Raw genomic sequence first — 133,639 nt, forward strand, 5'->3', positions numbered from 1 at the left:
TACATGAGGTGAACCAAAACTGACCATGCCATGTTCATTGTCACAGATGGCCCCTGAAAAACCATGCCCCCACTGCTTCCGGGCACCACCACAGTACAAAAACCTGCTTCAAAAGCACAAATCCTCATGGATCCTCTCCATTTTTTAAATGGGATCACCTCAAACTCACCATACAGTCCCACATCATGTTTATTGCCACAGATTGCACCCCAAAAATCATGCACCCACCACTTTGTGGCACTGCCACGGCACAAAAACTTGGTTCAAAGAATGGCTCCTCATTGATCCTCTCGATTTTTACGTGGGATCACCTCAGACCCACCATAAAGTCCCATATCATGTCCATTGCCACAGATGGAATCCAAAAAGCATGCTCCCACCGCTTCCTGGCACCACCACTTTCAAAAGCACAGATCCTCATGGATCCTCTGGATTTTTAGATGCTGTCATGTAAAAAACAACATATCGTCAGATATCATGTTCATTGCCAAAGACTGTACCACAAAAATCATGAACCCACCGCTTCATGGTACCACTACAATGGAAAAATATGGTTTCAAGGCACAGATCCTGATGATTCCTCAGGATTTGTACATTGGGTCACCCAAATCTTAGCATACATTCCCATGCCACGCCCATAGTCATAGTTTGCTGCAAAAAAATCACCCACCACTCTGTGGCACTGCCCACCACTCTATAGCACTGCTATGGCACAAAAACATGGTTCCAAGGCATAGATCCTCATGCATCCTGTAGATTTTTAAATATGGTCACACACAATTTGCTGTACAATCCCATAATATGTACATATCCAGAGTCCAAGTACCAACATTATCCATCCAACGGAACCACCAACCTGGCACAAACACTGGCAATGGCAAACAAACACACACAGTAGTATAAGATCCCTCTCACTGGGAAGGACTCAGAAAGTGAAAGGGAGAGGGATCATTTTGGGTTATCCAATTTGTCCACTCTCTTCAATCTGTACAGCCTACACTGTCAATCATTGGCTCATATGAGCCTCGAGACAGAGATGTGGAAGCTGCCCTTCATCACTGGCCTTCCTGTTCCCTCCCACCCCTGCAAAAAAGAAAGTTAACAGTACACAAAAACAACACAACAACATTCATTAGCTTCTTTTGGGGCGTTTCTGTGGGTTTACTTCTACTTGTTTTAATTTAACATTTTAGCACGGACATGGTGTCCAATTCTCTACTTGCATTCAGTATGTGCATGGGAGAGAGAGAGAAACTTACACTCCAGAGCTAAGCTACAAGTGACGTCTTACACAGGTTGGACACTTGTCAGCTTCCCTCAAGTTTTGATGGGAAATGTAGGTGTCCTGGTTTTACAGCTTGGCTCTCCATTACAGCTGTAAAACCAGAACGCCTACATTTCCCATCAAAACTTGAGGGAAGTTGACAAGTGTCCAACCTGTGTAAGACGTCACTTGTAGCTTGGCTCTTAGTTAAGCTTGAGAAAATAAATGCGAGTTCTGGACAGGAAAGAGGAGAAACAGATCCCTATCTAGGTATCTAGTATAAGGATGGCAGTGGATGGCAGGACAATCCTGCATCTATGGTCCAAGATGGAAATCAAGGGGTTAGTGCGTGACAAAAAGAGGAAGAAAAAGGTGTTATAAAGTGGAAGTCCTGAGAATAGCAACCAACACATCAAAGGGATAGTGCCTGAGTAGTAAAGAGCAAAACGGTAAACAGATCCCTGAGTGCTTGACCTCTCTACCTTTCTTTGGCTTGTTCCCCTCTGAAACCTGAATAAAGGACAGCATTAGACCTCCTCTTTTTACTCAGACTGCCTCTTTCTTGGCCAGTAGTTCAGAAGACTGGTGGCATACAACTTGCAGGGCTTTGATAGGTACTCCCTGATTATTATTTATGTCATTGCCTCCACCAAATTCTGCCTTACATGCCTCACGTTCCCAGAGGGGCTGAGTCCCTCCTTGATAGTCATCACCTCCATGGACATCTCAGGAGTGACCATGGGGAAACCTTGCCAATAAGGGGAGGTGCGGAGGCCAGCAGAGCTAGTTACCCCTTCCTGCCCCTCTGCTGGCAAGGTATCCCTCCTGGCCTGCAGACACTACATCCGCTCAGAAAGCTCACTTCTCAAGCTGCTGATGTTCCTAGCCCAGTCGGTGATGCTGCCCTTGATGCATGGTTCGTACATGATTGTGAACACGTACAACTTGTTCTTGGTGAAAGGTCGCAGCCAAGACTTGATGCCCTTCTCAAGAGCACATGCACTGCTGGACCAAAGTCTGCTCATCCTGAGCCCGGGTGCAAAAAGGAGCCCAGCTTCCTTTGAAGCATCTGGATCACAGGAATGACCAGACCAAGGGCTGCTATTAGAGGTGTGCATCCAAAAGAAAAAGAAAAAGAGATCAGTATCTAGTTTCAGAGATCCAAATAAATAAATAAATAAATAAATAAATAAATAAATAAATAAATAAATAAATAAATAAATAAATAAATAAATAAATAAATAAATAAACACCTGGAATCGCTGAAATCCAGGTCATATTCTCTAATCTGTACCTGCCATTATTCCCCATGGGGAAAATTGTCTCCGAGACTCTGGCACATTTTTCAAGGGGGAAAAAGGAAATTCCACCAAACCTGCAGGAAACCTACTACTTCCTGTCCACTAAAGATCTCCCAAGTTTCAGGAAGTTTGGATCCCAGGGCTCAGTTCTATGGACCCCTGAATAAGTTGCCCCCTGCCAAACACCATTGTTTTCTATGGGAGAAATATTTCCAAGGCTTTACAGGCAAAGGGAAAGCTTTAGTAAAGGCAACCCCTAGTCAAAAGCTAGTCCCAAATGCTAGTCCTGCTCCCAATGCAAGATGAACCAACAAAGCTGAACAGAACCAAAGGGAACCAATTTAAAACCAGGAAATCCCAACGTCAAACCAAAGAACTGCAATGAAGACTCGCTTGTTATTGAACCAAGGAGGGGCGGCTTGTCAGAGACACAGAATTTTAAAGGCAGATGGTAGCAGCTTTAAGGGATCTTTTGGAGCTCAGATGGGGTGGGGGAGCAGGATGGAATGGGAATCCACTCTACCTGATGCCTTCTCCCCCACCCCGTCTGCCTCATGCCACTCTTCTGCCACAGTGTGAAGCCTGACTCTGCTTTTTGGCACTGCCCTCTCACTGCTGCCCTTTCACAGATGTTCTTGTTGTCAGACTGTGGCTAGATAATGTCCTTCCTACAGATTCTCCTTTACAAGCAAACAAGAGTCCATTGTTTGAATAAGGAAACTTTACTGCAGAAATAGTTCATTATAGTCCACTGGCCTGAATAGAAGATTCAGGATGGTACAAGAGCATTGTTACCAATGAAGAGAAAAGCATGAGGTACAAAGTAACAGTTCCCAGCTGAACCAGCCTCCCCCCACAGTTCTCAAAACAACATCTTTCAGGCTTGGGAAGCTGGTCTCTCTCAAGGCCAATCTTGGGTGGAACGTTGATAGACATAACAATCTCATTTGGAGAGCAGTCTGCTTGGGAACTTGTGCACCTGTGGAGAAAGCACTTAAACACTAGAGGCATTAGAAAATGGAGTCAGTGCAGCTCATATACACACTGAACCTGACCTTCTGCCCCCTTTAAAATAAATCCCCCCCAGGTTTATACGGATAGCGAGCATGAAAAGCTTTGGTTAGTTTAGGAGCATGAACATGTACAGAATTCACCCATTCATCGAACCCAGAGTCAAAGTCCTTCCATCTGATGAGGTAAAACAACTGATTGCGTTTGAGTTTAGAGTCCAAAATTTGTTGTACCTCGTAGTGTATTTGGTCATCTATCAAAGTAGGGATGGGTGGAGCCTTGATGTGCCATTTATCATCTGTTGGGGCCTTCTTCAGCAGGCTGACATGGAAGGTGTCGTGGACATGGCGAAGGTTTTTGGGTAAATTTACAGCAACAGTTACTTTGTTGATTACTTTGCGCACCGGAAAAGGTCCGAGGAACTTTAACGCTAGTTTGCGGCTGACTTGTGCTAGTTTTAGATTTTTGGTGGATATATAAACATGATCTCCTGGTTGTAAATCCCATTCGGCCGCACGGTGGCGATCTGCGTACTTTTTATAATCTTGTTTGGCTTTCTCTAATTGTTTTTTGATGAGAGTCCAGTGCTGGGCTGCCTCCTTCCACCATGAAGACACATCTGGCGAAGTCGGTGCGAGGGAAGGGGGAGCGTCTAATGGAAAAGGATTGAAATGGGTCCCATACACAACTTTAAAAGGGGCTTCTCCTGTGGATGCATGTACACTGTTGTTGTATGAAAACTCTGCCAGAGGGAGGAGGTCTACCCAGTTGTCTTGCTGGAAATTGATGTAACAACGAAGGAATTGCTCTAGAATTTGATTAGTTTTTTCCGACTGTCCGTCGGTGGTGGCTTGAACTGATTCCCTGTTCAATATTCAACATCTGCAAAAGCTCCCGCCAGAAGTTGGCAACGAACTGTCCGCCGCGATCCGAAATCACCTTGGACGGAAAAGAATGTAATTTTACAATGTGTTTTAGGAATAGGTCTGCCAGTTTTCGGGCGGTGGGTATAGTGGTACATGGGATGAAATGAGCTTGCTTGGAAAATAGATCCACTACCACCAAAATGCAATTGTGTCCCTTGGACACTGGTAAATCAGTGATAAAATCCATGGATATCGTCTCCCAGGGTCTACTGGGCGTTTCCAGGGGTTGCAACAGACCCGGTGGCTTCCCTTTACGGGTTTTGGCGCTGAGGCAAATGGGGCAGGAGGCCACTTATTGGGAAATGTCCTTGCGCATGCCCGGCCACCAGAACTGTCGTTGTATTAAATGTAGCGTTTTTAGGTAACCATAGTGTCCTGCGGTGGGGGCATCATGACACCGCTGCAAAACCTCCTTCCGCATACTGTCGGGTACATAAAAGCGATTTCCCGATAACCACTCCCCCTGCGGGGATTGATTCAGTTTGGATTTGGGTGCCTTATCCCCCTCCTTCTCCACCTCAGCCTTAAGTTTCGATTTCCATTCTTGGGAGCTGTGCGGAAGGGGCTGAAGTGTGCGGCTGCGTGTAGTTACCACGCCCCCCAATTGCGTAGGTGAGAAGACTGTATCTATAGTCTCCTCCCGTTTGCTTTTGTGTTGGGGCATGCGTGATAGGGCGTCTGCAAGAAAATTGGTTTTGCCCGGCAGGTAATTCAAAGTGAAATTGAATTTGGAGAAAAATTCGGCCCACCGTAATTGCTTGGCATTTAATCGGCGGGGACTTCGGAGGGCTTCCAAATTTTTATGGTCTGTCCACACTTCAAATGGGTGGCGTGCCCCCTCCAACCAGTGCCGCCAATTCGTGAGGGCTGCCTTTACTGCAAAGGTTTCCTTCTCCCACACATTCCAATTCCTTTCAGCCTCAGAAAACTTTCTCGATAGGAATGCACAAGGTCGAAGCTTCCCGTCCTCCCCCTTCTGCAATAATACTCCTCCAATTGCAGTATCGCTGGCGTCGACCTGCACTATGAAGGGGTAGTTTTCATCAGGGTGGCAGAGAATGGGTTCTGTTATGAACTGCATCTTCAAGCGTTCAAAGGCTATTTGGCAATTGGGTGTCCACAGTAATTTGGAGCCGGGCTTTTTCGCCTGATCCCCTTTGTCTTTGGTTTTTAATAGTTCCGTCAGGGGAAGCGCTATCTGCGCGAAATTTGCAATGAATTCTCGGTAAAAATTGGCAAATCCCAAGAAAGATAGCAGTTCTTTACGGGTAGTGGGAGTTTGCCATTCTTGGATCGCCTGTATTTTGGCTGGATCCATTTTTAAGCCATCTTGGGATACACAGTAACCAAGGTAAGTGAGTTCAGTTTTATGGAATTCGCATGTAGACAATTTAATAGGCAGTTTATTATTCATTAGGGTTGCCAGGACTTTTTTGACCAATTGTATATGGTCTTCCTCCGATTCTGAATAAATTAACACATCATCTAGATACACCACCACTCCTTTATACAGAAATTCATGTAGCACTTCATTTATTATGGACATGAATACCGACGGTGCTCCTGTTAATCCAAAAGGCATAACTAAGTATTCATACTGTCCAAGGGATGTATTAAAAGCGGTTTTCCACTCGTCCCCGGCTTTGATACGAACATGGAAGTAAGCATCTTTCAAATCTAATTTTGTAAAGATCTTACCTTGGGCCACGACGTTGAGAAGATCTCGGATGAGTGGGATGGGGTAGGCGTTGTTGGTTGAAACAGCATTAAGTCCTCTAAAGTCTGTGCATAGTCGGAGTCCTCCGTCTTTTTTCTTTACGAAAAGAACTGGTGCCGCATGGGGACTATTGGCTGGACGAATGAATCCTCTCTGGAGATTAGTGTCAATGAACTTTCTGAGTTCTTCTCTTTCCCGGAGACTCATAGGGTAGAGTCGGCCCTTTGGCAGCGAGGCTCCGGGTAAAATCTCTACCGCACAATCGGTCCGTCTGTGCGGGGGTAGGGTATAGGCTTCTTCTTCGGAGAAGGCCGGTAAGTAAGCCCAATAATGTTCAGGTATCTGGTTTATTTCCTCCTGTGTAAGGAGGGCCTTTTCGGTGTGGGTCGGATTGGTACCCCAATTTTGATTCCACCGATGGTTTTCGCAATCGGCGTGACTGAAGGTGACGCTTCCTTCAGCCCAATTTATGTAGGGGTTGTGATCGCATAGCCACTTACTGCCCAGAATTAACGGGTATTTGGCAGTGGTACTAATAACAAAGGATCTTTTTTCCCAGTGTTGGCCCATGCCCGTCACCACCGGGATTGTTTCAGTGGTGACAGGGTTCATATTGGTGCCATCCATTTGCTCGAAGATGACTGGGTTTTTCAATTCCCGCACTGGTAATACCAGTCCATTAACCAGGGCGGGGGCAATGATGTCTCTAGAGCAGCCTGAGTCAATTAGGGCTTGTACACGAATATGCATCTTTCTCTCAGGGTTTAACAATGTCACTGGTATAAACAATATGGACCCTTGTGGCCGGTCCCTTGTTGGGGCGGACCGAGGGTGGATCTGCCGTTTGGGTCCCTTTACGACAGATCCATTTCGTTTCCCGACTGGGGGCTCTCTGGATTCTCCTCTCCGTTCAAGGCGGTAGGGTCGTATTCCATGAGTTCTTCTACCTCTAACCCTCTGTCGGGGACATTTCGTTGAGAAGTGCCACGACCCCTGCCCAATCTGGGAGCAGGTGTTGGGCATTGAGATGGGGGAAACGGAGCAGGGGTTGGACGTCGTAATTGGAGCGGAGGTCTCTGCACAGGCCGGTATGGACATTGCGCTGCAAAGTGACCACCTTGACCGCATTGCAAGCACAAGCCTTGTTGCCATCTAGCATCTCTCGCTCCTCGAGTAGCATATCCAGTGCCCCGTCCTCCCTTTTGCAAAGTTAGAGGTCGTCTTTGCCCCGATTGTTGTTGTTGTTCAACTAATCGGACTTCTAATATACGATTCTCAACTTCACAAGTTAGTTGAATCCATCCCAACAGCGTAGGAGGATTGTCTTGCATGAGCGCTCTGTCCAAAAGTTTCGGGTTCAACCCTTGTTTGAACAATATTATTTTAGTGGATTCCTCACATCTGGGGCATTTGGCAGCTAGTTGTCGGAATTTTGTAACATAGTCTCTGGCCGACATGCTGCCTTGCTTAATAGCTTGCAGTTCCGTTCGGGCTCTAGTTTCTTCTAGCGGGTCTTCGTATTGTGCCCTTATAGCATCCACCAACCCTTGTAAGGTATTAAGTTCGGGGGCCCCAACATTATACAGTCCTACATACCAGTCCGCCGCTTTGCCTTGGAGCCGGGATCCGAGATGTTCGATCCGGCTGGCCTCGCTCCCGAATAGGTGTCCCCATCGATTGAAGAACTGTACCACTTGTACTAGAAAAAATCCCAACTTGGAGAGATCTCCGTCAAAAGTGGCTTCCAGTTTCACCCAGCCCATTGGAAGATCTTGTCGTGGGACTGGGGCGGTGGTGGGGTAATAGTCCATCGGGATGGATAGCTGCGTTTGCGGTGTGATAGGAGGTTGCTGGGGGGGTGGGGGTAGTTGGGGCCAGGGTTGTGGCTGCGGTAATGGTTGCCCGGGCCCCCCCGGCTGCGACTGCAAATGCGGGATCGGTTGAATTGGTGGCGGTCTCACCGGCTGAACTGGCGGTGGCCGTACAGGTTGGGTTGGGGGTGGCCGAACAGGTTGGGCTGGAGGTGGTCGCTGGGGTGCGGGTCGGAGCGGTCGAAGTGGGGGAGGCCTTACCGGTTGGTCGGGAGGTGGTAACATCGGTTGAGCTGGAGGTGGCCTTATAGGCTGTGGTGGTGGTATTTGTTGAGGTCGGAGCGGAAGGGGCCGCTGCGGTGAGGGCCTGATAGGTGCCGGACCGCGCGGGCTTGCCCCTCCCGGCGTTGCCAATCTCGGACCTGGAAGTAGTCCTCGGGGTATGGTCTGCAGAGGTTGATCCCCCCCCGGAGGTTGTTGCAAGGGGGTTGTTGTTGGCGTTTGGTGTGGTGTCCCCCCCCTTGGAGGAGCTGGAAGTTCTTCTTGCTGATCCGGTTGGAGGATTACCGGAGAAGTCGGGGGGGGGTATTACCGGAGTAGTTGATCCCATCAGGCGGACTGGTTCATCTCCGCTCGTTCCCGGGACCTCCGTCAGAGTATCTCCCGGGCCGGAATCTTTAGGGACTTCTGTCGGAGTATCTCCAGGGCAGGAATCTTCCTCTTCCTCCGTGTCGGAGGTAGATCCCTCAGGATCGTCTGGGCACAGGTTATCGGAGCAGGAATCCTCTTCACCTCCTGTCCCTTGTTCGCCTGTGGTTGCCGGGGCAGACTCCCGCGGGTTGGAAATAACGCTTTGGAGGGTAGCTATTTGTAGAGCCATTTCTTCGGGTGATGGCCTCTCTCCGTTCCCCGCTACCATTACTGAGAGTAAATGTATGGCATGAGCTAGGCTTTCTTCCATATCGGCTAACCTAGCTTCTAGTAACTGAACTCTACTTGGACCCTGTTGGTCCGTCGGTCTTTCACTCAGTGTCGTTGAGTCTCCTGCGGTGGTGACCACCGGGTACTCGGCCTCCATGGTGGAGGGTCTCCCTGATCGTCTTGCGACCTCGCTGCTAGAATTCCTTTGGCCAATCCCGTAACGGCGGAAATGCCGGAATCCACAGCCAGGGTACGACTTTGCATTTGTACCCAACGTTGTTCGGAAATCTCTGGTTGTCCCGTCCACGGGGTGACTTCCGAATAGTCCCAGCTTAGGATGCCGCGGCGGGACGTTTCCCATTCCATCTGTTCGGTCGTCCTGTTCCAAAATAGCCATGGTTGGCTGCTGTCCTGCTCAGGGACTGTCTCTAGGCTTCGGCGCCCATCCATGGTTAACGGATGGAACATCCCGCTGGCCCTGCGTTCTCTCGTTTCCCGAGGCCTGGGTCCCCACTCCGAGGGTGTAGGCGCCGAGAACAGGGGGATGGTGATGGCCTTCGGCTTTTCACCCTCACTGTCGAGATCGATGAGAGGAGGGGTGGTAGTCGAAGCTCCGGTCCCCGCCAGTGCAGGGCCTTGAGGTTGCAACTGTTGATCGCCGGGAGAAGCATACGGATCAAACAAAGGATCCCTGTCCGGGACTGCTTTGGATTCCGATGAGCCCGGCTTAGACATGATTGGTAACAAAATGTCAGACTGTGGCTAGATAATGTCCTTCCTACAGATTCTCCTTTACAAGCAAACAAGAGTCCATTGTTTGAATAAGGAAACTTTACTGCAGAAATAGTTCATTATAGTCCACTGGCCTGAATAGAAGATTCAGGATGGTACAAGAGCATTGTTACCAATGAAGAGAAAAGCATGAGGTACAAAGTAACAGTTCCCAGCTGAACCAGCCTCCCCCCACAGTTCTCAAAACAACATCTTTCAGGCTTGGGAAGCTGGTCTCTCTCAAGGCCAATCTTGGGTGGAACGTTGATAGACATAACAATCTCATTTGGAGAGCAGTCTGCTTGGGAACTTGTGCACCTGTGGAGAAAGCACTTAAACACTAGAGGCATTAGAAAATGGAGTCAGTGCAGCTCATATACACACTGAACCTGACACTTGTTCTGCTAAGGATGCCTGCTATTACACTGGTCTGCAGCCAAATAAATCCGGCCCAGCACAGTTCAGCCCGCAGATCCGATCTGGGATTCTCCAGTTTGATCCATCATAGTCAGATTTTGCTGGGTCAGCATAAATCTGATTATTTAGCCTTATCACAAATCCTGGATCACACACCCCTAGTCGCCATGTCAGACAAGGTAGTGATGGGCAACCAGTCCTATTGGCTGAACTGACTCTTCCCCATCCCAGTGTCACTCTCCAAGAGCCACATGCTTGAGCATGGCATGGGTGGAGTTCAACATGTGCTAACATTATTTATCAGGTGATACTCTGGCATGTCTGCCAGGACTGCTTCTGGCACAATTGGTGAGTAGCTTTCACACTGCGTGAGGTGTGTGATGTGCAGGCATCTCATGATAAGACATTGGAAGACACAAGTTGGCGTATCTGTTCTGGGTTCCTCAGAAGAATTCAGACCCAGTGCTTCCTTCATCATGAGGTGAAGTTTGTAGGCCACACAGTAAATGTGCTTAAGGTCCACTTGGTCTGCCACTGCCAGGATGTTTTTGCCACCATTGGTCACCATGAATCCTGTGGCAACACCCCTGCCTACCCACTGCACTAATTGCCTCTTGATGGTGGCAGAAATGTTTTCCTCCATGAGCAACTCAGCATGGAGCAAAGCCTTGCAGTATCTGGCCCAGCGGCCTTCCATTTCACTCTGCCTTATGCTGGTTGTCCCACCCCTACCCAGAAAGTCATCAGTAGGGGCACACACCAAAAAAGTCCAGAAAATCCAGATCCAGAATTCAGGGATCCCAGAAAAATCCAGAATTCATACCTCTACAGCTTACTTTGTAAATGGAAAACTGCAAGTTATGCATAGCTAATTGATTTTTATAACAAAAAGAAGCTTAGGAAGCTGAAATTGACTAAAGAAGCAATGAATAGTGAACACTCAACCTTTTGCCTCCAGCCATTTTTCCTCCTCTGAGTGTCCCATCAAGTCACACTACATATATGCAATGAAGCAATATAGTAGTCCTCAATTACATGTTCTCCCATTTGAAGGGGTAAAACAGCCCACATTCTACATGGAAATGGGAGGCCTTGTGAATAGAATTTCCTTTTTCATCAGGTTTCACCAGTATCCACAACTAACTCCACTTACTTACTTATTTACATACTTCATTTATACCTCACCTTTCTTCCCAATGGGGACCCAAAGCTGCTTATATCAATCTCCTATTCTCCATTTTATCCTCACAATAACTCTGTGAAGTCAGTTAGGGAGAGAGTGTTTCACTGGCCCAACATCACCCAGCAAGCTTCCCTGTTGGAGCAGGGATTTGAACCTGGGCCTCCCAGATCCTATTCCAACACTCTTGCACTAACTCTGCACCACACTGGCTCTGGTGTGGAATTACAGAGTGAATTTTGATGGGACTCTGTGAAATAATTATGAGGATCCTTGCATTTTAATGCAGTTTTCACAGAATGGAGGAACTATGAAATGCTACATCTGTTTTTCTTATGGGTCACTCCATGGACATTGGTGAGATGTACACTATCACCATGTATTTTTTGGTAGAGGAATAGTAAAAATCATAAAAGTGCATGAGGGTCCACAAATATAATGTAATTTTGCACAATGACAAAGCCACAAAGACTTTTATTAACTTTTCTCTGCCAGGCTGGAACGGGCACTAAAGAAATGCTAGTACAACAACAAACAGTGGGAAGCATTAAAGGCACTGCAGAACAAGATTTTAGAAATGAAAACATGGAAAATCATGCTTTTATTAACCCTTTCCCTGCCAAAATGCTTCCAGAACAGCAGGGAACAGTCCGGAACAGGCAGTAAAGGAATGCTAGTACCACAAAAACAGTGGGAAGCATTAAAGACACTGGAAAACATTATTTTAGAAATGAAAACAAATGAAGTGGCATGCATTTATTAACTCTTTCCCAACCAAAGTGCTCCCAGAACACCACGGAACAGGCGAGAATGGACAGGAAGAAATGCTAGTACCACAAAAAACCATGGGAAGCATTAAAGGCATTGTAGAATAAGATTTCAGAAGTGAAAATACTGAACTGGCACACATTTATTAACCCTTTCCCTGCCAAAATGCTCCTGGAATGAAACAAAACAGGTCAGAACAGTCACTAAGAAGATGCTAATACCACAAAAAACAGTGGAAAACATTAAGGGCACAAGAGAACAATATTCTATAAATGAAAACATGGAAATATCCGACTTTCATTAACCCTTTCTCTGTCAAAATGCCACCTGAACAGGCCAGAACAGGCACTAAATAAATGCTAGTACAACAAAAGACAGTGGGAAGCATGAAAGGCATGGCAGAATAATATTTTAGAAATGAAAACATGGGAATATCATGCTTTTATTAACCTTTCCCTGCCAAAATGCTTCCGGAACAGCACAAAACAGGCTGCAATGGTTGCTAAAGAAATGCTAGTACCACAAAAAAATGACGGGAAGCATTAAAAACAAAGTGGTCTGAAGTAGGGTTACCAACAGTTCTGGAGAAAAATGTCTTGTCCCTTTAACAGAGGAAATGGGCAGTTGAAGCTTTTCATGGTATAGAATGGCCAGGAGCCTCTTAAAGACAGGATATATATTTATACAAATATCAGGTGTACCCTTCTTCGCAGAAAACACTTGAACTAAACATGGAAGTTACAATCCATCCAAAATAGCCATCAACTCTTCTAAGAAAAAATGTCTAATTTAATTTACTTATTAAAATCTGCTCAGGGCAAATCATTAACTAAAACTAAAGACATAGTTCAATCATTTAAAGATTATTACCAACAGTTATACACGTCAGAAAATCCTTCAAAACTTCAAATTATTGATGATTTAAGCTCCATTAAATTTAATACTAAAATTACCCCTGAGAATGTAAAATATATGGACCAGCCTATAACTTTAGAGGAGCTATACAAAATTAAAAACCAACAAGACATCAGGAAGGGATGATATACCTATTGAATTTTACAAAAAGTTTAAAAATCAAATTTCCCCACAACTAGTCATTACTTTAACTACCTTATACTAGAAGGGGAAATGCCCCCTTCATGGTAAGATGCAAGAATAATAGTCATTCCAAAAGAGGGAAAAGATCATACGAAAAATGAATCATACCAGCCAATATCCATCTAAAACCATGATCTAAAGATTTTTAACTGTTATGGCACAGAGAATGAAAAAAATCATCCCCAGTTATATCCATAGAGACCAATCCGGTTTTATACCTGGCAGATCCCTCTCAGACAATATCAGAAAGTCATTGAATATTATAAATTTCTGTCAAAACACCAAAACTGAATCACTAATCCTGACCATTGATGCCAAAAAGGCTTTTGATAAGCTGGAAATCCCCTTTCTAAAAAATGTCTTGACATTTATGGGATTTGGCACACACTTTCTTAGAGTTATAGATATGTTATATAGCAAGCCAAAAGCACAACTTTACATTAATAACTACAGATCAGACGACATAACACTAAGTAGAGATACTAGACAGGGTTGCCCTCCATCACCCATCTTATTTGCCATCTCTATTGAGCCTTTAGCACATCCATCCTCTTAGATCCAGGTGTTAAAGGGATTATGATAAACTCTACCACCCACAAGTTGTGCCTCTTTGCAGACAATCTGATTTTATACATTAGCAACCTCATAAACTCATTAGAAAACCTGAAAAGAAACATCCAGTCATTTACTGCGCTTTCACTTCAGGCTTTACTATTAACTGCAACAAATCAGAAATATACCCTATCTGTATTAATACAAGAAAACAGCAATTGATAAATTCCCATAAATTCAAAGGGGTAGGCAAATCCCTCTCAATCTTACAGAATTGTTTGATTTCAACTTTAAACCTCTTAGTATAAATGTACATAACATACTGAAGGAATGGTCTAAGATAAAATTAAACTGGTTGAAAAAAAAGAACTAATTAAACCAATAATATTACCTAAATTTTTATTTTTATTCCAAAATCTCCCAATCAGATTAAACCAAAAATGACTGGCAAAATAAATTAAACTCGTTTCTTTGATCGAATAAGAGACTAAGAATAAATTTTTACCTATTAACCAGGCCTACAAAACTTGGAGGATTGGGCCTTCCTCATCTTAACAAATATTATGAGGCTGCTCAACTTAAAAACCTCCTAGCCTACAACTCAACTAACACAGATTTGGCATGGCTTCAAATAGAGCAAATTTATACAAAACCCAAGAAATAAATTGGAATAAACCCAAAGATCATGTCTGGAGATCAGGGGGTGGGGCCACCAGCCATGAGACCATTTTCAAGAGGTTCCGGACCTCCATTCCACCACGTTCCAGCTGAAAAAAAGCCCTGGCAATCACTACCATTTCTCAAAATGCATGGCAAAAAGATTGATGGGGCAATCTAAAGGAAGAACAATGGAAGCAAATCTGGTCATCCAAACTATTCACTTCAAAGTCTGTAAACATTAAATTTCAAACATTTAAGATCTACTCAAGATGGTACCTAACTCCACTAAAGCTCTTCTATTGTAGAATAAACAAAGTTCCCAGATGCTGGAAACTGTGGGCAAACTGGCACATTCTTACATTGCTGGTGGGCGTGCTCCAAGATACAAATGTTTTGGGAAAAAGTTATTAACATTATAGAAAAAAATATTGGCCATGCTATATGTCGCACATTAGAAACTATATTGCTGAATTTATGGCATAGAACCACGGTACCCACAGGACAGATCTTGTTTCAATGATAGTAGCACCTAAGATGACTATAGCTCGGAAGGGGAAAACTGACCATATACGCACTATCTTTTTTTTTTTTTTACCTTTAAGATGAACCAACTTTATTTTTTTTTGAAAGTTTTTTTATTTTTCAATATCTAACATACAAAACTACAATAACAGTAACTACAAAAGACTACAATAGCACAAGGGAAGGGAAAGAAGGGAGAAAAAAGAGAAGGGAAAGGAGGGGTGGAAAAAAGGGGAAGGTAACCTACAAACACTAAACACTACACTTCAATGCTTTCCCTTCATACTGCCATAATAAAAAATAGCTTTATAAAGTAGTGATGGAGTGGTTGATCATACAAAATACAAATTACAATTCAAATTAAATCTTTTTCCCTCCCCTGGGCCTCGGGCGCAATTCTCTCTGAGCAGCTACAGCCGCAGCGCTCGTTGCCTCCCCCCTCCCTTCAGGCTTCGGATCCTCTTCTTTTTGCTTGGTGTCTGGCCCAAATTCTGGATTTTTATCCACAAAATCCCTTAGCTGATCTTCCGAATTAATCTTGTAAGCTTGATCTTTATAACTAAACCCGATTCCTTCCGGGGTAGCCATTTGTACTTTATGTCCCGTTCCCTCAAAAGAGCTGCCAACTTCTTGTACTTAAATCTTCTCTTCCGAACTAAAAATGGAACGTCCTTCAATATCTTGACTTTATTTCCCAGAAAGTCTAACTCCGCATTGTATGAATTATATAGGATACTGTCCCGGACCCTCCTAGATGAAAACTCAATAACAATCTCACGAGGCAACTGCCGCTTCATTGCATATTTTGAGGATGCCCGACGGACTCCCCAAATGGCGCTTTTCACTTCTTCTTTAGTTGCCCTCGCAGGTGTTGCTAAAAGTTCCGAGGCGAGATCCCACAAATCCTCATTTTCCTCCTCTTTAACATTCTGGAGATGCAAAATGGTCTGTGTTCGCTCCACTTGCAGTCCGATCAGCTGGTTTTCCACCAGCTTTAGTTCCCTTTTCGTTGCTCTCATAAGCGACGCACTTTCCCGGGCAGACTTCTCTGCCCCCCCCGCTGCTTCTTTAATGGCTTTCACATCGCTCTCAACTAAGCCCACCCTTTGATCTGTTTCATTCAGCTTGTCAACAAAGGGTTTTATGGCTTCCATGACCGATCTTTTGACCAGTTCCTCGAGCGTCTCGCCCCTCTGCAAGGCAGCTGTAACTGACTTGCCAAGAGCAGGACTCTGCTTTTTCGCTGCCATTTTAGGGGGGGGGGGGACCGCCAATCTTCCGAGACTCTGCGAGGGGGAAAAAATCCGAGTCTTCTCACCTTCAGACCCCACCACTCCTCACATGCGCTTGTAGTAACAGAAGGGATTCGCTTACTTGCAGGCTTTCGCCTAATCCTGTTCCTTGCCGTTTTCCATGGCCCGGCAGCACACTGGGTGCCGCGCTCGTCTGCCGGCCTCCATAGGGACAAACGGGCAATTTACCCCCTGCCTCGATCTGTCAGAGGGCTCTTCCTGCCGCGCCCCGGACTCAGACTCCCTCCCTGAGAGTCTGGGGGCTAACCTTTGCAGATCAGCCGCCCGGCCAGGCGGCTCGGCCGCTTCTTCTCGGACCTGCCGAGAGGAGCGTCCGACATGGCTGCGAAAACGAAAACGAATCCCCATATACGCACTATCAAACAATGGATATCAAAGGTCTGGGATCTTTTAATCTCTGACAAAATAACCAACCAAATAGCTTCTTCTGAGAACCCCATCAATTGTTCTTTATGAAGAGATGACTTCCCTTTTTAAACTATGTTACAGAGCACCCCATTGAGGATTATACCGTACCTAAGAAATATGTAGACGTTTGTCTTTATTGATCTATAATGACCTGTAAATACGCTCCTTGTTAGTTTTATATGTCTAGTTAATAACGTTTGGAATCTGGTTACTGTAATGTTATTGATATGTTACTGTTACCTTGAAATTTCAGAAATAAAACATTATTAAAAAAACAATTTGTATCATTGCACAATAAATGCAGAGTTCTTGTGAAGATCTGTTGTGAGACAATAGCAAAACTGGGCACATTCCAACCAAAGCTGGAGAGCTAGCATGGTGTGCCAGTTAGAGTGTCAGACTATGATCTGGGAGATTCAGGATCAAATTTCCACTCGGTCGTGGGGGCAGAGGCTATTGTGATGATAAAATATAGGAGAGAACTATGTAAGCCATTTTGAGTCTCCATTGGGGAGAAAGATGGAGTATAAATGAAGTACAAATAAAAGCTAAGTTTAAGTTGCTTGTATTTCAACAGAAGATATTTGAGTGCATATTTAACTCTCTTTGAAATCAATGGGGCTTAAATAGTGTTCATGTTTGGCTAGACTGTTCCATGTATTTTTCCAATGAAAAATGCATTTATTGTAACAGTATGTGCTATGTTTAATATATAGGCGTTAAACATACTGCTCCTGTAATTTATAATCAGTTCCTGTAATATTGAAACATTAAACATAACATGCAGGTATGGGACATCGGGTAGAGATGCTAGTTAGTCAACTGCTAATGGAGAAGCATTAGCATTCCAGTATTAGAAGCCTATATATGAATACTCATAATAGAAACAGTTCAGAAAGCAGTTATGCAAGAGTGGCAGTGCAATCCTAAACAGAGTTAACACATGATCCTTCTCAGTTCATTGACATTAATGGGTTTAGAAGGCTGTAAGTTTGCTTAGAATTGCACTGTAAATCTAACGGAAGATAATGAAGCATAAACATGTGTAATTGTGTACTAGATTAGCATGACTAGTCTCAGAACTGTGCAGCTATTTGAAAAAGTTGCAATGATGTCAATAGAGCTTTTGATTGAGCAATTGCTGTGCGTGATTCCAGCTTAAAAGTGTACTTCTCTCCTTAACTTATATAAGGTAGGGGGAGAGTGTCTGTAAAACTTTTCAATCTTCCAAGTCTGGAATTTCCTTTGCTAACATATCAAATGACAGAAAACACCACAAGATGACCTTATTCCTGTATTTCAGTTTGCAATCCAAACTCACTATGCCCTGAAGGTTCCTGTTCTGGGAAATGTACCTTTAAAAAAAGTTTTTATATTATTAAAACTTCAGTTTGGACTTAGCTTGCCCTCAGACTGTGGACCTTCTTGTGGCTGTAGGTTTTGCCGGTGTGTAAAACTGGTTCTGTTACTAATTTGGTTTTAAAAGAAATTATGAAAAAATTAAGAGAAAATATTTGTTCAAATGATTTGAAATAAGATTCTTGTCTAGTGGCACAGAACATTAGACGGTTTGTCTGTGTACTTTCAGTGCAGTAGAAATTTGGCAGAAGACAAGAATGCTTTGTCTTCGAGAAAACGTTTGGAAACTGTTTTAAATATGATCAAGGACTATACACGTCTTTCTGTTCATGGATCTAAGCCCAGATGGAACTATAGCAGATGCCTTTCATGTCCAATAAGGCATATCTTGGCAATGCAAAGACTATCGCACTACTACTTTTAGGGACAGAGAAGTAAAAGGAAAGACTGGGGTAGGCTAAACACCCCTCTAGCTCCTTTACAGCAGTGCATCATGGATCTTATTACCTGATCTTGCTTTATTTAACAGAGAAATGGAAAAAGGCACACACCAAAAGAGAGGTACTCTAGTCCTTTAAATATTTACAATCTATGTACAATATACATGACTTTCACAAATTTTAAGTACTGAAATTCAAAATGTATGATGATTATTCATAATTGGCACAGTGATTTTCAAGACGGTTTTACATTGCAAACTTCTGTTTTAAAAGACGGATTTCCAATAGTTCTTATTGGTACCATTGAAGAGGTATACAGCAAAACATATTCCTTTTGTAATAAGCAGTAAAAGTTTCTCTTTTTAAAATCTACACTCAAGTGATACATCAAATAAATGAATGTTGCTTTCAACAAGTGGGAAAATATGCAGATGGTTGTAATTACAAAAGACTGCATTCAGGAACATAGATTAATTTCCTTTTTAACAGTAATGCAGTTACTGCTATGTATAAGCCCTAAGGTAACTGGGTCTAAAATAAACACAGAAATTTACACAGGAAATGATAGATGAATTACATAGGAGGTGAATACAGATTTCAGTAAAAATCAAAAGTTCCTAAAACAATATATATATATAATCCTCTCAAAGGGATTATGTATTACCTCTCCATTATGGTCTGAAACTGCATTCACAAAATTATTTTTCATGTTTGTTGTTCTTGAACAGCACATTTTTGTTCATGTGAAACAGTTAGCACAGTTGGTGTCTGCAAAATAATATTTGCTACTGGTAGACTGAACAGGTAACTGCTTAAGTAAAAGGAAAGGTAGTCCCCTGTGCAAGCACCAAGTCATTACTGACCCATGGGGGGACGTCGCATCACGTTTTCTTGGCAGACTTTTGTTACAGGGTGATTTGCCATTGCCTTAATTTGTTTTAAAAAAAGGGGGGTCGGACCAAAAAGGATCCTAGAACGTTAATCCTAGCAGTGGGTTTGGTTAGTCTATGCCAAAGGAAATGGCCTCTGCGCATGCTTAAAGGATAAGCCATCTTGTTTTTAGGCTCAATCTTGGCAGTTTAACCTATTCCTAGCCCGACCTTGTAAACCTTGGTTTAAATTAAGCTCTGATATAGTCTATAAATTACATCTGAGCACTGTCATTTTAGTTCTTACAATACTGAGCTGTGGAAAAACACGTTTTGCACAGTCGCTGCAGCCTGGATTTCTTTCTTTCTTTTCTTTTGTAACAGATGCCTTTTTACTTATTTATTTAATATAAATATATTCCACCTTTCTAACTGAGACTCAAGGCAGATGACACTGTTAGTTAATACAATCAATATGTTAAAACTGCTAATAAACTATATAATTACAGCAGTCTTAAACAAAAAATATTAGACATAATATATTAAACAGTGCAGAAAATGGTAGAAAACCATGCAGTGAGAGCAGGATAACACATACAGTAAACAGATAATTCTATATACAGTGGTATAGTGTACAGCATAAAAGTGCCTTCTTGAACCATTCCATTATAATGTATTCTTATTACCTTTATAAAAATACCCTCCAGAACAATTCTGTTTTACATAGCTGGAGGCAGGGCCTTTTTTCTGGGAAAAGAGGTGGTGGAACTCAGTGGGTTGCCCTCAGAGAAAATGGTCACATGGCTGGCGGCCCCGCCCCCTGATCTCCAGACAGAGGGGAGTTTAGATTGCCCTCGCGGAGGGAAATCTAAACTCCCCTCTGTCTGGAGATCAGGGGGCGGGGTCACCAGCCATGTGACCATTTTCAAGCGGTTCCAGAACTCTGTTCACCTGGAAAAAAAGCCCTGGCTGGAGGAATGACAGATGTGCAGGGCCACAACAGAGAATGCCTAAGTACAGGCAATTGTTGAACCTACTCATTTGCAAGGTGGCACCCTCAGAAGGCCATGTTGCTAATTTAGTCTACTCTCAAAAGCTAAATGCATGACATTCAGAGTTTAGCCACTGTGTGATCCTATCCACTGGCTGTATAGTGATCACACTCAAGGGCCCATTTGCTCTAATTCAGGGTTATTGAATAAAAAAGAAACAGCAGAGCACATAATTCTGAGGTGTGCCTGTGTATACAGCTGTGCAGACATGATTTTAGATGTGGCAAATTAAACTGAAAATAAATATAACAAGAACGTTACTACAGATGTCTTTCTCAACATTTTGTTTTTTTTTTACCTTGTTACGAGTGCCATATAAAGTATATAAAGTACACAGCAACAAAGGCACTGAACCTTATTTTTCTATTTCATATTTTAATTGATGTGTGTGTGTGCGCATGTGAGAAATTCTTTTTGTGCGTGTCTGAATTTGCACCTGGGTTTGTTTCTGCCGAAGACTTGTAGAAATACAGAGATCCCTTCACACAGTGCATCTTTATGTACTACTGTTAAAATGTCAATATTGTTTTGAAGCATTCTTATGTACTCTTCTTTGTTTGTTCTCTAATGAAATACATGTTCTTCTTCCTTTGTAATGTAATGATGGTCCATGAGTGATCTAATCAATCCCTTTGCAGGGATGGAGGACAAAGTGGAATGGAATGGTGGAATATACCAGCCCCCAGGCTGATATGCCTTTCTAGCTCTGTGAGAGCCAATTTGGTGTAGTGGTTAAGAGCAGCAGGACTCAAAGCTGAACTGGGTTTGATTCCCCACTCCTCCACTTGAAGCCAGCTGGGTGACCTTGTGTCAGTCACTGCTCTTCTAGAGCTCTCTCAGCCCCACCCACTTCACAGGGTGATTGTTGTGGGGATAAAAACATACTTTGTAAACCGCTTTGAGTGGTTGTTAAGTTGTCCTGAAAGCTGGTATATAAATCAAATGTTATTATTATTATGTACTTGTAGTTTGACTAAAAAGATCCAAATACACGAATGAAGTAATATTTCTAATAAAGCTGAGCACTACAGCAACTCATTTGTCTACAAAGGAACTGAGACCAAAACTGAACCTTCTTCATGAACAATGACTGTCTGAAAAATGAGACTGTGTTTAATCAAAATGTACTCTGAAGGATCCCCCCCCCCATTTTGTTAGGTCATTACAAAGTTCAGTGTAATAATGCTTAACTCCAAAATAAATATGAACAGTACTTAACTTACAAGAGGTTCCCCCAGCAGTTGTCCCCTATGTCTTAATGCAGAAAAAGTTCTGCATGCAAGCCATTAATCACTGATACTATCAAATATAGTTTTCCCATTTTTCTTCTAAGCACTTATCCTTAAAATATTTATATAGTAAGCTGATTTTCAAACTTCAAAATGGTTATCACATAGTGATATTTTAGTAGATTTAAGTACAACTTAGTGTAACTTATATAGTTACAGCTATGCACATACACAAAACAGTTATAAAAACACAAATTATATTGGCTGTAACCCAGAAGGTCACGAGACACAAGAAAAACTCATATGCTTCTGTGCTTGATTCTTCTTCAATAATATCTATATCCATAATATAGAACACTCATTTCGCAACATAATATTAATTATAGTCATTTACATTAGCTGGGAAAAAATAAACTTCTGCTTAAAGTATCATTTTATTAATGTATAGGGAGTTTTCATTCGCCAAGTCTTTTAGAGAGCAAACCTAAGCAGTTCTGCTCATAACCCTACTCAAGCCTGTTCAACTGGGCTTACTCCCAGAGAAAACACTGTTATGATCTTATATCTTTTTCATTATCATGATAATAATAAAAATAATAGTCCATTGTATACTGCTCTTCTGGTCAGATTAGTGCCCATCCAAAGAGGTGAACAAAGTCAGTGTTATTATCCCCACAATACAGCTGGGGAGCTGGGGCTGAGAGGAGTGGCTTACCCAAGGCCACCTGCAGAGTTCATGGCAGTAGTGAGATCTGAACCAGCAGAATGCTACATTGCAGTTCAATTACATAACCACTACACTAAGCTTAAACAGTCAGCACAGAAGAAAAAATAATCTCAATATTCTATAATGCTATTGTCTTACTATATGAAAAACAATTTTATTTAGAAAGTTATAAAAGTTGGAAATACGTTGCCATCTGGTATGAAGGCAAATCCTGGGCATTCTTTAAAAACAAGGGCATCCCTATACTTCTTTGAGGCTCAAGTCTTCTTTTTGATTATCTTTTTTCAAGAAAAAGGATTACAGTGAAACAGCTGGATGTCAGATTAAAGCTAGTTCAATTTCTCAGGCTGTCAGATCCATAGTGACTAAATGCTCAAAAATGTGAATATTTGTTCATTCATATTTATCATAATGAACTTTCAGAAGGATTGCCTGTGGTTCTGAGGAAGATGTCTCAAGAACCTGATGAACATTGCCTTGAGTTCCATGGTGGAGGAAAAGGTGCTTTAGAAATACCTACAATAAATAAATATGTATTGTCGAAGGCTTTCACGGCCGGAGAACGATGGTTGTTGTGGGTTTTCCGGGCTGTATTGCCGTGGTCTTGGCATTGTAGTTCCTGACATTTCGCCAGCAGCTGTGGCTGGCATCTTCAGAGGTGTAGCACCAAAAGACAGAGATCTCTCAGTGTCACAGTGTGGAAAAGATGTTGGCAGGTCATTTATATCTACTCAGGAGGGGTGGGGTTGAGCTGAGTCATCCTGTAAGAGTTTCCCAGGGTGTGGAATCTCTAGAATCAGCACCCCACAAACCTAGTGTATGGTTCCGGTTTGTGGATGACACATTTATCATTTGGAGCCATGGGGAGGAAGAATTGATGGGGTTTTTGAATCATCTCAACAACATCCACCTGAACATACAATTCACAATGGAGAAAGAAATGGAGGGAAAACTCCCATTTCTGGATACCTGGGTCATCCGCAAAGCAAACTTTCAGTTAGGTCACAAGGTCTACAGGAAACCAACTCACACTGATCGGTACTTACACAAAAACTCCAATCACCACCCCCGACAGAAAAGAGGTATAATGAAAACATTAGTGGATCGTGCAAGACGGATATGTGAGCCGCACTTTCTCAATGAGGAAATTAATCATCTAAACCACGCATTTCAGGCAAATGGCTACTCCAGAAATGAAATCCGAAGAGCAATCAAACCCAGGATGAATCAAACAACCAAGGAAAAACAGTCTCCTACAGGAAAAGTGTTTTTGCCATATATCAAAGGAATTACTGATCAGATGGGAAAGCTTATGAAAAAGCATAACCTTCAAGCAGTATTCAGACCCACCCGAAAAATACAACAGATGCTACGATCAGCAAAAGACAGTAGAGACCCCCTCACCTCTGCAGGAGTATACCGTATACCCTGCAGCTGTGGACAAGTTTACATCGGGACCACAAAGCGTAGCATCCAGACAAGAATAAAAGAACATGAAAGACACTGCAGACTTGGACAACCTGAAAAATCAGCAGTGGCTGAACATAGCCTAACTCAAACAGGGCACAGTATCTTATTCCAGGACACCAAAATACTGGACAACACTTCCAACTACTTTGTCAGACTGCACAGGGAAGCCATTGAAATTCACAAGCATAAGCAAAACTTCAACAGGAAAGAAGAAACCTTAAGAATGAACAGAGCATGGTTTCCAGTTCTGAAAAACGCCAGGCTAACAATACCGGACAATAGCCCTGCAGAGAAGATTAGCACATCAAGTACCAATCCATATGCAAAAGAACCTCCTCAGGATACAGTGAAGCCTCCCTCCATTAGCATTCCACACCCTGGGAAACTCTTACAGGATGACTCAGCTCAACCCCACCCCTCCTGAGTAGATATAAATGACCTGCCAACATCTTTTCCACACCGTGACACTGAGAGATCTCTGTCTTTTGGTGCTACACCTCTGAAGATGCCAGCCACAGCTGCCGGCGAAACGTCAGGAACTACAATGCCAAGACCACGGCAATACAGCCCGGAAAACCCACAACAACCATCAATAAATAAATACATTCAGCAGCCCTATTGCATGTCTTGATCAAGCAGGGCGGTTCCTTCCGAGACTCCTGACAACAGCTTCTCAGTATGACTGAAAACAGGTCTGGAAAAGATAGCCTAAACTATCATTTTCAACCTGATGCCTTCCAAAAATGGTTGTGCTAGTACACCAGAATTCCGTTTTTTCCCTACAATCTGTCTGAAATGTACCTATTCGTTCCCACAGATGCCCGTATCTACATACTATTGCAAAAGAACATCTCAGCACCATCATAAGAGTACATGCCGGTATCAGAGCAATATGACAGAGAAGAAAGGGCAGGCTCTAATAACAGTGTTCTAAAGGAATCCCTGATTCTCCTCTATGAACCAGTAGCCCTGCAATGAGAAAAAAATACTAGGGAATAGTAAAGACATAAGCATACAAAAGTATATATAAGCATAGTAAAGACGTAAACCAGATTACACAAACTGGCCTGTTTATACCATTTTGTTAAATAATGAATTTATGCACCAATTTTGGAAAAAAACCCAGATTAATAATTCAAAAGTTCTGACATGTAATTAAGGGGAACAAGTCTAAGTCTTACACATGTTGAGGGAATCTACAAATATACATACATCAATATTTAAAACGAGTATGAAATACACGTATTAACAACCATGCAGTAGTAGCGCTGTTTTATGTAACTAGCTAATATCCCTCTTGCTCATAACGGTTGCTATTGCAGTATAACTAACTTTTAAATAATCCAGAAATAGAGAAGAATGCTGAAAGGTAAACAGTGTGTTTTCATTTAAGTTTATACAACGAATTCAGACACAGTGCAGACATCAGCAGCATAAATGAATTCCTGTGCATGCATGATTCCTGTCTGCGTCTTATCATTCACACAGTTTTCCTGAAATCCTTTTGCCTCTGCAGTGTACCACTTTCAAACACCAAAACATGCTGACCAAGAGTAATTCTGTGTACCATGGCCTTCTTTCATGCTTATTTTCAAAAGTTTTCACTGTGCTCCACTGTATTACAGCATTGTATAGTTTGGGTTGTTCCAAGATATTTTTAAAAACCTAGCTAGACATTGTGTTGACTTAAAAAAATCTCCAAACTGGAATTTTATTATGTATTACCTCCAATGTATTTTAAGATAGAGTTTAAATATGTGGAAATGCATTCTTAGAACAAGTGGGCAAAAATCTGCTTTCTACAAGATACTAATCCTATAACAGGGTTAACATACCTGTAACTTATGTTCATCGAGTTCTTCTGTGCTGACACACATGGGGACTGCGCAGGCGCAGGCCAGCCGCCGGAGAATTTTCTAGAGCTTCCATGGCTCCGAAGGGGCCGTTTGTCGCGCGCCTCAGCGACCGTTTTCCCGCCCAAACGGTCACGTGATCCTCCAGCGACCAACGGCCCCTTCCCTCAGTTCTCCCTTGCCGCCGCTTGACCAACACACTTCAGCCATAACACCTTAAAAACACCAATTTCCGTTACAGCCATCACAATATCGTGCATTGGAGTTCACAGCGGGGTAGGAGGGAGGGTTGTGTGTCAGCACAGAAGAACTCGATGAACATAAGTTACAGGTATGTTAACCCTGTTTTCATCTTCGTTCTTCTGTGCCTCCACACATGGGAGTGTACCAAGCTTCACACAATAAGGAAGGCGGGGGTGAAGTCCAACACAATTTTATTAAGCAAACAAGATCAACAATAAATAGATATGCATATATACATCTATGTAAAAATACTGTGTAAGGACACATAAATACTCAATATTTACATATATACACACCCCCAGGTACATATATACACACTTTCAATCAAGGGTACCCAACAGGTACGCCCAGAAAGTCATTCCAAAACTCCCTCAGGAAAAAAGGGAGTGTAAGACAGCCTTGGCCACAGATACATCCTGCTCCGCATTGACATCAACGGCGTAATGCCTGACAAAGGTGTCTGCAGAGGACCATGTGGCTGCTTTACAAATGTTAACCAGGGGCACCCCCCTGAGGAGTGCCGAAGAGGATGCTTGGGACCGCGTGGAGTGGGCTCTGACATGAAGCGGGCAAGCCACCCCTGCCAGGGAATAGGCCTTGCTAATAGCCGTCACAATCCACCTAGACAGGGTCTGTGAGGAAGCCCTGTTACCCTTGTCCTTGGCCCCAAAACATACAAACAGGTGAGGACAGGAGCGGAATCCCTTCGTCCTATCCAGGTAATAGGCTAGGGCCCTCTTCAAGTCTAGGGAATGGAGGGCCTTTTCCCCCTTAGAGGAAGGTTGAGGAAAGAACGCAGGCAGTGAGATATCCTGCGAGAGGTGGAAGGCGGACACCACCTTGGGCAGGAACCCGAGGCAGGGACGCAGGACCACCTTGTTGGGATGAAACACAAGAAAGGGAGGGTCAGACCGCAGTGCAGACAGCTCACTGACCCTTCTGGCCGATGTGACGGCCACCAAGAATGCTACCTTGTAGGACAGCATATCCAAGGGGCATGTAGCCATAGGTTCAAATGGAGGCAACATGAGACGTGAGAGCACCAAGGACAGTGACCACTGAGGTACTGGCGCCGACACAGGTGGGTAAAGATTGTACATGCCCTTAAGGAACTGGCGGGATTGTGGGTGAGAAAACACCGTAGCACCCTCTACTCGGGCGTGAGCAGCTGATATCGCTGCCAAGTGTACCTTGAGGGAGGACACCTTCAAGCCCAGACCACGCAAGTGGCACAAATACTCGAACACAACCCCCAAGGGACTGCTTTCGGGCACCACTCCTTTGGCAAGTGCCCAGAGCTCAAACCTGCGCCACTTGGCCGCATAAGCGCGCCTAGTGGATGGCCGACGAGCATTCAGGAGAACCCTCTGTACCTCGTCAGTAAAGCCTATCGGGGAGGAACGATCCGCCAAGCCGTTAGGTGCAGCTTCCTGGGATCGTGGTGGACCAGGCTCCCGTTCAGGAGAAGGTCTTGCCGAGGGGGCAGACTCACATACGTCCGTTGGGACATCTGCAGGAGCTTCGGGAACCAAACCTGCCGTGGCCAGAAGGGGGCCACCAGGATGCAGTCCGTCCCGTCCTCCTCTATCTTGCACAGGACCCTGGGAATCAAGGGGAATGGAGGAAACATGTAGTGCAAGCCCTGCGTCCACGTAAACTGGAAGGCATCCCCAATAGAGAGGGGGTCGCTCCCTGCCCTGGAGCAGAACGTGTGGGCCTTGGTGGTTGCCGCAGTGGCGAACACGTCTATCACTGGATGACCCCACATCTGGAAGATCGGCCCAATGCACTCTACGTTCAGTTCCCACTCGTGGTCCAGCAAAGGGACCCTGCTGAGGGCATCTGCCCGGGCATTGTCTGACCCAGCCACGTGTATAGCACGGAGCGACACGCCGTTCCTGATAGCCCACTGCCAAGTGAGTGTGGCTTCCCGGCACAGGGCCATGGACACTGTGCCCCCCTGCTGATTCACGTAGTACATGGCAGTCGTGTTGTCCGTCTGCACCAACACCTGACGATTTTTCAGCAGTGCTGTAAGAGACACAAGTGCGAAACGAATGGCCCTTAGTTCAAGCACATTGATATGGAGGGTCTTTTCCCTCTCAGACCAGACATCCTGCACAGACACCTCACCACAGTAAGCCCCCCATCCCAACAGAGAGGCATCAGTGGTAACCGTGACGTCATGGTGCTGATACCCAAAAGGGGTCCCTCTAAACAAGTTGTCATCAGACAGCCACCAGTCCAAGGAGGAGAGGATGACCCTCGGGATAGAGAATTTGAGGGACGGAGGGTGCAGCAGAGCATCGTACCTCCGCACAAACCAGTTCTGGAGAGGGCGCATACGCAGCCTAGCGAAAGGCACCACAGAGGTGGCCGCTGCCATATGCCCTAGTAAGCACTGGATAGTGCGCACAGACTGGAACCGGTTCCTTTTAAACATGGACACTAGACCCCTTAGGGACCGAGCCCTCTCCAAGGGGAGCAGGGCCTTACCCTCCACAGAGTCTAACAGTGCACCAATGTAGGACACCTTGCAGTTGGGCACCAGCTTGGATTTCTCCAAGTTCACCAGGAGCCCCAGGCGTTGGCAAGTGCTAAGTACCAAGGCAATGTCCTGTACCAGCCTAGACTCTGATTCAGCCACGATGAGCCAGTCATCGAGGTACGGAAAGATGGTACAGCCTGCTTCCCGTAGGAAGGAAACCACTGGGGCCACACATTTAGTGAACACTCGTGGGGCAGTAGACAGGCCAAAGGGGAGCACCTTATACCGGAAAACCCTTTGCCGGTAAACAAAGCTCAGGTATTTCCTGTGCTCCTTCCGTATCCCCACGTGAAAGTATGCGTCCTTTAAGTCAAGAACCGCAAACCAATCCCCCTGTTTAAGCAAGGCGATCACAGCCGCCAACGTTACCATTTTGAACTTGGTCACCTTGAGGAAGGCATTAAGGCCCCTCAGATCTAAAATGGGGCGTAAGCCCCCATCCTTCTTAGGGACCAGGAAGAACCTAGAGAAGAAACCTTTTACAGAGTCCCCATAGGGCAATTCTTCCACAGCACCCTTGGCCAAGAGCGACACGATCTCCGCATCCAGCTCGGCCATTGTGTTATTGACAGCTGTCAGGGGTGAACTGCATCTAGGCAGCTCAACAAACTCCAGCCCGTATCCCAGTTCAACAATAGTTAAGACCCATGAGTCAGATGTTATTGACTCCCACTCAGAGAGGAGTGGACTAAGTCTGTCCGAAAAGTTCGGGGATACGGCTGGCGTGACCCGTCAGTACTGTCTCCCGGCGCCCTGCTGATCTTTCTGCTGGGCCGGTTGCTGTGCCTGACGAGGCTTGAAGGGCCGACGCCTCCTCTGCTGTTGTGCGGGAGGGTAAGGCCGCTGCTGGTAGGCAGGATACTGCTGGTAGCCCGGCCGCTGATGCTGGTACCTGCCCTGGTAATGGTAAGGGCCAGACCGGGGAGCGTACCGTGACCTGGAGGAGGGCTTGTCTGCTGGAGCCAGACCCAAAGACCGTGCCGTCTGCCTGTCCTCCTTTTTCTTCTTCAGGGTCTCGTCGGTGGACTTGGAGAACAGCGAGTCCCCTTCAAAGGGCATGCTCTCCACCCTGGAACGCACCTCTTGGGACAGGGCCGTCGACCGCAACCAAGAGTGGCGCCTGAGGACCACCGCTGACGCCATCCCCCTAGCAGCAGTGTCAGCAGCGTGGCTCCCAGCGTTCATCTGCTGCTTAGACAGCCTCACAGCCTCCGTCTGCAGCAAGGACACCACAGCCTTCTGCTCAGGAGGGAGGTCTCGGGTATAGGATGCCAACTTCTCCCAGAGGTACAGCTGGTACCCTGCCATGATGGTCTGGTAGTTGGCGATCCTCAGACCCAGTGACGAGACAATGTACTGGCGCCTGCCCATGGCATCCAGCTTCTTGCCCTCCTTATCGGCAGGCACCGAGGAGTGACCCGATCGTCGGGGGTTGAACTCCTCTGTGACCAAGGAGGAAGGTGGAGGGTGCTTCACCAACGCCGGCCAGGTGCCCTGCTTGATCTTGTAAAGCTGCTCGATGCGCTTGGACGTTGGAGGTTGATCACAGGGCACCTGCCACACCTTCTCCACAATCTCCTCAATACCCTCGAGCATGGGGAAGCCAACGTACGCCGGATTGTCCCCGTAAATACGTTTGAGGAGCTTGTCCTTGGTCTGGGGGACTGCCGAAGAGATGTCCATCTCGAGAGCCTTGGCCATCCTTGCCATCTGGTCGGCGTAGATGCGGAGGTCCTCGAATGGCGAGTCCGCCGATGGCACTAGCTCCTCAGCCGGCGATGGTTCGGACCAGGACTCCGACTGGTAGCCGCCAAAGCTCCCCACATCCTCCTCATCGGAACCGAGCTGGGATTCCGGAACCGGGAGCGGAGGGGGAGCCCACGCCGACCTCGATGTCGAAGGCCTCGGTTCCGACACGGAGAAGCCCGCAGGTGCCCCCTCCCATTGGCAACGGTATGGCGAGGGGAGGTAGGAAGCCTGTCGATGCCTGGACGCAGCGGACCGGACTGATCGGACACTGTCCCCGGAACCATGCCGCTCACGACCGACCGGAGGTGGAGACGGACGGGCAGGCGACGGACGGCTCCGACGAGGGGACGGGCTCGGTTCCAGCCTCGGCGACCGAAGGGGAAGCGATGGTCGGCTCCGACGGCGCGGGCTCGGCTCCGGCCCCGACGAGAATTCTGCGGGCACCGTCTCGAAGGCCATCGGATCCGGCACCGGCACGGAGATGTCTTCTGGCTCCGGGGAGCCCAGATGAGGGGAAGGCGTGTGAGGAAGCACGATGACCTCCTCCTGAGGAGCGGGACGCGGCGACCGGTGATGCTTGGTCTTCTTCTTCTTCTTCGCTGGTTCCGAAGAAGACCTCGGAACCGACGCGCTCCTCGCCTTCGAAGGGGACCTCGGCTTCGACCTCTTCGCCTTGATCGGGATCGAACCGGTCGTCGGTTCCGACCGGGGACTCGGTACCAGGATCCTCGGTTCCGAAGCTGGTCTCGGATCCGACCTGGTAGATGACGCGCTACGGGGCGGCCGCACCGGTCCCTGCGCTGGAGAGGCCGCTCTCGACGCCGAGGCACTCGGGGGACGCGGTTTCGACCCCGACCTCGCGGAGGCCACTGAGCCAGCTCGTGATTGCCGTTCGGCAGAGGGGCTAGGGCCGGCCTTGGACGGACGCAACGGGGTTCCCTCCGACATGACCTTCTGCCACAGCGAGGAATTCAGCCGGGCCTTGCGATCCTGCCGGGCCTTGCTGGTGAAACCCTGGCAGATCCTACAGGCCGAGACATTGTGGGTCTCCCCCAAGCAAAAAAGGCACAAATCATGGCCATCGGATTTGGCCATTTTAGTGTGGCATTTTAGGCAATGCTTGAAGAGAGCCGTAGAGGCCATCTTCAGGGGCACGCGAAAGAAGGGTCAAAAACAGTCCGAGTCAAATTACCGAGTCCACGTCAAAGTCCAAAGCGAGATCCAAAGAATAGTCGAGGTCACGAAGTCCGAAGTCAAAAGCCAAGCAATCAGTTAGAGTAAAGTACGAAGCACAAAAGCACAGAGCAACGAAGCTCACGTTCTCTCCAAGCGGCGGCAAGAAGAGAACTGAGGGAAGGGGCCGTTGGTCGCTGGAGGATCACGTGACCGTTTGGGCGGGAAAACGGTCGCTGAGGCGCGCGACAAACGGCCCCTTCGGAGCCATGGAAGCTCTAGAAAATTCTCCGGCGGCTGGCCTGCGCCTGCGCAGTCCCCATGTGTGGAGGCACAGAAGAACGAAGATGAACATTTGCTTCTTACATTCATCCAGCTTCAATTGATCAGGACTGAATTCAACTTGTTAACAATTTTCAAAGCCATAGCAGTTATTTAAACAGGTAACTAGATGGATCAGACCAGTGGTCCACCTATTCCTGCATATTTCACACAGTAGCCAACAAGTTGCCCTGGAGGAGCAACAGACTGCATGGATGCCAAGGCCTTCCCCTAATGTTACCTCCTAGAACTGATATTCAGATATTCCCTTCAGTCACTGTGGCTTTGATGGACATGTCCTCCATAAGTCTGTCTAATAATCGTTTAAAGTACCCAGTTTAATTATTGCTTGAGTAAAGGAACACATTTGTTCACCTACTGAGGTAGCAAAGCTGCAGGCAGTTGGGTGAGGAATAGAAGTCATGGCTTCCTCTGCCACTGTGTGGGGGGAAAGGAGGGAGGAGGTGTGACGTGCCTGCCTAAAGGAGGAAGATGAAGTGGCAGCTGCTGCCATCCCCACTACAAAGTTGCACACAGGTGGAGAAGGAGGAGCTGCTGCTGCTTCCCTATTATGGGGTGGCCAAACAGGGCAGCAGCAGGATCCTGCTGCAATCAACAATCCTGTCCCCGCAAGTTCCTCTTGGGGCCAAATTTGTAATATTATAAACCTTTGTCTCACCTTGTCTTTTTTCTAAACTGAAGTCTCAGACTCTTCAGCCTTTCCTCATAGGAATGAAAGATGCTCCAACCCTTTAATAGTCCTGGTTGCCCTCTTCCGTACTTTTTCCAGTTTGGAAATATCCTTTTCAAGATACACTAACCAGAACAATACACAGTATTCAAATGAGGCCACACCACAGATGTATACAAAGGCATTTTATTTCCAATCCTTCCTAATAATCCTTAATTCAGAGTTTACCTTTTTAACTACTGCTTCACACTGAGTTAACATTTTTCTTTGAGCTATCCATTAAATCCTCATGGATCTCTTTCCCTCTCACTCTTTGCCAGTTTATGCCCCTTAAGTACACAATATTAACTGTGGTCAGGCTTTGGGGTCCATAGCTGCTGCATTCTGTAAACAGAACTCTGCTCCACAAACACTTGCGCGAATATAAATGTGTTGGTTTTTAAGGTGCCGTAAGACCCTTATGGTACCTTATATATTCTCTTTCCTGAACGTCCATGCCACCTAAGCTTACCAATGAAACACACCAAAGCAGAGTTGCAGCTGGACCCTCCAGGCTGGGCCTCTGGGAAATTTAAGATTTGCAGACCTGGGGTGACAATTGCTAATATGTACAGGAATCAAATGTTTAGGGGCATGTAGTACTTTTGGCTGAGGAGAATGAGTTGGAATTTTGTTAATAAGTTAAAATATTGGGCAGGAATAGGTTAGAGAGAGATTTGATGGAGAGGAATGGAATAAAGCAGAGCTCGTCTTCTATTGGGAAAGTAAATGCTAGAGCCAATTGAGGGAAAGCTCACTTCCTTAACTACTTGGAAAGAGAATACAAGGGGCTATTCCAATTATCTTCATTTTCAAATGTTACAGAACTATATTTTGGGACAAAATCCTTTTTAGGATTGCAGGCATCTCTGAAAGAACGCCCCCCCCCCCCCATGATTTCTACAGTACAAATACTGAACAGTTCAGACCCAACATACATTTTCTACTCATGGGAGCTATTTCCACAAATGGAAGGGGAAAGCAGTTTTTACACATACTTCACTATAGCCTGCCATGCCCCCTGAAATCTTACCCTCAGAAGTCATTAGATCACTTAAGATCAAGATAGGGGCATGCAATGGGAAGGTGGAAATGAATAAAAAATTACCTCCCCTTCAATGAGTGGAAAGTTTAGGTAGGATCTAACCCCTGACAACTTTTAGCACACCAGTATCCACTTTACTTGCTAGCAATGGTGCCATATGTCAAAGATAGTTATTGCCATATGATTAATTTGGACTAAGGCATCATACACATTTATCTATTAGTCTTCAAAATCAGGTTAGTATCCATGCAACGTTAGAAAGATGAATTGCTATAGTTATTCTTTTCACTCTGGAGGACTTTTTGAAGAAGAATAATGTATTTATCCTGTCATTGTAAAAACATGTTGCAGTAGCAAGAATGACATCACAAGATACTGGATAAAATATCTCAACCTAAGCTTTCTGAATGGGTTGAAAAAAGATACATTCAATTAACTAAGATGCAAACAGGTAGAAATATTTCTCAGCTTGACAGTTTCTGGAAGATTTTTCATACAAATCTAAAGCTCTGGTATTTGAGATTTTTGTATTAGCAATTTCATTGTGGTGTGATGAATTTTGAATAAAAAAATCACCTAAGAGTCCATTCAACCATTTCTGACAGATCAAAGCTTTAAAATGTACTTCACGACTTTAAAGTAATTTAAGAAGTTTGCATGGTTAAAAACAGAAAACCCCCTTTGATTATGTCTATCACTTAAACTTGGTGAGTTTTCTTTCAAGGTGTAAAGAGTTCACGCTAAATTCTAGTGCATAGGTATGAGTAGGTTATACCGGACTACTCTGTTTCTCCAGTCTATGAAGCCTCTTCTACCAAAGGAAAGCTCTAGTGCCAGCAGAACAATCACTAGATACAATCTAATCGTGTTATGAATTCATGTTACATTGTCATAAACTGTGCTAAGAGCTTGGCAGAAAGATCAGAAATAATGTATGGGACCTTGAGAGAGTGGGGTAAAAACTGGGTTGGGAAAAACTCATCTAAAGTGACTGCACTGCACACTGTTATAGAAGATACTGTCCAAGGAAGTCAAAATAACAGATCAGGGCTTATATGGAAGGCTGTAACTAACATGTTCAGTATTAGAGTGTGGGGGAGGAAGTCTGGATTTCAGAACAGAACCCTGCTCTAATACTTGGTATGACAGAGAAAGAACAGATTATGGACTAGAGGAGACTTAACAATTTACAGTTTTTGGCTTGAGAGTCTGCACAGGGAAATGAGGGGGAGAGAGGGAGAAAGATGAAATTCAGAGATAAATTTAAGCAAAGCAAAATGAAAAAAGCAGCTGATCATGCTTAAGAGAGCTTTATTGCAGATTGACAAAGAGATAAATTCTAAAGCTTCATCATTCAGTAAGTCACATTTACTGTTCTCTTGAAGCAACAACCAAAATTATGGTAAAGAGCAGTTACAATAAATTTCAGAACACTGTTCTAAAACTGGGCAATGAGATGGTAGAGACGATTTAAAGTACTACAAATTAACTGAAGATTTCCATTCTGCCTTCAGTTCCAAACTGAACAAAGTCCAAGTTGGTATTTTTTCTCTACCTTGGTCATGTTCTTCAAGCAATGTTAATTTGATTAAAAAGTTTATCCTTAATAACTTGAGACATCAATCCATGTATTGCTTCTATGGTGGTCTTACAGCTGAGGAAAAAAGAAAAACATAAATAATAGTTGGCTAAATGCAATTCTGTCACTGTATTGCAAGTTATTAATCTGCTTTAGAAGCCCACGGTGCCCATAACCCCATGAATCTCCACAACTGTCCAGCTACGAAGAGCTAGGGAAAACAATTCAGTCAGTCAACTGTCAGAAGGTACTTGCTTTAAAAGGTAAACTCAAGCACTCTTTGGATTCAAGGGTCCAGTTTCAGATATTATGCATTTGATAATGCCAATAAATTTATATTTTACTTTATTATTTATAGTTCTCCTTTCTTACTGAGACTCAAGGCAGGTTACAGAATAAAAACAATGTACTCATGCAGCATAAGATCCAGTGAACAATGCTATAGTACAGAATTAAGACAATGTGATCAACCACCTGCCTAAGGCAAGGTATAGTGTAAAGAGTGTAGTAAGTGAAATTACAAAGGCAGAAGACAATATGGCAAAGTTAATATCTAAAATAATCATTGCAATATTTTATTCTTTATCTTTATTTTATAAAGGCATCCTCCTGGCTTATTCTGTTCTGCTACTGTAAATGCCCTCCAGAAAATTACAGTTTTGCATATTCAGTGGAATGACAGAAGCATGGAAGCCTTCCTGACCTCTGCAGGCAAGCTGTAATCAAATGTGAGGTGGCTGCTTAGCTGTAGTTGTGGTTGGAAAACATTATTTGGCTCTATTGTAGTCCAGCTTTCAGTATGGTCTTGAAACTGTCTCTCACTACAATCCTAAACAGAGTTAACCCTTCTAAATCCACATGTGTTTAGACGGGTGTAAGTCCCCTAATGGTGTAACTACAAGCCACCTATGCCAGCAGTTACACAAAAGAAGCGAAAACTGGTTATTCTTCTGGAACTTTCTCTCTGCAGCTTCAATAACATCAACCATCACTTCTTCTGGACTGCATAATAGACTGGCTGTTTTCCAGTACTTCTGCTAATACTGTTACCACCAGAAGACAGGACTGGGAAAATTTTCCTCTTGGCACTTACATTAATGAGTACTTTGGTACTCTACTTACCCCTATGCCCTTTAACTTTCACACAAAACAACTGAGAGACCTTTTCTAGAGTTTTAGAGGGATGTGTCATCAGGTCCCCAGAGTCAGTAATGGGTTAGATGAGAACCAGCGCTTGATTTTTAAAATTTATTTAAAAAAATTAAGACAGATCTGCTCATGGTGGCTCTCAACAAAACAAAACAAAATCTACAGTGAAAGTCCCCCCCAAAAGTAAAAATATAATCCAGTCAGTAACAACAAAACAATAAAAACATTACTAAAAGAAAGTCAAAGCATAAAAGAACGTAAAATAATGGAGAGCAATCTGAAGTGAGATTAATAAAACAATATTCGGACTAGGATCAGGCCATAAAACAACAAAAAGATGGCATCACCTAGTTAAAAGCCTGAGTAAAGAGAAATTTTTTCGCCTGGCACCTACATAGAAGAAAGTAAAGTAGACACCAAGAGAGGTGCAGAAAAAGCCGTTTCTGGATGTCACCCATTTTATTTCTGAAAGCAGGAGCACAAGCAACAGGGCTTCAGAGAAGGATATGAGCTTGGCAGCTGGAGAACATGGGAGGAGGCAGTACTTCAAGTTCCCCAGGTCAAAGCCATTCAAAGTCTTATAGGTAAGAACCAGCCCTTTGATGTGTACCCGGAAACAGATGCATAGCCAATGCAGATCTTTCAACACAGAAGTGATATGATCCCTCTATCCTTTATTTTATCCTTGCAACAACCCTGTAAGGCAGATTAGTGTGACTGGCTAAAGTCACCCAGTAAACTTCCATGGCAGAGTGGGGATTTGAACCAGGGTCTCTCCAATCCTAGTCTGACACTCTAACCACTACATCACAACTCATACTGAGCTGTTATGAGGATAAAAATGGAGAAAAGAAATATGTAAGTTTTGGGCCCTCAGTGGGGAGAAAAGTAGGTTACAAATGAAATAAATACTCCCTCCAAAACATGCTGGCAGTGCAACCCCCTCCAGGAGTGGCTTTGTCATTGATCAACAGCACCTCAGTCTTGTCTGGATTGAGCTTTAGTTTATTAGCGCTCATCCATCCCATTACCTTCTCCAGGTACTTATTCAGGACTTCCACAGGCTTCCCTGTTTCAGCTGTTAAGGAGAAGGGGGTCATCCATATACTGGTAGTTGTCCAAACCCCTGGACAATTTCAGATTTCATGTAGCACAGCATGGTTGACTCCATATCATAAATGCCAGAATACCATTGCTGATGGTTCCAAAAACTGCTGACATGTCCTGGAGAATCAATAGCAATGTACTTCCCCAGTGAAGATCATTGCTCAGTCCAACCAAGATGGAGTTACTGTTTGCACGCGGCTTAAAGGAATTCTTGCCTTTCAGAAATCGGTTCATAGTCTGGGGGTGTTTCTAAACTTGACTTTATTAAGCTTAAGTGGCTTCTGTGGCCACAATACTCCTTTCACCAATTTTAGTTGGTACATACCAACTCAGTTCTTTTTTGGAACATTATGACCTCATCAAAGTTATTCATAGACTGGTGACATCCTGGGTGGATTAAAATATTACTTATGAACCTAGAGTGTTTGTATTTTCTGCATGGTTAAAGATTCGCTCTGATTCCCTGTTTGTTTCTGGATGCTGGTTATAACCGTATAAATCTCTAACTGACTGGGAGTTACATCCTCCACTATGAAATTATCCTAGATATATGGATGTTTTTATGGGTTTGAATGTAATTTTTCCCGTTTTTTTAGCTATAAAAGCTTGCCTTTATTTGGTACTTCTTTATACGGTTTTAAGTACAATATTTCCTCCAATGCAAGTAGGTTTTTCTCTAGAGTCTCATCAAAAATCAGAGGGGGGTCATTTTACATTCACATACAAGTTAGTTACGTCCAGTCAAAAATTTTTTTAGGAGTGTGTAAAACTATTTCTTTTGGGGGGGGGGGATCATCTTACATTCAGAGTCACCTTCTTTTTGAGTTCATACAGCAATGTACACTGCATGGGAAACAATTAGTGGAAGAGGGGCTGAAATGCTTTAAACAAACATTTATAACTGTAAACTCAGCGAATGTGTTCACTAGGACCCAAAGTCCAACCACTCTAAGATCTCTGTGAGAAGAGCATTTAAAAATTGCAGCAAGTAACTAAAATAAGCCAAGCTGATGCAAGTGTCTACATTAAAAAAAAACCTAATTGGAACTGTTGGAGACAAATTCCTACCACCTACATAGAATAGTTTGTGATGAAGTATCACTCATGATTTATAAAAGCTAAGATCTGAAGTTCTTTCCTTCCAGCTACAGCCTCATTTGCCCCCAAGGAAAACAGCAGTGCTAAAAGTTGGGAGAGATCCTCCACAGCAGCAGTGCACAAGGGGACTGTCCCAGGAAGGGAAAATCTGCTTTGGCCTTGTGCACACAGGAAGTCCTCTTTAGGGCCTCTTTAGGTTCTGGTCCACTGCATCAGCCCGTACTGATTTTTAGCTACTCTGTATCAAACAGTGATGTGGAATGTGTTGTGAAAATGTGAGGCAACAATACACAAACTCTAAAAGTAGAAAAATAATTACTGTGGCAATTTACAAAAATGGAATATTTGGGAGTATATCACAGAGGCCCAAATCAAAGAGACGGGGTTATATATTTAGTTATTATGTAATTTCTTTCAGTAACCACACTGCCAAGAATCAGATAATAGTTAACATCTTTTTACCTTTGATTTCAAAGATGGTGGCAGGAACATAGATCTAAGACGTTTGTTACAAACATCTATACTGCAGAGCTTACATCACAGTGACAAAATCTCTTTTCCTTGAACAAACTCCAAAATGGTGATGGCCTTACCTGTCTCTTGTTGCTTTAGCTAATTTGTCCTCTGACTTTCTGTCATGGGACTCTAAACCCAACATGAAGCTTCCTCGGCCTAGCTGTGCTTCCGACTGCTCTAGTTTTTCAGACAGATCAAAAACTTGCCCAGTGGTATAGTCTGCATTCTGCATTTGGAAGAATATATATATTTGTCATTATGCTGTTATTTGGAACAATACATGCTGAGCCAGTAACCCAACATGAAAACATCTTTACAAAATGATAGGCTGTGCTTTGTGCTTCAGACAACTCAATTGCTATTTACCACAGAAAACTGTAACTTGATTCTAAGCTTAGTGAGACCTGTGACAACTATGACAATCACAGAATGTAAAAAAGCAGCCACCCTTAACAAAATTAAATGTTTTGTGGGAGATAAATTAAGCAGATGCTTATGAATTGATCCCTAACTCAACAAGACTGCTTCCTGCTATACATATACTCAGGGCTTTTTTTCTGGGAAAAGAGGTGGCGGAACTCAGTGGGTTGCCCTCGGAGAAAATGGTTGCATGGCCAGTAGCCCCGGCCCCTGCTCTCCAGAGGGGAGTTTAGATTGCTCTCTGCACCGCTGAACGGCGTGCAGGGCAATCTAAACTCCCTTCTGTCTGGAGAGCAGGGGGCGGGGCCACTGGCCATGTGACCATTTTCAAGAGGTTCCGGAACTCCGTTCCACCGCGTTCCTGCTGAAAAAAAGCACTGCATATACTGTACATACTTCTTTGATTTACAACACAGACCTCTTTATATTTTGCAGTCCCATTGTACCAAATTTCTTCCCATTGCTTTTGATTATCTTGTCTAACAGAAAGGAAGAAGTGCATCAAAGCTTTTGCGTTAGTTTTGGGTCACCCATAGAATTTACAAAGATACTCTATAGATGGTATCTAACACCAAAGAAGATTGCGCTAGGGAACACTAACATGTCAGACAAATGTTGGAAATGTAAAAAGCACGAAGGGTCATTATATCATATGTGGTGGACTTGTGAGGTAGCTAAGCAATACTGGGGAGATAATTGAAGCAATTAATGAAATTTTACAAATCCAAATAAATAAGAACCCAGAATTGTTGCTACTGAACTTGGGAATGGAAGGTGTTCCAGTGCAGTACAGAACATTGTTATTTTATATGACCACAGCAGCAAGACTTTTGTACGCGCAGAAATGGAAAATACAAGAAATACCAACTACAGAAGATTGGATTTATAAATTGCTGTACATGGCGGAGAGGGACAAAATGACAAGAAAACTTAAAGATCTTGATCCAGGACAATTTATTGCTGACTGGGGGAAATTGAAACAATATTTATAAAAAAAATGGGATGTGAAGGGAGAACTGTGGCAGTTTGAGAATTATTAAAATGTGATGTTGTAAACAGAAGAGATAAGCGACTTTACCATTAAGGGGGGATTTAATTATTACAATCTAAGCTAGTATTATGTTTAAGTAAATTTTACCTAGAATATAGAGTTTAATCAAGGAAGAGTAAAATGGATACATTGGTGGATTAGTGATTTTAATATAGTATATATATAAAACAATTTGAATATGCTTAGAGTAAGAAATATTACGATATATGTGTTACAGAAGAATATAAGTGAAGTCAAGTTAAATAATAAGAAGGGTTAAGGGTTGGAAAGCTGTTGGAAGTCGATAAGGAGGGGGGAGGAAAGGGTGGGGGTTAGAGTAAATTAGATATGATGGGAATGAATGTATTAAATATGAAATATAAACTCACCAATAAAATTTAAAAAAAAATTACAAAGATACTCACAGTAAGCAAACTAGATGAACTAAGAGTGTTCACCCAATATTTGTTCCACAGAAGTTCAAGCAACTTTCGATCCAAAGAGGATTTGAAATAGGAGACTTCTAAAGCATAATACCTGTTTCATAACAGAGAACATATGAAGCACCTTGTTAAAGTTAGCCCACTTAAATGAAAATACATTTAAAAAAACTCTCATAGATAAAAAAATGAGGGCACTAACATGACCAAGAAAGAACAATACTTTCATTTTGTCTAAGGAATGTCCTAAAGAACACAAAGACTAGTCCCATATAGAAGTGTTTAGAGGGCCATTTACAAGCCACCTTTACTTATTAATTTAAGTAAAGATTGCTCTAGACTTTTTTGCAGGATAACACTCCTATTATTTGCCACCTTTTAGATGTTTACTGTGACAAACCTGTAGACCTATGCTAATTTTTTTGGAAGGGAACATACTTTAAAAAAAAAGTTAAACATTTCTATTCCAATTTTACATTAGTCAGATCTTCAAAGTAACTTGCCTTGTACGAAGAAATACAATAAAATGACAATCATATATTAAAGGACAGAGTATCTGGAAAGGAGGCAGCAACAAGTTTTGGGGCATATAAAAAGCCAACTCATAGCCAAGGCAAACGGAAGTTCCAGCCCGTACCCCTCCGCAACAAATGGGATAGAAATTGATCCAGTTTTACATTCTGCCCCAAATTAATAAATCCTGATCACACCTAATTTCATGAAGTATTCTTCAATAGTCTTATACCCCAAACCAAATATTATCATTGATTTATTGTGGAAAGTGACACTGAAATATAATCACAACCTGAACAGAATTGAGCAAACTAAAAAAACTCTCAAAATAAAACCCAAATACATAACTCTGCTAACCAGTAAGCAAAAGTCTGTGGGTCTTAGGTAAGTTCAAGACCCGATTTTTACCCTTTCCCAAAGTGGACAACATTCTGAAATCTTTGTATCACAAAAGTGTTACTTACTGTTTACAGTGTACTCCAAAATCTTCTATTTTATTAAGCGGGATAGTCTGATATTCAGAAGGGCCCTCATCAGGAGGCTTGTAGCCCTGAATGATAAATATAAAACTGAAGTTATAACGCTAATACATGATTCAGAATTTTAAAGTTCTGTCTAAATGTTTTAAATGTCTAATCTGAACAAAAACAATATCAGGAAGATGTATGGGAAACTAGTTGTACTGAGCTCAGAAACTGACTGCTATCTACACTTGTTTGACCAAGAGTGTAAAAGGCATACTATTTTTTCTTGCTAGCCAGAAATGGACTTTCTTCAGTACAAAACCGGTTTCCTATGGCATGCCTTTTCCAAACCCCTCAATACACAAAGATTAAGATACATAGGCTTGAATCCAGAAAACTGCCAGCTGAGCTCTGCCCACAGAATGGATCTTTGTTACCTCCTCTTCCTGGGCAATTTCCTACTCCCCCCTCCCCCTGCAAGCTGAAGGGCTGTTAGGAACCATGGCAGATCTGGTGGACTGGCTGCAACCTATCAACTACAATAATATGCATATCCCTGAAATATGGGCGAGTTAAAAAGCCCAATAATTTCCAATCACTTTTCAAGGGAGGCATACAACAGGAGTGACCCCAGCTGGAGACTTCAAATGGAGAGAACACATCAAGTTCCTTGTCTCTCTATTCAAGCATACATAAAACCAACTGAATGCAACGGGGCACTTATGCCACGGGACACAAAGATATCATTACCTAAAGCAAACTATTAAGGAAGGCTGTTTTTATCTGACCAAAGACAATATGCTCCAGAATCTTAACATTTGTTTTCTGTCATTTCTCTGCTGGGAAAGGCTGTGATCAACATAATCAATATAACCTATAAATGAATTACAGCCTCAATTGTTAACCTTTGTAACTCCCTGACTGAGCAGAATGGTGAATGACAGGGCAAGTGACTGTGAAAGAGCCAAAAAAGACCTAGAAAGGCTGAACAGAAAATAGCAAAGTTAACAAGTACAAGATGAGGGAACACAAGTCAGCCTGCTCAGATCACAAGACAAGAAGAGCAAACTGCATGATGGGGAAAGGCAGATTCAGCACCCCAGGTGTTAAGAGAGGAGCTCAGCAAGGATGGACAAGCATGAGTCTCTTACAAGTCAGCAATGAGTTAGGGAGTTCTAAGCTTGCAGGCTGACTGGTTTCAACCATGTGCTGCTAAAACACCAGCCCCTAAAAGGAGGGAGGCCACGGGACCAAACCGAGAGACCAAGATTAAATTAAATCAGAGATGGTCATCCACCAGCACTGACCTGACACTGTAGTGCACCACAATTCTCCTGTCATGCAGCCTTACATGGGATGCCCAACCAAAGTATGGGTGTGTGAGTATAAGGAACAAATGATTGCAATCCTTCTGCGTGTTGATGGTTACATTTTCATTTTGAATAAATGTTAGAATAGCAGAAGAACTATGAAAAGCATGTCTCCTGGTGCATTCTCACCTCCTAAAGGATTCTAAAGTAGTTACCCTCCCCCTGCCCCAGGCAGCAGCAGCCTTTGCTCCCCACTCCTCTGCTTGCAGCTCCCAGTAGTCCTCCTGCCCACCTGCAGGGCCAACACCTCCACCTGCCTGGCTCATACTACAGGGGCAGGGAGACTACTCCCACTCCTCCACCTACCTACAGCATCGGTGTCCCTACTCAGGAGCAGCTCTTGCTCCTCCTCCCTCACCCAGCCCCCCTCTCAAAATGGCAACCAAGATCTTGTGAAGAAGCATCAAAAGATCTTGGTCTGTCCCCCCCAAAATTACATTTTTTGTAATTTTCTCTAAAAACTGGATGCTCTCTGGGGTGTGCAAACCCACCCACCCCAAACCCATCTGTACCTGGCCCCATTCTCTGGGTTTTTTGATCTGCACAGAAGCCAAGTTCAGAACAGTATATATAGTATAATCTAAATATCAGTGCAATACTAAGAAGAATTACACCATTCTTGGCATCCTGAATTCTCAGTCCACAGACTTGCTACAAGTCTCTCAGATGGGTATACCACTATGCAAGCAGAAATGTCTGGGAGTGGAGTAACAAGTGTGATAACACCTTTATCGTATTAATTTGGTTATGGAATAAACACATTACCTTAGGATATGTCCTAAAAGCTCCCAGATTTACTTTTCCTGCAGATATTGTTCTTGTTGGATCAATCTGTAAAAACAATTTGAAAATTATTGTACAGAATGAACTTATGGAATGCCATTTTCAGAACTCCAGCTCACATTTAATTTTTTAACCCTAAAGTCCCCAAATGTACCATTTTCCATGTCATAACCCCTTAGTTTCCTACTTCTTCCCTTTCTCTCAAATTTTAGACTCAGCTTCTTAGGATTATCTATATATATGGCACTTCAAAATAACCAACTCCTGTGCTAATCAGTACAAACAAGATTTGGAGATACTAACGATGTAGAGCTCAAGCAACTGTTCCAACAAACCCAGCTGAATTGACTAAAAGGGAATTTTTACAGCGTGGAAGGCATTCCAATGTAAATCTAATTTTACATGTTAGAAAGTGCTTCTGTAAATATTGGCTTGATCAGTTGAGTCCCATTCATTTTGGCATGAATCAACACAAAAAGGTGCAGCTAGGTTATGGCTCAGAAGGCTAATTATAAAGAATATAATAAATAAATTAAATCTGTCAAGAAGAAAGAGTACCACAGTACACATAATTCTTTTGAACATTCCTTTAAAAAAGCCATGATGAAGAAAAGACATCCAATATTTTCACACCAATACAATTTCAGGTATTTTGATATTTAATATTTCATTGGTGTGATTGCCTGTTCCAATACCATACTTACAACCACAGCCACAAATGGTTCTTGAAATTGCTGATTAAGCATCTGGGTACTGACATCAATGCCTGAAAGCCAACAGCCATAGCCAGGGTGACTGTGGTACCAGCCAATTGCATTTTCTAGACGGCCAACCTAAACAAAGTTGGGGGAGCACATTGTTAAAAGAATTTTATCAATGTAATCACTGCCCTCTATTGGTCATATAACAAACTACAGGTTGTGTTCCAAAATAAAAACTGCAAGACAAATTCTGCTGGATCAGACAAAAAGTCCGCATAATACAGCAAGTTGTTCCCAGACAGTCATCCAAGTGCCTCTGGGAAGGCCGCAAGCAGAGAAACAATGTTAATAACTTTGCCCCAGTCCTGTTTTTCAAAAGCAGAAATTAAGTTGTAAGATCCAGAGGAGTTAGCCGTGTTAGTCTGTAGTTGCAAAATGTAGTTGCAAACAAAGAGAACTGTGGTTCTCAAAAGCTTATGCTACAATAAAGTTGGTTAGTCTTCAAGGTGCTACTGGACTCTTTACTAAGTTGTAAGAGTTCACCATTATTGTTTTCCAAATGCCTAAGAATGAAAGTCTGCTTAGAGTTTCACTGGAAAGGAAGGCTATAAGGAAATAAATAAGTAAATACTTAACAATGCACCCAAAATGAAAAAATGTAGCAATGCATATAGAGGGACAGCAGTAACATGTAGAACAAGCATTAAATACTTTTCATGAACACTAGGAGAAAGGCTTTTGCAAAATTCAGTTTGACTTTAAACTATTCCTAATGTTGTAACGATGCCACGAGGAGGTTCAAAGGCAACCTGCATTGTTCAGTGGTTGTCACTTATTCTCGATGTAATTTTAAGACACTTTAATCACTCCTGAACTGCTAAAAAGAACCATTTTTCTCTTTTTACCTGCTTTGCATTCTCTATATATGCAGCCATATATTCATATGCAGCAGCCTGGGCATTCACTCGTGTTTCAGTGCCTTCCACTGGTAAAGCAAAACTATCCATGATGATCATAGTTTCACCATCCACTTTTCCAAGCATTAAGCCCATCACTTCCAAATTTCCTCCTGACCTAGCATGCATGACCATCTTCAGAAGGGCCAGAGCAGAGATTTTGCAGTACTTGAAATAGTGGTGGCTGTAATGAAAAGACCATAAACATTGGTATTTTATTTGCAGCTTTATGACAGGAAAAGAAAATAATAGAAATATAAAGTACCATTAAGAAACCTAAGACTGTTTATTTTAACCCAGTTTTATCAAGAATAAAACGGCAAGTGGTTTCAAGAGTGCAGTATCTTTTATTTAGTAGTTGGCCTTTATGGTACAGTGGAAAGTGTTGCATTTGGGTACAGGAAATCCAGGATCAAAACTCTACTCCCTTGCCCCTTAACTTAAACAATCAAATAATTGTTTAGATCTCGGATTTGTGGAGAAGGCCATAAAATGCAGCAATGCTTACATGAATACAGAAAATTGAAAAGGCACTTCTAAAACGTGTGAACTGCTTCTTCCATCTCAGCAGAGTCTTGTCTTTACAGCAGGGGGCAAAACACATTATATTGGCTATCAGTATTTTTATTTTGAGACAGTTACATCTAACTTAGAAACATGTTCCTCTCTTTTTTTTCAATGACCAAAATGAAGAGATCATAGTGTGTACCTGGTGACACAAGAGTCTTCGTTTTTATCTTCTTCGGACTCATCTTCATCTCCCCCCCCCTCCCTGACATTCTGGCTGCTAAGCTCTGCTTGTTCTTCCTCCCTCCCTCCCTCCTCACCGAATCTCCTGCTAAAACCCTCACAGCCCGTATTACGGCAATGAGAGAACTGCTGCCTGTTCCCCGCCGGCCTATTCCTGCTATCAAGTATGTTCGGGGTTTGGGAAACCTACCGCAGGCAAGCCTCCCCCTCCCACCCCCATACTCACTCCTTGGTCCAGGGCTTGGCGGCCAGGATCTCCTGCTGCTGCTTGCGATCGTATTTGTAGATCTCGTCGATGCTCTGCGCCTCCTGCATGTTGTTCGCCAGTTCCCAGGTCTTCTGGGCCATTCCACTCCCAGACGGGCCGGCAGCCGCCATCTCACCGGCTCCTCAGCCGGAGCCAAGCAGGGCTCCTCTCGCCTCAGTCTAAGCCTCCCGGCCTACAGCAACAGCGCCGGACCAAAGAAGCGGGGGACAGCAGCTACGCGCAAGGACGGTTCCGCCCGCTCGCTGACGCCTTCCGTTAACCCCACCCCCTAGGGAAAAGCAAAGGAATGAGCGGGTCCTGCCGGGGGAAAAGAATGGGCCTGAACTTCCGGTAAAAATCGAAACTCGACGTTGGGGCGGCTTCTGCAAAGTCGGAAGTGACTGAACAGCAAGGCACATAACACACACATTGCGGCTCGGATTCTTCTGCATTTAGGACAGCAGGATTTTCAGGATATAAGGAACACAATTTTCAGCATATAAGGAAGCTCCCTCCTTCAGATGAAAGTAGGACTGGAGCTCTAGTCCCTTGAAATCTAACCCCAGCTCTCACCAAGCGGTGCTTTACAGCCCTTCCCCCTTCCGGACTGGAATAGAAAGGCTCTCCGCTCCTCCCTGTATTTAAAGAAAGGCGCTCCGACTCTGGGAAGCTCAGACCCGGGACATCGAGTTGGTCTCTAGGGCGCCACGCGGCTGCCCACCTAATACTGTGCTGAAGTACGGAATACGAGGGCATTCGGGGTATTTAAAGGCCGTTTCCACGCCTCTTAAAGGGACGGCCACACAACGCCGGAGACTTTCCCCGAGAAATCCGGCTGCAGGCCCTTTGGCTTCCCTTTTTTCGGCGCGCTGTTCTGGGAACGCGGAAATCCTAAATAGGGCAGAGGACCCATTGTCGCTACCATACTCGAAGGCAGCGGGGCTTACTTCGGGGTTAGCTGTGGAGACCGCTGTTGACAGTGGAGACGGTTTTGCTGCTCAGTAATCCCAAGCAGGTCTCGCACACACCGAGGAGCTTCACAATCGCCCTTTTCTTACACACACAAACACAAACGTCGCTCAAGTTCCAAACCCATCTCCTCCCCTGCAAGGCGACGATTGCTCCAAGAGGCGGAGGGAGGCGTTGCAGGCTGCTTCCCTTTGGCCTCGCTGCCGCCGTTAAGTTGGCTCCTCCCCGAGGAGCCAGAGGGGCTTCAGTCAGCGGCCGAGAAAGGCGGCGGGAGTCGTGGCTTGACAACCCGTCGGCAGGCTGGGCCCGCACAACAGTGGTAGGTTTGGCGACGGCAACTCTCCTGAAGGATTCCCCCCTCCCTCCCCCAATCTGGCGGCTCTGCGCCGGCCACTGGTTTGAACGGCAGACGACGGCGCGTTCCCCCCCCCCCATGCCCACCAGATAACCTGTTGGAAAGCGCGCGCGTGCGTGTGTGGAGAGCTCGTTCCCCTCCTCTGGCATCTTTAAACCCAGAGGACGGGGCCAGTACGGGAGAGGTCGGTGCCTCTGGGCCACAGCGGGGTGCGGACAAGGGACCCCGCGGCCGTCATGGCAACCGGGGGGTGGGGAGGCCGGCATTCGTCAATCCCCTGCCGTGCGGAGGCGCCGCTTGGCTTCTCCTCCTTAACGAAGCTTCCGTACGCGGGAGACCAATCCGCGCGGTCGGTTTTCGCCAGGACAGTTGAAAGGCCCTAGTTTTTGTTGTAACGCGGTTGCCTAACAACGCCGCATGGCTTCCTTAAAGCGATCGACGCCCTTGCTTGTCTCTTGTAGCTCATCTTTCCCCATAACGAACAGCCCGATTTTATTCTTGTTTACTTAACAGTAAACCATTGTATCTTCGATCGGCTTACCCCCGGGTAAGTGTGTGTAGGATTGTAACCCAGATCTCTCTTTTACCCGCTCTTCTTGCCCTGTATGATGTATGTTGCAATTCCCTCTACTGTTGTCTAGGTTTGGAGAAAGTTTTTGTTTCTAGATCTGATCGTAGTGTCGCAGTTTTTTAAAAAAATATATTAAATCGAGTATTTTGTAACCAAGGCTCGTGAAAAAAACGAATTTTAAAGTTCTGTTGCCGCAAATGGAAAAACGAGATACTGCAAGGATTTCCTAGACTTGTTTGTCATAAAACTAGGCCAGATAGGAAAGTTTCCCAAAGAATACTTAGTAATGTTGCCATTTTAACAATATATCAATAATAATTATTATTATGTTGTCAGTGCTTCACAAAATTGCCCTTCCTTGTGTAATGGTGACACCTTGATAGTACTGAACTTAACAAGTAAAGAACATCCCTGAAGCTGGTTTAGTCCATATATCTCATGTTGATTTTCTGAGAGTTCTGGCCCTCAGAGAGTAGACATTTCTCTTGTTTCCAGGAGAATCTTATGTTTGTACTGGTCACACTACTCCACCGTGGAATTTGTGTATAGGTGGTTTTGAGGATATCCAGACTCTTTGCCTGAGGGAATTGCAAATGCCTTTTTAAAGGATGGTTTCTTGGCCTCTATGACAGCCATCCACCTATCTCGAATTACATTTGTAGAAGAAAGAATGCATTTTGGATTTGACATTCTACATGAGTCCGGAAATGGGTGCTGCTGCTGTTGAGTGTACCACAATAATGTTGTCATACTTGGATGTTGCACATATTTGCTTTCATATATACACACCTGCCAAAGTGATGAATGAATAAGCAAGACCTTTCTTTCCTGCAGGGGCTCTCAGAGCAAACTATAAACATTTCTTGAAGGGTATTCCTGGAGTCATTGCTATTGATAGTTGCTTTTTCAGTGGCCTGACTGGTGAAGAGCAAGTTGCTGTCAAAAGAGTTGGCTCTTCCCTTCCAGTTCTATCTTCTGGTCTGATTTATGGGAGACCTGTAACAGATGAAGTAAGAGAAGCAATTACACTCCATTTAAAAGACTTAGATGTGTTAGTGATGGTGAAGATCTTCACTGCTGCTGTAATCTCTGTAAAGTACTATCTGAGGGTTCAGTTTCCATTGGTAAGATCATCCTAACTCAGCTCTGCTTAGAAGTTGAATAATCTTTGCTCAGTATGTTTTGTTTAGCATATATACTGGTAAAAATTTATACAATAAAAATGAATTTGAAAAGGTTTTTTTAGTTCTTTTAAAATCTTGATAAATAGGAATATGTTAATATAGCCTACCTTTACTGTGACAAAAAACACGATATTTGAGCTAGTTTACTAATATTTAAATATTTTTGCTTACAGGTGTAGCTCCACTGTGTCATTTTACTCCTGATTGGAAATGCTGGCAATTTAAGTATTATTTTTTTTACTGAATGAAGATACAAGCATCAGCAAAGGTAGCTGCTAGAGTATATCTAATTTTGTGAATCTTGCAGATTAGCACATTGCAAAACATATTGAAAGTACAGTATTTACTCAAATGCAAGGTGGATTTTTTTATAAGTATGCCATCAAAAAAGGGGGGGTCATGTTACATTCATATGCAAGTTACAGTTATGTCCAATAATAATGCTTATATACAAAAACACATATACAACATTTCTAAGGGGATTCTCTTATATTCAGGGATGTCTGCCTTTTCAGTAAATGTGGTGCATAGCTGTAGAGTAATATCAGCAGTCTAGTATGAGAATTTGCCCCTTCCTTTCCAGTCCAAATAATCTTGAGGAATCTGTGTTTCTAATGGGTTGCTAAACTGAATGAAAATATGTGCCTGTCTAAGGATATGCAATTTATCAGCATGCAAAAGTAATGTGATTAAGGATTTAGAGGAACTGCTAGGGAATTTATTTTTAATATTAATTGTTTTATATCAGAAGCAAGGCTTCTGGAAGTTGTAGGAAGTTGTAGCAGAAAATTTTTTAAACAAGCAAAAAGCCAAGCACAGAGATGAAACGTATCTGAAACAAAGCATAACTAATTTCCATGGCATGTTTAGCAGTGTAAAAACTCCCTAGTAGGTGCATTTCTACATCAGCAGACATAGTATTTCGTCCCCATCCCTACCAAAGCACCTGAGCTATTCCTTATAACATAGTCCTGTAATCTGGGCAGAAAGCCTCCTTAATAATTCAGTTTTGCATAGTATGCGGAAAGCCAGGAGAGGGGGGGGGGTTCTGACCACCTCAGGCAGGCCATTCTATAAGGTGGGGGCTACCACAGAGAAGGCATGTATGTGGGCAGCTGTTGATTTGACCCAACCTCAGAATAGTATTGAGTTATCCTATGCTGTTTCTGTTATCTTGATTTTTTTTTAACAAAAACATCTTGTATTGAATTTACATGAGAATAAGGACAACCAGGCTCTGTCTTGCTGTATATTTTGTACTGTCGGGTTTGTACATGCAAGCTGTTGCTTGAGTCACTGTGTGAATATGTAAAAAGGAGCTAACTTTTAGTTAACTTGCAGTGCAATCCTAAGGAGAGTTACTCCAGTCTAAGCTCATTGATTTCAATGGGCTTGGACTGGAGTAACTCTCCTTAGGATTGCACTGTTAGTATTTGTTTAAGCGCTTTGCCTGAATCTCTCATACAATGCATTCTCTTATGTGCTCTTCCTGTTTATTCCTGTTTATTTTACTTGTGCTTTAACAAAGTTCCGTTATGATCTTCTTGGAATATGAATCAGTTTTACTGTTTTATCAGTGCCTGTGAGCAGTAATGCACTCTGTGAAAGGTAACAATGGTTAACTTTTTTAATTATAGCATTTCAATGTAAATATAAAAAGCTGAAGGGCTTCAACTAGCTTTCATGTTGCATTGTAGGACTTATTTGGAGATATTCCTTTACATGTTCAGCAGTGATAATTTTACCTAAATGTATATTTCTTTGTCCTTAAGGAGTGTATGTGCATGGACACATGCGTACTTTCAGGTCTGTGTCTTTCCCCTGTTCCAACATGATAGCAAATGGATGAAGAGGTTAGATTATATTTGTTATTTCCATAAATGAAGAGGTACAGGGGTAGATAACAGGCTGCCTCTGGGGCAGTGCAGACCAATGGAATATGATTAAACAAGTAATTATATTGGAATGCTGTTGGGGTGCACAGTGAATGTATTTTCCCACTGAAACAGGCCCCTAATCAGTGTTCCCATCTTCTTGTTATGTTGATTATTAAGAGATAGTTGAGTTGTTGGCAGGAAGTTAGCAGTTTCTGTCTGGCCTCAACACAGAGATTGTCATACACACAGCCTTCTGTTGCATGTCCATTGCTGTGTGTGAGGATCTGCCCACTGACAGTTGGTGGTTATCAGCTTGAATTGTACATAGTATCTGTTTTGCAGGAGACTGCCAAGGGAATTTTCCCTTCCAGAAAAACTGCAACTGTTTATCTACATACCAGCAAAGGGTACCATTACATGCAGCACAACTCACGTGTTGCGGAGTTTTTGTACATGCAGGGCCCAAGCTAGAGGGTGATCCACATGCAAGCACCTGTTTCCATGAACAGAGCAATTAATCTTCAGGAACAAGATCTCTTTTCATTTGGGGGAAGTTATCCAGGCATAACTTGGCTTTGGGTTTGCTCTGTTCATGCCTTGGTGTATCAATTTTTTTGCACTGAGGTGTCTGAGCTTACTCTAATGACTTAAAAGATGCTATTTTTTAAGGTGGAGCAGCCTGTACAACTGCATTGTGATGGAATAAATACCTAGTTTATACGTGGCTTCTATGAGCTTGATACTGATGTCTTTTAAGATTCTTCTGAGATTCTGTGAGTGTCTTTTAGGATGCAGTGAAATGTAGATTTATTACTCATAAAAATGAGAGGCTGTCATATTTTCTGTAGACAGTAAATTCAAGTCCAGCACTTTGTAGTGAACAGAAAAAAGATAACATTTAAATACTGTAGTAGTAGTAACTTGTGTATAATCTCTGTCATTCCCAGAATCCAAAAAAAGATGGCCGATAACCTAGACCAATTCATCGATGATCAAAAAGTGAAATTAGCACAAGACAAAGCAAAACTTGAAAATGATCCTCCTTACATGGAAATGCGAGTAAGATTTTATATATTATATTTTTAAAAGTTTATATATTTTAAATTGTATTACTAGTATGAGTCACTTTTGAGCTTGTTAAACATCATACATATTTTCAAAAATCTTATTCAGTATAACTGTTCCTTATTGTAAGTCAACAGGTAAATCATGGTTTTATGGCTACATCTTCTGCTCTCTCAGCATGCAGTTTCTTTAGTTCATTCTTAACTCCATAATACCGAGGCTGGAGGTAGAGTGGTGATTGTAAGTATGGACTATCACACTCATCATCCGAGGCAAACAATAGTTATAAAAAGCCATATTTGCAAATGTACCTTACCACAGTTTCTGATTCTTGTTAGACAACTTCGTTAGACAACTGACTACAAGCAGTGATTCACAAATCCTTAGTCCAAGCAGTGCTTCTTTAACCATGATTTGGTATGATATCTGCACTGAGTCACTATTGGCAGTATGGTGTGTTATACCAACACCATGTGTGTAATTACAAAAGAGTATTAGTTGTAAAATTAATTAAACTTTTTGTGGGCTGAAATTTGAAGAGATTACTGGTGATGCTCTAGAAAATGTCAATTATTTGAACTTGTTTCATAGTGACATAAATCATTGAATGTTATAAGTATTTGGTCTCATCCAGCAAGGACAAATATGCTTCAGTGATCTGTTCATGCTCAAGGGTGCTATACAATAAAAACATACACAGCATTTGGGACTCCTTTCATAGTGAGCCTTACTGGATCTTGGCCTTGTATATATCTATTAACAGTTAGATGGAATGGCCAGTTTTGATAGCTCTTTTTCCGTGGCAGTGACAAAATGAGGAATCTGGAATTTTGTCAGGCTTCCTCCTCTGAACATCTGTGCTTGCATAGAGGTCATTTACATAGTATGAGAATCTGTGGATTGAGGATGCTGATAAGATATACAACATAAAGCAATGTACTTTAAGAATGGCACAATTTACAAACCATAAAAGTGAGAGAATGTCTACATAACCAGTAAAACATTCAGCCCTATGTTTTCGTTTACTAGAAGGACAGTGTGATGTGCTAAACTATAAATTATGCATTTTGTGTTGATAAAGCAGTAAAATAACCTTAAGCTTAATAACAGAGTAAATATTGTATGCCCCTACCAAAGTATCTCCTCTATGGCTTCAGAATTTATGGAAATTTTATCTTTCTAGATACAGCTGCTAAAGGGAGATGTCCAGGTTGTGATTGCTGTCTTAGGTAATCATAAAATTTTCATAAACCTTCAAGCCATTTAGTTTGGATCATGTATATGAAAGGCCTGTTATGTATTCAAAGATTCTTGTAAAAACCTTCCCTTTGTAACTGAAGCAAGTTATCTCATTAATGATTAATTATACTTCCGCATTTTGCCTTATGCATGGGTTTTTTTCATTTTCAGAACAAAAGTGCAGAGAAGCTTACAGAAACCAGCAGAATGTTAATATCCATGGCTAAAGAAAATATACCACCTAACAATCAAGAGACTGATGCATTCGGTATTGTGTCTCTTTAATAATGTTATTTAAGCTTTTATTGACAACAAATAAATATTTTCCTTACTATGTCTTCCACTGTGCACTGTCAGACTTACAAAATATCCTTACCATCGTCTTTACTGTGAAAATAATGGGAATAGAAAAGTGAACATGATGTTATATTTTCAGAACTGCTATCTAGGAGGCTGATAGATATTTTTGTGACAGTGAAATCCTAAACAGAGTTACTCCAGTCTCTAAGCCCACTGATTTCAGTGGGCTTGGAGTAACTCTGTTTAGGATTTTATTGATAAAGTGGTCTATTTGTGCATATGATGGGATCTAATGCATGAGGAGCTCCATTATTGTCTTTTAAACCTGTTCCAGTGTCTGGTGCACTATGGTCTTGCTGCTGTGCCATGAAAGAGGATTGCATGTATCTGTAACTGCTGTTCCCCTGAGAAGTAATAATTCAGCTTCCTATATGCTGTGATTACCTTTTGTGTCAAGCAACAGTAGTGAGGGTTTCTTATGCTGTCAGGAGAATGCAAAATCTGAATCAAACTTTAACTTTCAGTAGTATGGTAGAATATATGAAGTGGAAAACACATTTAATATCTATATGAAGCTATAAAACAACTCTGTCTCCTTTATGGTTTGCTGTTCACTTTTCACTTGCATTTTAAAATTTTGCACGCACGTATGTAGTGTTACTTTATATTTCCAGGTGTTATATTCCTGAGACTATTTTTATAAATTTTTAATCTGTTTGTGTGCCCCGGTTTCTATTTTATGTTGGGCTACTGTTGTAACCACATCCTACAGTGGGTTCTTGTATCATTGGTTGTTGCTTAGCAACATCTTAGTATCTTTCAGAGTGTAGGTAGTTGCTTTTCTGCTGTTTGAATTAAATTTATTCTTATGTGTTCTATTTTGATGCTATATTTTTGTGGTTCTTTCATACCGAGAATGAATTTGAGCTTTTTGCAGGAATGTTTACATAAACTTGAGATATATTAGTTGCAGGCTAATATTGCAAACTATAAATTTACACAAGGAAATGTTCTTCTTATAACTGGACTTACTTCTTAAATAGATCTAGGGGTGTGTGCTTCGGGTTTCCGATTGACCCGATCTATAAAGATTCGGGATTCCCAAATCGGAGCCAGCATGCTGGCCCTGATTTGGAAATCCTGAATCAAAGCTTCCTGAAGCATTCAGGTTGCTTTGGGAAGCTTCAGGGCCTGAGTTTAAAGTGCCCTTTCCCTGCCTCTTGCAAGTGGCAGGTCCCTTTAAACTTCAGCTGTCAGGTGGGGGGATCCCCCCTGCCTGCCAGCAGAAGTTTAAAGGGCACCTTTCCTGCTGCTTGCAGGCGGCAGGGCCTTTAAAAGTCCTAACCCCCCCCCCCAGCCCCAGCCCCCCACCCCCCATTTACCTTGGCCCTGCCGCTGCGGTGGTGGAAGTGCCCCTGAGAAATCTTGAAAACTAAGGAAAGTACCAATATACTAGTATACAGTGGATTCTATATAATATATTCAAAACATCTCATTTAATTATACAATTTTTCATGACGATTGTCTACGGCTGAACACGTTTAAGTATCACCCAAGGCTGTATGAGGTGCTAATACAAAATTCTTATAACAATATAAAACACCTATGGTGCTGCAGTGGTGGAGGTGGTGGCGCGGCAGTGGCGGCTCCGGCCTTCCTGGCTGCCCAGTAGGCTGCTGCGTCCATGGAGGCAGCGGGGCGGTGCTGGCAGTGGCAGCTCTGGCCTTCCCTGCTGCCCTGCAGGGCCGTGCGCTGCTGGATCCGGCCTTCCTGGCAGCCCAGTGGGCCACTGCGGGCCCAGAGGTGGCAGGGCAGCGGCAGCTCCAGCCCTCCCCGCTGCCCTGTGGGGCTGCACAGTGACTGAGGAGGTGGAGAAGGCCTTTCCTGCCCCTCAAATGGCTACCGCCACAGCCATTTGAGGGGCAGAAAGGTCCAGAGGAGGCAGCTCCAGCCCTCCCCGCTGCCCTGTGAGCTGGTGTGGGCCCGGAGGAGGCGGTGCGGTGGCGGCGGCTCCGGCTCTCCCCGCCGCCCTGCAGCTCCGGCCCTCCCCGCTGCCCTGCGGGGTTGCACAGCAGTGGAGGAGATGGAGAAGGCCCTTCCTGCCCCTCAAATGGCTACTACCGCGGCCATTTGAGGGGTAGGAAGGGCCAGAGGAGGCGGCTCCAGCCCTCCCTGCCGCCCTGTGAGCCAGCGTGGGCCCGGAGGAGGCGGTGCGGTGGTGGCGGCTCCGGCCCTCCCCGCCACCCTGCGGGGCCACACAGCAGGGAGGAGGTGGAGAAGGCCCTTCCTGCCCCTCAAATGGCCACCGTGGCCATTTATTTATATATTTATTAAATATATTTATAGAAATATATATTTATAGAAATATATAAATATTTATATAAATATTTATATATTTATATAGGTTTATTTTGTTCCCTTAGAGTTCAGATTACGCTTCTGTCATGAAGTGTTTGCTTTTTGTAAGGCTATGCACTCTTGTTTCTATTGTCATCTGCAAAAATGAATACAATATTGACCTACTTTGTAGCATTGTTGGGCCAATTGCAATATATATCATAAAGTATTTTGGAAATCAAAAGTCCTGGATAGTAGTAATGTTGCATTGCCTAGCTGCATGAATCTAGAATTAAATCGTCTCTACACATAAATACTGAAAAATGACTACCAGATACATATAAAAAGATGTTGCACTGCTTAGGATTGCATTGTAAGGATCTGTTCAGAAGTCAGAACTCAGCTCTGGTTTATTATCTGGCTTCATATTCTCTTCTTTCTCCCCCTCTGGGCAAAGCTGAAGAGTCTGAGATTCGTAAACTAGCAGTTTTTCAGTCTAACTCCCAACAATTTGAGCTCCTTGGATGATAAATGTGGTTGGCTCAGCAAATTGGAGCATGCGTCTTTCCCACAAACCAGGATTGCTTTGAAGTCCCAGTACCTGGAAAAATCCAGTGCCTATTTATTAAAGTGCCTACATTCAAACATCACAACAAATTAGAGTTAGACTGAAGACTTTGTAAAGTCTTTGTGGGATCTTGTGAGCCTGAAAATAAACCCTTGTTCATCATAAACAAACTATTCTGAATGCAACTTAGATTTCGATACCTAGCTTGTTGACTGGTTTTTTTTGGCAATAGAAATGAGGTTCATTTGTATTAGTTAAGTAATACATTTGAAATCCATTAGTCAAAGTTATTATCAGTTGAAATGATATGATTTTAGTTCAACATTCAATTAAGTGCTTTCTGGGGAAACCAAATTCAGTTTATCACAGCTATATGCTGCACGTAAAGTTTCATTGCCTTTCCCTCCTTTTGACAACAAAAATAAGCCTTAGGTGTCTGGAATTTTGCGTAGAATATCAGGCTGCCTGGTGGAGACTGCCTTCAAATGATAGCTGACTTATGGCAACCCTGGTGGGGTTTTCACAGCAAGAAACTAACAGAGCTGGTTTGCCATTGCTTGCCCCTGCAACCGTGGTCTTCGTTGGAGGTCTCCCATCCAATTACTAACCAAGGCCAACCCTGCTTAACTACTGAGATCTGACAAGATCAGGTTCACCTGGGCTATCTATGTTAGACCACTAGGCTGCCTAACCTATTTTAAATGTTGTTTTCACTGTCAAAATCACCCCTGTCTTGAAGTCCCTGCAGGGAAAATTATAAAAGTAAAAATGGCTGAGATGGGGGCAGAATCTTGAATGGAAAAATAGCTTGAGTAGGAAGAATAATATAGACCCTCCCATCACCTGACTTGTTTTTCTGCCTCCTGTGGCTATTTCTCTCTCTCTCTGTCTTACACACACATTGGGTTAAAGTTACAACTATGTACCTTATGTGAAGATTTCACAATCTTGGAGATAGGTTCAAGTGACTTAGTGGTTAAACTTATTGTTTGATCAGTGCTGTATATTGTGATTAAAGAAGTACTAAATAAAAGTTGGTTCTTTTATTAACAACATAACACTTCTCTTGCTATTTTCTGGCTTTGGAAATATGAATATTTCAAAGACTGAGGATTAATTTCATTTAATGCAGATCAGTGTCTTCTTATTCCTCCCTTCTGAAAATGAATCAGATTTTTATATATATTCTGTTTTTAAAAAAGGCTTGGTTGAAAAGACTTCAAAGAGCCCATGCTCTTGTGACACACCTTTGATGAAACTGTTTAGATTTAGAGTTATGTAGTGGTATCAATACAGTTGTGGTAGTGTCAGTACAGTAGCCTAACAGTAGGTAAAATGACATCACTAGAAGTGACCTAAAATAACAATTAATTGCTACTTGCCCTCAGAGGCCACTGAGGAAACTTCATGACAACACCAAAAAAGTATGTTTTCTGTATGACTTCTGATCCATAAGTTCCTTTATATCTTAGAACATACGAATTGCTGTTCTCGGTAAGGCCAAAGTCCTTCTACCCCAGTATTTCTCTTGGTGGCCAACTGGATACCTCACTGAAGCTTGCAAGAAGGGTATGAAGCTGATGTCCATCCTTTCTTGTTAATCCTTAGCATTTATTATGTGGAGGTATATTGCCTCTAACCACCACCACCAAGAGATCTGCCATTGTACTAGGTGGATACAGAGAGCTGCCTTTCAGTCCACTGCTGTGGCTGGCCACCTTGCAGTATGATGTCACAGACAAATGACTTGTATATTAGATGTACAGTTCGATTATCACAGTGAAACGTGCCTTTTAAAGGGCAAAAGAAGTATTTACTTCAAAATATGTTGTCTTGTGATCTGAATGGCACAATTGTGATAAAGTAGATTTACTTTCTCACTAATCTATATTAAATATCAAATGAAGTGTATTCCTAAGTCTTTTGGAAATGCTTTACTGCCTTGTTCTTATACATGTCTGAGTTAGTAATTTAGTAAAGACTTGAGCTTTCTCTGAAAGAGCCTATGAATTTATTTGTTCAAAATTCTTTTACAGTTTAGCTTGATATAAAAATAAGTCTTTTAGTATGGCTTTTTATTGGTTATTTGGAGTGTTACTATAAGATGTTATCTTTATTGGGCAAACTCAGTTCTATGGTAACATATTGGGTCCAGTAAACCACCTCCTGATTTGTTTCATACCCTTCTTTGGAAGCAGCATCCCAATTCCTTTTCTATGCTATATAAATATCTAGTTTTAGATGCCCTTGAGGGGGGGGGGATCATTCAAACAGCCCAATCACTAAAAGCCGTACAGCCCATACCTATGCATATTTAGTCAATCGGATGTAGTTTAATAGATCTTACTTCCAATTATAGACTTAGCCATTCATCTCAAGCTTGTTTATGGTTAACTTCTGCTTCTTCATACTTTTTTTTAGTAAATGTCTTTAAGTGATCACAGAACTATGCCCTGTCCATAACTCTCTTTGTGTGTGTGTTTTTAAAATTGCATTTCATTTCAAGAGTAGTAGTTGGGGTATGTAGCTATTGTACTTTGGTTACGTCATGCGAAGACAAGAGTCGCTGGAAAAGGTAGTACTGTTAGGTGGAAGGCAGCAGGAAAATGAGATGGCTTGACTCAATAAAGGAAGCTACAGCCTCCAGTTAGCAAGATCTGAGCAAGGTTGTTAATGATAGAACATTTTGGAGATCATTAATTCATAGGGCCACCATAAGTCAGAAGTGACTTGAAGGTACATAACACTCAGCACGAGTAAATAGGTTCCATTCTTAAATGCTTTTCTGTTTTCATACTATAACTCCAATTATCCAAAGAACTGAAGTATAAAGGTAGTATTTGGATTTTATGGTCTTTCTAACTGTGAGCCATTCTAATTGGTTAGGTTAAGAGAAGCTGAATTGCTTGTCAATAACTAGATAAAATTCTTTTCAGTTATGTTTTGCCTATGTTCTATTGATGGCTGCTTATATAGTAGAAACATGAAATGCAACTGCCAAGTTATGCATGATGCTGATTAAAGGCTGGGTCACACGTACAGATACATCACTTTATTTTTGTTACTTTATTACTCAGAATTTAATCACTTCTGCTGAACACGTGATCTGGTTCCTCAGCAAAACGCTACAGTAGCAGTAATATGAGGTGATAGAGCTCACTTAATTTAAGTGAGCTCTATCACCTCATATTACTGATTAATATAAGTTTCTGGCTCACTTAAATGATTGCTTCACATTTTGAAGATTGCTTACCAGGTGTACAGATATCTTGTAGTTATAAGATATGCATGGCAAACATTCTGTCAAAATGTTTACTCTGATATGCTGTAGGGTTTATCTCAGGTTCATCTTCACTGTGAAATAGGACCCATCTATTGTATTTACAAAGTGCTAGTCGACTGCTGCTTAACAATAATATTGAAGTACATGCAAGGAAGCCACTTCCATTATCCTGCTGCCCAGGCTGCTAAAGCTTTAGATATACCTTTAAGTTTAAGGGAACATACCATTCATTTTACAGTTTAGGCCAGAATGATCTTCCCTCACCCTCTTAGATGCTTAAAAAGGGTGAGTGAGAAAGACCAATGCACTATTGGTTATTTGGAATAGATGAATTGGAATATTTTTTATGACAATTCATAAAGACATTGATGCAAGTTGGAAGGAGCACCAATATAAATACTGGACAAAACTTGTTTAAATCAATGGGCAATGAATGGGAATGATACAATTTTACAATGCATTTGTGTTAGAAATTTGCTGAGCTCCTCTCCATTTATCTTTATTGGATCATGCTAATTTAGGATTTGCTTGATGGTACAGCAATTTGAATTCTCTGTTAGTAAAAAGTCTTTTCTTAGAAACAAGGCAATTTACAATTCAGTTTTAGAAGCGATTTATAGGATGTGAAAAATTTAAGTTTGTCCTTTTGGATAAGATTGAGTATCCATTCTAGATATTCCTTCATCACTATTGTGCACATGGGAATAATACAATCTCCAATTTAAGAGCTAAATTACATTTTACAGAATATGGCCTAAGCTTGCCTCTTGGGGAAGAATATGAGCACAAGAAACACAAGCTGAAGGAAGAGCTTCGACAAGACTACAGAAGTTACCTTTCTCAGGTAAAAAAAAAATGATGGAAAGCCTTGTTTCTAATTGAATTTCTGATGCCAATTAACAAAGTAAAAGGGCATTTAAAATTTTTTGTTTTGTCTGGTGTTCCCTCAGAGACTCCTGCTTTCTGCCCTATGTTTTAATGGTTGTTTATGTGTATTTTATTGTATTGCATATGTATTTTAACTTGGTTTTAATTGTTTTAATGATGTTTTAGTTAAACGAAAGCTAAAATAAACATGCAAAAACATAAAAACAACAATTAATGCATAGGGTATGAAGGAGGGATCAGTGAGGTAACACCCGCCTGCTGACAGAAGATGGCAATGGGAATGAACAGACAAGGCTGTCTTGCGAGACAGTTCCAGAGTTTTGGTGCTGTGACCAAGAAGTCCCGCTCCTGGGTTGCCACCTGCCTATTCTCAGAAGGCAGAGACACTCAAAGCAGGGCTTTAGAAATTGACTGCAATGACTGGGCAGCTTTGTAAGGGATATTAGTCCAAAATCATATAGGGCTTTAAAGGTCAAGAACAGCACCTGGAGACATATTGGAGCCAGTGTAGATGAGCCAAAAAAGAGACCCTATGACTCACTCCAGTCAACATCCTGGCTGAAGCGTTCTGCATCAATTGAGGTTTCCAAAAATGTTTCAAGGGCAGCCCCACATGCAGCACATTGTATTAATCTAATCTAGATGTAACCAGGGCATGCAGCGCAGTGGCCAGATCCTTTCTGCTCAGGAAAGGTGTCAGCAGTTGAAGCTAGTAAAGACACCCCTGGTGACAATTGCTACCTGTTTATCCAGCAGTGGGTGTGGCTCCATAACTAACCCCATCCAGAACGGGTGACACTCTAAATCTTGGGGTCAGACCTTCTGTTCACAGTAGCACTTCTCTCTTGTTGGGATTTAATAGTCATTTTTCTAATTGAACAGTCTATTTTCCTAATTTTTAGGGTATTTCACAGGCGAGAAAGAAGGTAGGGTGCTTGCATCACGATACTCTTCAAATTAACATAATATTTTGCTTGGTTCTAATTAAATTTGCTAATGAAAAGGTTTGAAAATCAATATTTGTGTGTTGGTATGTGCTGTACTTGTCTGTTTGTGAGCTTGCTCATCACAAGATAATGTATAAATTAATCATTTTTCATTAATGTTCTCTTATTGCATTGATTGTCTTTTGTGTTTGATTTCACAGCTGAATTTATAGGCTCTTCTGTATTAGTTGTCATATGATATATGCTCCAAGGAATGCAAATACTGACATTATTTTACTGGTGGTACCATCAGTTTGAGTTGACTTAAATAATTAATTTTAGAATGGTTTCAAAAAAACTCCTTAGCAGTTAATTATACAGTATGCCATTATACAGTTTACTCAGCTATGTTTATATCTATTTTAGCAGCTTGGAAATGTAACTAATTACGGCTATTCTTGTTTTATTTGCATATTGTTAAACAGAACTGAGAATACTCAGTTGGATGGTATCCTTTTATTTTTCAAAAATAAATATAGACTACATTTAATTATATTTAAACAAATTGTGAAACAAAAATTTTTCCAGTTTGCTTTATATTTATCATATCTCCTGCATTGTGCTAGAACATTAGAAATTGTTGTATACTACGATATATGTTGCATTGAACTTCTTGGATGATGAGTGAAATTCATATGTGAGTATTTGATTCCTGAGCAAGTCATTAATGAATGGCTTAGTCTAGGTGGACTAAGGACAAGTGACATGGATAGCCCAATATGTTCAATGAGGGTACTTTTATATCAGCTGTTACCCTACCCTTTCTCAAAGGACCTCAGGGTTACATACAGTTATCTTTTCTTTCATTTTATCCCTTCAGCTATTCATCCAGTGAGTTTAATGGCAGATGCGAGATTTGAATCTAGGTTTCCCAGTCCTAGTCTGATCCCAACCACTACATTCTACTATATATTTTTTATTTTTCCTCAGTGGCCCTCTTATTTCAAACAATAGTGATCTGTTTTGCCACGTTTCACATAGTAAAGGTTTTGAGATGATATTGTATGGCATATTTTTTGCTGTCTGAAAGTTGCTTGTTCATTGATAGAACAAGTTTGTCCTTTGTTTACCTAGTACCTTGCCCTTTGGCAGTCTGTTTGTTTGTTTTGATTTTGTTTGGTTCTCTCTCTCTGCTGTTTGCATACACAAAACTGACTTGAAAATGGTTGCATTCACGCAACCCTTTTGTTGTGGGAGTTGGATCATTGTCCTTACGGTATGGATGGAATGTGTGGTGATTGTATTGATTTCTTCACTATTAAGCAGAAATCATAGGTCAGTACCCCATTACTTAAGTCACTTTTGTTAGTTCCATGACAGTCCATTAACTCATAGATATTTTTCTGATGACTTGTAGAACTGTGCTTCAGTATAGATTCCACTGTTACCATCAGTACAATAAGCTAAGATCTCCTGTAACAAAAGGGTTGTGTGAATTTGAACTGTGATAGAAATAATTTAAGAAATGATACAAATAATTCATGCAACCTTGAAAAATATGGCTAAATCCAGTCGCATTACCTAGTTTAGAACACAATGAGTCATGCTTTTCTTTTGTACAGAAAAAATATCTTTCATCTGGTGAAGTTGACCCATATACTCAGGGACTGTCTCTTCCTATTGGTGACAGGCAGTCGGCCAAGGTAGGTGCAGAGAATTGCTGTCAATATTGCACTTGCAATTCAGTACATAGTTTGCAATTCAATACATAGAACTAGTACTAAGAAAATAAAAACTGCCACATAAGATAATTTGCCATGCCATTTTAAAAAACTAAATTAGATGCAGTGTAATATAGTCCCTTAATCATTCTGTGGATGCAACTGTGACTAAGTCAATAGCAGTGGAAAAGAGCAGGAGTCCAGTAGCACCTATAAGACTAACAAAATTAGTGGTAGGGTATGACCTTTTGTGAACTACAGCTCACTTCTTCAGACAAGTCAATAGCAGTACCCTCCTCCCCCCTCACCGCTTCACCTTTCTGTCTTTTAAGGCTCTTGTCATTGTAGAACTATTTAAAATAGTTGGTTTGCTACTATGGTTTTGATCCAGGAATTAATGTTGTTTATTAGCCCTTGAGGTTTGGACCTTTATATAAAAGTGGGGGAGATAAGAAAAGGGAGAACAGGTAATCTGTTCTAAAGCATATTTTATACTTGTTTAACTTTCTGAATTGTCTTATGATCTTATCTGATCTGTTGCCACCTACTTTTTGGTATCTTTGGCATTTTTACACTTGGAGAACTGGTGAGACTTTGCAAATTCTTCATGTGTGAGGAATTAAGAGAACAGTATGTTCCTCTTGTAGAGAAAGGCAGTGAACTATGCACTGCATTTTTCTCAGTATGCATCAACATTTCTCTAATAAAGATGAGAAGGAAACAGGGTGCCCTGTGGTGGAAGCCACTTTACTGGGCAAGATAACACTGACTGTGCTTCAGGATAATCTGCTATCATGTCTTTCTTCTGCCATGTACTTCAAACTGGGCTATATGACACTTTCCAGCTTCATCTTCTAAAAAGATGATCTGTAGCTGGTCACGATCTGGCACCATGTCATTGGTGCTACTATCATTTTCTTTTTGTTTAATATTTAGAGGGGGGGAGGTTTGAGTATGTGGGAAGGAAGATGAATTTTGAAGTTATTCCCTTTTCTGAAGGAACCATTGGAATGGGAGTTTGGCTGACTTCTCAGCACTCCCACTATGCTACATTAGCCAAGATTTTCTTTTCTTTTCTGGAGACACCGTGAAGGTTAACTTGATATAAAACAAAGATAGATCTTGTGTTTGAGAGAAGAAGGAAGAGATGATAACTGAGTTGAAGTAGGACTTGGCTTTAAAGAAGTAAGGACTAAATTCATTGTGAAAATAACGGTCTTCGTAGCAAATTGCTCTGCTTTCGCCAATGGCTGCCATGAACACGGAAACAGGCAAGCAATAACATTTTAGGGGGCAATATTACTAAATTTGGTTCCTCTTACTGATGTACTGTCTACTGCTGACTGGAGAAATTCTAATTGAAATGCACACTGGTAGGTTTATTCTTCTTTCATTTCTTTCTTTGAAGCCATTATCATTTTAAGTCTTCAAGAAAAAAATTAAGTACTTCTGTTTTGGGTAGATTTGTAGTTTTGAAGTCTTGTTAGTATTTTTCCATAATAGCAGCAGCAGCTAGCCATTATGACTAAAGGGAATCTCCACATTCAGCAGCAGTAACCCTCTGAATACCAGTGCCAGGAGGCAACATCAGGTGAAGGTCTCAGCCTCTGTGCCCTGTTGCTGGCCCTCCAGGTAATTGGGTGGCCACTGTGTCAGACAGGATGCTGGACTAGATGGACCACCATGTTCTTGTACCTAATGTCCTTATATGTTCTTATACCTATCATTTTTAGAAATCAAAGTGAATATACCATACATGTGAAAACAAACACTTATGAAAACCCAAAGCACCTTTGTAGTTTTATTTGTAAGCCAGCGTTCCATATTATTGGTACACCGTAATAATAAGGATTGCTCTAGATCTAGCTTTTGAGGTACCCTGTAACCAAAATTTTTTGTTCACCCTTATCCAATTTATGGTGTTATATAATAGATTTAACAATTTTTTAAAATATCTGTTCTAGGACAGGTTAAGACTTGAAAGAAATAAGGAATACAATCAGTATCTCAGGGAACAGGCAGAATGGAATGAAAAGTTAAGAAGTCTGGGGAAGAAGTACACAGAGGTAAAAATAGATTTTATTCAACTGTGTTAGAAAGCAAGAGGGTATTAATGATTAAGCTAAATAACTAATTGCTTCTGTATATGTAATCTTCAACATGCTATTTACATATTAAAATTAATTTAGATTGTACATAAGAGTTCTGTGTGTAGCATCGGCCCTCTGTGGGTTGGATCCAAGCTTCTGTGAGCAGTTCATCTTCCTTGTCTTCCTGCAGAAGCTCCCCTGTGGCCTTTTGTAAAGCTACTGCTAAGAGCTTTACAAAATAGCATGCCATGCAGCAAGAAAAAGGTAATTGGAGGAAATTAAACCCACACCTTTGCATCAGCAGAGCTTGCTTAGAGTTCAGTCTTCACTTATGAAAGGGAGGGGCAGTTTTGTTTAAGTTTTCCCTGCTTGCTGCATCCCCCCTCACAAATGTTACATGTCATTTTGTTTTGGGAGGGGGGTCCTCCTGATCCTCAGAAACAGGTTTATAGGAGGAGGGGTTGCTTTGGGAAAGGAAAAGCATAAAATACTACTTGTATGAATATCCTCATTTCATGAGAGCTTGGATCCAATTCTCAAAGGACTGAAGAGTTTGAAGAAATATAAGGTGCCCATTTTTCCTTAATTAACAGTAAAAACTAGTAAATGATTTTTCTGTTTTCCCTGCTAGCCAGCTGACAAACTGTTCTTACTCTAGCTACTTGGGAATGGTAGGTGGTTCCCATCATGCTATTCCCTTTTCCCTTCTTTCACTGTAATCCTGTGTATATTGCTCACATCTGTTTTGCTATTCAGGATGGTATCCAGTTGAACACAGTTACTTAATAAAATCTAGGAATATACTGCTGTATTTAAAGCCATCATCATACACATTTGTTTTTTTGCATTAGTAGTGCAAAAGGATAATGGAAACTGAAATTACTATAGTAAAATGTTTTTAACTTTTAAAAAATATTTGTCTCAACAGTATGAGACGGACACGCACAAAAAAGGCATTGCTGTTTCCAAAAGCCAGCCAAAATTATATATCCAGACATTGTCCCCGAGAAAGGATGAAGATTTCTTCAGGAAAGATGCTTCTACTTCTACGGAGGCCTATGAAGGGCTGCCAAATAGACAATCATTAGAGCAGCATCACAAATCAGATAATGAAAGCGGACGTGGGGACAGCACATTGCACAAAAAAATTGATGAAGAACCAAACATTTCCAATAGAAAGCACCAAAGGCTGGACAGTAAACCTGGTATTTCTATTAGAAGATATCACAAGTTCGATGGGGATCATGATTCTGAAGTAGATGATAAAATGGATCCTAGGTTTCGATATGAAAGTGACTATGACAAAAAGCCATTACGGGTCTTCCATCCTCAAAGGTAACTTTGAAATTGATTGGTAAGGATAGTTGCCTTTTGTTATACCATTTCATCTGTCCTAAGCTTTCCATCCATGCTCCATCCCTTATGTGCCAGGGCCAATTCCCTTGTGAAGAATTTCAAGCAGCTAGCAAGTTACAGAAGGGCAGCATTTATTTCTTCATATCTGTTTTTGTATTGAATTATACATATTTTTCAGTCTTGAATAGGTTTATGTAACTTATAGTTCAGGATGACTGAGGCTATTTCTGCATGAATGCTTTGCTGCACCTTGGCTTCGTTACAGCAGTGCTATTTTCAGGAGCATCCATGTGATATTTCTGCTCACTTTGTTACAATATTTCTCAAACTTGGTTTCATACAATTGCAATCTAAACACTGAATGAGAAGATGTGCATTTTTGTAGTTCTGGCCCACCCACATCAATGCCGTTTTCTCTTGCCCCTTGACTACTGTCCCCCCATACATTCCAGAGAGTTTTTCAGGTTTTTAAAAATGGTAGTTGCTATATGATTATAGTGTTATATCAACACTATAATCACTATAATTTTTTGTTCTGGAGTAATGAGGGAAATGGTGCAGGTTGCATGTATTTATTTATTTCTCTTTCATTTCTGTCCACTCTTCTTGTAGAAACTCGAGACAGATTAGAGTTGTAAAAGACAATGCAAATAATGATACACTACATACAATGATCAATGCAATAAAGGTGGATTACATAAATCAAAGAACAATGAAACAGAAATGGTATACTATGTCACATAAATTATATTTCACAATTTGAGAACAATGATCCAATAAACTGGGTTTCATAATGAGAGAATGCTGAAGTACAGACAGTATAATAAACCCAGTAGACAGTGCAGTATGAAGGGTGAAGAAAAGGCTGCCTACAGATTTCACAGGCAAACCTTATTATCTAAATAGAAATTGTCTTTCCAGCAGAGAAGGGCTTTTAAAACAAATGAAAGGTGGGAACTAATAGACTGTTTGAATGCTACAGTGATCTAAAAATTCCTCTTTTTTAAAGTGTTGTAGTGGAGGGGGAGGGAAATGGCAGCAGTAGAAAGCTGAGGTGAAGAAAGTGTGTGTGGGAGGAATGGTTTTGTGAATGCTCTGTTGTTACAGTGAATTTCTCTGCATTCCTAGCAGCAATAGGAGCTGCGTGGAAGTTGCCTGGGATATACTGTAACCTCACTACACCTAGCAGCAAGTTAAAAGCTGGTATAGAAATGTAGTCTCATATATCTCTCATATAAGAGGGATATTATGGTTAAGAGTTCGATAAAACTATAAGGTAACATGGCACTTGCAAGTGTATAACTTTTGTCATTCACAATAATCCACATCAGCTTTATATTTGCTGAGTTTATTTAGTAATGTTTTCAAAATGAGAAGAACAATTTAGACAAAAGGCTTCCTTTTTATCCTTATCTATTTGTGATATCCATTGAAACCTGGTTAGGTCCTGGGGTTTGCACTAGAAATATGTACCATCAACTAATCTGAATCCTTGACAATAATCACATCAATATATCTAATTCTAAATATGGCCCCATCTGTGAACATGAAGATTGGGGCCATGAACAGACATGACAGATCTTTCTACAAACCTGAAAAAAGCCCTAGCTTTGCAGAAACATCTTAAATCTTAAAAAAATAACCTGGTGTGTGGGGGAGTTGCTAAGTCACCTCAACAATATTGCCAGCTGTCAAGACTTGGTTTCTTTCAGTAAAAGGCAGGGGTGGGGCAGGGCTCTTTCCAGGATTCTTTTGGCCTTTGAGGGAGGACACATTGGGATCAGGCCCAGCAGCAAGCACTGGGTAACTTGATACTATGTGATCTGATGACTCATCTGCCAGCCACCCTGTGAAAGCCCATGCATAGTGATTAGAGTTTCAGAATAGGAACTGGGAGACCCATGTTTAACTCTGCCACAGTGGTCACTGGGTGACCTTGTTGCCAGTCACACATGCTCAGCCTAATCTATCTCACAAGGTTGTTGTGAGGATAAAATGGAGGAGAGGGGAATGATGTAAGATGCTTTGGGTCCCCATTATGGGAAAAAAGTAGGGAAGGTATAGATGAAGCAAATTAATAATAAACACAGCTGAAGATAGGAGAGGCCTGATAAAAAGTAGGTTGGTGGGTGGCTAGGGATATAAGGAAGCAGGAAAAGGGGAGAGACAATGGGAAATTTTAGGAAAAGAAGGAATGAGATGCCTCCACCCCTGTCTTTGTGGCTCTCACACTTTTTAAATATATTTGTAACATTAAAGCTGGGATTCTTTAGAGTCAACTAAAATCTGTACGGTCTGTAACTGAAACAACTTTTGGAAATTGCTTAACCCTGACATAAAGTTTCCTGAAATTGCTTAACCCTAAGATAATGTTTCCTGAAAAATTCATTTCATTTAGGAATTGTATAGCAAATTGAGCATGTGTTTTGTTTTCATTATCTCAATGTTCATTTTTTTCAAATAGAAACCAAGCCAGTTCTGCTAACGAGAGGACACAGTCTACTGCTAGGGATGTTCCATTTGCAACAGGGCTTTTCATTGGTGTGTATGAAAAAGATTATATGTTCCAGTTGTGTCTACAAAATTAATATGTTCTATATTTCTTTTTATATAAATGATACTAGATTCAATGTACAAAAACACCAAAATGCAAAATCTACACTTCTGCTTCCTTCTTCACTCCCCTCCATCAACCCTACAAAATATTTTTTTCACCTTAATGTAATATCATAGCTCAGTAGCAGATTGGTGATTGTGAGATGAGTTGTTTGGCAAAAAACTGCCTAGTATTCTTAAATCCATTCTGTAGCTGGCGCTGTCCAGTAAACTCCAGTGCTGATTCTGTTAGGCTGCAGTTGCTTCCCTCTAACAACCGCCCAGCTCTGGATATGATCCTGTCATTAATAGGGGTGTGTAGTTCGATTCGGAATTTGGATTAAAATACTGAATTTTGGCTGATGGACATTCTGAATCAAATAATAGGTATCCCAAATGTTTACCGAATTTTCAGAAAAAAATTAGTAAAATTTGGCCATTGTGTTTAATGGGAAAATCACTCTGAGGGCTATCTGGTGAGTGGGGGGAGGTCATTTTTCAGCCAAACTTCACCATGTTTGACAGGATCCTACTGCTGACTGTCCTCTAAAGACCTCCCAAGTTTCACGAAGATTGGACTCCAGGGGCCATCAAAGAAGGTTCCCCCACCCGATCTCCATTATTCCCTATGGGGAAAAATATCTGAGGTCTATCCAGGGGAATGGAGGCTACAGTTTTCAAGAAAACAGACCCAGTGTCATTCACAGTAGCCAGGCACTGGATTCAGCCAGTAGGAAAACACCACAGAATAGAACCAAGGCATTTCCTTGGTTCAGTTTACTTCTTTTGGGCTAAGTAGCAACAGTGTTGCTTTATTTCAGTTTGGTTTGAGCAGCATTAATGTGATTCTCTAATGTGCTGTTGGTCTCCTTGCTTCACTTTGGTTCTGGTGGTGGTTTCCATTCCCTTGCTTCAGTTTGCTTCTGTTGGGCTTTCTCTGGGATGAGCTTGCATTTGACAGTGTGCCTTGGCATGGCAGCATTGCCCCAGTGTGTTTCTGCAATGAGATCAGCTATGACTTTTCCCCCATAGGAAACAATGGAGTTGCTGGGGGCACTTTGTTCAAGGGCCCATAAAATTGGCCCCTGGGGTTCAATCTTCCTGAAACCTGAGGGGTCCTTATAGGACAGTCAGGAGTAGGTCTTCTGCAAATTTGGTAGTTTTCTTGAAAAATGCCGCCTCCATCCTCCCCAGATAGCCCCAGATATTTTTTCCATAGGGAGTAATGGAGAGTGGATGGGGGCACTTTCTTTGGGGGCCCATAAAATTGGCCTTTGGGACCAATCTCCATGAAATTGGGGGGGGGGGGGTCTTTAGAAGACTGTCACCAGTAGGTTCCTTCCAAATTTGGTGAAGTTTGGTTGAAAAATGACCCCTCCCCCCAGCCCACCAGATAGACCCCAGAGTGATTTTCCCAAAGAAAACAATGGCTGAATTTTTCAGAAAAGCTGAATCAAATTAGAGAATCAATTCAGAATTCAGGGAAATGCATTTTTTTCTTAGATTCATTAAACAAATCCAGATTTACCAAATTGTTTTTGATGCATAGTCCTAGTCATTAATGTGAAGAAAGTATTGGATTGCAAGATTAGTGTGTGAAATACACCCAAAGCTGCCCTATACTTTGACAGGTGGTTAGTTTATTATGGTTAGTATTGCCTACTTAGACTGGAAGCAGTTCTCCGGGGTCTCGGATAAAGATCTTTCACATAGATTTTCATGGGATTTATGTGCATATACCTTTTACATGGATTCCATTCAATTTGCCTAGTAAGAATGAATGCTATTCTTTGTTTTAATCGGTCCCTTTCTGGATTACATGTACTGAGAATTAGGCAATTATATGTGTCAGGAGTATACTTCTCCCAATACATGTGGTTGCTTAGGTATCTGAATGGACACCAAGTATATGTTGCATACAGATATAGCTTCCCTTTTTATAAAGACTAAAGCAGTACACAAATGCAAAATATGTGCACTGTCCCTGTTCAGACAGCATAGCGACAGGGCATATTGAGGAAAGCATGCTCACTGTATGTGCAGTTCCTGAGCAACTAGTACATATAGATATAATATTTGAAAAGGGTTCTCATTGGTTTGGGAAAGTGAGAGAAATAATGCATTTGCCTAGCATTATCTTGGAAGTGAAAATGTTCCTTGGCACGGTGGCTGTGTTGTAGTGGACGTATGCAGTGGGTGACAGCACTGTACTGTATCTTTATGGCATGATTTGACTGAAATTAATTGTACAAAGTTGTACATATTTATGTTGGCTATCACCATTCTTCAGGAGGTCAAGACAAAGAACTTCTTCAGAGAAGAAAAGAACAGTATAGACAAGAACTAATGGAACAAATGGCTGAGCAGCAGAAAAATAAGCGACGGTAACAGATAACTTGAATTGGTGAATGACTAGTAACGCAATAATTGGAGAAAGGGGAAATTATTTTATTACCAATGGCATGGAATTATGGATTACCATCAAATTGTAAAAGTTTTTTTTTCTTCCCAAAATGCACTTGAATCCACAAGCTGTTCTCTTATCATGCCTGCACTATAGTAATCTCAGTCAGGTCATGTAGCAGGTTTCTTGGGCTGATATCCTGTGACCAGTTCTACAAACATAAACTTTGGGGAGCTTTGAGTCTTGAAACCTCATACTTTGAAGTCTGGTTGGTCTTTAAGATGCTATTGGACCTGGATCTTGCTCTGACTATACACAGTGAGTTACATTTTTCCTGGTGTTGGTGATGGTTAATGCTATCCAGGATCGCTTATAGTTGGAACTTGAAAACGGTTTCAGTGTTTTTCAGACTCTCATTATGAAAGCAAGTCCTGGTTAACAATGCAAAAGGATATAACATCATGCTTAAAGGGAGAGAAAAAATGACATGAAAAAGAAGAGGGAGTGTAATGATTCCAAGTAAATGTGTGCATGTATCTTTAAATGCTTGATGAGATAGGTGAAGAGTGGGGGGTGAAGGAGATGGATGAGTGAGTGATATGATTGGTTGATGACTGAGAGGGTGGGCAGAGTGAATGCAGTTTGAGACTGAGAGTAGAGAGAAAAGGGGCAGTCAGAAGAAAGCAGGCTAGCTGTGTGCTGCCTGAATATGTTGAAGTGTTTATGAGAGAAATATAACCTGTGTGGAACCTGAACTGAGCATGTTTGTGAAAGGACACTCAGTCAAGGAAAGGGAGGCCAGCTGTGTGAATGAGAGTAAATGAAGTAACTTGTAAGAACCAAGAACTACTTTTATGAAACCAATACGCTTCTTGAAAAATAAACATTTATTTTGTTTTGTTATATCCCAGTGTAGCTGTCATTGCTATATCCCATTCATATCCTCAGGGCCACATAGAACCACGAAGGAGCCTGACGCTTAAACACATTACCAAAGGGGAAATTTGAATAAAATATTTTGGAATAATATATTCCTGGTGGCAGCAAACTACCCAGAGGGTGTAAGGGGAAGATTAAAAGAAAAATCTACCCCAAAGAAAGTACAGGTCATAACTGGGAGTACTTAAGGCAATTTCCAAATCTGCTAAATATGATTAGGAGATTGATAACAAGACATTTACACAAGGACAATATCATACAAACTAAATTCCTATTCTTTTAAAATATTAAGAAAGTGTTCTTGCATTTAAGCATAATGTGGTAATTTTTTAACTGCCCTTCTGTGAAAGGGCTGTAGATAGGTCTGGTACAGTGGATAGTGTAGTGGACTTGGGTTCAAACTATAGACCTGCTATGTAGATCATTGAGTGGCCCCGGATAACTCTCTGTCTCTTTCTCTTAGGCAAATCTTCTCAAAGGATAAATCAGAATTTCCTGTATGCCACACAGAGGTCCTTAGAAAAAGGGTGGAATCTAAATTATATGAAGAATTTCTATATTTTAATTTAATTGTGTGTGTTTGTGTTGTGTGTTTTTTTTAATAGTGAAAAGGAGTTTCAGCTCCCAGTAGCTGCAACTGGAGCTCTAGATCCAGAGAAGAAGGTGAGAATCTTTAATGTTCAGCTCTTCTTGCCTTCAAAGAGATGTAAAATCATTTAAAAGCATTATTAATTAAGACTAATGAATACTACATTGTAACACCCTCTGCCATTGATTCTCATAGGGAGAGCAATGAATGCCATTATCAATACTTGCTACCTATTCCTCTGCTCTGGTTACATTTTTGGGCATTACATTTTATGGGCAATAAGGTGGTACTTTGCTATTATGCTATTCAAACTCTACTTTGCTGGAAATGGTGATGAGGCACAAGGTTCAGCATTCAGCAACTATATTTTTAGAAGATTGTATTGGCTGGTTTCATTCATTTGGTAGCATTTCTAAGCAGTGAGGATAGTATAGTAGTCCCCTTCTTGCCTTTGAAACTCATGTGTTTGACTTGCTGTGGTTTTATAACAAATCAGTTTTGGTCAAGCTGTAGCTCCCTTAATTCATCCATGACTAGATCTATCATAACAGTCAATGAGTTGCCTCCTTTGCTCAGTCTGCCATGGAGAGTGCTTATTGCATATCTTGACAAGCCAGCATACAACCATTTGATATGTTGGCCTAAACATTGCTATGCATGCTCATGTTTTAATTAATTGAAATTGACTTTCCTAAGAAGTTCAGTTCCTAGCCTTAGGCTGGAGTACCTGTTGCACCTGGGCACTAGAAGAGAAGGGAGCAGGAGGATTCTGGGCAGTTATGCCCAGCACTGACTATCGTCCATATGATTTTCACACTGTTTTCTGCAGTCCCTCCCTTTTGGAGTGACCTGGATGGCCCTGGCCAGCCCGACCTTGTCAGATCTCTGAAGTTAAACTGGGTCAGCCCTGGTTATTACTTGGCTGAGAGGCCACCAAGGAAGACCTGGGTTGCTATGCAGAGGCAAACCACCTTTGAACATCTCTTGCCTTGAAAACCCTGTGGGGTTGCCATAAGTTGGCAGCGACTTGACAGCCCTTTATTTACATTCCCTTTTTGGCCTCGGGTGGGGCGGGGCAGGAGAACCTGAATGTGGGGAGCTCCAATTTGGTATACTCTGGATATTTTAAAAGGGGAGGGGATGTGGGCAGGCTGTGCATTTGGAGCCCTCTATCAAGCAGTTGGGCTGTCAGCTGCACCTTTTGTTCTCAGTCTCTCAGGAGGAACCTGTAGTCAGCAAAGTTGTGGCTTGATTTTTCTTAGTTCAATGGGTCTGTGTTCTCCTTCTTTCCCTCACCTTGTGACTCATCTCTGCTCTGGCAGAAGCAGTAATCAGAGTTTAAAGCTTTCACATTTATAAAACATATTCTAAAGATATTTAAACACACATATAAACATATGTGTTTATATATGCTTATCTAAACCTATTTAAATCTATTTAAACATAAACAGAGCCAGTGTGGTGTAGTTGTTAGAATATTCAACTAGAGTTTGGAAGAACCAGGTTTGAATTCCCACTCTGCCATGGAAACTTGCTCAGTGACCTTGGGCCAGTCACACACTCTCAGTGTAGCCTACCTCTCAGGATTGTTGTGAGGATAAAATGGAGGAGAGGAGAATGATGTTAGGAGGAGAGGAGAATGATGTTTAGGTTCCTGTTGGGGAGAAAGGTGGAGTATAAATGTAATTAATTAAAAAAAGTAATGAATTATTGAAACTATATTCAATAATTCTCAAAAACAAGTGAGATCAGTAGTGGTTTTGTGACTTTCTCCCTCCTCCCCCCAATTTCTCTTCTTGGTGATCTTATGATTAATTTAGGCCAAATAATGTGTTTTCAAATAGTTCAGAGCTGCTGAAACCCATCAGGCTGGTACAGAGTGCTTTTGTTTCTGTTTCATTACTATTGCCCAGCCTTCTGGGAAACTTGTTCTTATGACCTGCAAGCATGACTACCGTGTTCTAGTTTCTTGAGGAAAGTGGTATGATAGTATCATGGACATTTGTTGGATAGTGTTGATTATGTGTCTCACTAATCCCCTTCTGCCTCCCTTGCTTCTCAATAGCTGTGTGTGGCTTCACCAGTACTGGAATGCTCATCTTCTGCATTTTAAAAAATAAATATTTGCCTCAACAAAACTAGTCCCACAGCCTTCAGATATGCTAGGGCAGTATGTATTGGACCATGTGGCTAGTGTTAGTAAACACCTAAAAGAAGGATGTGATATCTTCCTGGGGAAAAGGTGAACTTTTGGAAATGCTAGTCGTGTTTCTTTGGTGAGCAAGAGAGAGAAACCCAGCTAGCACATCAAGAGAGTATTCAGGGGATTTTGGCATGATGAGACATTGAATGGATTGGAGCACCAGTCAAAATAAGTTATGAAAAAAGGGCTAATGGATAAAAATGTGATTAATAGCTTGGTAAGTGAAGATGTTTGGTTTAGGCTTAAGCATAAACACTAAATGAGATGACTGAATACCTCTTTTCAAAAGCCGACAGTGGCTTATTTAGTTAAGTGAACTATTCCTTTAGCTTTTCTTCTGGTGCAATAATACGGTCCTGGGTTAAACTCTGGAACAGTGATCATTGGATAATAATGAATGCATTTAAATGTGCCACTGATTAAGTTGCTAAAAGTTAATACAACTTCGATTATAGTGGTAGGGGTGTGCATAGGAAAAGAAATGGTAAATTTGGTTCAGTAATACTGAACTGAAAAAAAATTGATTCCCCGAATACTGAACTGATTCTCTAGTTCAGTTCAGTGTTATAGAGCAAATTCGGTAAACTTTGACCATTGTTTCCTATGGGAAACTCAATTTGGGTTATTTCTGGTGGCCCGGGGAGGGGGGGAGGGTCATTTTTTGACTGAATTTCACCAGATTTGCTGGAGACCTAGTCTTAACTGTCCTCTAACACCCCCCCCCATCCCAAGTTTCATAAAGATTGGACCCCGGGGGGCACTTTTTGCCCCTGCCAAGGTGCCTCTAGCCACCTCCAATCTCTATTATTCCCTATGGGAAAACTATGAGGGCTATCCATGGGGAATGGAGGTGGTATTTTGCAAAGAAAATTCACAAAAATTTCAGAGGACCTACTTCTGACTGTCCTCTAAAGACCCCCTCATGTTTCAGAGAGATTGGACCCTGGGGGGCACTTTATGGCTTCCCAAAGAAGGTGCCCCAGCCACTCCATTTGTACCTATTGTGAGAAAAAAGTCCAAGCCGACTCCCGCTGCAGAAACACATGGAACAAGGCTGCCATGGCCAGAAGCACATTCCCAAAGGCAAGCTCCACACCAAACAATCCAACTGACCCAAATTGATGCCCCTCCCACAAACCCCAGTGCCCTCTGAGCAGGCTGACGAGCCACTCTCCATTGTTCCCAACGTTGAGAACGTTTACAAGATCTTTCTCAGGGACACATGCAAACAGGTCAAGGATGCCACAGCTAAGGCGCGCTTCCAAATGCAAGCTCATCCCCAGGGAAGCCCGACAGAACCAAACTGAGCCCCCCCCCAACCCCCCAGTGCCCCCTGACGAGGCTGACCAGCCACTCTCCATTGTTCCCTATGAGGAGTAACATCACACCAGAGAATTATCCAAACTACAATGAAACAAGGGACAGCCTTGCAACTAGAAGCAAACTGAAGCAAAGTGATGGGCCATTCCCTCCCCACACCCCAAGAGCCAGATGGAAGTAAGGGACACTCTGGAGAGTGTACCAAACACCACTAGGTAAAAGTGAACCAAGCAGCACCCCCCACCCCAGAAAAAGAACAACCAACCAACCAACATCTACAGTGAACACCAACCCAAGTTTCTGTGCCAACCAACAGAAGAGAAAACACCAACTAAAGGGGGTTAAAAGTGGGCCTTCAGTGTGGAAAGGTTATCCGCCCTGAGCCTGCGAAAGCGGGGAGCGTGGAATATAAATACAATAAATTAAATTAAATTAAATTAAATTAAATTAAAGATCAATGGCATATTATACATGGAGCAGTAACTCAGAGGAGCAACACAGGTTTCACATACAAGACAGATCCAGTTTTGATATAGAATGTTTTATGCTTTTAAAATATGGCAAGGATTCAGAAGTGTTTGTGTGATCATGTACCATGCATACACTGTTCTCACCAAGCTACCTTTACAGATTGTCATCTTTTCCTTTCCCTCCCAGTTTCTCAGTTGTTATTTTAATTTCCTGTAGTCCAAAAAGTAGTTTGAAAAGCTTTAATTAATTAAAGCAATTAATTGCTGAAAAGAAAAAAATGCTGGGGCTCAGGATTTCCTTTGGGTTCCAGCTGATGTTTGTTACAAGGCAGTCCCATTAGTAAGAACTCATTTTCAATATGGCTATGGTAAATCTTAAGAATCTACTAGAAATTAAGCATGATGCGCGCATGTAGTTTTTGTACCTGAATTATGCAGTCTTGTAGTAAATACTAACTTTATTATATATACTGTCTTGCAGCTAAGTGAAGAAAAGGTAAACATTTAAACATATTGCCATTTTGTCAACAATTGTTCTACCAAGATGGTAGCCAGTCAGGCATGTAGGGTTCCAGAGCTATCAGCATTTTCTGGTCATCAACATGGTTAATAGCACAATAACACTGTGATAAAGAAATTCAAAGGGAAATCCATCTTTGCAGCCATCTAAGACTTTTCACATATCAGCATTCATGTTATGCTTTTAAAACATGGTAACTGTTTAGGTGCACTGTAGCTATAAGGGAATCTGTTCAGAATGTGGTGGAATAGTTTGGAACCTGCATGTTTTTTTGGACTAAGTTGCATGGCGCCTCCTTCTTTCATTCTCTAAAACCTGTCAATAAACATTTTTAATTAGTAGATTTGTAGCAAATACCATGGTATGCTTTTAAACTGAAAAGCAAAAAAACTTAACCGATAAAATAATAATATTTGTGACATATGTTGGGGTTTTTCCCCTTAATTGCTAATGTTTTAGAAATGTTTATTGGGTGTTGGATTAAGCTCTGCTCTTCCTTTGGAATACCCTTTCTAAGATTAACAAGTGTGCTGATGATAGTATTAACATTTTTTATTACTAGCAATTGCATGGCAATTATTTCATAGAAAATTATTGATGGCACTAGATTTCAATTTGTTTCTGAAATATCTTGAAAGGTTGGTAGTGCTGTGTGAAACTACTAGTTTATTTTTATGTGGCAATCCATACAGCTGAGATGACTTGCTTGAATACCATAGCAAAATAGTAATGAAAAAGTAAACTGCCTTTCTCTCCCATAGCCTGACAGACTGAGAGAGCTGGGATTAGTACTACGTATCTCTGAGGAAAAGTCACCACCAGAAAGACCCAGACCAGCCTTTCAAACTCCTTCACCTGGACCAACTTCCATATCCGCTCCTCCTGTTTTACCAATAAATGAAGATTTTCACAGAGGATTATCCAGTTCTCTTGGAGAAATGTTGGCACCCAGGTAACTGCCTGTAGTATTCTGTTTGCAGTGGGTTGGGAGCCTAGCTAGACATGAGGTTTATAGGATTTTAATTTTACTTTTATATGCCCTTTCTATGAAAATAAGCCATACTAAATGCCTCCTTGAGGACCCTGTTCTGAGTGGAAAGATGGCATATAAACATTTTAAACAAAATACATAACTAGATATTTTGTTCCTCTCACTCATTCCATAGTTAGGTGATGAATTTCAGTGTGTTGTAGTTTATAAAACTCTGTTGCTTATAAAATAATTTTCAAGTCCAGGATAACATAATTTTTAGTTTTCTAGATTTTATTTATGTATTTAAAATATTTATATCCTGCCTTTCCACCCAATTAGGGCCCTCAAAATACATTAAAATCCACTTAAAAACAATACATATATATTTATATATATATAAATAAATGGGAATGAGGGTCAGTAAGGGAATACCAAATTTAAAAAAGTCTTTACCTGCTGGTGGGGGACAGTGATAGAGGGGGCAGACTAATCTCCACAAGGAGGAAGTTCCAAAGTTTCAGTGCCACAACAAAAAAGGCCCTTTCTTAGGTTGCCTCCCAGTTTGCCTTAGACACAGGGGCACCTACAGCAGGGCCCTCAAAGAGGTTGGTTAGGTTCATAAGTTTTGCTGATCTTAAGATGTATAGGGTTTTAAGGGCACTATCAGCACCTTGAATTGGGCTGAGAAGCAAATCGGGAGCCATTATATATGGGAAAAGACTGGAGTGATATGATCCATGTAACCTAATCTAGCCAGCATTTTTGCCACAGCATTCTGTAAGAATTGTAGTTTCCAGATGCTCTTCAAGGGCAGCTCCACATACAGCGCATATCAGTAATGTAATCTATATGTTACTTGGGGCCCTGGTAACTGCAATAGTGGCAATATGTTTTTTACCCAAGAAAAGCTGCTGTTGGCTCACCAATCAAAGTTGGTGACAAGTGACCCTACACACCACTGTCTCTTGTTTATTTAACAGGAGGTCAGGATCCAGCATCTCCCCTATCCACAACAGTATTGAACAGTATTACTGAAAATGTTCTGTTCTGTGGCAACACTGTTCTTCTCCCCAGTCATGCCCTAGCAGCTCTGAAACCCAGGTATGACAAAAAAGCCAGCCACAAATAGCTAAACAGACCAAACAATCGTTTTCTCTCATTTCACCAGAATAATCCCCATTTAAAACAATCTTCACTGCATAAAGTACAAGTTTCCAAAATATTTCAACTTGTCCTATCATTTTTCCTGTAGCATTCAGTTTTGTAGCAGATGCATTGTCATGGCAGAAAACTGGCATTTTTTGCCTATGGTAACTTGTTTACTACAGTGGCATAACAGCTAAATGTTGTGGTCTGAGCCCTTTTGTAAAAGTGACTTTCGGTACAACAGATATGCCAGCTAGGCAAAAGATATTTAAATTCTCTGTAGTAGCCAGTAAATAAATCTGCATTTATTGTGTAATAAAATGATTTTCCGGAAAGTCCTGTGGATTTAGTACACAGGTTTCTGGAAGCGTTTGACTAGAATTAAGTATGACTTGCCTTCTGATCTGTCTGTCATCTGAAACAGTGCAGTTCTTTAGCAGACATTGAAGGGAAATTAATATAACGTATATCAGTCTTTCAGGCGATAAGCATTAATTGATGTGGTAGCATTTTCACATTGAAACGCCATTCAGGTTTTTGGTGCAAGCTACCCAAAGATGCCTCTCTTTTAAATCTTTTTCCTCTTTTCGTTTAGAATTGCACCTCTGCTGCCTCCACCCCCCCCACCGACATTGACAGCTGACTATAAGACTCCATATGATGATGTATACTATTTTTATGGTGCTAGGAATCCTTTGGATCCCAGTCTTGCAAATCGTAAGCTTGTTGGTTGATATAAATGTTTTACCACAAAGGAAAAATTATAATACACTTTCTAGAAGCTGTTTCAATACCCACATAAAGAGATTATTCTTTCTTTATCAGAAAAACAGTTATTGAAATACTGTGGAACCATATTTTCTCTCTAACTTGTGAAGCAGCTTTTAAGTTCGGAAGTTATTTTCCCCTAACTGTGTATTAGCAAAACATTTCTTCTTAAATAAATGCAGTTTTGAGTGATGAGCATTTAGAGTTGGAGATGCATGCGCGTGAATGCTTGTGCTTAATCCTTCTCTGCCCTCAACTCTAAAATCTTCCTCCTTCCTAAGATGGCTTCTTCGCATAATGGAGAGAGTGTGCATACCAGCATTTGGAATCTCATTAGGGAAAGCATTGTTTGGGCGCAGCTTGGAGCAGGAAAATGGTGTATGTGGAAGGTTGCCCCCCCATAGCAACCCTACTATCCTCAACTGATATTTTTTATTTAAAAAGGTGTCAGGGCTCTGCTATAGGCATTTGCATGTAGTATGCAGTTAGTTCATACATATCCATTGTCTTGCAGATGTATTTCATTTATTCTTATAAATTTAATTGAATTTAATTTTAATTTTCTGTGTCATTTTCTGAGAGAAAATAAAATGTTGAGATATGAAATGGTATATAAATATTAAAAATCATATATGCCTGTGCTTTATAATTGTACAAATATACTGACTTCATCTGTGGTGTTAATTTAAAAATATATAGGTTATTTTTTCCAGATAGAGAACTAAGGGGTTGAATCTTGAGTTTTAGGGAAGAAATTCCCAAACGTTTTCATTTTTTTGTTAATACTTGACACAGTAATACCGCCCCCCCTAAATACTGAATTTAAAGTGAATATGCCTTATTGTTTTAGCTGGCACGGGCATGATGGGGTTCCAGCCTTCATCGGCACCTATTCCCGATACTAGTCAAAGGCCTGATGCGGGATCTGTGTAAGTACAGCTAAGATTAGTTTGTTGTTGGGTTTCTTTCTATCGTGAGGGTTTGTTGCTCTTGGAGCTGTTTTTTTTTTAAATGGAATAGTAAAAAGAAGTTTCTGAAATGTAACATGATTTAAAATCAAGCTTCAGTTTTGAAATTGCTAGGCAGAGGAGGAAAAATTAGTAAAATATTTGTTAAAAAAATACATCTCATTAAGAAATTACTTTAAGATTGCATTCAATTGTATAATGCCATTTTAATTTTTTAAAATTTTTTTGAATGCAGAAGTGGAGCAAAAATCACAAATGACAAACAGAGAGGACTGGGAATATTTTCTGAAGAAAAGCCAAAGTCCTCAAGACAGGCTACTTTAGCTTATCAACAAGAATTGCAAAAGCAGGTATAATGGGTTCTGTAATAATATCAGAAATAGCTTTCATAATTGAACTGAAATTGCTGTTTTTCTTAATATGATTTTGTGAGAAAAGAGAGAACTAGGTAGAACTTTTTTCTCGTCATATTTTCAGATTGTTAATGAATATTTCTACCCCAAATGTGTTTTCCCAGTAGGAAATAACAGTGTGGAATGCATTGTCCAGCCATTCTCAGTTGGCCTTTGTATGCTATCCAGTATTAATTTAACCATAATGTTAAACCTAAGTCATAATGTATCCTGAATTCTTATCTGTAAAAATAGGATTGTGTCATATCTTATAGAGATCCCTCTCTGTCCAAGCACTGTATCTACAGTAGGCTGGATCTAGCCCAGTTTAGGCAAACTAGACTGTTTCAGACAAATGGTTCTCCAGAATCGAATGGCCTTTGACTTCATAGCAGTAAACAAGGTGTGTGTGTGTGGGGGGGGGTGCCCTGGCAGGCTCAGACTGCTGAGTGTGTCTCCCAGATTAATCCAGTAACATCTTAAGACCAAGCATGAAGCATACTGTCTGTTGCAAATGAGCTTCACAAGAATAATGCTAACAGGGGTCTCTGGAGATTCATTGGGTCACTTTTAGAATGCCTAGGAATCCAGATATTTCATGGTATCCTAATAACCTTTGGGGGGAAGAGTATGACTCTTTCATGTTGACTAAATGCTGCATCAATATTTGTATGAAAAAGGCTGAACAAAACATCCACTCACAGCCATGCACAGACACTTGCCTGCACAGCCATGCATAGATGCTGTTTTCAGGTGCATGGGTTAAAACTGCCACTACAATGCTGAATCAAAATAATTCAAAAATTGTTCTGTATTTTTAAAGAACAATTTCATAGATGAAACATACCTGAATACCTTGCTAACACATGATCTAAAATTTCTGTTTCTTTGATGTTTCTTAGAAGAGGCTGATACCGGGAGTAGAGATGTTGGGGAGGGAATCAAGAGCTGATGAACTCTTTGTCAAAAATTGAGCCCCTGCCCCATGTTTAAAAGATACAATGATAGATGCCGTTGCTGCAGTGCCACTGCTGAGCTACCAGCAATACTTGCAGCTGCCTTACTCTCAAAGGCCACCATGAGCTGGATGACGAAGAGTGGGATGGGCCCTTCCTTTTATGCCCTAGTGGTGGACCTGAGAGGAAACTGTGCCTCTCAGGTCAGTTGCCTGATTCTGCCCATGAACGACCAGGCCGGCTGCCCCTGATTGGTCAGCTGGGAGTTTGAAATGGGAGGAGTGTGTGCTGTTCAGCAAAGAGGCCACTGGGTGTTGTGAAGATGGTGGCCACTGTGCCACATCATCCCCACCACCCGGAGGCTGCAACCAGGCCACCCCAGGTAAGTCTGGGGAGCAGCATTTATCCTGTCTGTGTTAGAATGCACTATGCTCAATTAAGTATAGATAGTATTAGTCAAAATTTCATTTTATTTTTAAACTGATTATATATCAGTTTAAAAGATTGATGCATCAGTATAGAAAGATTGATGCATCAACATTTGAATCCTGTATTAATTTAAAATACATCTGTATTCATAAGATATGCAGCTGAATACTAGCCCTTCTTTACAGATAAAGGAAAGAGAAGAACGTCGTAGGCAAGAGAAGGAGGAAAAGGAACGGTATGAAGCCAAATTAGAAGCTGAAATGAGACATTACAATCCATGGGGAAGAGAAGGTGGTGGTGCTCCTCTCAGAGATAAAAAGGGAAATCTCATAAGTATGTTTGAAAGTCATGGGAATTTTTTTATTTCTTAATTTATAGAGTAGTTTATTTAGAATTAATTTACATTTCATAGGAAAACAAAATGAATGTGAAACAGTGAATTTACAGCATAGAAGAAATCTGTTCTGGTTATTCATGATATTCCACTTACCTCCAAGGGACTGGTGTAAGAATGCAATGTCTCTGATTTTTAAAAGATTCTGCTGGCAAACACAACAATATGTAGCAATAAAAACTGGGGAGGTATAAAATGAGGGAGTGTGATACTAAGGATGGTTGTGGGAGGAACATATTGTGTGTTCTCAGCAAGGTTGAAGTTTCTGCTGTTAGAATATAAATCATGTGTTGTAGGTTTGTTGTAAAAATACAAGAGATGTTAATTGCTATCCAAAAGAAGCTGTGTAAATGGATTTGGTAGAACTATATGTGTAAAGGTTTCATTGAATTTCAGAAAAGCAGCCTTTTGCTATCCAAGACCCAAGCTGCTAATGAGTTTTTAAAAACATCTTGCTTCTCTTGTATAGTAGCTATAAAGGAGAAATCTAAGAAACCACTGGCTATAAAAGCAGTACCTCCCTTCCCACACATGGAACTATTTAAGTCATAGTGATGTTTTCTTGAAATCAACATGTTAACTGGTGACTCTAGATGAGTTTTTGCCACATTCTTCTTGATACAAAGTAAACATTAAATGAAAACCTACACCTATCTAAATTTCTGTTAAATTCCAGCCTTGTACTAGTAATCAAAGGAAGAGTTGGAAGTTCTAAACCTAATATTTTTAAAATGTTGTTGGGGTTCACCACTTTAAGCATTTGGAGATGTTGCATATAGTATTTTAAAATAATATGTAAAGAATAAAATTAAAAAGTGAAGAGAAAATCTAGAGAGAACTATGTAGCACTGATAATTAGGCATGTGGAAGTCCAGCTAATAAGCATTCTGTACGTAAAGTACTGGGACTTCAGAAGCCCAGACGTTCATGGCTGAAATCTATTGCTAACATCTTGTTGTAAATAGTTTGCTTTTTAAAGTAACAAGTGATCACACCTGATTGAATTTTTAGTAAGCATTTAGGTTAAAGCATAGAAAGCACACTTAATTCTGCTTGGTTTGTGACCTTTCTGCACCTTCTTGAATGTACATGTACAGAAACATTTCTTGTCTTGAAACTATCATAAACTGCCGTAGAATGCCTCTTGTCCGAATAAAGTATTATAAATGGCTATTCCCCCCCCCTTTTCTTCAGCTGACTTGAAAATGATGCACAAGCAAAATGAAGATGCATATCATAACCCAGAGGCACGAGTAGATGAAGATAAAAGGGCCATAGTATCTGTTGATCCAAGTTTGGCCTCCCCAAGACTTGAGAATACAGATGAATCTACAAATAAAATAGCAGGTTTAAAATATACTGTATTTTCAGTTGTGAGTGTTGTGCCACTGATGACATTTACTGTATGTTATTCCTACACTGTATTTTTTACTAAAGATAATCTCATTTATCAGTAAAAGCAGCTTACATCATTCTTCTTACAATGACCCTGTGAGGTAGGTTAGACTGAGTGTGTGTGACTGACCAAAGGTTACCCACGGCAGATTGGGGATTTGAACCTGGGTCTCCCAGATCCTAGTCTAACCATTACCCCATACTGGCTCTTGTTATGAGTGCCAAAATATGTCAACAAATAGTATGATTTGGAAATCAGATGTTAAAAACTTGATTGTATCTTGGCAATCAATATATTAATTGCAGCCCATGCACAATATTCCTTGTAAGCATAATCCAGATAACTGGCACAAAGTTGTATAGTTGTGTGCAAGTATGTCCATGCAATGTGTGCAGTAAGCTAAACTGTGGTTGTGCTTATGTTAACTAATTAACCATGTCAAAAGCTATTTCCAGTATTTTTCAAGCATAGCATAATCCATCAGACTTAATAAACATATACTTGGGAAGGCTATAAGAAGCTAAAATGAATTTTTGAATTTTAACACAGAAATCACCAATATATCCTCCAGCCAATTATCAGAGTTGTTTATAGTAGAAACAAACATCAGTCTGCAAACTTTTGTGGCCTGAGAAGTAAACACCTGAAAATGCTAGTCAAAGACTTCTTTCTGTGTCGTGTTAGCACACAGTAGACACAAATGACATTGAAAACATCCTTACAGATGGTGTCATCTTTTCATACTGTTTTCTGACAGTATTATTTTTGAAGGTAATTTAAAGGTTTAATAAACGACTGTTTACAAAAAATGGGATTGAATATGTGGCATCCTTATGAAAACTCGTAGCACACTAGGTGCAATTAAGTGTATCAGAGGTGTAGCATCCATGTCTTGAGAATTCCTGTAGGGCTAATAAAGTCTCATGTTTCTTGGTCCCCTGCCTGTGGGTGTGCAGGCAGTGAAAGAGGCTGTTGGGAGGAAGTTTTCAGTGCATTTCACCTATTCTTATCTCACTCTTTCCTGCTATTTGGTGCAAGCTACTCATGCTATGAGTGGTAGATCTGAGTACAGATATGTGAGATGTGCACTAACCTGCCATACTCCCCAGTGGCCTATTGTTCTGCATGCCTATGTGCACATGTAAGAGGACATAGGACTTTTAAGACCTGTAGGAATTCTCTGCATGCAAGTGCTGAGTTGACAGTGAACTTGACCATGTTGCTTTATAAGCAAGAAAAATTCAGACTTTTGAACCTTGGTGGCAGTAGTAGTGTGTGAAGAATGTTGATTGATGCTTTACATGGGAATGAAATATCTACATCATGCCAAAGTAATTGAATAATGTAACCAGTTCTTTGGTACAAGACACCAAATGTCCATTTGAAAGCTTTTGTGCAAGGACAGGCTTACCTATGCTTGCCTACTTTTTGTGTGTGTCTTAGGTTTTACCTATACACAAACATCCCCCTATGCTCGTGGTAATGTTTTTGGGGAGCAGCCAACACCAGAGCAGCTTAAGCGGCAAGAATCATACAAGAACTTCCTTCGTTTTCAGGTGAGTGTCTTTTTCTGTATAAATGAAGCAAAAGGTTTTATAATATAGCTTTTAAGTTTTTTGCCAAGTAATGTGGCTCATGACATCTCTATTAGCAGGAATATATATTTCAAACCATCATATACTCTTTTGCATTGGATACTGCATCCTTAATTTCTTGTGCATGAAGTAATTCTTATAGCTACTTAGTTACAGGACAAACCACCCACGCTTGGTGTGATCTTACTTAGCTTTCTGAATCACATTTACTTACAGTTACAAAAACAAGGAAGTGAGGCCTAGGTTTGGGGAGGAGAATTCAGGTAAGCTCTGGAATATATACAACCAAAATAAGAAGCTGCTAAGAGGTCATTGAACTGTTGAATTGGCTCTGTTACAGGAAGGAGTTCAGTATACATGCCTTATTTTTAGAACAGATATTTTGTTCACTGATATCTTCTGCTGTTACTAAGAGAGAATGGGTTCTTTCTTGCTACTTTTACTTGCTTAGGGTAGATGATTAACAGCTTGAGCCTATGTTCAGAGAAGAATGGCTATTAATACTGCAATAGACAATGTTTGTGATTCATGTTTTTGTTGACTTTGTAAGGACTTTCCATTCCATATGCCCCAGCCTAGCTTCCAGCTTTCATTGGGTGTGCATTGTCCTGTATTCGTACTAAGTTCTACTACTTACATGTATTCACTTCTGTGGGGAGATAATGTCATCATTGGGTCAGGATTTACCTGTCCACTGTAGCTGCACTGGAACCCCATCTCAAGTTACTGTTGATCCTGCTGCCATTTCCTCTGACTTGGATCCTGAAAGAAAAAATGAGTCAGAAGTGTTTGGCAAGCAGTATCAATAGATGGAGTTGAATATTTGGTGTATAAGCACATAATGCCTTTGTTCCTCATTGCCTTCCCCAGTGCACGGAGGAAGCTTTCTTGCATTAGGAGCTTGGCAGCATGGTCCTTTATTCAAACTGCACTGGTGTTTGTATCCTTTGTGTGGATAAGGGAGCACTGTTTTAGCCAGTTTCCCTGCATTGCAGGGGGATCAGTGGACCTCCAGTAGTCATAGATATTTGGAGTGCTTAGGCAGGAGAACTGGAGGATGCTTGGAAGTACTGTTTCGAAGTATGGGCTTCCTTTTCCTGTTGTGCCATTCCTTGCTCATTTGTATGGAGTGCCTTAACCTTACACATCTTATTGCAGAAATAGAGTTCCTGATGGGTGCCTGGAGACCTGAGGCAGACAACTGCTAAGAGATCCGAGAGTGCATGTTTTATCCATCTCTCCTTCCTTAGTTGCTTGGTTTGAGTGTTCTTGTTGGTCAACAAACAATTTTTTTTTGTCCTTTCTAGATTGAAGAGAAAAAAAAGAGAGAAGAGGCAGACCGTGAAAGACAAAGACTTGAAGATGAAAGAGAAGAAAAAATACTTGCCGAACAAAGGGCTAGGATACAAAGAGAATATGAAGAGGAGCAGGAGAAGAAGAGACGGAAAGAGGAGGAGGTGTGGTGCTTTGCTAGGGTTTTGATAATTTCCTGGCTAAAGGGAATAGTATGCCTTTTCTTTTTCTTTCCTGCTTCAGAGAAGGGAAGTCGAGAGCAGTGGCAGAAGGGAAGTAAAGTCTTAATTTCTAGCAAGAATGTATACAGAAGACCCAGTATAATGTAGGCAAAATACTTGTAAAAGATGTCAAGGTGGGAGTTGTCTGCCTGAAGTGACACAGTACTAATTTTCCTTCAAATTACTGAAATCCCAAAGGCTGCACCGGCTGTTTGTTTTTGAACACAAGCAGGGCTACAATCTTTAACGTGTAATTCACATGTAAATGAGCTAAAGGATGAGTCAAATCAACAGGTCTGGATTCCTGTATATCTGTTTCTCTGACCGTGACCCTTTCTTCTGGCGCAAGGAACTTTCCACCAAGCGAAGAGCTTTTTGCGTTTGAGAGGGTTACTGCTGGCAGAACCAATCTATTGGATCCAAACTATGGGGTTTAATTTTAATCAGCAGGCACACTCAAGTTTTCAGGGGATGCTTATTTCTTGAGACCAAGTTGTGACTATAACAATGAACAATAACAGTGAATAGAGCAGCTGTAGCATAGCAGTTAAGTGGTTGGGCTGCAAATCAGTACTCTGCTTGTTTGAATCCCACTGCTGCCATGAGATTAGCAGGTGGCCTTGGGTAAGCCACTCCTCTCAGCCCCAGCTGTATTGTGGGGATAATAATAATACTGACTTTGTTCACATGCTGAGTGGGGCACTAAATGGTCTAGAAGAGTGGTATATAAGTCCTGTTGTTGTGTTAAAAAAGAACCCAGCTATTTTTTTAAAAATATTTTTTTTAAAATATTTTTTTAAAATATTTTAAGTTTTAAGACCTGTCTAAGCTCCCTTTGATACCTTTAAAAAGATATAAATATTGAGATTCTGGAAACATGCAAATAAATTTTACTTCACACTACTGAAAAGAACTGATTAATCAGCCTTTATAATGGATTACCACTTGACAGCTTTAAATAAAACACATCTGTAACATTAAAAAAGCCCTTTTCCTTGAGTCTTGTTTGGCTTCTCTTTTACTTTTCTCTAAGCATCAGGCCAAAACAGTTCTCTTTATCCAGGCTTTTAACTAAGAGGTTTGATCTTTTAAAACTATATAGTCTGCTACTAGCCTGAGGACCATTTTATCAATATCATTTTAGTCTGCTCTACTTGTTTTATGTCCTACCATTCTTTTATTGGGCTGATGTAATTATTTTATTGAATTGGGTTGCTTTTTCATTGGCAAGGCTTGTTCGTATTGTCATTTGCTTGGTTTTATCTTGTTGTGAGTTGCCTTGAGCAGGTCTGGATAGGTGGCACACACGTTTTCTAAATAAATACACCAAATTTCTCCTTGCTGTCTATTTGTGCTAAATGAAAGTAATTGTATCTCTGCTATCTTTTCTGTGTAAGAACAAGAAGAAAGGGAAGGCAGCAACTACAATACCAAAAGAATTATGAAAATATGATTTATATGCTTATAGTAATGTATAAACAGCAAAATGACAATACAATTGAATAAACAGCATATGTGAAAATTAATCAAAGATGTGAGTCATATATACAAAAATTCAAAGGTTAGACCAGAAGCCGAATATATCTAGGCAAATTAATGGCAAAACACAATTCAGTAAGTACAAGGAAGTAATATACAAAATTCCAGGACCAATCTGTGTACACAAAACATAGCACAAGGTATTTCTTCAGATAGAATTTCAAAACGAAATTAAATTATATGGGGAGATGAGTGAGGTGCTGCAGTGCCCTCCAGTGTTCTGCTCCCCTGGGAGAGGCAGCCTCAGTGAGGGCAGAGCAAGCATAAGGGAAGAGTTTCATCCCATTTATCCTCTTTTTGGCTCTCCTCCTGGTTGGTGTCTCTTAACTCAAAGACTATCTCTTTGGTTGTCTGAGCTCCTTTTTAAGAGTTCCAGCCTGTAATGGTGTTGGCTTGTTGGCCCAGATCTGCGCCCGACTCATCACAGCAAACGCCATTACCTGGGTGATGAGACCCAGCTAGCCTAGTCAGAGGCAGTCATGCCTCACTCCCCACCACCTGGGTGGGAATGTCCTCTTGAGGAATATGGAAATTCTGTGTCTTTAACACTCTTGGGGATGAAGGTGGGCCGAGGCATCTTTGCCAACTCCATGCTCATTCCACAAGTCCACACTCCCTTTAGGAGCTCCTAATGTGCAGTAGATCCACATCTCTGTGCTGTCTGGAGCGAGGCATGCCTCAGCTCTTCTGGGATAATTCTGAAAGTGCAAAGGTAGAGCCCAGACACATGAAATGATGTGTAACATCTTTTGTAAATTCCACTGTTCCATATGCATATTGTTATTTAGTTAAAAATTGTATTAATATGCTGTGTATTGTCGAAGGCTTTCACGGCCGGAGAACGATGGTTGTTGGGGGTTTTCCGGGCTGTATTGCCGTGGTCTTGCCAAGACCACGGCAATACAGCCCGGAAAACCCCCAACAACCAATATGCTGTGTGCTGGTGCAGCTGTTGTGCTAGTGTGTGCGAATAATGTTTTCCTGTCTGCTTTTGTATCTCTGGACCTGTCCACTATCTAACAGGAGACTTAGCTGGATTGTATTTTTTTAAACTGGTCACTCTCATGTGACTTTAATCTCCTATTAAATTTAGTGTGGCATATTTCTGAGTATATAGCTTTTATCTAAGGCTGCCAGGTCCCCTGATGGGGGCAGGGGATCCCCCGCTCCCACTCTCTGCCCTCCCCTCACCTGGCTAGCAGGAGGAAAAGATGGGGGAACAGGCCTCCCAGGCTCACTTCTGAGGCAGCGTGATAATGCCACTTCTGGGAGTAACATAATTGCTCTGCATTCAGAAGCGTTCCCTTGATTCACAGCAGGCTGATTTGGGCCCCAAACGGGCCCAATTCAGCTAGTTTAGGTCCCAAATTGGCCCGCTGCGAAGTGCAGGAGTGCTTCCAGGCCCTGTGCAATGACATCACTTCCAGGAAGTGCATTGTGCAGAAACTGGAAAGTGAGTGCCGGGTTCCCACTGCACCAGGAAGATAAGGGACAACCCTACTTTTGTGCCTAAGTTCCTTTCATTTGGGGTTGCTGTTGTGTGCTCATGGAATCCCCCCTCCCTGTATGGATTTTTTTCCATTTACTGCTGTATTAGGGAAATCTGCAGATACATCTCACCTGCAGGCACACAACTGATTCTGTATAAGAGTTTATTTTATTATTTATTTATTCATTTATACCCTGCCTTCCCCCACCTCCCCATAGGGGACCCAAAGCATCTGTCACAATCCTGGAGGCGTGAGGCCTAGAGTAAAATTCCATTAGGCCTGTCTGTCAATTCCCCTGCAGGCCTACATTTCCCAAGATCCTTCCCTGCTTTAGAATTGAACTAGGTGAAAACCAAGAAAGGCAAAATGTTCAATGTACGGAAAATAATGTATTCAGTAGAATCACAATCAATGAATCACAAATAATGATTGTTTCTTCACACAGTTAAATCAATGGGTCACAAATAATAAAGCTCAAATATCCTGATATGTATAAACACACAGGACCACCAAATTGCAATATAATATCAATAAGATACCGTGTAGTATATTACAAAACGTTAGGTCACCACAATGAAACAAGCTATACAGTGTCCTTCAATCTGTAGCAATCAGTGAAAAGTCTTGTTAATATTCGTGTGGGTGTTGTGAATCAAATACATTCATTTCACCGAAGGAGCCGACGGGCTCATGCTCGCATATTTGATATTCCCGTTTCACAGTAATTGCTTCCTCAGGGCAAATAATCCAACACTCCACACTCACACGCAAGTATAGACCAACGTTGATTTCAGGCACCACAATGGGTAAATGCGGAACAATTGCACTAGACAAAAATGGAGGGAAAAGGAAGTCCAGCACCAAAGAGGCTGGGCCACAAGAAGACTAATGTTCTTTTCCCAGGAGCTCTGTAGCAGAGAAGTAGTTACCAGCAGGAGAGGATCTCTCCAGGGAGGGTTGTGTCGGACCCAGTAAGGGCCAGGTATTGTTAAGATGAGTCAGTAGGCTGCATTTGGAAGTTTTATCATTTTCTTGCTGACTTCTTCATGCATTAATTTTGCCCTGCTTGTTGAGAAGTTCCCCATTAAATCTGTTGCTCACAGGTGTTCTTTCCCCCCTACATTCCCCATCTTGTTAAATAAAAAGGTTTGTTTTACTCTTCCAGTGATCTCATGCTTCTAGCTTGACCAGTCATCTAGCAACACCTTCCCCCACAGATTCAAAGGAGTTAGCCATGTTAGTCTGTAGTTGCAAAATAGTAGAGTCCAGCAGCACCTTTAAGACTAATCAACTTTACTGTAGCATAAGCATTCGAGAACCACATCCAGCACCAAAGAGGCTGGGCCACAAGAAGACTAATATAAGACCCCATGAATGGTGAAAGTGTTCTTTTACCATGAGCTCTGTGGCAGAGAAGTAGTTACCAGCAGGAGAAGATCTCTCCAGGAAGGGTGCATCTGATGAAGAGAACTGTGGCTCTCGAAAGCTTATGCTACAATCAAGTTAGTTAGTCTTAAAGGTACTACTGGACTCTTTACTATTTCCCCCCATAGAGTTGTGTTGTTTGGAAGGGTGAAGAGAGGGAGGGAGGTACTCTAGGCCCTCCCTAGTTGAACTTCCAAACCAGAGTGGTGGCAGCCATTATAAGGCCTTTGCCTGCTCCAGGGCTAAAGGGTTCCTAGGAGGGGAAACCCTGACTGGATAGGCTCCCACAAGACACCCTGCTCCATGACATTGTTCTCTCTTCCATTTCATTCTATGAAGTATGTTAGGCTGAGAGTATATAACTGGCCCAAAGCCATCTAGCAAGCTTCCATGGCAGAGTAGGGATTCTAATCAGAGTCTACCAGATCCTAGTCTGACATGAACCATTACATCACCCTAGCTCTTAAGAATTGTATTTGCATGAGAACTGAACTAAGTTTCCAGTTTGCCCAATACATTTTCTTTTGTGTTTGCATCCTATATTCTAGCAAAGATTAAAAAATGAAGAACTATATCGATTAGCTGAAGAAAGGAAGAAAGAAGCAGAAAAAAAGAAACAGGAAGAAGAAGAGAGGCAGAATAAACAGCTTATGCAGCTTAGTGAAAGAGACAAGCCGATAAGGATGGAAGGAGAAAAGGTAATGTCTTCTTAAAAAGTCATTTCTTCAATTCCATTAATGTTCTCTTTGGTCCAAGTGGAGCACCTCACTCATCTGCAGCCCCCCTCCATTTTTTAAGTACACTTCATCAGATTTGGTCTCTTAGGCATGGAGCAATGAAGTCTGCCTTCGTATGTAACACTCGGAATCATCAGCTGTTAATGAAGGCTGATGTTTGGTGCAAGTAGTAATGAAATGCTGTTTTCATCTTCTTTTAGTCTGCATTCGATTGCAACCAAATGAGGAACTGCACTTTTTTGTTGTTTGGTTATAAATATGATTCTTATGCAGTAAAAGATTTATTTGCAATTTAAAGTAGAAATGTCCTGATCCATGTTTGCCACAAAGAGTACCAAGACCTGGAAACGGAGAAGGCCTATGAATTTTATGACTACTGGCCATAGTTCAATGTTTCTCATATGTCTGTGTACACTGCATTTCAGTATATATTGTATCATATAGTTTATTCCATAAAATAATGTTGGATGTAATTTTACAAATTTTAAAATTTTAGAGCTATAATATGTTTTTAACTTGTAAAGGCCTATGGCCACATACAATAAATTCAACTGTCTGTCATAAAATAATGTAATGAGAGCCAGTTTGGTGTAGTGGTTAAGAGCGTGGAACTCTAATCTGGAGAGCTGGGTTTGATTCCCCACTCTTCCACTTGAAGCCAGCTGGGTGACCTTGGATCAGTCACAGCTCTCTTAGAGCTCTCTCAGCCCCACCCACCTCATAGGGTGTTTGTTGTTGTAGTGACAATAATAACATATTTTGTAAACCGCTCTGAGTGGGTGTTAAGTCGTCCTGAAGGGCAATATATAACTCAAATGATGTTGTTGTTGTAGTTGTTGTTGTTATTATTAACACAAAAAGCATTCAGTAAATATGATACAAGTTAATATGAAATTACATAATCATCAAGCAGAATATGGACATTTTAGCAGAAAAGAGTAGGCTTATACAAAATTGTATAAATTGTATAAAAGTATACTTTAAAAGTTTTTTTTTAATAAAATTTTATTGGTGAGTGGAAAAACAAAAGAAAATTTTCCAAATTTAACACATATAATCCCATTTTTTCCTCTTACTCTGTCCCCCACCCTTTCCCTCCCCCCTCCCTATTGACTTCCAACAGCTTTCCAACCCTTAACCCTTCTTATTACTTAAATCTATTTCATTTATATTTTCCTACCAACTTTGAATCATAATATCTCTTACTCTAAGCACATTCTTATTCTTTTACATAAACTCTATCAAACATACTATCAATATAGTATATCTCATATCCATATAACATAACAATATAGTATAATATACAGCAGGGATTGCACTATCTCTTACTTTAAACTTACTCTATTTCTTTTCTTTTAGGCATATAATCCATCAAATACACTATCAATATAGTATATATTATAGTAATATATTATATATATATTGTATGCTGTGCCACCAATGTAGCACAGCACACAACACCATATAGCATAACCACATAATATGTTATAATGTAAAGTCTGACCCACTAACCCTTTATTTTATGTTATATATCATATATAGTATATCTCATTGAGATATCTATTTACCCCTCCTCATGATCTCATATATTCAATGTAAAATTCCCTTAAATATTATAGTATACTTTAAAAGTTTTATTAAGAAAAGTAGCATCTCCATGAAGGGTGTCAAACATAAGACCCAGGGGATTACATCAGACCCTGCAAGGCATGTCTGAATGCTGCCACATTGTCTCCAGGCAGCCTAGCTGCCACCACCATACTGTCTGCTTGCTTAGCTTGAGAAGGGCTGCAGCACCACACTGTTCTCTTATCCTCAGAAAGCGTGTCTGTGTGAGTCTAGCCTCTTTTCCTTGTAATGTAGGCATGATTGTTCAAGATGAGAGTGAGTGACGTGTGCAGCATTCATTTTCTTGTCTTGAGTAATTGACTGTTACAGTGGCAGCAGGCAGGCTGGCCACTGACTGTATAACCAGAGCCACGGCAGCTGGGAATGGGCTTAGTGCTGTAGGGGAGTGTTATGGTTAGAAAGTGGGGGAAGTGGCTTTCCTTGTGGGGAACTTCCTCAGACTAAGGGTTCCTTGGAAAACACCCTGGTAATGTGTTGCCTCCATTCAGGCAGCTCCTGAGAACATCTATACTGATCCACTGGGAAGCTGCCCTTCCAACTGAGTCCTAGAAAAATAACAAAGTGACAGGGTAGAAACCCTGAACAACACCTTATGATAACACACCTGGCATATAGGGAAGAGATGCAGAGAAATACCTGGAAAAATATATTGTACTGAGGAAGCCAAAAATGTCTTTAGAGAAAGAAGGTTTATTATAAGAAAAAAAGGAGAAATGGTGGGTGGATTCAAAAGGGATAGGAAAGAAGATAAAATACAGGAAAGAGCACACTATCACACACATAAATAAATAAAACAATCATGTTGAGCTAACTCAACCAAGTACCCTTTACTTGGGTTGTGGCACGTTTCTCAGAGCATGTACAGAGAGTTCTTTGCAGTGCCAGGATAGTGGAGACGTCCTTAACCCCTGGCCCACAGGTCTTGGGGGTCTCAAGATGTTATGCTGCTCCAAAGGGGGGGCAGTGAAAAGTGCAGAGCTCTCAGATATTTATGGGTAATGGGGTCTGACTTAAGCCAGCCTCCTCTGTAAGATTGATTAGCCGATCTAACCAATCCCAAGCAAAATTCCATCTCTGATGTCAGAGACTATTGCTACCAATCAAAGAATTATTACAGGATTTTAATGGCTCTGCACTAATATGACAAAAAGCAACTCTGGCCCAAACTTTGTCAAAAAAGGATTACGTTGGCCAGATAGCCCCACTGTAGAATGAAGTATAAAGTGTTATTCTCACGTATGCCCCAGGGGTCCAAGAACTCAGACGCTGTAGGTGGTGCTCTTGAGGCATATTAAGTCTTGGGGTTCTGTCACAGGGAGCATCTTTTACACACCTCAATGTGTGTGTATGCTTTTCACTTCTGTATGCTTCAACCTAGCCTTCTGTACTATTACCATCCACTAGTTGCTTTCTCCTATTGCTGTAGCTGAAGTCTGGAGAAGAAGCAATATATCCACCAAGGAAGATGGTATTTTTTAAAAATGTACATTTTGTATGTAGTAGAGCTCATCTTCCCATACATTTTTGTATTGCACTTTTTTTTTTTGAAGGCCTGAGGTAAAGCTTTGTTCTGAGCCGGATTGTCTAGTCTGAAAGCATAATGGAAGCCAAGGTCTGTTTCACGTGGCTTTGCGTTTTTCTTGTAGGTTAACTATGTCTTTTTTGTAATGTTTGAATAATTTCACGTGTACCTAATACACAGGTGGGAATTGCAGATGGTCAGGGTTGCCAGATGGAGTTCAGTGCATGTTTTCTGTAATAAGCTGAATGTTCACAAACTTTGTAGTGGTGCTTTTATGGCCTCCTCCCCACCCCCAAAAGAATAAGAATGCACTTGATGTTCTACCCCATTTAATTTTTTTGCAAGGCTGACTATACAAATAACTTGAACTTCAGTTTTCACAGTTTATATGGAGCAGAATATCTAGATGACAATTGTGAAAACCCAAGTTCAAAATCTTCAGTCACCCATGACACTGGGTGATTTTGGGTCATCACTCTCTTTCAGCCTAATCTACCTCACAGGGTTGTTGAAAGTAAAACTGAGGCAGAGAAAACTAGGTATTCCCTGAGTTCTTAGTGGCATAAAAATGGAACTGTAATCTAAAACAGATAGATGGAAGTGCATTCTTGCAGTTGCTATGTTCTTGATGCTTACTACTGACTGTGATCTGGAAAAGCAGAGATCTGTTTTTAAAGTTAACAAGGAGAGCAGATACAAGTGCAATAGACAACAGAAATGTAGCTAGGTACACGTAACTTTGAAGCTACTTCCTAGAGGATCCAAACAATGTGGATCTTTTTGGGAGGAGGGAGGTAGAGAGTCCTCCCTCAAAAGGGATAGGGATCCTCCTGCTGCTCTGACATGCCCTCCCCCTGCCTCCCAAGTTCTTGAAGGAAAAACCAAGCAGAGCGGATCCGCTCAGGATCTGCTCTGGGGAGCTTGGGGGCAGGGGTGGGGAGTGGGAAGACATGTCAGAGCAGCAGGAGGACGGGAGGTAGAGAGTCAGGGAAGGGTTCCTGAAGCTGGCAAGCAGCGAGCAGTGGCAGAAGGAGCTTCTGAGGCTTCTGCCACCACCGCTACTCCACCATTCTGTTCTTAAAAATGGAGAAGGGAAACAGAGAGGGGAAGGAGTCTCCGACTACAGTTCCCAGGTAAACTTACTCAGACCAGGTTGGCAGGGAGAGCTGCCTGTCAAGGTTATGTGAGCTAACATTGGGGTTTCATGGCAACAAAAGGTCTCCAGACATTCTGGGCCTGTGTTGCCTAGGGAATCAATGGATCAGTGCCAGCCTGTCTGGCATCATGAAGCATTCACGAATCGAACGAATTGGCCCCAAAAGTCGTTGATTTTGTGAAAAACGTGGCCATGAATCGGCCTGGTTTGTCACAAAGTTTGATTTGTATTTCAATTCATGCCCGTGTCTAATGTATATCACTATAGTATAATGCAGCCCATGTCTAATTTATGTCACTATAGTGTAATGCAGCTGTAGCGATATACCTACTACCAGTAAAAGAAGAAACATCAGCAGCAAAGAGAAGAAATGGCCAGCACAAGTGGAAAGCTTGGAGAGTACCCCTGTGTAGAGGTTCTTTTGCCACTGCTATTACCCTTGCATTCTCACTGCCAATGAGAACAAAACAGATGGTAATTTTTATGAGGAAGTAACCTTGGAATTAAAAAACAGACAATTTAGAATTAAACGCTTAGACACTGAAGAGAACATCAAGTCTTTGAACCATGAATTCTTCCAGTGCTGCTTCTGTTAGTTGCTGAACAGTGAGGAGTAGTGGGGAGGGGTAAGAGCTCTCTCAACAGACAGTCCATCAAACCAACTCATTCAATGGACAGATCTGGCTGGACAGGTTTGTCTCTATAAATGATAGTAAGGGAAATACAAATTTCTTTTAATTTAATTTGTTTCAAGGCCAATAAGTTCATCTTCTTTCTTAATTTAAGCAGTCCGAGTAATCATCCATGTCCTTTTTATGGAGTCATTTATGATCAGTTCTTCTGCCTTGCGGAATTTCATCTCGTTAGAGGAGAGAATCTACAAGTAGTAGTATTCAAAAGGCCTGCGTAGGGATTCATGTTTTTATTAGTGGTGGTAGGTCCTGTCCTCTTTGCATACCTAGTGGCCACACATTAATCAGAATATGTGCAAGGTGACTTATGTGGATTGCAGTTGAGTTCTATGCCTGAGGGACATTATACATCAATTCTTAGCTATGTGTGGATACTTGGAGGGGGTGGGACTTGTTAGTGTAGGTGCATTCCTCTGTTTATATGTTCAGTATGAATATCTGTGCAGGCCTAAAAGCTGTGACTTTGGGGATACATCTATGTCTAGGAAAGATAATGAACAAAAAGTTGGGGTTGTGTTAGTTCTTTATAGTTTCATTAAAACTACATTCATAAGTATTTAAACAAAGTAATTTAAAACAGCTGAATATTGAAATTAAAAGAGTCGACTTGTATAAATGTGCAGATGTAAGCCCTTTATGCTGTCACACACTTCCCTCACACATTCATATACTACTCACACCTTTCGCGTATTGTACTAATCTCATTCACATATCCTCAATCAGTAGCCAAACACGTTGATAGTATTGCCTGTTCCCTAGTAGTGCACAACACGGTTCCTAAAAGGTTAAGCTGTGTCGCGGGTTCCCCTGGATGTCGAGCGACACGAGGCTGTTATCCATCTGTGCAGGCAAGAGAGGAGTGTGGAGCCAGAGAGAGCATGGTCAGAGTCCAGTCTGTAGGTTGCAAGAGCAAGGCAAAGTCAGAACCAGTGGTGGCTAGGTGGTCATCACTGTGGCCGGTTTAGGCCATAGTCCAAAGCAGTCTGAGGTTGCAGGAGCTGGACAGAAACAGAATTGGTGGCGGCGAGATCAGGGGTGCCTTGCCTCATTGCTCCGACAACTGGCCTCTCCCCATCTCTGCCTTTTAAAAGCTGAGGTGCTTGTTTTGCCACCAAGCTGCACCTGGTCTGGCCATGAACTTTCTCCGCCCCTGATTGGCTCCAGGTGCCTCCAGGCTGCTACTTGCACACTTCTCCTCTCCCATAGTTTGTGCCAAATCCTCCTTCACTTCTGCTCCCATGGCTCTGGCGACGGAGGGGCAGTGGTTGGAGATGGGGGTGGTGAGGTAGGTAGAAGGGTGCAGGTTGGCGATGGGGGAGGTGAGGCAGGTAGTCATGGGCTGGTAGTTGCATCCTGGGCTGAGATTGATGGAGGGCTGTTGTTGGGTGGTGGTTCCTTACTGGGCAGGGTAACCGTGGCTTCTGGCAGTGGATTGTCTGTAGGCAGCGGCAGGTAAGGCCCTGCTGTGGCTACTCGGTCCTCTTCCTCTGAGCTGTCTGCTTCATTGGAGCTGGCTGGCCCATGACAAGCTGGTTTTGATTTCAGGAATGGACTAGTCAGCATACCTCTGGTAGACATGGACATCCAATGAAACCTATTTTTAACAGCTTTCCTTGGTGTCCCATTGTTTTCATTATATGTTTTTAAATTACTAATATATGAACCAACTGTTTGTGTATATATTCCTACTTTTCAGGTTTTGGACAGACAGTTTTCTCCTGCCATTCTGAACAGGGGTTTGGTAAAAGAAGAAAAGGCTTTTTTGGTAGAGAGCCGTATGTCTTACTATACGCAGGTATGTATTTTGTTATTTAAATGTAACCAGCACACTGATTCTAGCATCTGTTCTTTTTGATAGAATACCTAAAACAATAGATCTAAAAATGAAAATATCAGCATATGGTTTGGCATTTAAATTCTTGATGATATTTTGATAATATCATTGATCTCTATTGTACCACGCTCTTTAATTATTCTTCATATGCTTAGTGTGAAAATACACATCTGTTCCCATGCAGCATACTTTCTCAGAAAATCATGAAAATATTACAGCTATATTATCAGTAACAACAAAACCAATACAGAGACTTCTTCATTTAATAGAGTTTTAACTCCCATCCCTGATACTAGGTTAAATTAATGCATCCGATTTGCATTGGACTCTACAGTTACCATGCTTATGACATGATATAAACAGTTTGTAGAGGCTGTGGAACTTACTGCTTTTTCAACTTTTTGTACATCTTTCAGGGATCTCACTATATAGTGGCTGCAAATAAGCTGATATTGAGTGCCTAAGAGAAGTTAGTTCTATGTTATTTATTCATAATATTTCTATGCCACCTCTTCAGAGTCCTGCTTTAGGCAGCTTCCAATTAAAAAGTGAGAAAAGATTTTTGTTACTGGGTTACTGGGTTTTAATGCTCAACTGATATCTGAATAAACATTCTCTAAATGGGAGCTAGTGGATATAGTATGCCTAACAAAAAAAAGTTTGGATTTCATCATGTTGGAAATAATTTCTGGATAAAGTATGTAATTCAGCCGCTAGGTTTCTAGCTGCCAGAGTTGGATCACTGGTAAAAGATTTAACTTTGAATACGTTAACAGTTCAAAGTGGGGAGATGACTATTTTATGCACGAGACACTGCTGAATCTGGAGAATAGAAAATGTCCTCAGTTATGACCCAGTGCTGTTTAGAAGTGTAGATTTTTTAAAAACAGTCTCACTAGCCAGCTAAATGATTCTTTGCAATTAAAATGAAGGAAGCATCAGTAAGTAGAAGGAATTAGAGGAGATATCCTTAGCCAGTGCTAGGAAACAGTTTCTACTGTAAAGAAATCCTGTCGTTCAAAGCGCTCTGGGTGAAAACTCTTCTTCAAGTCAGTTTATTCAGTCCTTTCAGAGTTACTTTTTCTATCTCATACAGATTTGGAAATCAAATTAAATTAAGGTGCAGAAATCGTTTCATTCACTATTAACTATTTAACAACGTGCATGTATTTTACTAACGAAATTTGTTCTCTTACTTTGAACAGATCGCCCTACTGAATACAATTCATCCTCCCCTCTTTTGTTTCTTGATTTTTCTTTATTTTTACCCCTCCTTTCCCCACTCCCTTTCCGTTTAGGGCAAGGGGTAGGTTTATGTTAGGGAAAGTGTTTGATAGTAAGTGTTGTATAGTACAAAAACAACAGTGAGCTTTACATTTTAAAAATGCAGTGTTTTTGAATCACCCTGAAGTTTACCATGTAGGATCTTCTATTTGAGAAAATCCAGCAGTCATGGACTCATGGCCCTAGTTTCATGCTTCTTAGGATACCTGAACATAAGAATCACAGAATTGCCCTTTTTTTCTCCGTTTATTGATATAAAAATAACATTTACTAGGATGATCCACAGTCCAGAGTTCCATCTCCTCCGGTACCAGCTAGAAGAAACCAGTTACGTGCTTATGGTAAGAATATGCCAGACTTTGGGGTGTGTTCCTGTCTGACCCTTCCCTGAAAGTTCTCAAAGGAAAGCAGTTTGTCATATTCTTTTCCATATTTCTTTATACTATGTTGAAGAAGAAAATAAGAATGTAGTAAATGGGCTGACAGAGATGAGGAAACGGCTGCGCAGTGAACAGCGGAGACTTCAGGAGCAGTTGTTAAAAGTACATGGAGATGATGATGACCTGCTAGGAAAAGGGTGAGGATTTTATTGTTTTTGTAGTAAGGCCTTTGCTGAAGTGCATATATTTTGTCTGGTAAATAAAGTGAAATTCAACAAGAAATTAAAGTTACAAAAAATGAAATGATAATTGAAAGTGTAATATAGTATGATAGAGGGTAGGGGTGGTGGCAGCAGCAGTGTGGGAAAAATTTGCTTGAGTGGTACATGGAACAGCTTAGATGTGCACCCTGAGGCATCAGTATGGAGGGTAAAGGGGTAATCCTCAGGCCAGAAGCCTCCGTGGCTTCATGAACTGAGACAGGACCCCCAGGAAGAGTGCCACTCTCTGGGACCCATAGCGGCTAGAGACAGAGGATGTGTGGCATACCTCCTTCGAGCATTAACGAAGGCTTGGCAAGGATGAGCATTAGCTGTACCCATATGATGGCTTAACGTTCATAGCCAAGGCGGCCTCTCCCATGATCAGGGATGCACAAAGAGAGGAGGACTGAATCTTCTGCATTCCCACCAACTGCCTGTGCTGCAGTTAGGTTTGGAATGGAATTTTTGGCCTGTGTGTGCTGCAGTTCTCCTTGGAACAATGAAATAAATTTGGCCCTTTTGTTATCTGTGGTGTTGGCTCTCCTTATTTTGTATCCGTGAGCAGAGGGTTTTGCTCTGTTGCCCTGAGTTTCCTTAAGGTTATGTGACCTCTGTAGGTCAGACCTGGCATTTTCGTGTAACCGTCTCTTGTAGTTCTTGTACCACAAGGAACAAAGATAACAGTACAACAGCTACCCTGACATACTGCATGAGGTTGAAGAGAGACAATTTGGTGTAGTGGTTAAGAATGGCAGGACTTTAATCTGGAGAACTGGATTTGATTCCCCACTCTTCCACTTCAAACCAGCTGGGTGACCTTGGATCAATCACAGCTCTCTTAGAGCTCTCTCAGCCCCATCCATCTCACAGGGTGATTGTTGTGGGGATAATAATACCATACTTTGTCAACTGTTCTGAGTGGGTGTTAAGTTGTCCTGAAGGGCAGTATATAAATCGAACATTGTTGTTGTTGTTGTTGTTGTTATATTGCTCTTCCTGGTGCAAGACTTAGGACAGAGCTGAGGTTAAAAGGCAATGGACATGTTTCATGGGACTAGATAGTGACTAAAAAAGCTCATTGTGCTTACATGTCATCATGTAATGGCTTCCTGACCCTGCATGAAAGCAGCATTGCCAATTGCTGTTTTGGTCTGCAGATGTTTACATGCTGCCTAATGAAAATGAAATCGGCTTATTATGATGTACTTTATAAATGCAATGAGTTGTTGTAATTACCTTTTTCTTCCAAATTTGGCCAGCAGTTTATTGGCATTATGTCCATGACAGTTATTTTAGCTAACAAAATTTGGCTTTATAGTATGAAAAAAATGACTGTGCCAAAGTACTACCATAGAATAGTCTGCATTTACTCTCCCTGATGACATCTGTCATAGATTATTACTTCAGCATGGCTTTTGTCATTTTCAACAGGAGGAAACATAGTATGGATGTATTTGAGATGGCCAGACTTCAAATGCAAGCTCCTGTCAGGCGACCTTCATCGAAGGACGTTACTGATCCTGTCAATCTTCAAAACATCCGTGACTTTAATGAACTTAAATATAAAGGTTAGCTGCATGTCTAAGAAAGAAGTACAAAATGACACTCCAATCAGTGCCTCAGCTTTAAAAGAGTCTAACCAAATGAAAATTCTTAATCTTTTTTATTTTGTATGCCATTACCTATAAAATACGTTGACCCTATTGAAAGCTAAGTCCTAGTACATCCCAAGTTTTTTTAATGGACTTTACCTCATATCAATATGAGTTTCTATTAAACTTTTTTGGTCTAATTTGTATGCAAAACATGATTTGCCATGTTGTGATGGAACCCTGATTTTGAAGCCTTTTCACAACAGGCTGCATCATAACAATATCAGCATGTGGAAAATTCCCAAACAGTCAATGCACAGAGATGCTTGCCGGTAAAATGATCTTATTTATCCTGGCTCTAAAATTGAAAAATACATTGTCATCCTCTGTAGAGCTGTGTTGAAATGAAAGCGAATGGAGATTCTCATCAGTATTATTTATAAGGTTGTGCAGTTCAGTTTGGAATTTGGATTAAAATATTGAATTTTAGCTGATTCGGTAAAATCTGGGTATCCCAAATAAAGAACCTGGGATTCTGAATTTTTACCATATTTTCAGTAAAAAATTCAGTTAAATTCATTGTTTTCTATGGGAATATCACTCTGGGAACAATCTGGACTGGGAGAGGGTCGTTTTTCAACCAAACTTCACCAAATTTGGAGGGAACCTACTGGTGACTGTCCTCTAACCACCCTTTAATTTTCATGAGGGTTGGACCCCAGGGACTAATTTTATGGGCCCCCAAAGAAGATGCCCCCACCTATTCTTTATTATTCCATATAGGGAATTTTACCTGGGGCTATTTGGAGGCTTGGGGATGGCATTTTTCAAGAAAGCTCCACCAAATTTGAAGGTGACCTACTCCTGACTGTCCACTAAAGACAGTGTCCCTTACGTCAGTTTGGTTTGGGTGGAATGGTTGTGATTTTCTCATGGGAAGTTGGTCCCCTTCCTTCACTTGGTTCTGGGAGGATTCCATTCCATTTCAGGTTGGCTCTTTTGGGCTTTCTCTGTGATGAACTCAGCTTACATTTGGGAATGTGCCTTGACTGTGGCATCCTTGCCCCAGTATGTTTCTGCAGTTTGTCTTTTTCCCCATAAGAAACAATGGAGTAACTGGGGATGTCTTGTTCAGGGGCCCATAGAATTGGCCCCTAGGGTCCAATCTTCCTGAAACTTAGGGATCTTTATTATTATAGTGCATCATTTGTTTTATTATTATTATTGAGTATAATTTATTTATATTGCTTCCAGCCTAAAAAAGGCATTCTAAGTAAAATCTAATAATGTGTAAAATTCTACATGTTTCATAATCAAAAATGTTTTAAAGAAATATTGTATTTTAAACCTCTTATTTTTGTATACCAGATTCAGAAACACGACTAGAGACAAAATATATGTTTCCTGATCCACCTACTAATGATGATACTTTGGACATTCAGCAGCAGGCATTGCTAAGAGAACAGCAAAAGAAACTTAAAAAAATGAGGAAGAATGCAGAGGGTAGGGACCCCAGTGTCACTGTACATTACCAGTTTATTTTTCAAAACCAACTTTTCTAAAGGTAGATCTACCTTTATCCTTCTAGTGAAACTGAGTCAGATGTTTTCATGAGTCCCTTGAGTATGGAAAGTACAGTAATATTGACTGAGGGGATTAATTTGTCTTACTTTCTTTTCTGTTCTATTAATATTGTTTCTTGGGAGTAAGGTACACTGAATAGAACTGAGTAAGATTCTGGGAGGGAAGGTTGCATGGTATAGCCTGATCTTGTCAGATCTTGGAAGCTAAGCAGGGCCAGTACTTGGATAGGCAACCACCAAGGAAGATTCTGCAGAGGAAGGCAATGGCGAACCACCTTTGATTCTCGCTTGCCTTGAAACCCTTGCTGGGATGGCGGTAACTCAGTTGTGACTTGACGGCACATATGCCCGCAAAATTCTCAGTAGACTTGCTAAGGATTTGCTGTCACAGTCTAACAATAACACATTAAAACTTTCATGTAGAAAATCTATTCCCCCCCCCTTTTCAAGTGTTGTTGGAACAGAGAGATGTACCCCTTTTTCAGGGCAATCATGCAGATTCTGATTTAAAAATTCTCTGGGATTTACTATAACCACCAGACGTCTGGAGCAGTTATTGCTGCTCCAAATTGGGGAGTCATTTTTGGAGAGAATTATTTAAGAAAGCATTCCCTAGGGCAGGTCTATTATACCTGCTTCTTTTCTGTGATTATCTTTCAATTTCACCAAATAATGATGTCTTATGCTGAAAGAGCACTTTTTAGCCTAGCTGCTAAAAGGCACTTTTGGAGACAACTGTTACCTAGGAATCCAGGAGCAGTGCAAAGGGAGCATTAGCTCCAAACTGCATGCATAGTCGTTCAGAAGAATGGGATACCATTGAAAACAGGTGATTTGCCAACTTGCAGAATAACTGTTCCCCTCCCCTAGCCACCTTGTCTGCTTGTAGTTCCAGTTTATTTGTCCTCATCCAGCCTATCACTGTCTCCAAGCATGTCTTTAGAGCTTCTACCTCCTCACCTGGTTCCATTAAAAGGAAAGAACAGCACCAAGTGTGATCAGCATACCAATTACACTTCACCCCAAATCTATGGGAGCCTTTCCCAGTGGTTTCATGTATATGTTGAAAACTGTTGATGCTGTAGTAGTCTCTTGTGCTGTGTCAAACATAATTGTGTTCCCTCTTGTGTTTCTGCTTGTGCTGAGATCTTGTGCAGCCAAATTTCTGGACAATATAACATACAGGGAGGAAAGCGCTAGATGTTGCACAAGAACTTGCATGAGCGGAACTGCACTGTCCATTTATGTTTCTGCTTCAGCATTGCTGGATCTAAACCACTGTGCATGTGGTATATGACTTCTAGATCTGAAGAAACTGCCTCTGGGCTAAGAAAGCTTATACATAATATATTTGTTGTTTTTAAAGTGTTGGCATTCTGTTCCCTTCCCCTCTTCAGCAACTTCTATGTTAACTTATGTAACTGTTAGTCAAGTACATATTGCTGTTTTCATCTTAAATGTATTCCTTTAATATGGATAAGAGGTGTTACAGTTTCTAAATCAAATTGTATTATGCTGTTCTGCTGTCATTGTTCTTAAGATTTTCTCTTCTCTCCACCCCTTCCCCCTGGCTCCCTTTTTTAAAACAGCAGTCCTAGATTTTGATGATCCCATGCCTGGCCCTAAATTGAGAGATAGGGGGATGGTAAGGAAAAACCCAACTGCTTGGTTTTCATTCTGAAATGAGATAATAGAGATTTACGAGAGTGCATGTGTAAAGATGTGAACAACCTTATGCTTGAAACAAGGCATTTTTCTCTCTTCCTTTAAATCCCTATTTTAAAAGAAACACTGCTGTTTATAGCAGTGTTCATAGAGCAAAAATCCTTTATAAAGCCTGTGGATTCTTTTTTGATGCTGTCTACCCTCAGTGGAACTTTCTTCACTCTGTCTTCAATGATCATTTATTTAGTTTTGTCAACAGTTTTGTCAATGTAGTTGCAATATAGCTTGTCTGGCACTAAGTAAATGTGCTGTGATTTGCCTTGTATAATGGTGATATAAGGTTATTTACCTTATATAATGCCCTTTTAAATGTTGTGTTAGCCAAGGAGAAAACACTTTTGTGCCAGAAGAAATCCGTCCAAGTGACCTTGTTTAAACACTGCCCATATGTATGCAGTTTGAATGTGCCTATGATTTGTGGCTTTGGCAAATGAACTAGATACACATGGGTCAGCCTTTGAGATAAGAACATTGCAATAAAATGGCATGAGTAAGTGACTTCCTTGCAGTCAGCATCATATTTAAATTGGAGCTTGCCTTATCACTGACTTGGTATTTCCATGTGTTATGGCAAGCTGAAATCTGGTATACATATAATCCAGGATAGCCTATTTACTCTTTTTTTAAAGTCTTCACATGAGGCACTTGAACATCTTTTCAAAATGGATGATTGTTTACTCCAAAATGGTTAATGCATATTCCTAGTAAAACAGCTGAAACTTAGTGTACATGTAGTTCAAAAAGTTAGAAGATGGATATCAGAAGTACTTAGGACTAGAGATGGGCACGAACAGCAATATGAACTAAAAAAAACCCACGAACAGCCCAATCTGCTGTTCGCGAACAAGCTGTCATGAGGCCCCATTCTAAATGAACAGGTGGTTGTTGCAAGCCTCATTCGTTGCTGTTCGTTGCTGTTCGTCAAGCCAGACAGTTTGGCATCTGCAATCAGTTCCCTTGGCAGCTTAGGCAGGGATTGTCTGAACTCTGTCTGAACTCCTGCTGTTGCCCTGGAAACCCCAATCTGAGCCCAGTTTAGCTTGATAGGCAGGTCTTCCTTCCAGGTGTGGACTGGAGGTCCAAATTTGTTACAAGAGGAAAAGACCAGGGGGGGAGGGGGCTCCCAGCTCTGGCTTTCAGGGAGAGACAGCTGCTGTTAGAGAGACAGGGTGAGTGCATTGGAGCTTGAATTTTCTTTGTGTGTGGTGGGATAGGGATCTACCCCTTCAGGTTCCAGGGCTGCTGCCAGGCTCTGGGGCCAAGCTATTATTTATTATTGGTACCTTTCCTGCTGCCTGCTCAGGTAGGGTTTCTGGGAGTGGTGTGGTAGGGATCTTGATGGCTGGAGGAGAACCTGCTGGCCTCCACGAACAACGAACATGTTCATGAACAGGATTATGCTCGTCAATGTTAGTTGTTCGTGAATGGCAACAAACAACAAACACCATGTTCGGTTTTTTTTTCCTGTTCGTGCCCATGTCTACTTGGGACCCATATTTAGCAAAGCATTAGCGAAGCCACACCTGCATTGGAATTCAGAGCTTGGGGTGCTGGTGGTTCTGAAACAGCAGATTGCAAGGTGCTTTTATTAGTCCATATATTTAAAATATGGTGGGAGGGCATAAATGTAAAAAATGTCTTTTATTATACATTTGGGTATTGGGAAATATGTCTGGTTATTTGGTATATAAAAGCCCAGCTTACTAAACTGTCATTCATGCTGTGAAATGCAGTCGTTCAGATTAATTTTCTTCATTTTGAAAGGCTTTGGTACCTACATTACACCATTCTAGTATCAATAGAAAAAGCTAGTAAAATGGGAGAATCTTGTTCAATAAGGAGTTGTTTAATAACCGGCAGACTAGTTAGATGAACAGGAGCTGTGAAAGGTCTCAGCAAAGGGAAGACTGGTACACTTAGCTGAACTAAGTTTTTTCTTTTTCTTTGGTAGGACAGAGATGATTCCAATGAATTTATGAAAAATTCACTATTGGAGTCTGAGAGTGCATTTATTGGTGAGTGCATATATGTGTGTGTGTGTTTCACTGGCACTGTTCATTACAGATTTTTCAAGGTCCTTGGTCTTTCTATGTTTGTGAGAAGCTTATCATAGCTACTTAACATTGAGTTTTAGCAAATGTAACAAGACCTATGAAATGTCTGTATCTCCTAATCATGCCCTATATTAGATGATGTGCTTCAGTTTGCAGAGAGATTAAAATGCTATTTGTTATATAAAGGGAGACATAGAGTATTCCATGACAAAGACAGCGTGAATGTAAGTGCCAGGGTCAGCCATGAGGGATAGTTTGGTAGTAGATAAATGAGGGCTTCTAGCTGTTGTGTTGGAGTCATTACGTAAAGCAACATTTTGTTTATAGGACTTCATTACATTTTCATAACCCACTTTTTAATTCTATCCTGAGACCTTGGAGATAATATAAATAACAAGAATGATGGTATATGTATGAAAAATAGCCTTGCACAGGATCTGTTCGCCTAATATATTGAATCTTGTTAGTAAGACCTGACAATCATTTTAAGATGGCTTTGCCAATTTGTGTTGCTTTGCAACTATTTGCATATCTTTCTGTACTGTATAAGATGTACGCATAACAAAAGAAATCTGTGCATAATTATGTGGTAGCCACTTTGGAGAGTGAACTGAGAGTGTTTTCAGAATTAGACCCAGACAATGTCCATTCTAGTCCAGCATTCTGTTGCCTGCAATGGCTGGCCAGTTGCTCCTAGGTAGCTTGCAATGGGGTCATGAGGGCAGCTTCAGAGAGACACTTAGCCCTGCGGGTTTGGGTTAGAAGATTAGATACCTTTTTGCATACACCACCTGGAGTGTATTTTTAGTATGCTTTAAAAATATTCCAAGTATGTGTTAAGTTATGGGATCTTCCTTTTCTAGCTACTGATGGTGAAGCTTTTCCTACTTTAGACATACCTCACTTTTCTGTGACTTTCACTCCACCACCGCCTCTGTCTGCAAGGGAAAGGAGGCGAGAGAAGAATAAGGTAAAAGAAATTTCATGGCCCTCTATCAGGTTGATGAAAAAATCCAAGGCAGCAATGCATCCTACTTCTCTACATGCTGGAAGAAAGGTGGAATATATAAATAAATACTGCGGCTGCTTAATACCACAGAAGTTTGGTAGAGCAGCACAGGAATGAGCTGCTGTGTGTCAAGTACATGAACTTGATTCCTGTCACTCTGGTATTTTTCATTCATTCATTAAAACATTTCTATGCTGCCTCTCCAAGGAACCTGCCTGAAGCAGGTTATAAAATAAAACATAATAAAAACATAACACATGTTAAACTCAGCCAGAGCATAAAAAAATATACGAGGCAGCTTAAAATGAGTTCTAAACCATTTTCAGGCTAGACATAAGTTATAATAGTGCAGTTAAAAAATCTACCCTTTAAATAAAAGCCTAGGTAAAGAGAAACACTTTGGCCTGGCAGCTAAGAGAATAGCGTAGATGTGATGCTATATGAGCCTCAAGGTGACAAGTGGTGCCACCACTGAAAAATCCCTGTCTGTTGCCTCCACCTGTCTTACCTCCTGAAGGCAAGGGCATGGAGAGCAGAGCTTGTGAGGAGTATCTTAGCTGGCAGACTAGGGAGTACAGGAGGATGTGGTAGTCCTTCAAGTTTTCTACTCTCAAGCTCTTTAGGCCCTGAAAGGTAAGAATCAGCACTTTGAATTGTGCCCAGAAATAAATGGTCAGTGCAGATCTTTTAGCACCAGAGTGATGTGATCCCTGTACCCTGCCCCTAACAGTAGCCTGGCTGGCATATTTTGGAAAAATTGGAGCTTCCAGACTATTTTCAAAGGCGGGAAAATGCAGAGCACGTTATAGTAAGCTAAACAGGATGTAATCAGAACCTGGATCACAGTGGACAGATCATGTTTTTGAGTAACAGCCATAGGTGGCATATCATCCAAAGCTGATAAAAGGCACTGTATGCAACAGAGAAGACTTGTGCCCCCAACAGTTGGCCAAGATCCAGCAGTACACATCCTCTCTCAAGCTACAAACTTTATTCCTTCAGGGGGAGTACAGTCTCTTCCTGGACAGGCCGACTACTCAATTCTCAAGCAGTTTTCTTGCTGATAAACATCTTGTGTGGGCTGAGCTTTACTTTATTTTCTGTTGTAGAATTCGTGCATTTTAGTATGTTTGTTTATTTGGGTGAAGATACCTACAAATTACATAGACAACCTTTTAAATGTCTCCTTAGCACATATTTGTTGTGTTTCCTTAAATTGGTAGGATGATGTACCTCTTAGGCTGACTTCGCCACTCCAACTTGACAACATGTCTCTGCGCTCAGGCTCTAGCCTCAGTATAGATCAGGTGAAAGCCAAAAATGAAGAGCGCTTGCAGAGACTGAATGAACTACAGAAGAAGGCTATTCACAAAGGTATGGTTCATTTCCTTTCACTGTTTAAAAGATATTGGGGGGAAAAACAGCTTTTGACAAACATTCACAGCATCCTAAATTCCAGATAGGATGGAAGAATTTAATCCCCAAATAAAAAATGAGAAAAAATGTTTAGGTGCACTACTAATGATTAGAAGAGCCTGAAGATTCATAATTGGCATTTGGTGGCCAGCCAAAAAATAGTGCTGTGCCAAATTTTTGTAACTGCATATTCCAGTGATTGGGTACTATTGACATGAGGACCAATCTGGCCTCAGATGGAATACTGACAATAAGTCACAGAGGCCAGGGGAACTCAGGAAGGGAGAAGTGAAAAGTGGAAAAAATCAGTTTTGACTGCAAGAAGGTGCTTCCCTGTTTTGACTGGACTTTGAATAGACATTGCCATCACCATGTTAAAGTTAATCCTTCTAACAATTAAGAGAAATTTGGAAGGATCGTGTCCCAACCCATGCTCACTGCTGACCACTTCAACGCACTGCCTTTAGATCTGTGAGGCATTGCAGTGCAAATTTTCTCATCTCTTTGCACTCAGCAGCCTCAAGGTTGGAAGGAGGAAGGGAAAACAAAAGAGGAGTTGCTGAGGACACAGTACCAGCTGAGTGAACCTGTCTTGCATGACTGAAACGACTTGTGCCCTTTCCTCTCTGCCTGCTGTGCTTAGGGATCTGCAGCCCCCCCCCTTGCAGCTGTGCCACAGACATATTGTGTGACACACTTGCTGCAGACTGGCTATTCTAGGAATGACTAATGAGTTTAAGATTCTTGCTGGTATCACTTGCTGTACTGCATAGAAGCTAACAAAGATGTTTAAAGGCTTTCCCCCACATTCTATATTCTTTCTCAATAGGTTAGCATTTTGGGTCGCCAAAATTCGGACTCATTTTTGACATTTTCTTTGTAGGAAGGAAATGATGGTCAGGGTGAGTAACTGGCCAAATTTGGTCTCTTACTTTTTAAGATAGATAGATAGATAGATAGATAGATAGATAGATAGATAGATAGATAGATAGATAGATAGATAGATAGATAGATAGATAGATAGATAGATAGATAGATAGATATTTGAAGTTGATTTTTGAAGACCTGTATCCTGATGCAGCAGATACAGTCTGTACAGAAATATGCTTCTAGTCACATAAGAGTTTTACTGGGTGCGCACAGCTTTTTTGTTTGTGAAGGGGGCAACTCTGTAACATGTTATTGGCCATTAGAGGAAGCCTGTACACACTGAGATTTATTTATGAGATGGGCAGTGTACCTGCAGCCATCTATGAGTCTCTGGATTGGGGTATAGAGATATTTTTGTTTGTTTGCTGTGATGGTGCGGCCCTCATCACCGTGGTACTTGGCATGACTCCCAGCAATGCAACCCTTCATTGGTCTGTGAGGCTGAAAAGGTGTCATTATACCTCCAGCTGCCCAGCTGGGAGAGAACACAGCCAGGCTGGAAGAGATGCCGGGATGCTGTTGCAGCAGGGCGGGACTTGGCTGGGGAGGTGGGGGATTTAAGGGGAGGAAGGCTGCGATCAGAGACTGTGAACGGAGCTCGGCAAGGATGAGCCATGGCAGCATGTGTGTCCTAACCACAGTATGGAGACTGGCAGGCCTGGGTAGGGGTGGGGAGCACAAAGGCCACCCTGGACTTTGGCAGTGTGAACAAAGCCAGCTGGAGGAGACTGGCCACCCAAAGATGCAGAGGCAGCACAGCTGGCCAGGGACCCTTGTGAGGGTGTCATACGTAGTCAACAGGAGCAGGCCAGCATCTAAGCAGTCTCACTATTTCTGAGGGGAGCTGATGGGGGAGTGAAGGAATGCTTCCCATGCTGGCTGCTGGTAGCCTGGGAGGAGGTGCACTGGTGGAGCAGTGAAGGGAACACCACAGGAGGTGAGGCTGGGGATCAGTACTCAGGGACACTGGCAACACTAGTCAGAGTGCCCTGGCTCTGAGGCCTTGGGGAACCTTCACATTTATTTTACCTCATTTATAACCACCCTTCTCCTTAGTGAGGACCCAAAGCAGCTTACAACGTTCTCCTTCTCCATTTTTCCTTCTCAACAAACCCTGGGAGGTAGGTTAGGCTGTGAGTGTGTGACTGACCCGAGGTCAACCAGTGAGCTTCCATGGCAGAACAGGGAATCAAACCTGGGTCTCCTACATCCTAGTCCATCTCTAAACTCTATATCACACCGGCTCTTCATTATTGAAATTAATCAAGGGTTCCTGAATCTGTTCATAACAACTGTGCTTATTTTTTTCATTAAGGTTGTATTCAAAACAAAGCACTGTAAAATTTTGATATTTCACTTGCATAAAGTAAACTTTGTAATCCCAAATGTGTATATATGGATGAGCAGAGGCTCTCACTTGTGCTTCAGTGTCCAGAAATGCATTTTGTATATGCTAGTATATGCTAGGTTTTGGATCCTGTCTAAAAAGGTTCTCTTTCTGAGATGACCGAGTCCGTTAGTGTCAAGAAGGGACCCCATATTCATACCTATGATTTTGGCACGTGGCTGCTGCTGAACTTTGGTTTCTTTGATGGTGAATCTTCAGTTTGTGCAGAAGTCCTGGAAACAAGGCAAACAGCTAGTAAAGAAGAATTTATTATAAGGAAAAATAGATCTCTCCCTCTCCATATTTTACTAGCTAAGAAGCAGTTGGGCTCAGGCGCAGTCTATAAAGTTAAAAGTAAGCTAACCTGGTCTCTTCAGTGCTAGAAGTCCATGCTTCAAGGACACTTGACTCAGACCCAGCCAGTAATGCCAACAAAGGCTGTATGCCCTCCTGTTGCCTCTTCCTGTACCACTGCCATTGCTATCTCCAGTTATGAATCTCTTTTTTCCCATATGAGTATTTCTAATACTAAATATATCAAATAAGGAACCTGTGACAATCTTAGATCCAACAAAGTTGCTTTCAGGAAAATACAATTCTCTGTGTAGGCGTGGGGTTGAGACAGACAGACGGAGACAGGCTTAAATAACGGTACAATGGCTAATTTCTCTTTTGATCTGTTGTTTTCAAGATGTCTGTTCTGTATATAGCAGTGCATTCCTTTTACAATGAGTCTCTTGATGAAAATTTACTTGCCTGTTATAAAGCGTTCTAGATAGATTTTGTGTGAAAGTAGAAATTATAAAGACAGTGGGATACTGGGGGAATCTCCTAATGCCTTCCTTACGCTCACCAAATTGTGTATTCTAGTTTTGGATAAGTCAATTTAATCCTTGGATTAAACTTCAGTAAGAGACTTGTCATTTTTTTAAAAAGTTCCACTGAAAATCCATTGTCCATTGCCGCCCCCCTCTATATGCTTCAGACCTGTCTCTTGTAACAGGAGTGTAGGATTAGGGCAGAACTTCTACCACAGGGTGGAATGCAAAGGCGGCTGCACAAGTCTTTAATAATTACAAAGGGTAGATCACCACTTCCACACTATGTTTTACAAGGACTTTTGGCAGTAGCTGATAATGTGTTTGAATCTGGTCTGACTCATTGCGTTGGTCCTGTAGCTCCCAGCTGTTCAGTAGCTCAGACTTGACATGTAAGAGATTATTCCATTCTTGCTCTGCACACCCATGCCTGGAGAAGAATCTTGTAAAGCTTGAGAAATGTTTATTAAAAAGAACTTGTTGGTACAGTCCCTATACCGCTGAAGTATTAAGCTTGGATTTATTTTTAAAGGTGAAGATGTTTCTCTGGGGAATGCTGATGACATCCTGAAGCAGTTGCCATCCAAAGATGGTGGAAGACCTAACTCAGTTGACACAGTCGCAACTGAGCCATGGCTGAGACCTGGGACATCAGAAACCCTTAAAAGATTTATGGCTGGGCAGTCAAGTCAGGCTAAACTTTCTTCTGAGAACACCCCCTTCGATTGGCAAGGTCTGTCCACGGCACATGGCTGAATAAATGTGCAATGAAACCAGTTGTGCCTTTCAAAGAACTTTTATCCACTACTGCACTTTTAAGTTTTCAAATGTAATACCGTGGGTTGGATCTGTTCTGCAAGTAGAAGTGCTTTACTTTGGCAGAGTGTCTTTGTTAGCATAATGGATCAGGGGATCCAACCCCATGTACAGAAACTGAGATGTAATTTATCAAAAGGCAAGCAAGCTTGTAAGCTGTGACAATTGCTGCAATCTTCTGTGTTATGATAAACAATCCATATATTGCTTATAAGATCTGTTCTTGGAAGTGAAGCCTTCTGAACTAGGTCAGCTGGAAAACTTCAGGGTAGAATGAGGCACACAGAAATCCTCATGTGCTGGCACAAAGGCAAGGTTTTCAGGTTGCCTTTTTGGTACCACTTTTGTTTGGGAAAAAATACCTCATGACATGTACTAATAGTGAAGCATTCCCTCTGTTTAATAGTGTGGAGTATTGTAGCCTGGGATTTCTCAAGCATATAACAGACATTTGCCTACAGAGATTAAAACTGTTCACAGTGCTTCTTCATTATTTATTTCGAAATTGTCTATCCAGTCATTTGTTCTAAAATACTAATTCTGTTCTTTTCAGTGTGGGTCTGTGTGTTAATACAAGCCTTGTATTGGTAGCATCAAATGTATAACTTACGGTTATGATTTTAAGATAAAAAAATAAATTCTATTTTATTACCTAGTTTGTGAAGCAGTTTGTAACTTATAAACATACATCTCTCTATATAAAGACAAGTGTCCTGACTGACTCATCAACCCCCAGCCCAAACCCCTGGACCTAGCAACATGAAATTTGGGGAGAACATTCCTTTCATGATGTAAACACCCACTAAGAAGGGATTTTTGAAAATTTGCTTCCCTAAAGGGGTAAACACTGTTTTCCCAAAGGGATACAGCTTCTCTGTGTGCCTGACAGGCTGCTGCGTGCTTGCACCCCCACCCACTGCCAACTTGGCCACTCTTCCCTGATTGGGCCAGCCTTTCAAGGTCATTTGCATATGCAGGCTGATTGGAGTTCACAATATTCCACACACCCCCACCCCGACCGTTGGAACACAGAGGTCATTTGCACATGCAGCCTGATTGGTCCTCACCCCCATTCTAAACAGTATGCAGTTGCTATTGGGAGTCATTGAACGTGTCCTGAGGTAAAATGCACCTCCCAGTCTTCCCTTAAAAGTTCACTAGGCTTGCCAATCTCCCTGTGGGGCCTGGCTTTTCTGTGTGGCTGGCAGGCCCCCACTTTCTGATTGGTCAGCTCTGATTGGTCAGTTCTGAGGTAAAAATCAGGTAAAGGAAAATGCACACATGTATTGTCGAAGGCTTTCACGGCCGGAGAACGATGGCTGTTGTGGGTTTTCCGGGCTGTATTGCCGTGGTCTTGGCATTGTAGTTCCTGACGTTTCGCCAGCAGCTGTGGCTGGCATCTTCAGAGGTGTAGCACCAAAAGACAGAGATCTCTCAGTGTCACAGTGTGGAAAAGATGTAGGTCATTTGTATCTACTCAGGAGGGGTGGGGTTGAGCTGAGTCATCCTGTAAGAGTTTCCCAGGGTGTGGAATGCTAATGGCGGGAGGCTTCACTGTATCCTGAGGAGGTTCTTTTGCATATGGATTGGTACTTGATGTGCTAATCTTCTCTGCAGGGCTATTGTTGGGGATAGAATGTTTTGTTAGCCTGGTGTTTTTCAGAACTGGAAACCATGCTCTGTTCATTCTTAAGGTTTCTTCTTTCCTGTTGAAGTTTTGCTTATGCTTGTGAATTTCAATGGCTTCCCTGTGCAGTCTGACAAAGTAGTTGGAAGTGTTGTCCAGTATTTTGGTGTCCTGGAATAAGATACTGTGCCCTGTTTGAGTTAGGATATGTTCAGCCACTGCTGATTTTTCAGGTTGTCCAAGTCTGCAGTGTCTTTCATGTTCTTTTATTCTTGTCTGGATGCTACGCTTTGTGGTCCTGATGTAAACTTGTCCACAGCTGCAGGGTATACGGTATACTCCTGCAGAGGTGAGGGGGTCTCTACTGTCTTTTGCTGATCGTAGCATCTGTTGTATTTTTCGGGTGGGTCTGAATACTGCTTGAAGGTTATGCTTTTTCATAAGCTTTCCCATCTGATCAGTAATTCCTTTGATATATGGCAAAAACACTTTTCCTGTAGGTGACTGTTTTTCCTTGGTTGTTTGATTCATCCTGGGTTTGATTGCTCTTCGGATTTCATTTCTGGAGTAGCCATTTGCCTGAAGTGCGTGGTTTAGATGATTAATTTCCTCATTGAGAAAGTGCGGCTCACATATCCGTCTTGCACGATCCACTAATGTTTTCATTATGCCTCTTTTCTGTCGGGGGTGGTGATTGGAGTTTTTGTGTAAGTACCGATCAGTGTGAGTTGGTTTCCTGTAGACCTTGTGACCTAACTGAAAGTTTGCTTTGCGGATGACCAAGGTATCCAGGAATGGGAGTTTTCCCTCGATTTCTTTCTCCATGGTGAATTGTATGTTCATCTACGGTCTTCCTGTGCAGTCCCACATGGGACTGCGCACGCGCAGGCCTGCCGATACCGGAGATTTTAATAGCTAAACACCACCAGGGGGCGCTCCCGCCTCTCAGCGCGCATGCGCGGCCGCTTTCCCGCCGAAACGGCCCTTAAGAGGCGGAGCGCCCCTCACATACCCTCAGTTTCTCTTTCGCCGCCGATCGTTGAGGTTTAACAGCTTTCTTCGTTCGCGATGTCTGAGAAGGCCTTGTTTAAGCGTTGCGAGACCTGCAATCGTAAGATGACAAGGTCGGATGGCCATTCCATTTGTTTATATTGCCTTGGGGAAACTCACAACACTCAGGCGTGCAAGCATTGCCGCGCGTTTACCTCCAAGGCCAGGGCGGAACGGACGGATCGTTTGCATGCCTTTCTCTGGCAGCGTGCGATGTCGGTCGAGGACCCTCCACCGAAGTCTTCGTCTGCTCCGTCTGCGTCCTCTCGTCCTCCTGTACCTTCGGGTTCCAAGACTCCTCGTTCTCAGCCGTCTCCGAGTCGCTCGGAGTCGAGGTCCGAGAGGATCCCTTCGGGTCGGAGTTTGTCGGAACCGACCGCTTCGGTTCCGAGGCATCTAGCAAGTCGACCTCCTTCGATCTCGTCGGCTGTCTCGGCTTCGCCTGCTCGTGGCGCCCATAGAGGTTCGACTCCGTCGGTTCCGAGGTCGACTCCGCCAACTCAGACCACCTCTACGGTTCCGATGACTTCGGATCCTTCTGTGAGACCGAAGGCCGTTCCTGAAAGGAAAAAGAAGAAGCATAAGCATTCCAGTAAGCATGATAAGGCAGTGTTGGAAGGCTTACTCACCTCTTCCCCGTCGGTTCCGGTCGACTCCGCTCCCGTCCAAGTGGAGCAGCAAGCAGAGGCGAGTGATCGTCCGCACTCCAAGACTCCTCCGGACCGGGTGGCTCAGGAGGACGATGTCATTCTCCTCGAGAAGCCTCTTACCCCTTCCGGTCGGGCTCGATCGGCCTCGTACGAATCGGACTCTATTCAGTCGGCTCGGAGTCGAAGGAGTCGGTCCGCCCGTCGCTCTAGCTGTCGGACCCCACGGTCCTATCGGAGCCGATCCAGGGAGAGTCGACGTCGAGATGACCCTGTCCCTCGTTACTTTAGTAGGGAGAGTTCATACTACTCGGACCGGCATTATAGAGGTGCTTCGTTGTCTCCCTCATTTCGAGTCGGTTCCGATGTTGGCTATGACCCGTCCCGCCTCCCGTCGGATCGGGTCTCTCCACGACCCCGGGCCCGTTACAGTGTTTCTCCTCTGTCGGAGTCACCTGAAAAGGAGATTGGGCTATCTGATGAGGCCTCGCCTACTGATGATTTTCGGGCCTACAACGAGTTGCTCCAAAGAATGGCGAAAGCCCTGGACCTTGAAGTGACTTCCACTGAATCTAAATTTACCGATAAGATATTGCAACATATCTATTCGGGTTCTACTCCCTCGATTGCCTTTCCCCTTATTGAGGGGTTTGCTGATCTATGGAAGAAGCTGCAGTCTCGACCTGCGTCTGCTACCGCCACTAATCGAAAAGTGGAGAGCTTGTATCGAACCAAGGACGATGCTCATCCGTTCCTGGCCGTTCACCCTCCTCCATCCTCACTTGTCACCGAGGAGATGCAAGCTCGGCCTCGCCAGGGCTCGCTATCGGCTCCAACTGACAAGGATAGTAGAAAGATCGATGCCTTGGGTAGGAAGTTGTATACTTCGGCTACGTTTGGCATCAAAGTGGCGAATTATGCCGCAATGATGGCGGCTTATCAGCTGTTTTTATGGAAGAAGGTGGCGTCTTTTCTTCCTAAGCTTCCCGAAGATCAGCGCACTCTGCTTCGGGTCATTCAGGAGGAGGCTGTTCGTCTATCCAGACACCAAATTAATGTTGGGAGAAGTATGGCTGACACTGCGTCTCGATCACTTCTCTCCTCGGTGGTACTGCGCAGGTACGCATGGCTTCGCACGACCGCCCTGCCAGTTGAGACACGGAACAGGGTTGAGGACCTGCCGTTCGAGGGCACCACTCTGTTTTCAGAGAAAACTGACGAGTTCCTTTCTAAGAAGAGGACTGATCGTTTGACAGCCCGCTCGTATGGGGTTTTACACCAGCCGTCGCAGCAGCCTTCTCGCCCGTACTATCGCTCCTTCCAGCGTGGCAGACAACACCGCTATCAGCCCTATCAAGGGTATGCTTACCAGCAGCGCAGGAGCTACCAGAGCCCACAATCTGCCTTTCCCAGACGAAGGCAGGGCCAACGTCCCAAGCCTGGTTCCCAACAGCATCAGGCCAAGGACCAGGACCAATTGCATAAGCAATTCTGACAATCACAGGGACCTGACCCCACATTTGGGGACAGGCTTAATGCTTTTTTGGATGCCTGGTGTTCAATTTGTTCCGATGTTTGGGTTTTGTCTATTATCCAGTTTGGTTATAAAGTTGAATTTCTTGGTTTACCTTACCTACGTCTCCCTGTGTTTTCTTCTGACCCCCCTCGTTCAGAGATCCTGGGAGAGCTCTCAGCCCTATTGCAGAAAGGGGCTATAGAGGAGATTCCGGTTGCTTCAGCTGGTTTGGGGTTCTATTCCAACCTGTTTTTAGTGGAGAAGAAGGATGGTGGGCTTCGGCCTATCCTGGATCTTAGGGGTTTGAATAAATTTATACGAGTTCGTAAATTCAAAATGGTTACTTTACAGATGGTTTTGACCTTGTTGCCCCAACAGTCGTGGTTTGCAGTCCTGGATCTGAAGGATGCGTATTTTCATATTTCAATTTTCCCTGAACACAGGAAGTTTTTACGTTTTGTCTATGGGCAACGTGTCTTTCAATACAATGTTTTACCCTTTGGGTTAGCCACTGCACCTAGGGTGTTCACCAAGTGTATGGCAGTAGTGGTGGCTCATTTACGTCTCCAGGGCTGCCAGATCTTTCCTTATCTGGATGACTGGCTCTTGGTTGGTGATTCTGCTGACTCTGTGTCCACTCAGGTGTATCTCACCTTAAATTTATGTTTACGCCTGGGTCTTTTTGTTAATCAGAAGAAGTCCAAGTTGACCCCGGTGCGCTCCATCCAATTTATTGGAGTGGTTTTGGATGGTGTTCGGGATGCAGGCTTCTTGCCTTCAGAGCGTGCTGCAAAAATTAAGAGGCTTATTTCGACCCTTCAGAGGTGTCGTTTCCAATCTGTTCGCTTTATCCAGACCCTTTTGGGTTGCATGGCTTCTACTACGGCTGTGGTTCCGCTGGCCAGGTTATTTATGCGACCCTTCCAATTGTGGTTCAATTCAGTATTCTCACCGGCCCGTGATTCTCAAAATAGGAGACTTTCCGTCCCTAGGGGGGTGCTGTCCTCCCTGGAGTGGTGGCGGGATGATGCTAATTTATTTAAAGGGATGGAGTTTGGTTTTCACCAAACTCACCTGTCAGTGACTTCCGATGCTTCCCTTTTCGGTTGGGGGGCTCACTGTGCTGGCCTTTATGCCCATGGGTTATGGTCTGAATCTGAACGTGAGGAACATATTAATGTTCTTGAGTTACGGGCAATTTTATATGCATTGATCTCCTTTACAGATGTCGTGCGGAACAAGCCCGTTCAGGTCCTGACCGACAACACGACGGCGATGTTTTACATCAACAAGCAAGGTGGCACGGCGTCTGTGGCTCTCTGCACAGAGGCGATGAGACTCTGGAAGTGGGCCATAGATCATGCTGTCTGGCTGCATGCAGTTCACATCCCGGGGGTGCAGAATTCCATGGCGGACCACCTGAGCAGGCTTCACAGGGAAAACTACGAGTGGTCCCTCCAGGACAAGTATCTCGCCCCTATCTTCTCGGAATGGGGGACTCCGGAGTTGGACCTGTTTGCGACTGTGGAAAATCGCAAGGTCCTAGCTTATTGTTCCAGAGGAGGAGTAGGCCCAGAATCAAGTGGGGACGCGTTTCAGTTAAGTTGGTCAGGTCCCCTGTGTTATGCCTTCCCTCCGTTCCCGCTTCTGGCACGGGTCCTCAGCAAGATCCAGAGGGACAGAGCGTCCGTCATCCTGGTGACCCCGTATTGGCCGAGGCAACCATGGTTTCACTCCCTTCTGAGTCTACAGACTCAATCGATCCGTCTCCCGGTGGTTCCCGATCTCCTGACCTGCGGGGGGGTTCTTCACCACGACATCAGGAGACTCAAACTCACAGCGTGGTTGGTCAGGCCGGGGCTGCCTTCTCCGAGGCTGTGACTAATGTTCTCTTGAATGCTAGACGTTTGTCTACCAGGCAGTCTTATGCCCTTAAGTGGGACAAATTTTCGGTGTGGTGTAGTCGCAGGGGTTTGGATCCTTTTGAGTCCACCCTTTCTGAGATTTTGGACTTTTTGTGGGAGGTAAAGCAGGAGGGTTTGGCCAACTCCTCAATCAAGGTTTATCTGGCAGCCATCTCTGCTTTTCACCCTCCAGTGGATAGAAAGTCTGTTTTTTCCCACTATTCTGCCAAATTATTTTTGAGGGGATTGAATAATTTGTTTCCCCCTGTGCGGGCTTTGGTCCCTCAGTGGTCGTTGCCCCTGGTTCTGACTCGTTTGATGTCTAAGCCGTTTGAACCCTTGGCTTCCTGTCCGCTTCGTTTTTTGTCCATGAAAGTGGCCTTTTTGGTTGCGGCTACTTCAGCCAGGAGGGTTGGGGAGCTAGCAGCGTTATCTTGCGAGCCCCCTTATTTGAAATTTCACCCTGAGAAGGTCGTTCTTCGTACAAAGGTTGAATTTTTACCTAAAGTAGTATCCCGTTTTCATTTATCTCAGGAATTGGTTCTGCCGGTTTTCTTTCCGACTCCGGCTTCTGAGGCAGAGGCGGCCCTTCATTCTTTGGATGTTCGCAGGGCCATTTTGTTTTATTTGGATAGGGTAAAACCATTTAGGATTGACTCTAATTTGTTTATTTGTTTTGCTGGACCGAAGAAGGGTAACCGGGCTTCAGCTCAGTCTATCTCTAGATGGGTGGTCCAGGCTATACTGACCTGTTATTCTGCTGCTAACTTACCTTGTCCTTTGCAAGTGCATGCCCACTCCACCAGGTCCCAGGCGTCGTCAGCGGCTCTCTTCAGAGGTGTTCCACTCCAGGACATCTGCAGGGCGGCGACGTGGGCCTCGGCGGATACCTTTGTGAAGCATTATGCGCTGGATATCCTAGATAGAAAGGAGACAGCGGTGGGCACGGCAGTTCTGCACTCCATCTTTGAGTGATGCTTTGGCGTCACCTCCACCCAGGTATTTAGCTTTGGAATCTTCCCATGTGGGACTGCACAGGAAGACCGTAGATGAAAAACAGGTTTTACTTACCATAACTGTTGTTCATCTAGGTCTTCCGTGCAGGCACACATGCCCTCCCTCCTTCCCCGCTAACTCTCTTGGTACTTACCTTGCAGGGGGCGGCGAAAGAGGAACTGAGGGTATGTGAGGGGCGCTCCGCCTCTTAAGGGCCGTTTCGGCGGGAAAGCGGCCGCGCATGCGCGCTGAGAGGCGGGAGCGCCCCCTGGTGGTGTTTAGCTATTAAAATCTCCGGTATCGGCAGGCCTGCGCGTGCGCAGTCCCATGTGTGCCTGCACGGAAGACCTAGATGAACAACAGTTATGGTAAGTAAAACCTGTTTTTCAGGTGGATGTTGTTGAGATGATTCAAAAACCCCATCAATTCTTCCTCCCCATGGCTCCAAATGATAAATGTGTCATCCACAAACCGGAACCATACACTAGGTTTGTGGGGTGCTGATTCTAGAGCTGTTTTTTCAAAATGTTCCATGTAGAAGTTTGCTATAACTGGGCTGAGTGGGCTCCCCATGGCCACCCCATCCATCTGTTCATAGAATTCGTTGTCCCATTGGAAGTAACTGGTTGTCAGACAATGGTGGAATAAGGCTGTTACATCCTCTGGGAAAATCTGATTAATAAGTGCAATAGTGTCTTTTACTGGAACCTTGGTAAACCGGGATACAACATCAAAACTGACAAGTATGTCTTGTGGATTGAGTTTCAGAGAACTGATTTTGTTGATGAAATCTGCTGAATCTTTGATGTAAGACAAGGTTTTACAGGATTTACATTTACAGAAAATGCACACAGTTGAAGAAATATGGTATAAGACTCCTGAATAGGGCTAACATGCTTTGCTTTATGCTATTATACTACAAAACCAACTCCAAAAACTGTTACATATCCATAAGTATTATAACTGGATTTAAAGTAGTTAAATATTGTAGCGAAGCACAGGAATCAAGCTAGTATGAAATACTGAACTCCAAATATTTGCCAGAATAGTTTTTAAAGGCCATCCTGCCAACAAATGCAAGATTCAGACTTTAGTGATGAGCTGCAAGTATATGAACTCCAAGTTGTACGTGTGTCTACACAAACACCCCCCTCCATTATTACTAATGCTACTGTCCATGGTTGTGCATGCATCACCAACCTATAATTTATTGGCTGCTGCTTTAAGGCTACCTTTGCTGTTGGCCAAGTTGATCCAATTCAAGGCCCCTTACTTTATAGTGAACTTGTAATGTTTTGCATTTAAATAGTTTACATATTATTTCTGCCTGGGGAGAAATGGATGGGTGAATGGAGTACAATCTGATAGGATGACAGCTGTACCCTGTGGGGGCGGACGGAGTGAATTGCAGTTTTTGAGAGCTGAGAAAGAAGTACTCATTCTGGTCAAAACAGGCAAGCTGTATGCAGTCTCAGAGTGTCTGTGTGTTTCCGAGATAAATTATTGATTTCTGGGGCAAAGTAGGCAACCTATGTGGAAGCCTGAGAAGTTCAGTGAATCTGTGTAACATTCTGAGAAATTCTAAGATAGGTAAACTGTGTGTGCACCCGGGAGAGCCTGTGTATATCGGAGTGAAAGATTATTCTATCTAGGCCAGGCAAATCATGTGGAAAGGCCTGAGTAAATCTGTGTCTGTGTGGATATGAAGAGAGTTTATTCTGTTAGTGAAGACCTGGGTGGAAAATTACTTTGTGTGACTGAGTTGGTCAATATATCTTTAAGAACATAAGCTTGGTGGTTTCAAACGTTGTTTAAGAACTACTCTGAAACCAATTACTTAACAAAACTGCAACCATCACGCTTATATACCTATAAATTCTGCTTTTGAGAAAAAGATCCTTTTCTACCTCACAACCACCCTCATGTGCTGACTGTTCTGTCTACCACCGTCTACATTACCAGTTAAATTGAGGAGGTCTAAGGCAAAAGCCTTTGATGGTGCTGAAAACCATTGCGGGGGGGCAACAATATATAGGGCACACTCACAAAAATACAAAACAAAATGGAAGATGTTATCAATGTATAAGCCAAAGTAAAGTAGAGAACACCTAAGTTCTGTGTGAACAGAAATATAAGGAGTGTTTATTAGGACTAGGACTAGTCAAAAGTTTAAGGTTAAAACAAAGAGCAAAGAAATTCAGGGTGGTATCAAAATAAGTAAGTCATTACAAAACTATTCTCTAATATGAAATGTCCTGCGCGCCTGACACTCCCAATATTCAACCTGTGTGTGTTAACCTATATATAACCTATATAGGTGTATATATGTATTCACACACACACACACACACATAACCTGTGTGTGTGAGAGAGAGAGAGAGAGAGAGAGAGAGAGAAAAAGGTAAAGGTAGTCCCCTGTGCAAGCACCGAGTCATTACTGACTTATGGAGGGATGTCGCATCATGACGTTTTCTTGGCAGACCTTGTTATGGGGTGGTTTGCCATTGGCTTCCCCAGTCATCTATACTTTACCCCCAGGAAACTGGGTACTCGTTTTACTGACCTCGGAAGGATGGAAGGCTGAGTCAATCTTGAGCCGGCTACCTGAACTTGGCTTGCTCCAGGATTGAACTCAGATCGTGAGCAGAGCTTGGGCTGCAGTACTGCTGCTTACCACTCTGTGCCACAGGGCTCTTCGTATACATACATATATATTTTTAATGGAAGAGTTTTCCCTTTCCTGCCAACTTTCAAAGTATTTCCATCCGCCTACCCATCTAGTAAAAACAGAGCCCAGAGATGGTCTAGGGAAGAAAAAACCCCCATCAAAACTAAGCTGCCCTGAAGGGCTCCAACTCCAATTGCAATGGCACGGAAAAAGAACGGCAGCGCCCAGAACAGGCCTCCTCAGTTCTGCCAGATGTTTGGAACCTGACACGGCTCAGAATGACTAGTCAGTTCTGATTGTACATTCATTTCATTAAGATGTTCACAGATAAGGTTGTGCTCTGTCAGAGCATCCCTTTTCTACCAAAGGTCATCTCTGCTTTTCACTTGAACCAGGACTTTGTCTTTACCAGTATTCTTCCCCACACCTAAGGAAGATGCAGAAAGACTTTTGCACACCCTAGATATTAAACATGCTTTGTTCTTCAATTCAGACAGGATAGCTCCTTTCTGAAAGAATCCTAATCTCTTTGTTTCATTTAAAGGACCCCAAAAGGACCAAAAAGTCTCTGCACAGACTATTTGGAATTGGAGAGTATGGCTCATTAAGGCTTGTTATAAACATTCTAAACAACCATGCTCATTGCATATGAGAGTGCATTGTACGAGAGCTCAGTCCACCTCATCAGCCTTCAAACTGGGCATCCCCCTAGTCAAAATTGTGTATGGCAGCACCTGGTCCACACTATCCACATTTATTAAGTATTATGCAATTGACGTAGAGTCCAGAAGGGATGCAGCTGTTGGCAAGGCCATCCTGAAGGGTCTTGTTCATTAAAGAGCTTCACGCTCACCTGGGTAAGTTAGCTTGCTAATCTCCCATATGGGACTACAAAGAAGACATGATGATGAAAACAGGGTTGTACTTACCTGTAACTTGTTCTTCGAGTGGTCTTCTGTGTAGGCACACATCCCTCCCTCCTTTCCTACCGTGAACTCTTTTCTTACCTTCCTTCTGCACTGGCGGCTTAGAGAACTGAAGCCACTCGCCTCACCTTTTATAGCTGTGCCTCGGGGGAAAGTGTACAAAAAAGGCTAGGCAAGTGTCTTGCTTCTAGGAGCTTTGGAACATCCATTGTTGGCTTGTGCATGTGCAGATCCCATTTGTGCCTGCACAGAAGACCACTTGATGAACAAGTTACAGGTAAGCACAACCCTGTTCTCTGCTGTTCTCTGTTGGTTCGAGTCTCACTACTGGCACGAGCTCAGTAGGTGGTTTTGGGTAAGCTGTTCTTCTCAGCCCCAGTTCGCTAGCTGCATTGCGGGGGTAATGATAACACTGAACTTGTTTGCAGCTCTGAGTGGGGCATTAATCTATCTAGAAGAGTGCAATTATTATTAGTCTGAAACTCTAACCACTACATCACATTGGCTTTCATGGGGTGGCTGTTACTGGACGGTAGTGAGAAGCCAGGCCTGTGTGAGTTGTGCCAGCCAAGCAGTAGAAAGTGGCCCAGTAGTTGCTGCTGGCCCTGGCCCCACTGAGTTTTTCCTCGAAGACCAAAACAGCTCTAGAAAGGGGCCTGCTCCCTCCTCCTGCTTTTTACTGGCAGAAAGCAATGCATGACGCCTAGTAATACTGTTGTGGTTTCTCACAACCTCCACAATGGCCACTGAGAAAGCATTTGTTTCTTACAGGTACAGGTGAGGCTTCTATTTTTCTTGCCCCAATATGTGTTTTTTATATTTTGGGTATCCACAAATGAGGCCATGTTGATAACTAGATATATTGATTCCTTCATTTATTTTTACCTTCTGCCATAGTGGAAGGCCTGCATAACATGCATAAGGCCTGCATAAAAACAATAGAGAACACTTGTTCATCTTCGTTCTTCTGTGCCTCCACACATGGGGGACTGCGCAGGCGCAGGCCAGCCGCCGGAGAATTTTCTAGAGCTTCTATGGCTCCGAAGGGGCCGTTCGTCGCGCGCCTCAGCGACCGTTTTCCCGCCCAAACGGTCACGTGATCCTCCAGCGACCAACGGCCCCTTCCCTCAGTTCTCTTCTTGCCGCCGCTTGGAGAGAACGTGAGCTTCGTTGCTCTGTGCTTTGTGCTTTTTTCTGACTTCTGATTGATCTTTGGCTTTTGACTTTGGACTTCGGACCTCGACTACTCTTCGGCTTACTGATTTGGACTTTGACTGGACTCGGTAAATACGACCCGGATTGTTTGACCTCTCTCTTGCGTGCCCCTGAAGATGGCCTCAAAGGCTCTCTTTAAGCATTGCCTCCAATGCCACACGAAAATGGCCAAGACCGATGGCCATGAACTGTGCCTCTTTTGTTTGGGGGAGACCCACAATGTGTCGGCCTGTAGGATTTGCCAGGGCTTCACCAGCAAGGCCCGGCAGGAGCGCAAGGCCCGACTGAACTCCTCCCTGTGGCAGAAGGTCATGTCCGGAGGCGCCCCGTTACCTTCCTCCAAGGCCGGCCCTAGCCCCTCTGCCGAACGGCAATCAAGAGCTGGCTCAGTGGCCTCCGCGAGGTCGGGGTCGAAACCGCGTCCCCCGAGTGCCTCGGCGTCGAGAGCGGCCTCTCCAGCGCAGGGACCGGTGCGGCCGCCCCGTAGCGCATCTTCCACCAGGTCGGATCCGAGACCGACATCGGAACCGAGGATCCGGGTACCGAGTCCCCGATCGGAACCGACGACTGGGTCGATTCCAGTGAAACCTAAGAGGTCGAAGCCGAGGTCCCCTTCGAAGGCGAGGAGCGCGTCGGTTCCGAGGTCTTCTTCGGAACCGGCGAAGAAGAAGAAGAAGACCAAACATCATCGGTCGCCGCATCCCGCTCCCCAGGAGGAGGTCATCGTGCTTCCTCACACGCCTTCCCCTCATCTGGATTCCCCCGAACCAGAGGAGCTCGCCGTGCCGGTGCCGGATCCGATGGCCTTCGAGACGGTGCCCGCAGAGTTCTCGTCGGGGCCGGAGCCGAGCCCGCGCCGTCGGAGCCGACCATCGCCTGCTCTTCGGTCGCCGAGGCTGGAACCGAGCCCGTCTCCTCGTCGGAGCCGTCCTTCCCCTGCCCGTCCATCTCCACCAGCTGCCGGTCGTGAGCGACGTCGGTCTGGGGACAGTGTCCGATCGGCTCGGTCCACTGCGTCCCAACATCGACAGGCCTCCTACCTCCCCTCGCCATACCGTTGCCAGTGGGAAGGGGCACCTGCCGGCTTCTCCATGTCGGAACCGGGGCCATCGACGTCGAGGCCGGCGTGGGCTCCCCCTCCACTCCAGGTTCCGGAATCCCAGCTCGGTTCCGATGAGGAGGATGTGGAGAGCTTTGGCGGCTACCAGTCGGAGTCCTGGTCCGAACCGTCGCCGGCTGAGGAGCTAGTGCCATCTGCGGACTCGCCATTCGAGGACCTCCGCATCTACGCCGACCAGATGGCAAGGATGGCCAAGGCTCTCGAGATGGACATCTCTTCAGCAGCCCCGAAGACCAAGGACAAGCTCCTCAAGCGTATCTATGGGGATAATCCGGCGTCCGTTGGCTTCCCCATGCTCGAGGGTATTGAGGAGATTGTGGAGAAGGTGTGGCAGGTGCCCTGTGATCAGCCTCCAACATCCAAGCGCATCGAGCAGCTTTACAAGATCAAGCAGGGCACCTGGCCGGCGCTGGTGAAGCACCCTCCACCTTCCTCCTTGGTCACGGAGGAATTCAACCCCCGACGGTCGGGTCACTCCTCGGTGCCTGCCGATAAAGAGGGCAAGAAGCTGGATGCCATGGGCAGGCGCCAGTACATCGTCGCTTCGCTGGGTCTGAGGATCGCCAACTACCAGACCATCATGGCAGGGTACCAATTGTACCTCTGGGAGAAGTTGGCATCCTACACTCGAGACCTCCCACCTGAGCAGAAGGCTGTCGTCTCCCTGTTGCAGACAGAGGCTGTCCGGCTGTCTAAACAGCAAATGAATGCTGGGAGCCACGCTGCCGACACTGCTGCTCGGGGAATGGCGTCGGCGGTGGTCCTCAGGCGCCACTCCTGGTTGCGGTCTACGGCCCTGTCCCAAGAGGTGCGTTCCAGGGTGGAGAGCATGCCCTTTGAGGGGGACTCGCTGTTCTCCAAATCGACCGACGAGACCCTGAAAAAGAAAAAAGAGGACAGGCAGACGGCGCGGTCCTTGGGTCTGGCTCCAGCGGACAAGCCCTCCTCCAGGTCACGGTACGCTCCCCGGTCCGGCCCTTACCACTACCAGGGCAGATACCAACAGCAGCGGCCGGGCTACCATCAGTATCCTGCCTACCAGCAGCGGCCTTACCCTCCCGCACAACAGCAGAGGAGGCGTCGGCCCTTCAAGCCTCGTCAGGCACAGCAACCGGCCCAGCAGAAAGACCAGCAGGGCGCCGGGAGGCAGTACTGACGGGTCGCGCCAGCCATATCCCCGAACTTTTCGGACAGACTTAGTCCACTCCTCTCTGAGTGGGAGTCAATAACATCTGACTCATGGGTCTTAACTATTGTTGAACTGGGGTACGGGCTGGAGTTTGTTGAGCTGCCTAGATGCAGTTCACCCCTGACAGCTGTCAATAACACTATGGCCGAGCTGGATGCGGAGATCGTGTCGCTCTTGGCCAAGGGTGCTGTGGAAGAATTGCCCTATGAGGACTCTGTAAAGGGTTTCTTCTCTAGGTTCTTCCTGGTCCCTAAGAAGGATGGGGGCTTACGTCCCATTTTAGATCTGAGGGGCCTTAATGCCTTCCTCAAGGTGACCAAATTCAAGATGGTTACGTTGGCGGCTGTGATCGCCTTGCTGAAACAGGGGGATTGGTTTGCGGTTCTTGACTTAAAAGACGCATACTTTCACGTGGGCATACGGAAGGAGCACAGGAAATACCTAAGCTTTGTTTACCGGCATAGGGTTTTCCGGTATAAGGTGCTCCCCTTTGGCCTGTCCACTGCCCCGCGAGTGTTCACTAAATGTGTGGCCCCTGTGGTTTCCTTCCTACGGGAAGAGGGCTGTACCATCTTTCCGTACCTCGATGACTGGCTCATCGTGGCTGAATCGGAGTCTAGGCTGGTGCAGGACATTGGCTTGGTACTTAGCACTTGCCAACGCCTGGGGCTCCTGGTGAACATGGAGAAATCCAAGTTAGTGCCCAACTGCAAGGTGTCCTACATTGGTGCACTGTTAGACTCTGTGGAGGGTAAGGCCCTGCTCCCCTTGGAGAGGGCTCGGTCCCTAAGGGGTCTAGTGTCCATGTTCAAGAGGAACCGATTCCAGTCTGTGCGCACTATCCAGTGCTTACTAGGGCATATGGCAGCGGCCACCTCTGTGGTGCCTTTCGCTAGGCTGCGTATGCGCCCTCTCCAGAACTGGTTTGTGCGGAGGTATGATGCTCTGCTGCACCCTCCGTCCCTCAAATTCTCTATCCCGAGGGTCATCCTCTCCTCCTTGGACTGGTGGCTGTCTGATGACAACTTGTTTAGAGGGACCCCTTTTGGGTATCAACACCATGACATCACGGTTACCACTGATGCCTCTCTGTTGGGATGGGGGGCTTACTGTGGTGATGTGTCTGTGCAAGATGTCTGGTCTGACAGGGAAAAGACCCTCCATATCAATGTGCTTGAACTAAGGGCCATTCGTTTCGCACTTGTGTCTCTTACAGCACTGCTGAGAAATCGTCAGGTCTTGGTGCAGACGGACAACACGACTGCCATGTACTACGTGAATCAGCAGGGGGGCACAGTGTCCATGGCCCTGTGCCGGGAAGCCACACTCACTTGGCAGTGGGCTATCAAGAACGGCGTGTCGCTCCGTGCTATACACGTGGCTGGGTCAGACAATGCCCGGGCAGATGCCCTCAGCAGGGCCCCTTTACTAGACCACGAGTGGGAACTGAACGGAGAGTGCGTTGGGCCGATCTTCCGGATGTGGGGTCATCCAGTGATAGACGTGTTCGCCACTGCGGCAACCACCAAGGCCCACACGTTCTGTTCCAGGGCAGGGAGCGACCCCCTCTCTATTGGGGATGCCTTCCAGTTTACGTGGACGCAGGGCTTGCACTACATGTTTCCTCCGTTCCCCTTGATTCCCAGGGTCCTGTGCAAGATAGAGGAGGACGGGACGGACTGCATCCTGGTGGCCCCCTTCTGGCCACGGCAGGTTTGGTTCCCGAAGCTCCTGCGGCTGTCCCAACGGACATATGTCAGTCTGCCCCCTCGGCAAGACCTTCTCCTAAATGGGAGCCTAGTCCACCACGATCCCAGGAAGCTGCACCTAACGGCTTGGCGGATCGTTCCTCCCCGATAGGCTTTACTGACGAGGTACAGAGGGTCCTCCTGAATGCTCGTCGGCCATCCACTAGGCGCGCTTATGCGGCCAAGTGGCGCAGGTTTGAGCTCTGGGCACTTGCCAGAGGAGTGGTGCCCGAAAGCAGTCCCTTGGGGGTTGTGTTCGAGTATTTGTGCCACTTGCGTGGCCTGGGCTTGAAGGTGTCCTCCCTCAAGGTACACTTGGCAGCGGTATCAGCTGCTCACGCCCGAATTGAGGGTGCTACGGTGTTTTCTCACCCGCAATCCCGCCAGTTCCTTAAGGGCATGTACAATCTTTACCCACCTGTGTCGGCGCCAGTGCCTCAGTGGTCGCTGTCCTTGGTGCTCTCACGTCTCATGTTGCCTCCATTTGAACCTATGGCTACATGCCCCTTGGATATGCTATCCTACAAGGTAGCATTCTTGGTGGCCGTCACATCGGCCAGAAGGGTCAGTGAGCTGTCTGCACTGCGCTCTGACCCTCCCTTTCTTGTGTTTCATCCCAACAAGGTGGTCCTGCGTCCCTGCCTCGGGTTCCTGCCCAAGGTGGTGTCCGCCTTCCACCTCTCGCAGGAGATCTCACTGCCTGCATTCTTTCCTCAACCTTCCTCTAAGGGGGAAAAGGCCCTCCATTCCCTAGACTTGAAGAGGGCCCTAGCCTATTACCTGGATAGGACAAAGGAATTCCGCACCTGTCCTCACCTGTTTGTATGTTTTGGGGCCAAGGGCAAGGGTAACAGGGCTTCCTCACAGACCCTGTCTAGGTG

At 42.7% G+C, this 133,639-nt stretch overlaps 2 protein-coding genes across 10 annotated transcripts; one reads left to right on the forward strand and one right to left on the reverse strand.

Moving 5' to 3' along the window:
* Positions 1 to 34,742: 34,742 nt before the first annotated feature.
* COPS5 (COP9 signalosome subunit 5) lies at positions 34,743 to 47,667 on the reverse strand. Of its 2 annotated transcripts, XM_054985056.1 has the most exons (9): positions 47,519 to 47,667; positions 46,551 to 46,860; positions 45,524 to 45,758; positions 44,622 to 44,750; positions 43,900 to 43,965; positions 41,765 to 41,850; positions 40,773 to 40,884; positions 38,975 to 39,123; positions 34,743 to 35,102 (listed from the first exon to the last, which is right to left on the reverse strand). In XM_054985056.1, the coding sequence occupies exons 2-9, from the start codon at positions 46,700 to 46,702 to the stop codon at positions 35,018 to 35,020; spliced, it is 1,014 nt and encodes a 337-aa protein (XP_054841031.1). In that variant the 5' UTR covers positions 46,703 to 46,860; positions 47,519 to 47,667; the 3' UTR covers positions 34,743 to 35,017. The 2 variants fall into 2 exon arrangements, with proteins under 2 accessions (XP_054841031.1, XP_054841032.1); XM_054985057.1 differs by lacking the exon at positions 47,519 to 47,667 and having other exon boundaries at positions 46,551 to 47,274.
* A 120-nt stretch (positions 47,668 to 47,787) lies between these two features.
* CSPP1 (centrosome and spindle pole associated protein 1) lies at positions 47,788 to 116,807 on the forward strand. Of its 8 annotated transcripts, none has more exons than XM_054985059.1 (32): positions 47,788 to 47,859; positions 49,824 to 49,918; positions 52,475 to 52,586; positions 54,003 to 54,099; positions 61,066 to 61,163; positions 62,110 to 62,133; positions 63,756 to 63,836; positions 65,819 to 65,920; positions 66,873 to 67,279; positions 69,765 to 69,841; positions 72,186 to 72,279; positions 73,844 to 73,901; positions 78,302 to 78,316; positions 79,102 to 79,292; positions 81,055 to 81,176; positions 82,078 to 82,156; positions 82,431 to 82,545; positions 84,158 to 84,305; positions 85,561 to 85,713; positions 87,206 to 87,318; positions 88,665 to 88,814; positions 93,874 to 94,023; positions 100,758 to 100,856; positions 102,454 to 102,520; positions 102,633 to 102,756; positions 104,254 to 104,390; positions 105,783 to 105,917; positions 107,587 to 107,642; positions 109,674 to 109,737; positions 110,640 to 110,746; positions 112,009 to 112,159; positions 115,869 to 116,807. In XM_054985059.1, the coding sequence occupies exons 3-32, from the start codon at positions 52,488 to 52,490 to the stop codon at positions 116,090 to 116,092; spliced, it is 3,537 nt and encodes a 1,178-aa protein (XP_054841034.1). In that variant the 5' UTR covers positions 47,788 to 47,859; positions 49,824 to 49,918; positions 52,475 to 52,487; the 3' UTR covers positions 116,093 to 116,807. The 8 variants fall into 8 exon arrangements, with proteins under 8 accessions (XP_054841034.1, XP_054841040.1, XP_054841037.1 ...); XM_054985065.1 differs by having other exon boundaries at positions 110,670 to 110,746; XM_054985062.1 differs by having other exon boundaries at positions 107,590 to 107,642.
* The last annotated feature ends 16,832 nt before the right edge of the window (positions 116,808 to 133,639 follow it).

This window comes from Eublepharis macularius, chromosome 7 (genome assembly GCF_028583425.1).
Source record: "Eublepharis macularius isolate TG4126 chromosome 7, MPM_Emac_v1.0, whole genome shotgun sequence".
Classification (NCBI taxonomy): Eukaryota; Metazoa; Chordata; class Lepidosauria; order Squamata; family Eublepharidae; genus Eublepharis; species Eublepharis macularius.

Coding starts and splice junctions, on each gene's coding strand:
- COPS5 (XM_054985056.1), bottom strand. CDS start 46,702: ATGGCGGCTGCCGGCCCGTCTGGGAGTGGAATGGCCCAGAAGACCTGG. Junction 43,966..44,621: donor AACCATTTGTGGCTGTGGTT/GTAAGTATGGTA, acceptor TTGTTTTTACAG/ATTGATCCAACAAGAACAAT. Junction 41,851..43,899: donor CTTTTAGGACATATCCTAAG/GTAATGTGTTTA, acceptor TTTATCATTCAG/GGCTACAAGCCTCCTGATGA.
- CSPP1 (XM_054985059.1), top strand. CDS start 52,488: ATGGCCGATAACCTAGACCAATTCATCGATGATCAAAAAGTGAAATTA. Junction 62,134..63,755: donor TTTCACAGGCGAGAAAGAAG/GTAGGGTGCTTG, acceptor TCTTTTGTACAG/AAAAAATATCTTTCATCTGG. Junction 110,747..112,008: donor GGAGGCGAGAGAAGAATAAG/GTAAAAGAAATT, acceptor TTAAATTGGTAG/GATGATGTACCTCTTAGGCT.